Here is a 144,179-nt window from a genome sequence, read left to right as displayed (position 1 = left end):
AAATGGCTCAAAGTTCTATTTTCAGCTTTTCAACAGGTCAGAGGCAGCTAACAGGGCTGTTGGCAGGGAGGCTGGCCTGCTTCCAGCTGAACTGGTTGTACAAACTTCTTCTGCTAAAAGCAGAGACCAAAGGAGCCACCTCTGAGTGAAGCAGCAAGTAGAACGGCCTCTAGGACCATTTTTCTAAATACTGTGTTCTTCTTTTTCCTTTTCATTTTCAACTTGATGTCCATTTGGTGAAAATTTACCTGGTTGGATCATTGAGTCAGAAGTTATTGAGTTTCCATTTGGCCAAAGGCTGTGTATCTATCAGTCATGCAAGAATCCCTTTTAACTCTCAGAAGCCTGCTGCAGTGGTCCCAGGAGCCCTTTTGAGTCTTCTTTCTACATGGTAGGGAAGACAGGAAGATTTATTGGAGCTCCTCTAAGAGTTTCACTCCAGCTGGACTGTCTATTATGTTTGCTTGAGGCCAGATTCTGGTGGTGGTGGTGGTGGTGGTGGTGGTGGTGGGTGTGTGTGTGTGTGTGTGTGTGTGTGTGTGTGTATTCTCTGGGTTATGTGGCATTTATTTTCTCTCCTTCTTACATCCTGGGTCGATTGGCCTTATCCAGGTTAATTGCACATCTTTGCCATTATTCTGGAAATCAGGTCATCCTGGCAGTCAGACAGGCCCACCTTGGTTCTCATTTATCCCATGAAAGTTTTGCTCAGGGGCACAGAGGCAAACATTCAGAGGCATCTTCCTTTGGAGGCTTTCCGGTTATACTTGCTCATAGGAGCAAATTCAGGTTTTTCCTGCCGTCTGAAATAATTGTGCCACTCTCATCTGGAAAAAGCAGACAGTAAAGCAGTGCAACATGCACCCTCTGTGGCTAACAAGAATACCAGGTCACCCTCGTTCCTGGTGGTGGTGGGTGCCTGATGCCACGTCCCATTTGATGTCCCCTACCTAGCACTGAACACAGCCACCAAGCCTCACCAACAAGCTCCCTGCATGGGGTTATTGTCACAGAGTCATGGCCCCCAGGGTGGAGGGTGGGACTAAAGTGTAGGGAGCTGGGATCAGGCCCTGCTGTTGCCTAGTTGCTAAGACAATACCCAGCTCTTGGATTGCAGCTGAAGCAGGTTCTTAGCGCAGGCTCCTCTGGGAGGGATTAAATCTAGTTCGTGTTTCTGAAGCACTTGCATGTGTGAGCCTGGCATTGTAACTTTGACTAATGAGTGTGAAAAGAGAAATCAGAATCCTGCCTGATCTCCCGTGAAGAGCTCTTCAGGGGAAAAAATTACACAAAACCAGTGCTGACTTTATCAGTTACTTAGTCTCACCTGAGCCCCTGGGGCTCGTGTGTTTACAACCAGCTGCATTCATGTCCATCAATTACTTTGGAAGGTGGAGGGCGCCATGAATACTCTAATACTCTCTCCTCCTTCCAGCTCTGGGCACTAATCACTAAGCACTTAGACTTCCCCGCTTGTTTAATCTTCCCTAGCTCTTGGTCTCCAATTTGTGCCGTCTGTTCCTCCCTATTTATTTATGGTATGGTTTGGGGATCAAGATATTACCTAAACTTTGAAAAACTTAAGGGCACCAAAGGAAACAGGTGGAAGGGATGGACTGGGGTTTGGGGTTGGCATATGCACACTGAGGTATATGGAGCGATTGGCCAATGGGGACTTGCCATGTAGCACAGAGAACTCTACCCTGTATTCTATGATAATCTATGTGGGAAAAGAATCTGAGAGAGAATGGATGTGTGGATATGTATGACTGGATCACTGTGTTGTACGGCAGAAATGATCACAGCCTTGTAAATTAACTACACTTCGATAAAACTTAAGAAAAAAGATCTTAGCCACAGAGTCTCAAAAATCATTTGCCCGGAGTTCCTGTCGTGGCGCAGTGGTTGGTGAATCCGACTGGGAACCACGAGGTTGCGGGTGCAGTCCCTGGTCTTGCTCAGTGGGTTAAGGATCCGGTGTTGCCGTGAGCTGTGGTGTAGGTTACAGACGCGGCTCGGATCCCACGTTGCTGTGGCTCTGGCATAGCACGGTGGCTACAGCTCTGATTAGACCTGGGAACCTCCATATGCTGTGGGAGCGGTCCAAGAAATGGCAAAAAAAAGACAACAATCATTTGCCAATGTAACACCCCAAAGTTTACTTCCTGGTTGAATGGGTTAAGTAAGCTCTCATCTCCCTCAATCCTGGGGCACTCACAGCATCACTAGTGTAGGCAACTGAGTGTTTACATGTCCACTTATGTGGGGCAACATGCAGTAAACCACAGCTCCTCTGGTGACTTCTAGCCAGGAAGTGTTTGTGTCTAACCTTTTGGACCTAAGTTCCAGTTTGTAGGGATTCTGGAAATGGGAGAACAAGCTTAATAACAGAGAGCCTAAGGAAGCAACAAGGCAAAGAAATACAGAGGCTAGGACTTCACTAGTCAACTGGCTTGCTGTCTTCAAGGACTCAGTGATGTGTAATAAGAGATGAATATCTTAGATGAAAAGAAAATTAAGGAACTTGAAAAGGTTCAGGGGAAGCTGGGTCAGCCAAGCGACTCATGGGCTAACACAAAAGATGCGCGAGCACCTTCTGGTCAGCCTGAGGCTTAGCAGGAAGTCCCCAGCAGAGATCATAATTCTACAGTCACATAGCCCTACCTTTCCCATTTTGAGTCATAGGCGAACAATTTAAAATTCATCACACTATAATTGAATGTGCAGAGTGATTCCCCACTGATGATAAATTTGGGGTGGGGAGCTGTTGGGATGGAGGCACAGGGTGTGAGCCTCCTGGGAGGAGCTGGGCTATGACACCCACCTGTGTCTGCTTGGGCCATGCTTTCTTCTAGATGGGAAGTATCTCCTCAACACAGGGTCTTTTTTTTTTTTTTTTTAATGATTTTTATTTTTTCCATTATAGCTGGTTGACAGTGTTCTGTCAATTTTCTACAATACAGTAAAGAGACACAGTCACACATACATATACTCATTCTTTTTCTCACATTATCCTTCAGCATCCATCATAAGTGATAAGATATAGTTCCCAGTGCTATACAGCAGGATCTCATTGCTTATCTATTCCAAAGACGATAGTTTGCATCTATTAACCCCAGATTCCCAGTCCATCCCACTCCCTCCCCCTTGGCAACCACAATTCTGTTCTCCAAGTCCATGAGTTTCTTTTCTGTGGAAAGGTTCATCTGTGCTGTATATTAGATCCCAGATATACAACACAGGTCTTAATGGCTTTGCCTATCACCTGGTTAATTTCTCAGGGCCAGGTTTTATCAGTGACATTTTTCCTGAGTCAAAGCTTTTCCTGAGAGAAGTATTCTGTAAGAGGCAGATGGATGATACACAGTTTTCCACCCAAACACTAAATGACATTATAATGCTGAAATAATATCCAGAAAGTTCTCTGCTTCAACATATGAGTCTTTTCTCCCAGGCAGGTTAGAGATATGGGATGACACCTTTCAAATATTCAAATGAAGGGATGGTAGAACAGCTTCTCTAATCCTGTTTTGATGGAAACTACAGGATAGGGAAAAACAAAACCTAAATGAAGTGAAGAAGAGCCATAGGTTATATCTCAATAAAACCAGGGCAAAACATTTACTCTTTATTTTTTTCTTTTTAGGATCACACCCATGGCTTACGGAAGTTTCCAGGCTAGGGGTCCAATTGGAGCTGTATCTGCTGGTTTGCACCACAGCCACAGCAATGCCATATCTGAGCCGAGCCTGCCACCTACACCACAGCTCAATGCGGGATCCTTAACCCACTGATGGAGGCCAGGGATTGAACCTGTGTCATTATGGATACAAGTTGGCTTCATTACTGCTGAGCCACAATGGGAACTCGCAAAACATTTACTCTTAAAATGAGGCCAAATATCTTTAAAAATTACTCTTGGGGAGTTCCGGATGTGGCTCAGTGGTTAATGAATCCAACTAGGAACCATGAGGTTTCGGGTTCGATCCCTGGCCTTGTTCAGTGGGTTAAGGAACTGGCGTTGCCGTGAGCTGTGGTGTAGGTGGCAGATGAGGCTTGGATCCCGAGTTGCTGTGGCTGTGGCGTAGGCCAGCGGCTACAGCTCCGATTAGACTCCTAGCCTGGGAACCTCCATATGCCGCGGGAGCAGCCCAAGAAATGGGCAAAAAAAAAGACAAAAAATTACTCTTGGAATAAATTAATGTTAAAAAAAGAAAAGAAGATTTAAAAAAAGTCAGAGAAGAAATATGGCTCACAGAATAATTATTTCAACCATAATTTTCAGGGTCACATCCACCCTTCGGGAGGAAGCAGAAAAGGCCAAGTGTATACTCCGTTTCTTAGTGAAATCAGTTAAGTTCAGATCAGATCATCTGCCCTGTCGTGCTGAGTCCCAGGACCTAGAGCAACCTAGCTGGCAAATCTGCTTCCAAATGTGTGGAAAATGGCCACAAATCATGATTTAAAGTGAGACTGAGGTTTCTTACAGAATAGCCTTGTTTTGAAAGCCTGTTTGCTGGTGTGCATGGCTGGCTTTTTTACCCTCAAGATGTGCAGTTTAAATTAGTGGGGGAAAAAAGACCCCTACATGCACAAAAAGTAGAACTATGGAGAGAGAAAACTGGTGTTTGCCTTTTATGAGGTTGTTTAGCATCATTTTCTGGCAATTCATTGCTGACACTGGTGATGGCCATCTCTACACGGTGATATCTCTTAACATTATTGAATTCCTTTTCACCACTGTGCCAAAATATTACCATGTCCAATGTGTTAGCTTGAATTGTATAATTTTTGTAGGTCAAATATGGCTGAATGGCAGCAGTTTCATATACTTCAGTCTAATTATGGGCATTTTCCCTTAGAGGAGCTAAGACATGAGTTGGGAGACAGAAGAGTATTTATCAATGGATGCAAAATCATTAAGAACTAGAATTAAGGATTTCCCATTTTGGTTTAGTGGATTAAGAACCCAACTAGTATTCATGAGGAAGTGGGTTCGATCTCTGGCCCCACTCAGTGGGTTAAGGCTACGGTGTTGCTGTGGCTGCAGCTCCGATTCAGCCCCTACCCCGGGGAAATTCCATATGCTGCAGGAAAAAAAAAGAATAAGAAGAACTAGAATTACGTCTTTGTTTTTTATTTTTTGCTTTTTTAGGTCCACACCCACGGCATTTGGAAGTTCCCAGGCTAGGGGTCGAATCGGAGCTACAGCTGCCGGTCTACACCGCAGCCACAGCAACGCTGGATCCCCAACCCACTGATCAAGGACAGGGAGCGAACCCATGTCCTCATAGATACTAGTCAGATTTGTTTCCACTGCTCCACAATGGGAATTCCCTAAGTCTTTATTTTGAAGTCAGTAATGCACGTATTAATAATACCCTGAAGTGTCTCCTGACTTCTTCCATGAAAGTGAATCTTTTCCACAAGGTGAACCATCTGGTTGAATTTATAAGTCGTTGAAATAGACCCAATGATTGTATGCAACTCAGCTTTAGCCCAAAATATTACTATCCACCTTGACCACCCACCTTATTCCCAGGAGCTGACTCTGGAAGTTTTCCAGGAACAAGTCTGCCCACACACAACCAGGATTAACACACAGGTGGATGTTTGGCAGAACGTGGTAAAGGCACACTCCCAAAGAAGAGTTAATGTTTGAGCTGCAGCAGCATCTCTGGCACAAATATGCAGCTTCCCAAAGTGACTGCTCTCTTAGATGTCTAAGCGCTGGTTGTGTCTCTTTTAAAATCAGACACATTACTTTATAGTCACACCTTCTGAGAAAGGCTGAGGATCCCCAGAGTCCAGGAAGAGGCATTTTGCTCTTGCCTGAATTTTACTGTCTCATATCTCAGTGGAGTGGTTGTGACCTGGCAGGTTCTTTTTCAAGTTTGAGAGATCCATCCTTGGAGCATCTATTAGGATTTAAATTTTTTTTTTCAGAGGGAGGAGGGCTTTGCCATTACAATAATCATGATGCTGCCATGTAATTAGTTTTTGTCTTAACTGCTACTGAATTTTTAAAAAAATTATTTGAGGGCCATACCTGCCATATAGAGAAGTTTCCAGGCTAGACGTAATTGGAATTGCAGCTGCTGGCCTACACTACAGCCACAGCAACACCAGAGCTGAGACACATCTGAGACTTACACCGAAGCTCACGGCAACGCCGGATCTTTAACCCACTGAGCGAGGCCAGGAATTGAACCTGCATCCTCATGGATACTAGTTGGGTTCGTTACCACTGAGCCACAATGGGAACTTTTTTTTTCTGACTTGCTGAAACAGATCCAGCTGAACTGTTGGAATCACACAGCATGATAATGGACTGGTATTTTCTCTTCTTGCAAGTGGTTTTTCTATTCTGTAGAGTACAGGACAGTCATGACTTTCCTGACACAGTTAAATGAAAGGTCAAAATTAGTCCAAATTATCCTGAAAGTCAGATGACAAAAGTTTGGATCTCAGTGCTGAACTGACTTTCAGTGTTATCTTAGGCAAGTTAATTAACTTCTAGCAATAGTACTTTCTAGGGAAAAATAAGGGCATTAAGGTAAAAATTCTCCCAATTACTATCAAGCTCTAAATAGAAGTCTGTGTAACACCTTGGATCTTGTTAGGCTATTATTTAAATTATTCCATAATCCAGAGTTCCCGTTGTGGCTCAGTGGAAATGAATCTGACTAGCATCCATGAGGACACAGGTTCGATCCCTGGCCTCGTTCAGTGGGTTAAGGCTTGCCGAGAACTGTGATGTAGGTCGAAGATGTGGCTCGGATCTGGTGTTGCTGTGGCTGTGGTGTAGGCCGGCGGCTACAGCTCTGATTCGACCCTTAGCCTCTGATTCGACCCTCTGGGGAAGCTCCGTATGCCTTGGGTGCAGCCCTAAAAAGACAAAAAAAAAAAATTATTCCATAATCCGTAAGCATCTGCTTTTGTAGAAAGTGAAAGAGAAGACAGCTCAGAAACATGCAGGTTATTAGGAAAATCCAGGTTTTAAATGTTTGTGGTGATTGAGTTATATAGAAAGAATTTAATTTATTAAGACATTTTCATCTTTATAAGAAAATATTTTATAAGAGGGCTCTGGGGATTCTGGAGGTCAGCTCCCAAAACCTTCTCAATTTTTAATACGTTTGGAAGTTGGGATTCATGTACATACAAGTAGTCATATGTGCTGAATAAGTTCATGGTCAACTTGAGGTTCCTTTTTACAGGTGAAGATGGATGAGGTACTCATTTTACTGTCTAGAATAAGAGCTAAGCATTTACGATTTACGATTGTAAATTTTTGTTTCAATACAACTTTTAAAAAAATGAAAAAAATTAAAAAAGAGCTGAGGATTTAGGTAGAAGAATGGCATTTGCAGAATATTTGGCACTAACTTAGATTTAGGGCTGATGTTAATAACTGCACTGTTGCAGTTTGTCATCTTGGATGTGCCCTGGACTGATTCGCTCCAGCATAAAGTATGGGCCTGAGCATCCTTGCTGGTGACATCCTGCCCCCTTGTGGCCAGCTGTGGACTTTGGCCTGTGCTTTGTCCCCTAAGTGTGCCCAGTGGAGAAGCCCTTTGGGTCAGGCATTGCCAGCCTTTGGGATTCCAAGCAAGAGTCTGTGGGTTCTGTTCATTGTTTATAGACTCTTCTATCATTGGATGTTTGTGAGAGAAGTTTAAGTGTTGGAAATGTCTGATCTGATCTTTGTTTCATTCCTAAATAGATTCGTGCTTCAGGTAAACCCTAGACCTGGAGTTTGAGAGGCCAGGTTCTTCTTAGTTCTGCAGATTAAACTGTTCACCTTTGGGAAGACCAACTCACCCCTCTGTCCACAACTAACAGTTGCAATGCTTTGTCAGAATTACCGCACACCACAGCACCTGTCTGTGGTAGGTGCTATTTTCATCCTCATTTTATAGATTTACTGAGGTTTAGAGACATTAAGCAACTTGTCCAAGGTCAATCAGAAAAACCTCAGTAAACGAGTTCCCACTGTGAATCCCTCTGCCTTGTGTCTGTGAAATGAAGTAAAATTACCTGTCGCACACAAAGCAGATGTAGGCTAAGAGGAGGTGATAATGCAAATGAAAGCTTTAAAATTATTTTTTTTCTTTTTATGGCCCCACCCACAGCATATGGAAGTTCCCAGGCCAGGGATTGAATCCAGGCTTCAGCTGCGACCCATGCAATGCCAGCCACACTAGATACTTTAACTCATTGCACTGGAAGAGGGATTGAACCTGCACCTCTGCAGCAACTGGAGCTGCTACAGTTGGCCTCTTAACCCACTGCACCACAGTGGGAACTCCAGCAAATGAAAGTTTCTTTAAATGAGAAAGATCTACCTAGACTTTAGTTGACATTTAAAAAATTATCATTATTACTATTGTTTATGTGTGATATTGAGATTGTTGTTAATGGCAGGCAAAAGTTGTCTATTCCCTCAAGGGAAGAGAAGAGTGACTTCTTGGAGAGAAATATCTAGATTGATTAAAAAGTTATTTGCAGAGTTCCTGTCATGGCTCAGTGGGTTACCAACATGACTAGTATCCATAAGGATGCAGGTTTGATCCCTGGTCTTGCTCTGTGGGTTAAGGATCTGGTGTTGCCATGAGCTTCGCATAGGTTGCAGACGTGGCTTGGATCCCATGTTGCTATGGCTGTGGCGTAGGTCAGCAGCTGCAGCTCTGATTCTACCCTTAGCCTGGGAACTTTCATATGCTGCAGGTGTGGCCCTAAAAAGACAAAAAAAGAAAAGTTATTTGCAGTTGTTATTAATGATCTCTAATCCTCTCATTTTCCTATTTGCTGTTTTCCAGTTTCAAATGAAGTTGATCCTAATTAGAGATTCCATTTGTGGGAAATGAATTTGTTCATAAAATTCAATATATAAATGTAAAGATGGCTTTGGACCACTGGGGGATAATAACTAGACCAGGATGATAAATTTCTGAGATTTTTTGCCTGTAGCTGCCTAGGTGAACTGGACAGTTAATTTAAATAGAGGAGGAGTTCCTGTCGTGGCGCAGTGGTTAACGAATCTGACTAAGAACCATGAGGTTGCGGGTTTGGTCCCTGCCCTTGCTCAGTGGGTTAAGGATCTGGTGTTGCCGTGAGCTGTGGTGTAGTTTGCACACGCGGCTCGGATCCTGCGTTGCTGTGGCTCTGGCGTAGGCCAGTGGCTACAGCTCCGATTGGACCCCTAGCCTGGGAACCTCCATATGCCGCAGGAGTGGCCCAAGAAATAGCAAAAAAATAGATAAATAAATAAATTAATTAATTAAATAGAGGAAAGCAGACCTCCCGCCATCCTTTCTGAGGGACCAAGAAGAACTCATTTTGTGCTCCGTTTCTGTGGGACTTGAGTTTCCTGGAATGAATACACTCATCTCTCTACCAGTTTAAGTGCAGTATTTGCCTCATGAAAACAAATCATGCTCAGAGTAAAAACCACCAAACAAAAAACAACATATCCTTCTATTCTCAAATCCAGTGTTGGGTGATAGGAAAGTGAACCTTAACCAAACCTAGCCATAAAGTATAAAGGGACCTCATTGGATGCGAAACATCTGGTTTAAGTAGTGCATATTCACCACACACTCTCTCACAAATCATTTCTTCTATAGGATAAAGCCAGAAAGAAATGCAGGTTAGACTAGAAGGTCTTTGGAGGGAAGATCCTGCTTGAAATGCTGTAGAATCTATGGAGTAGGCAGGAAGCTCCATCAGTTAGCATCTCTCTGGAAATTTTGAAAATGCATCCCTGTGGTTTTGGGGGTGACTGCCCTGCTGCTTCTGGCAAAAGGATGTTGTGTCAGAAACCATTTTTGTTTCCTTTATGGGATATAAACTGCCGATGTTCACCACTTTATATTCACAGTTGGGACCCCTGACCTGTAGGTTAAGTAAGTACTTACATTTTTGGTCCCTGTGTTTTTCTGGTAATAAGTGCCTTACATAGCTGAATTTTACTCATTATCTACCTGTATTATACGATTCAGAGATAGGGAAAAATCCCTCACTGAGTTCTTTCCTCAATGCAGACACAATTTTAATAGGTTTGAAATAACCTATAAAATTTAAATTAAAATAACTTCAAGAGTGTGTTAAGGAGAAAATGTTATGAAAAGAAAGGTTTGGGTACATGGAAGAGAAGATGTATCTGTCCTGCCCATTTCTCATTGATGATGGTGCTATTGGTGTCAGACAACTTGGATATGGGTTGAGTGTATAAGAATTTGGCCTTTTAAACCACCTTCTGGATTTCCCGTTGTGGCTCAGCTGTTAACCAACCCGACGAGCATCCATGAAGATTTGGGTTCAATCCCTGGCCTTGCTCAGTGACTTAAGGATCCAGTGTTGCTGTGAGCCATGGTGTAGGTCGAAGACATAGCTCAGATCCCGCGTTGCTGTGGCTGTCATGTAGGCCTACAGCTGCGGGTCTGATTGGACCCCTAGCCTGGGAACTTCCATATGCCACGGGTGCGGCCCTAAAAAAAAAAAAAAGCCAAAAAAACCCCCTCCTTCTTCTCCTCTCACCTGCTACCCCTTTCAGTCCTCTCTAGGTAGTGTTGGTGAGGGATGGAAAGAGAGCATTCAATCTGGCATATTATATAAACTGGTTAGGGCAATTTCAAATTATCTACACTTGGATTCCCTGGCCTTTGTGGAAGAACATCATGAAACAATCTTTTCTATTTTTAATCTTTTCAACTATAAGGAGGTTGTCGTGGTTATTATATTACATGATAAATGTTCTTTTTGTGGAGACTCTCGGGATAAATTAATTTGTTCTAAGCATCAGGGACAATTATGTTTCTCCTGAGAAATTGAAAAAACAAATCTTATGACACTGAGATGTGTCCTCAAAGTCTCACTGTCACACTGACCCTTAGAAAGCTTGAAATTAAAATTTCAACATATTCATAGCACATATGTAAGACTTTATGGTATATATTTTTGTGTTAAGTTTACTTCTGGCTTTATCATATGTTTCTATGTCCCCTTCCCCCTATTTACACTAGTAATAGCATTTGGTTTGGCTGGAATGAAAACCCCCAAATACCATGAATTCAATAAGATAGAAGCTATGTTTCTTCTCAGGTAAAATTCTGGGTTGGTAGTCCAAGTTTGGAAGGGCAGCTCCGTGGTCATCAGGCACCCAGACTTTTTCTTCTTCTTTTTTTGGTGAGTCCATTTATTTATTTGTTTGTTTATTTCTTTTTAATGATTTTTATTTTTTCCATTATAGTTGATTTACAGTGTTCTGTCAATTTTCTACTGTACAGCAAAGTGACCCAGTCACACTCACACGTATATATACACTCTTTTTCTCACATTATCCTCCCTCATGCTCCATCACAAGTGACTAGATATAGTTCCCAGTGCTATACAGAAGATCTCATTGCTTATCCATTCCAAATGCAATAGCTTGCATCTATCCAGTCCTCCCCTCCCCCTCGGCAAGGGCACCCAGACTTCTAATGTGTTTATTGCTCTGTGGTCCTCAACACACAGCTTCCAACCCCTGGGTCCAAGATAGCTGCCCTCGCCATCCTGTCTGCAGCCAGTCAGCAGGAGGGGGCACAACCAATCCTGCCTTTTAAGGATACTTTCTAGAAGTTGCATAAACAACCTCCATTTACATCCCATTGGCCAGACCTTAGTCATATGGGTACACCTGGCTATAAGGACAGCTGGGAAATGTGGGTAGCTGTGCATTTTAGCTAAAAATGAGAAATCTTAATAAGGTAGAGGAAGGAGAGATGGGCTGTTAGGAAACAAGTAGAAGGCTGTGCTAATTTAGATAATCGTATGTATCTTTGTGAATGACTTCAAATTCTGTTCATGCTGGGACAGGGTGGTTATAATTAATGAAGGAATAAGCAAGTTTACATTCCTTAGAAGGAGGATGGATCGTGTTCTTGTTTCTGTTTAGTATGAGTCAGAATGCCAGAACCAGTCTTTGATGCCAGAGAGTTCTCCCACAGTTTCTGTAATCCTAATTTGGGATACTCAGATTGCTAAGGATTGGCAAGGGCAGGACTGATGAGCTTGAGCTGTTGTTTTTAATCTCCGAAAGACTAATGAGCAATACATATTCACCTGAGCTGAGGTTTATCTAAGTCTTTGATAATAAGGGGAAATCATTATTATTCAATGTAATTATCTTTCGGTATCTGTGGAGATTGGTTCCAGGACACCAAAGCATACCCAAATCTGCAGAGGCTCAAGTTCCTTGTATAAAGTGTCAGTAGGACTGTTGCCCCTATATCCATGGTTTCTGCATCAATGGATTCAACTGCCTTTGACCAAATTGGTTGAATCTGTGGATGCTGAATCCAAGGATATGGAGGAATGACTGTACATGCAGTTTCTTTGGTAGGCAAATATCTTTCAAAAAGTGTGGCTTGTGGGGAACCATGGTATTGTAAGGACACGCCAAAAAGTATCCAGAGTGGTGAAATATTTTGGTGCCCCTGGCTGGAACTGTTGTTTTGTCATGAGACTTTAAATTTGTATAGCTACACTAGAGCCATATTTTTCAAACTTGTAGGACATTAGGGACATTGTTAAAACTGCTGTTACCTGGACCCCACCCCCAGAGAGTCTGATTTTTTTTAGCTAGGGGACAGCATTTTGACAAATACTGGACTAAAAGATGTTGATTGCCCGAAGTTAAAAATTTATAAATGGAGTTAATTAAACTTTCCTTTGGGGTGTGTTGGGGGAAACAAATATGAGCAAGTCTCTGAAAAACACAGAATTTGCTGTAAATACTTTATTTTCCAGGTTTTAGAAGGGTCCAGCATTTCTCCTGCTCATGACAATTTCTTTTGTGAAGCATGATCTTCAGATCAACTGAGCACAATTGAATTCCAGCCTTAATGTTAATGATTTGATGAGGGCTTTTAGCACTCTCTTGAAGCTCTGGCCACCTGACATCCCAGGCACCAATGGGCATAGAGAAAGCATCCTTAGGTTCTTCCTCACCATAGCAACCAGTACACACTGATCCATGTATGTCAGCTTCCAAGCTGGCGATTCTACAGGGTCAGCTGTGTCATAGCAACAGGAGAAAGCCGTAGTTGACTCTGGCATTTCAAACGCCCTGGAAAAAGGTTTCAATCCCAGGCATGACTTCTTCTCTGTAGTTTCCTGCTGTTTCGACTCTGGGAGTTAGGGGCTTGAGGGCAGCAGGGTGGGAGGGGGGATCTGGGCTGTGAATGATATTGGTGACTGATGTGTGCAAATTCCTGAACCAGCAGGAAATAAAACATGTGAATTTTAGGAGAAGAGAGGGAATCACATTCATAAAAACAGCTTGTGATTTAGACCAGGAAGTGAGTTACAAGTTCTTCACTCAATGTGAAATATCAAGACACAGGAAAATCAATCTTCCTTGCCTTTGAGTGTTTGTGGATGTTGGATTAAAATTAAGATGCTGGGGGGAGGGAGGAGGAAGTGAGATGGGAAGTTTGGGGTTCGTAAATGCAAACTATTACATCTAGAATGGATAAGCAATGGAGTCCTACTGTACAACAGGGAACTATGTCCAATCTTTTGGGGTAGAACATGATGGAAGATAGTATGAGAAAAGGTGTAGGTTGCAGATGCAGCTCTGATCTGGCATTGCTGTGGCTGTGGTGTAGGCCAGCAGCTACAGCTCCAATTTGACCCCTAGCCCAGGAACCTCCATATGCTGTGGGTGTGACAACCCCCCCAAAAAGACCAAAAAAAAAAAAAAATAGCTAATGTCACTTTCTGCATGTAGAGAAGTCTTTGGTTTGGAATGCAATGGAAAGGCCAATTTTTGAAACATCATAATCTGTGAACCAGCATTTCTTTGCGCAAGAGTGAGGCAGGCAGTAATTTCCTTCTCTTCATCATTATTGCTGAAATTTGTTGAATTTTTCTATGGTCCAAACATCCCACATTCATTTAATTCTTACAACTAATTCTCTGGGGTAGATATTATAACTGCCATGTTAGAGAATGTAGGGGAAGGAAAGGATCCTTTTTCTTTGCCCTCTTGGGTTCTGTGGCTGGGGCCCGTGAATTACACAAATAAAAGACAGCTTAACAGGAGAAGAAACTTATCTTGAATAGATATGGGGGCTTCACAAGAAAAAAGTGAAATCCCAAAGAAAGTGTTAGACCTGGGGGCTTATAAACCATTTTAACAAAGAATGATAAATTGTGAAGTAAGTAGACAAGGTGAATTAAACACCTAAAAGACAGATTAACAGGAGAAGAGATTTAATCTTGAATAGATATGTAGGCTTCACAAGAAAAAAGTGAAATCCCAAAGAAAGTGTTAGACCCTGGGGCTTATATACCATTTTAACAAAGGATGATAAATTGTGAAGTAAGTAGACAAAGGAAGGAGGGTGAATTGTGCGAAGTAATTTAGCAATAAATTGTGCTTCCAGGGACAGTCAATTGTGGGCAGGTAAATATATGGGGGAAACTAGTAGAAGAGAAGAATTTTTTAAGATTTATGATACAAACTCAATTGTTTTCTCCATTGATAAGAGTTGTCTCTAGTGATTGAGTTGTCTTCATCTTCCTGGTATAGAAGAGGGAGACACTTTTACACATGGAAATTTATGCCTTGCTTTTAGGCAGAAAGAAGGAGGGCAGAGAGCTAATTGCTTTTAGCTTGAAATAATCTCTTAACCAAAGTGGCATCTTTTAGGGTAGCATACTTCAATCCCCTTCAAAATCAAACAATCCTGACTGGAGATAAATAGATCAATGGAATAGAATAGAAAGTCTGTATACACCCCAATACACAGAACTTTATTAATGATAAAAGTGACATCTTCAGTAAATGGGGAAAATAGAAACTGCCAGTATTCAATAAGTGAAGTTGGAATAACCATTTGGGAAAAAAAAAATGAAGTTAGAGCCATTTACACCATTTACCAGGACAAAATCCAAATGGATCAAAGATTTAAGTATAAAAAGTGAAGCCATAAAAATTTTTATAAGGAAATTACTTTTTGACTTTGAAATGAAGATGGATTTTTTTTATGACACAAAATCTAGAAGCCGTAATTAAAGAGATCAATACATTTAAACTTGGAGAGGAACATTGTATGCATGGCAAAAAAGCACCATCAAAAAGTAAAAATATAGGAAGTTACCCTGTGACACAGTGGGTTAAGGATCTGGTGTTGCTGCAGCTGTGGCGCAGGTCCCAACTGTGTGGCGCGTTCGATCCCTGGCCTAGGATTTTCCACATGCCACAGATGCAGCAAAAAAAAAAAAAAAAAAAAAAAGTAAAAATACAAATGACAATATGGGAGAGATATTTGTAGTTTTTTATCACAGGTGAAGGCTTATGATCCCTAGTAGATAAATAGCATCTACACACATTTGAGGAAGAGACATCTTAACCAAAAGAGAAATTAATAAAGGATAGGAATAAAGTATTTATAGAAAAAGAAATGCAAATTGCTCCTAAACATACAAAAAGAGAGCCTCATTTAAGCAAGGGAAGTATAAATTAAAACAATACTGATATACCATTTTCTTTGCATTTTTCAAAAATCCAAAGTTTAAGAAAGTACTGCACTGTGTTTGGCTGGTAAGACTATTAATCAGTCAAATCTCCATGGAAGGCAATTGGTCAATATTGTTCAAAATTATAAATGTCCATGGCCTAAGTTTCAGCAATTCCATTTCTAGAAATTTCTTCTACAACTTTACTCACATAGGTGTGAGGTGACATAGAGACTATTTACTGCAGCATCTGGGGGTGCAAAATATAGAATATAACAGAAATGGAAAACTACGAAATTATGGTAAATCCACGTGACATGCACACAAGCATGAACCTTTTTTTTTTTTTTGGCCTTTTAAGGCCTCACCTGGGGCATATGGAGATTCCCAGGCTAAGGGTCAAATCAGAGCTGCAGCTGCCAACTTACTCAGGATCCCAGCTGTGTCTGTGACCTGCACCACAGCTCATGGCAATGCTGGATCCATAACCTGCTGAGCAAGGCCAGGGATCAAACATGCGTCCTCATGGATACTAGTCGGGTTCATTAACCACTGAACCACAACAGGAATTTCCAAAAGCATGACATTTTAATGTAGTGATTTAGAAAAAGTCCTAGGTGACAAAGACTGAGTGACAAAATCCTAAGTGACAAACAGCCAGGTACAAGTAGAAGTTTATAATATGCTGCTATTTCTGAACCAGAAATACAGGGAATTGACTTCCTCTCCTTGCAAAGGAGAGACCCTGGCTGCTCTCCTGGGCAACCTGGGGAGATAGAACACAATTCTGGATCCTGCTTCTGCTGGTGAAATTGCTAGCCTGTCTTTAACTGGGTGAACAGACCCAGACCTTCAAGGACCTGTGAGGTGCTCACCTGTTCTCTGCCATCAGCATGCCCAGCATCTAATGATACTGGCAGGAACCATCCTTTTTGATTTTCTGTGGATGAGGACTTCTTTCCTCCTGGACTGGGCCCAAGCAGGATGGGGAAGTAGCTTTCAAACTTATCCTTGTTTTATTCATACCCAATTAATCTGTGTTGGCAGTATAAAAGTGAACAGAGAAATCACTTTCAGTTTCAAGTATGGAACTAGAAAATTCATCTTTAATCAGATGAGGATAACCTGGTGTGTCACTTACCAAGCATTTATACAAGGTGCTATGTCAGTGGTTAGTGTATAAAATATAAAATCCCACACGAGCCCAGGCTTGCTGTCATGTTTCAATTACCTTCTTAGTTGCCAGCAGACGCTAGCAGGCAGACTGGCTTTGTGCTGGAAGTATGCTGGCCATTCAAAGTTTGATCATGTGGCTTTGCCCTGAGGCTCAGCTTCAGCTAGGAAAAATTATGTTGGGAGATAAAATCTCCATGTGTCTCTAGCATTTTTATATGTCTTACAAGGAACTGATCATGAATTTGTGCAAAAACTTGACTGCAAGAATGTGTATTTCAAGAGTTCTTGTTGTGGCACAGCAGAAACGAATCCGACTAGGAAACATGAGGTTTCGGGATTCAATCCCTGGCCTCTCTCAGTGGGTTAAGGATCTGGCATTACTGTGAGCTGTGGTGTAGTTCGCAGATTCGGCTCGGATCCCAAGTTGCTGTGGCTGTGGTGTAGGCTGGCAGCTGTAGCTCTGATTGGACCGCTAGCCTGGGAACCTCCATATGCTGTGAGGGTGGCACTAAAAAGCAAAAAACGAAAAAAAAAAAAAAAAAAAAGAGAAGAAAAGAAAAGAATGTGTATTGCAAATGTGTTGATAATCATGAAAAATGGGAAACATCCATAGTAGCTAACCAAGAGACTGGTTAAATTATGGTACAGTGATTGATAGAGTGGAACGATCAGTAGCCATTTAAAAATGGTGATGTAAGGAGTTCCTACTAAAGTTGGCGGCGTCTTGGGAGCGCTGGGACGCAGGTTTGGTTCCCAGCCAGGCCAGGCACAGTAGGTTAAGGATCTGGCATTGAGAGTTCCTTTCGTGGCTCAACAGAAATGAATCCAACTACTATCCTTGAGGTGCAGGTTCGATCCCTAGCCTTGCTTAGTGGGTTAAGGATCTGGCGTTGCTGTGTGGGTCAAAGACACGGCTCCTCTAGCATCCCATGTTGCTGTGTCTGTGACATAGGCAGGGAGCCGTAGCTCCAATTCGACCCCTACCTAGCCTGGGAGCTTCCATATGCTGCACCTGCAGCCCCAAATAGACAAAAATAAATAAATAAACAGATAAATAAAGGATCTAGCATTGCCGCAGTGCTGGGGATCTGATCCCTGGCCTGGGAACTCCATATACCTCAGGGTGGCCAACAAAGAAACAAACAAAAACGCTTCCTTAAAAATGGTGATGTAGAAGAATATTTAACAACATGTAAAAATGTTCATGATGTATTTAGAGGGGAAAGCTGACCTCAGAATCAATCACAGTAGTGACCTCATTGAAAAAGTTTTATATATGTGTACACATACACTTTGAATGACGATATCTACAGATTATTAGCACTTGATATGTTTTCTGATGAGTTACGGGTAAAGTTTTTTTATTTTCTTCTTAACATTGACTCTTTTTCTACAAAAATACGATTGATTACTTTTGCAATAAAGCATCTTATAAAAGCTGTTATGCGAAGGGGGATAGACAAAAACATCCATGAGCACCTGTCCTATACAGATTCAGCAGGCTAATGTAGGGAGCCACCTCCACAGCTCCAGATCTCTGCCTCCTCCTAAGGGCACCAGCTCTGCCTGGTTGCTAGGGAAACTCTCTGGATCTCTGCCCTGTTGCTCGCTATTGATGTTTGGATAGTGACTGTCCTCTCTGACCAGAGGCACTTGTAAAAACCTATAACCAGAGATCTGGCGTTGCCGTGAGCTGTGGTGTAGGTCACAGACATGGCTCGGATCTGGCATTGCTGTGGCTCTGATATATGCCGGCAGCTACAGCTCCCATTGGACCCCAGCCTGGGAAACTCCATATGCCATGGGTGCGGCCCTAAAAAAAGACAAAAGACAAAAGCAAACAAACAAACAAAAAACAAAAAACAAAAAAAACCCCCTATAACCCGAATAAGATTCTCTCCAAACATATTCTTGGTATAAACAGTAAGAGGAGGAGTTATTTAAGAAATTAGTTTTATCTTCTGGTCATCTAGAAGACCAACCACCTGTAAGTTTTAGATGGAATTTTGATCGAATTCTTTCCGAATACTTCAATAGCTTTTAAGGAAAAAAAAACAAACAAACTTTCTTGAGTGTCAGCTGTAACCCCCTCTGAGCCCTTGGCCCTTGTTTGAGAACTCCGAAGTCTGTTACCTTGGGAACAATACTCAAGTCAGACTGCAACAGGAGGACCGCTCCTGAGTCCCCAGGAACATATTGTTTCCTTCTCTTTGGTTCATTTTGGTTTAAGTAGATGGAAACCCTCACTTTTTGGATAACCTGTTTTCCATGGCCAGACACTGATGAACAGATGTTCAAAGAGGGCAAATAATCCTCAGCCTTTTGAGACGTTTGTCTCAGAAAGTGCACGTTGGATTTTTGATGGGTGAATTCTACCAAGAATTCCAGTCTTTGTTTTGCACAGGTGCTTTTAAGAACTGACCAACCTTTCCCATAAATAGGATTATGTTTATCATGGCTCTTGAGTTACAACATTTTCAGCTGATGGATGCTTCTGTACCTTGCAATCTCCTGGAACCAAAACCTGTTATGGTGGGATCAAAGCTCACCCTGAATATGCCTTGGTCTTTCCTACAATCCTTTCAAACTACGAAGTGTTTTTTACATTGCTTATGTATATTTTTAATCCATGTTCCTGCTCTACAGTTTTATGAGGTCAGATGTTAATGTAACTCTTACTTTTACTGGAGACTTAGAAAAGCCAAGCGATTTTTCTCAGAATGCAGGACAGTGGAAATGCCATTATGTGGTGTGTCGGAACAAGCTAATCAATAGTCTATTCAACAGAGAGTGACCTCGTGGTGCTCTAGCTTCCCTGTTATTCCCCACCAGGGCTCAGTCCTCACTGGTCTTCTAGTTTGTGGCTCAGAACAATCTTGAAAATCGCTGTGAAGAACAACATATAAGTAAAGAGATTCAGCAAGATTATGAGGGAGAGGAAGGGTGACAGGAACAAACCTCCATGTGAGTCAACCATGTCTCTTCACAGTCCAGTTTAGATTTCTGCATCTTAAAATATTCTAAAACTCCTAAAGAATATGTGGCACATAGAAATTTCCCTCAAGAGCAAACATTCTACACAAACTAAAAACAACATACATGTTAATCAAGAGTAGAAGGAATACATTAATTGTGTTATATTCATACAATGGAATAATACTCAGTGATAAAAACAGGATAATTTATTGGATAAAACTTAAATTCAAATGTCAAATGAGAAAAGCATGAACAGAAGAGCATGTGCTGGAGTTCCCCCTGTTGGGCAGTGAGTTAAGAATCCGACTGCAGGAGTTCCCGTCATGGCGCAGTGGTTAACGAATCCGACTAGGAACCATGAGGTTGCGGGTTCGATCCCTGCCCTTGCTCAGTGGGTTAACGATCCGGCGTTGCCGTGAGCTGTGGTGTAGGTTGCAGACGCGGCTCGGATCCTGCGTTGCTGTGCCTCTGGCGTAGGCCAGTGGCTACAGCTCCGATTCGACCCCTAGCCTGGGAACCTCCATATGCCGCGGGAGCGGCCCAAGAAATAGCAACAACAACAACAAAAAGACAAAAAAAAAAAAAAAAAAAAGAAAAAAAAGAAAAAAAAAAAAAGAATCCGACTTCAGTGGCTTGGGTCTCTGGGATCACGGGTTTGATCCCCAGCTTGCTCAGTGGGTTAAAGGATCCAGCGTTGCTGCAGCTGCGACTTGGATTCAGTCCCTGGCCCAGGAACTTCCATACACCACGAGTGAAGCCGTGAAAAAAGAGAACATGTGCCGTATAAATCCATTTATGTTAAGTTCGATCTGAATCATTTATCTGAATTAATCTCTAGGGGAAGGAAATCGGTCAGGCTTGCCTGGGAGTATGGAAGCGTGGGGGTGAGATTGCTTGGGAGGAGGTACTGGGGAGCTTTGAAATGATGGAAATATGCTCCATCTTTTTTAAAAAATTAATTAATTTTTTTTTTGCTTTTCAGGGCCTTCCCCACAGCATATGAAGGTTCCCAGGCTAGGGGTCGATTTGGAACTACAGCTGCTGGCCTACACCACAGCCACAGCCATGCCAGATCTGAGCCGCATCTGCAACTTACACCACAGTTCGCCACACGCCGGATCCTTAACCCACTGAGCGAGGCCAGAGATCGAATCTGTGTCCTCATGGATGCTAGTCAGATTCATTTCCCCTGAGCCACAACAGGAACTCCAAAAGGTGCTCTATCTTGACTGGGATGATAGTCACATGAATATATACATTTGTCAAAACTCATCAAAATATACACTTAAAATCCATTCATTTATTATATATAAATTATATTTCAATGAAGAAAAAGTATATTTTATAGCCTTTCTGTGTGAGGCATTTTCTTAGGTGCCTTATGTACCTTAATTCTCACAAAAACCTGAAGGAAGAGATATATTTATTTGCATTTGGCAGACAGGGAAACTGAGGCACAGAGAGGTTACATAAGCATCTAAGGTAACGGAGCTTGTGTTTGGGGCCAGGATTTGAACACTGACAGTTCAACTTCAGAGATGGACGCTTAGCTACTGAATTATATTTCCTACCTGCCCACAGTGGCAACCAGCTTGTTGTTTCCCATTGCCTAGAAGAGCTTTTCCAAATGCGATAGCAGAACAATTGCTCATATAAGCAGAATGAATCTGATTACTTCAAGTATGCCTATTATATTGGGATTGGGATGCTTTCATGATTCCATTTACTTTAATGATTAAAAAATTTACTGGAGTATAGGTGGCTAAGGATGTTGCATTAGTTTCAGGTGTACAGCAAAGTGAAACAGTTATACATATATCAATTCGTTCTCAGATTCTTTTCGCATATAAGTTATTACAGAATATTGAGTAGATTTTGTTTGTAGCCCTACCACCCTGAACGTGCCTAATCTCATCTAATGATTCCATTTAGCTTCAATGTAGACAATACCACTGAATTGCAGACTAGCCTTGCCTGAATTTCATTTGCTAATCATTGTTCAATACAGTTAATGTTGTAAGGCAAGTAAATCATGTGTGATGTTGCCTAGAAATAGAAGATGAAAGTAATTCTGACATTGGGCTTGAAAGAAGATTCATTCACTCCAGTTTGATAGTTTTAACTTACTGTATTGTTTATTATGTACTGAGAAAAATTAATGATATCTAAGTGTTCACAAGTGGCTGACTATGGGGAATGAGACTGAGATGGGAGGAAGATTTCCAATTTCTCGATTATACATTGGCACATCATTTGCAATTTTTATTATGATTATGTACTTCTGGGTGAGATTTTTTTAAAGTTTTTAATAGTGACCCAATTAACTATTCCTGCTTATGTGAAGGTTAGTCATTTTGTGATATTCATTCATTCATTCATTCATTGAATAAACTTTTAGGGAGTTCCCATTGTGGTGCAGCGTAAACGAATCTGACTCATATCCATAAGGATTCAGGTTCTATCCCTGGACTTGATCAGGCATTGGGGATTGGGGATCTGGCATTGCCATGAGCTGTGGTGTAGCTTGCAGACGTAGCCCGGATCCTGGGTTGCTGTGGCTGAGGCGTAGGCCAGCAGCTGCAGCTCCGATTTGACCCCTAGCCTGGGAACTTCCATATGCAGCAGGTGTGGCCATAAAAAAGCAAAGAAAAGTACTGAATGTCTCCTCCATGCCAGGAGCTAGGTGCTGGAGATATATAGGAATTTGTAGTCTATCTAGTGGTCAGGCAGACATTTGGGCAGTTATGAAGTGAAGTTGATACTCTGTAGTTATAGGAACTTAGATTAGACCAGAGAATATTGCCCCAATTCTCCTTTACCTATAGTAATCTATAGATGTGGTGGCTCTTTACCTGAAGGCGAGGGGGAGTTGAAAGAGACGAGGAATTTCTAAGTGGCCTAGGATTTTACAGTCCTCTTATTTTGAAAATATTATTGGAAGCATGCCCAGTGCAGGGAAGATATGGGGCTGATTCTGCATGTAAGCGTGACTTGTAAGACATGGGTTTGTTCTTAATCTTGGTTTCTCATACTAAAATGTTTGAATGTCAGTTACTAGAGGACCAAATTTCAGGATTGTCATTTGAGTGCTTTTCTCTAATCCATGGCTATAGGCTGTATCCCTTTTTTCATCTTCTGTCTTCCCATTTTGCAAAAGGCATAGTAAGAGGAGTTGGTTTGGCTCAGACCCATTATTTACTTTCTAGAGTCTCTTGAAATAGAAATGCCAAATGGTCTACAGTGCTGTGGCAGGAATTCGACCCCTGGCCTGGGAACTTTCATATGCCACAGGCATGGTGGAAATTAAGAAAGAGAGAGAGGGAGAGAGGAAGAGAGGAAGGAAGGAAGGGAGGAAGGGAGGGAGAAAGCAAGCAAGCAAGCAAGCAAGAAAAGAGTTCCTCTTATGGCACAGCAGAAACGAATCAGACTAGCATCCATGAGAATGTGGGTTCGAACCCTGGCCTCACTCAGTGGGTTGGGGATCAGGTGTTTCCATGCGCTGTGGTGTAGATCGCAGACGCTGCTCAGATCTCGGATCCCGTGTTGCTGTGGCTGTGGTATAGGCCAGCAGCTGTAGCTCCTATTTTGACCCCTGGCCTGGGAACTTCCATATTCCAAGGGTATGGCCCTAGAAAGCCCCCTCCCCCCCTAAAATAAAAGGGAGAAAGAAAGAAGCTCCCTTTTCATCCAGGGGCAGTCACATTGAGTCAGCTCATCTTTAGATACAGAAAAAGAATGGGTCAGTCAGTGTAAACTTTCTTCCTGCTTTAGCTTAAAACAAAGCTGTTTTTTATTAAGTAACAGGTTGTGAAAAGGTAGCTTTTCTCAGGACCTGATGGTTCATTAGCGTCACATGGTGCACCTGACCAGGCATTTCTTCCTTAAGTCCTGTGCTCCTGCCTGTTTAAAATGTGAATTATTGCCTCCCTACCCCTGCTCCACTACACTCAGGGTAGTTTAATCCTTCCTGGCACACTGTGTCCCTCAATAACTTCTTTATAAGCATGCCTGATTCTGGAATTGTTCTGTAATTGGAAGTAAGCCTCAGTGGGCAGGTGCATGTCTTAAGCTCTTCACAGTGGCCTACCAGCCTAATTAAATTGCAGAAACATTAAAGCAATTAGGAGGGAGAATTTGCAAAATGAATGCACATTAGTAAACTGTGTAGTTACGGAAAACTTCTCACTCCGACCCAACTGTGTGGATGTGTTAAGTTTACCAATGGAAAGAAAAATCAAAGAAAAATTTCCATATTCCATGACTCTAATCTATTCTTGGCTGAAACCCCAAGGCTTCTGCAGGGTCAGAGAATTCGTTTACAACCATAGCTTCTGGATTGGAGAGAGAAATGCTATTTCTGCCCCCCACCTCCCCTTCTCCTTTTGAAAACCAATGGTAAGCGATAAGGAGAATAAGAAACAGTAAAGCAAACTTCCATCTTTATTGGAATTAGGCAACATTCATATCTGGACCTATAATACTGTATTTGAAACAAGGCTTTTGGGTTAAAAACTGTGCCAGTATGAACTTAGAGTCAAAGAGATGGCTGGAGGCTTTGAATTTCGTGGGCAGACTAGAGTTCTTGTTGGGGTGAAGGATTTTTCACGGTAGATTTCACAGCCTTGGCTTGAAACAAGGTCAGGGTGCAGAGACTGACAGCAACATGATGCCAGCAATGAGTGAACTCAGGTGACACCTGACCAGACACATAGGAAATACATGGACACTCCATCTTTTGCCATCTTAGATGACTACAGGTTGGTGGATGGGTGGAGGATAAACTGTGAAGAACAAAGAGCCCTCCAACTTCTACATCTCCCAAAGACATCACTGTCCACCAGAAGCCTCCACTGAGTGGTTTCACTGGGAAGAGGGAAACTTCCAGCCAGCCCAGAGCCACTCAAGATGTTCACAGGGGATTGATAAGGTTTCTGGAGGCAGCAAGCCTCAAGTGCTCATCACCTCATTCACCTGATCCCTACCGTTACTATCCTTTCTCATAATATGGCTCAAGGATAATACCTCCTTCCTTCACTTCAAGGATGGACAACATTAAAAAAGAACTCAGCACGCGACGTACGTGAACATGTAGTATTTAAAAGGAAGTTTCAGAGTTCCTGCTGTGGTGCAATGGGATTGGCAGCATCCTGGGAGGATGGTCCGGCACAGTGGGTTAAGGATCTGGTGTTGCTGCAGCTGCAGCTTAGGTCGCAACTGTGGCTTGGATCTGAACCCTGGCCTGGGAACTCCACCTGCCAAGGGGTGGCCAAAAAAGAAAAAAAATAAAATAAAATAAATAAAAGGAAGTATCATACCTACACAAAGAGGTAAATGAATAAAACACATCAGAAAATGTATATGGCAAAACAGATGAAAATTAAGACAACATACTTCTCCAAGAAGCAATCTGGAAACATATATTAATACCGAATATAGACACACACTTCAATTCACCTAGGAAAGCATCCTATGTAATTTCACTGTCTATTATGGTAGTCATGAATATCTAGCATATGGAACTATTTCATATATGGAACTGAGGAACAACAACTTTTATTTAAAAGCTGATACTTGGAGTTACCACCATGGTGCAACGGGATCAGTGGTGTCTGCAGTGGGTTAAGGATCCCTGCATTGCCACAGCTGCAGTGTAGGTAGCAACTGTGGCTCTGATGTGACCTGGCCCAGAAACTCCATATGTCGTGGGGCCGCCAAAAGAGAACAAACAAGCAAACAAACAAAACTAATCCTCTTTTCAGTTACTGAAAAACTTGTAGGTGCTATTTGGAACAACCTGTGTATGTAAATTTACTTTTACATGTAGATGTTATGTTACCTGTAGATGTTATGAAATCTAATTACAGATCAAGTACTGCCAGTGGAAATTTAGTGTCTCAAGATATGCTCTAAGTATAAAATATACACTAGATTTTTAAAGACAATTCAAAAAATGTAAAATCTCTCATTGAAATAATATACTACTAATATAATAATAATACATTGTTTAAGTGAATTTTACCAGTTTCTCTTTACTTTTTCAATAGTGACTAAAAAATGTTAAGTTATATGCAACTTGTGTTATATATTGATGAGATAGCACTGCTATACAAAATAAAAGCACTGATATGTTGACAAGCACATTTCAAAGTAGCAAAAACAAAACCATACAAACCTGAAAACAAAGTAAATGCTTGTCCATAGAGGAATGACTAACACATATACATAATATGTCATGGGCAATTATGAAGACTTTGAAAAGAATAATTATAGTTTTGTCGGTGGACTTGAATATCCACAAAGCATTATTATAGAAAAAAACCAAACCACATAGAAATGTAATTCCAGTATTGTAAAACTACCATTCCAATACTCAATAAATGGATATTTTGTAAAATATGACCAGAACATGAAAAAAGTACAGAAAGCTATGCATCAGGTTATTTAACTTGGGCTTTGTATATGATGGGGCAGGGGAAGAAGGAAGGAAGCAGCAAGAAAATAAAACCTCTAACTCCTTCCCTTCCCCAGAATATATATTATCTCTTTTATGTTAAAATTGTGTGTGAGAGCACACTCCCTCTCTCTATCTGACACACACACACACACACACACACACTAGCAGGAGCTAGAACTATAATGACTTGTAGAAATTTCCAAAGTATATTTCCAAGTGAAAAGAAGTTGGAGGTGATGTAAATAGATTCGTTCTATTTGTGTAGAGACAACAAATCACCCACATTTTTATATGTTTAGAGAAAGGTGCATGTGCTAGTCAATTAACCATAATCTCAGGGTGTGGTACTGGAAAGAGACCTGGGGTGAACAGGGTGGAAAGGAAGGGGTGTGTGTATGTGATATTTCCACTTTTCATTAAAAATGGATATTACTTTTTGAATTTGAAAAGAAAAAAAACAATTAAAAATAGGGCAGTAATTAACTTTCTCATGAAATTAAAAAGAGAGAGACAGAGCTTAAAACATCCAAGGAATAGTAATGGCAACAGACAGAATTTAAAAATTAGTTGGTCACAGAGGCATACTAGAAACAGCAAAGAGATTCTCTTAGAGACCTCAGGAATAAAACAGAGTAGAAAAATGCAAAGAGTTAAAAAGAGAAAAAGGAATGAGAAGAAAAATCATAGCCATAGCAAACAAAGGAAAACCAGCATATGAATAATTGGCATCCCTAACACACAGGGCCATAGGCTTTTATGAAGGCTGACACCAGAACACAGAGAACAGAGGGAAAGGACATATACCTCTTTTTCTAAAATGAAGTCTAAATACTCAAAGTGCACAGTGAGCTCCAAGAAAAATATGATGCAAATGATCAATAATTAGACATGTCCTAGTGTATTGTACTTCAGAGATTGAGTCCTTTGGGCATTCAGGTCCCTACGTCACCACCACCTCCACCACCACCATTGCTACCTCCATACATAGATCAGCTCTTGACACATGGATTTTTTTTTTTTTAATCACTCTTGTTTGTGAACAAAAATGAAAACAAATTACTTAAGGTCTTCCAAAACCTTTTTCACATTTTTTCTTTAGTGTGAACCCCTCTTTTAATCCAGTCATTAGTGTTTGTGTTTTCACATACAGTGTGGGCTTCATGCAATAAAGAGCATTGCTGATAGGCATTTCATTAAAAAGCATCTCAGCATCGTCTCTAAAATTTCCTTCCGAGGCAAAAAACATTTTGGGGACAATAGCTCACTCGGGGATGCCCCAGTGAGTAGCTCTTCACAGTAGGGAAGGGGTCAGGGAGGAGGAAGATGTAGATCTGAACTGCTCACTCCTATGTCTCTTCTTTCCAATGAAAGCTGATTCCATGACAGAAGTATCAATCTATGGAAATAGCTTTTTTTTTTCTTCCCTCTTCCAAGCAGAAAATTTAGCACTGGTACTTAGAGTTCTGTTGGAGAAGTGGCTGAACTCAAAATGCATTAGGGATCCAACTGCAGTTCAGCGTCGACGGAGTCAGCAATTTGCAGCAGTCCTTCAACGAGTACAGGCTATAGTTTCCTGCTGAGATGATCTCACCAGGGCCCTTGGCCACAGTGCTGGTGAAAAGTAGAATAAAACAGTTAGTTAAACCTTGGAAGACAGAAACAATAGATGAGCAGAAGATGAAACATTAGGAATAGCAGAGGGGAGGAAGCTGATTTTCTCCCTCATGTTCCTGTCAGGGTGGGTTAAGGACAGAGGCACCAGAGAAGGGGTTTTGATGCTTAAATCCTGTTTGGCCTGAAGGACACCCCTTATGTCCTCCAGAGTAAACAGATAAAGGAAGAATCAGTCCTTTTAAAATACTTGCACATTAAGAAGGGCAGATGAAAGATTTCCTATTGTGGATCAGTGGGTTACGAACCCTACTAGTATCCATGAGGATGTGGGTTCAATCTCTGGCCGGCAGCTGCAGCTCTGATTCTACCTCTAGCCTGGGAACTTCCACATTCTTCAAATGAAGCCCTAAAAAGACCAAAAATAATAATAATAAAATAAAAATACAATACCTGCTCAATAGACTCTGGCAACAAGATACTACATTGGTTGTGTCTCTAACTAAGCTGGAGTTGAAGGCATTCTCCAAAATGTGATGACAGTTGATGTCTACAGGAGTGTTGATGAGTATGCCTGGAAGTGGAACAGAGGACCGTTTATTTAATTAATGAAGCCAGGGTACTCTCCTTCTAATTTTAGCTTCTCTACCTCACTCTGCACATTTCAATTCACAATATGCTTAATGACAGCTCTGCCTCTTGGCTCTCTGCAGCAACATATGCTATGTATGCAGTTGGAGGCACTATCCCCCGAAAGGATAGACAGGACAGGATGCAGTACCTGCGATGGAGGCTGTCATGAAGCTGGCAATGGTCCCCGCAATCAGAGCTCTCACTGCCACTGAGGAGATGTCACGCTTTCTGGAAGGGGCTATGGATGCTGGGGAACACAGAAGCAAGTACAAGAGATTAATCAACTTATCTGGCACCATCTCCTATGCCCCTGGTGGCACAGACTTAATCACAGAATTTTCCCATTGAACTTCCACTGCCCTCAGAATCCTTCTCCAGGTATTTACTATAAATATAAGGAATTAGCATACCATTAGAACCTCTCTGTCATTTTTGAGCAGAGTATTACCTGTACATTTGAGCAAATTCTTCCTGATGTTAGCTTGGAGCTATGCAGGAAAACTACATTGCAGAGCGGGGATAAAAATGGACCCCAAGGGATTTACTGCTGTTGCAGGCCTCCCCCCCTTTTTTTTCTGACACAAATAATATTACAGGAGTTCCTATTGTGGCACAGTGGAAACGAATCTGAATAGTATCCATGAGGATGCAGGTTCGATAGCTGGCCTTGCTAAATGGGTTGAGTATCCGGCGTTGCCCTGAACTGTGGTGTAGGTTGCAGACAAGGCTTGGGTCTCATGTTGCTGGGCTGTGGCGTAGGCTGGCAGCTGTAACTCCAATTCAACCCCTAGCCTGGGAACTTCCATATGGTGCAGGTGTGGCCCTGAAAAGCAACAACAACAACAACAACAAAACAAAATGAACAAACAAAAAAAATTACAGACTAACATGGAGATCTGAAGCATGTCTATATAATAGCTATTGTTAAGGAATAATCTTTTTACTTACTGAGTCCACCGATCGCTATTCCTAGGGAACCGATATTGGCAAAGCTGCAGAGAGCATAAGTGGCAATGGTCTCAGAACGAATCTGGAAATAAGCATAAACACACAGATGTACACATGATGTGACCCAGCTTAGTTAAGTCTGACATCCTACTATGTTATCAATATTGACAAATCTGCAGTGTATGGTGTCAGACACCTGTTGCTTCCTAGTTTTTTTCCATCTCCCCTTGGATTTGGAGGGAGAGAAAGGGGCTGTGTGGATTCAGAGGCTCTCTATGAAATGATTAGAATTGATGGTATTTGCTCTACAAGTGCTATTTTCTGCACGATGATAATTTCTAATATTCAGAATGACCTGGCCACAAGCTATAAAGTGTCAGGAATAGTACTAGCTGCTGAACATACCAAAATTGATCCCAGAAAATACATTATGTTTATTTGACAAAGGACTTATTCAGAATGTATAAATAACAGTTATAACTCATTAAGAAGACAAGTGTCCAATACAAACTGATAAAGAGATTTCAAAAAAGTCACTCAAATGGCCAAAATAAGCACATAAGAAGATGTTTGACATCATTAGTCAACAGGAAAATGCAAACTAAAACAATGAACTACACAGCCACTAAAATGGCTAAAAAAGATGGATGACATTAAGTGTTGGCAAGGATGTGGAGCAACTGGAACTCTTGTACATTGTTGGTGGCAATGTAAACTGATACAGTCTATTTGCAAAACATAAACATACTTGGAAGTTTCATATTAAATTAACATACATATGACCCAGTGATCCTACTCCTAGGAATGTTCCAGGAGAAATAAAAACATGTCTACAAGAAGACTGTACACGAATGTTTATAGCAGCTTCGTTCATAATAGCCCCAAGCTGGAAACAACTCAAATGTCTTTAATTAGGCAAATGGATAAATAAAGTGTGGCTATCCATGAAATAGCATAATGCTCTAAAACAGAAAAGAAAAACCTAACACATGCAACAACTTGAAACCTAAGTGAGTCCATTTGTATGGACTTCTAGAACAAGCAAAAGTGACCTACAGTGAGGAAAAGAAAGATCACTAGTTTCTTGGAGCTGTGTTGGGGTGGAGATGGGGCATTGTTGACCATAATTGGCCATGAGGGACATTTTCTAGGTGTGATGGAAATGTTTGGTATATTGATTGTGGTCATGGTTACACAGGTGACACATTTATCAAAACTCATACATACACTAAAGATAGACCTTTTTTTGTATGTAAATTATACTTCAGTGAAAACGAATTATCTTAGTAAAAAGGAGGCTCACACTTATCAGATGGGGTCCTTTCAGTTGGCTGTGGTGAGTGCTTACCTTTCCTAAAAAATCAATGATTTGGTTCAAAGAAAAAACCAGGCCAATGCTGCATTCAAAAGTAAGGTTTTTTTTTTTCTTTTTTTTCTTCCACTAACTGGATTTTTAAAAGCTCACATTTAAGACTCAAGTGGTCATGGTAAGTTTTTTGTTGATTATAAGGCTCCTCTTTCATAATTTCTGAGAACTCCTTTGTTGGTGTGCATATAGTGGGCAGGAAATAAAAAATTCAAGGAGAGTTCCCATCGTGGCTCAGTGGTTAACAAGCCTGACTAGTATCCATGAGGATGCAGGTTTGATCCCTGGCCTTGCGCAGTGGGTTGGGGATCCGTCGTTGCAGTGAGCTATGGTGTAGGTCCAGACACGGCTTGGATCCCGTGTTGCTGTGGTTCTGGCATAGGCCAGCATCTACAGCTCTGATTAGACCCCTAGCCTGGGAACATCCATATGCCATGGGTGTGGCCCTAGAAAAGGCAAAAAGACCAAAAAAAAAAAAAAAAAGAAGCCTCGGGAAGGGAGATGGAATGAAGTGCTTGAGATTTCTCTTTTGCCTTTCTGGGCATCTGTGGGAAGGGGGTAAACAGATGTGGCCATGTGGGGTCTTGGATGAGTCCTCTTTGCCTTTTCCCATGAATATGCAAGATTATGGGATGTATAGAGCTTAACTGCAGCAGGAAATTAATAACACATCTTCCAACTGTTCTTGCAAGGGAGAAAAGATGCCACAGGTACAAAGACAGTGATTATAGCACTACTTCTAACAGCCAAAGATTGGTAACAGTGTTCATCAACAAGGGGCTGGTTAAAATAAATCATGATGTGCTCACACTGTGACACAGGCATTGAGGTGGAGAGGCATCCAAGATACATTATCAAGTGTAAAGAACAATGCTGAGAACAGTGAGCTTTATAATATGGAACAGGGAGAGGAGCTGAATAGCAGAGAAATAAGAAAGATGACTTACTTTTCCCTCCACACCTTTTTGTACATTGTGAATTCTGTACTGTGGTATGTTTCATATGTAAACAAACAAACAAACATGCAAAGTATTATATTTACTCTAAGAAAGGGAAAATGATGGAGTGTTCATTCTGAGGATAGGCTGCTGCATATGCATTTAAAAAAATTGAAGTCTAGTTGATTTACAATGTTGTGTTAATTTCTGATGTACAGTGGAGTGATATATTTATTTTTCATATTCTTTCCATTATGGTTTATTACAGAATATTGGCTAGATTTTCCTGTGCTATGTAGTAGGACCTTGTTGTCTATTTTATATATAAAATGGTATGTATATGTTAATTACAAACTCCAAATTTATCCCTCCCCCACCTCCTTTCCCCTTTAGTAATTGCAAGTTTATTTTCTGTGTCTGTAAGTCTGTTTCTGCTTATTAAATAAGTTTATTTGTACCATATTTTAGATTCAACATAGGAGTAATATCATATGGTGTTTGTCTTTCTCTTTCTGACTTACTTCATTTAGTAGGATAATCTCTAGGTCCATCTATGTTGCTGAGAATGGCATTATTTAATTCTTTTTTATGGCTGAATAATATTCCATTGTGTATATACCACATCTTCTTTATCCATTCACCTGCTGATGGACAATTAGGTTGCTTCCATATCTTGGCTAATGTAAACAGTGCTTCTGTGAACATTGGGGTATATGTACTTTTTGCATTATAGTTTTCTCTGGATATATGCCCACGAGTGGGATTGCTGGAGTTCTATACTTAGTTTTCTGAGACACCTCCACACTGTTTTCTACAGTGGTTGTAACACCATCTGAAACATCTGTTATTTGTAGAATTTTGATGATGGCCATTCTGACTGGTGTGAGGTGGTACCTGATTATAGTTTTGGTTTGCATTTCTCTAATAATTAGTGATATTGAGCATCTTTTCATGTGTCTATCAGTCATCTGTTCACACGCATTCTGACCTTTAGATGGAGGTCACCAGTGAGCATAAACACTTGGTTTTTGCCTCAGGGACCCAGATCATATGGTTTCGTTATGGGGTACCTTTTCCAGGAGATGGTAGGACACTCCCACCTCTTGTTGGTTGGTACACTGATAATTGGAGGAATGCATCTCCATTTGGTTGATTGGAAATAAGAAATTGGGAAAAAACCCAAACGTTTTCCTCTTTGTGACTCAACAATACCAGAAGCCTCATACCTCCAAATATCCTCTGTGGGTCTGCCTCTGGTTGGGCTCACTCCCAATCCAAATCAGCTCTACTATTCTTTTCTCTCCCCCTAATAACCTGTTCACAAACCTGCTTAGCACAGCCAGAACTGAAAGCTTGCTTCGCTTATTAAGAAAAGTACTTTCTCTTGGCAACTGGCAGCTGGAGAGGGAAAACATTTTACTTCATTTAGCCTATTCTTTACCTTTGGTGGGGAAGAAAGCTTCTTTGTGGTGGCATTCAAACAATGAGGACATTTGGCCATGTTCCACTACGTGCCAGTTGAAGAGCGAACGTTTGAGAAGCACAAGACCTATGGAGCTATTGTTCATATCAGATGTGTGGGTCAAAATGCCTCTGACCATAAAATACAAATAAGTACTCTCCTGGCATTTTCTGTTATATGTGTAGTATGTGGGAGGACGTTTGCATGTTTGGTGCTTGGGAGGCTGGGAGCGACGGTAGTGGTGATCAGAGTGGGGAGGTGTGTCAGAACCTTGGACAGCAGACTTTTCCTCCCCATTCCTCTTAACGCCAAATTTGTGCCTAAGACATTAATTCCAAATGGATTGTTTCAGTGAGTAATGGCGGTGGTCAGAAATGTTCCCCATGCCCATAAGTTTCTATGTGCAACAATTCTGTTCTTCAGCAAAGTAGAAGTTGGACACTCAGCTGCAAATAAATAATGGCTTCACCTGAGCTCCTTCATCCCATCCAAGGCCAACTAGATAAGAGGATCTCCTTGCAGGCTATGGACCTGAAATCCTGGCATAATTATAGGTGCTTGTGCAAAAGGTCCTGAGCTTTTTCTCTTCTCTCATGCACTGAAAGAGTGGTTATTGTATCTCACAGTTTTTTTTTAGGCTGTGTGGGCATGACGTGGCATTTAGGCAGTTTATCAGAGTTCAAAGAATTCCTTAAATAGGAAGGAAGAGTTCTTTATGATCCTTAGACTATGAGCTCCATGAGGGCAGAGGCCTCATCAATTGTTCAATGCTGTGGCCTCAGTATATAGCACAGTGCTCATGGAGACATTCCATAAATATCTCTTGATTGATTGATTCCAGTTCCAGTTCATATGACTCTGGGTTTGAATTCAGTGCTCAAAAGTAAATGATCTCAGTGGTAAGGATTAGCTATGTTTCTCTCTTTCTACGCACACACACACACAACGATTAGCTCAACATAACTGACAATTACAAAGCACTATTTACATTATGAAGTCCATGAGATCAGGGCTTGGGGGCCTGTTTCCTTCTGCGATGTACCCTAAATGCCTCACATGGTGCCTGACACACAGAGGCACCAGTAGCTATCTGATGAATGTATGTATGTGATGAAGAACCATATTGGAAAAAAAGGTTTTACTCACTGATATATATTGCTGCACACCATCCACAAATTTGGGTCCACCTGCTTGCCTTAAATGGATCAATTCCGAGAGTTTCTGATAAGCCACAAATTCGTTGAAGAATGTCTTATAACCCATGAGTTTGGCAACCATAAAAGTGTCTTGCCAGTCTACTCCCATCATGAAGGAAAAGGGCATGAAGACATAGGAGCATATTATCTACAAAAACCAAAAATGATACTTTATTAGAGCAGTGATTTGCTTCCAGATCTTTGGCTTCACCTCATGACCAAATTGTTCCCACCCATTCTATGTCTCCTTCAGGCACAAAGACATCTGTGCATCCTCTTGCATATTTTTTATTTGTTAGGAGTCAAGGTTGAAATTGGGTCATTTGGGGAGTTCCCTGGTGGTCTAGTGGTTAGGATTAGGTTCAACCCCTGGCTGGGAACTGAGGTCCCATATCAAGTTGCTGCATGCCTTTTCAAAAACAAAAAACAAAAAACAAGAAAAAGAAAAAGAAGAAAGAAAAGACAAAAGGAAATCGGGTCATTTGAACTAACCTGGATTTGGGCAGGCAGGGTCAGGAGAGAACAATTCTATGTTGGGTGAAGGAGGGTGATAGGAGCTAGCAAAAGGGGAAGTTGGGGGTTCATGATAAGTTTGTACATTGTATAAGAGTGTACTTATTGTACAGTGCATTACATAGGCAGTTAGGAAAGGCCGTTCACAAGCCTATTTTATTTTAATTTTTAGGGCTGCACCCGTGGCATATGGAAGTTCCTGGCCTAGGATTTGAACTGGAACTGCATCAGCTGGGCCTATACCATAGCCACAGCAACTCGGGATCCATAACCTGATGAGTGAGGCCAGGGATCGAACCTGCATCCTCATGGATACTAGTCAGGTTCTTAAACTAATGAGCCACAACGGAAATGCCAAGGCTATTTTATTTTTAAACAAAGATTTGCAGAAACAAAAAGGAGAAACACAATAGAATCATACCTCAAAACTCAGCTGTGGGTAGTCAAACATGTTTCCAAACCAGGACAGGGCTGAATTCACAAAAGACAACAGGGCCAGGAAGGCAATCAGATTCACAGCGATATTTGCCACCAGGGAAATGGATGAGGATGCTCCATTAGTTGCAGCTTCGAGGAGATTCCTTGAATCACTTAATCAAAAAATGGCAATTCCAGAATTAGCAAGGGTTTATTGGTGGATGGACGTCAGGGGTAGGAATGGCATAATCAGAGCTCATTTGAATGAAGAGACAAACACTCAGACCCACATCCTGGTGGAAATACTCAACCTGAATTCCATGAAATCATGATGGGATTTACAATTGAGTGTAGGCGATGGGCATATGAGTGCTTAAATATTATACTACTCTTTTCATTTGGGAGCACTTATAATGAATAAACTGGGAAGAGGCAAAGATATTACAGGTTTCGGAGTTCCCGTTGTGGCACAGCAGAGACAATCCAACTAGTATCCATGAGGATTTGGGTTTGATCCCTGGCCTCACTCAGTGGATTAAGGACCCAGCGTTGCCATTAGCTGTGCTGTTAGTCGAAGACATGGCTTGGATCCCACGTGGCTGTGGCTGTGGCCAGCAGCTGCAGCTCCCATTTGACCCCTAGCCTGGGAACCTACATATGCTGCAGGTGTGGCACTAAAAATAGTAAAAAAAATTACAGGTTTTAACAATTATATTTAATTACAAGTATCTTCCAGAGAACATTTATAAAATATTCACAGTATAAGAACTAAAAACTCAAAGAAGGCCTGTATATCCACACCCTCATTTAAGAACTGGAATGTCATTTCACCTTTGAGCACCTCTTCCTTAATCTCTTCTTCTCTCTAATCTCAGAGATACGTGGTCACCTAGGATTTGCTTATGATTCCTTTTCTTTTCAACTTTCTTTATCCCTAAATAATATTGTGTAGGTTTACACATTTGCTATTTTTGCAAGTGAAATCTACATATTACATGTATATCCTTTGGCAACTTGCTTTTTCACTCATAGTTATGACTCTGTAGAAACAAGGGATGAAACTCAGAAACATGTTGGTTGATGAACTCTGTTATTTAATGACGTACTTTTGCACATCCTAAATCCCTTAGTTTTTTCTTACCCTTTTCTCTTTCTTTTGAACAGGGCAAAAAGTAAATGAACCCAAGAGGGGTTAGAAATACCTATTATCACACCTTAAATTCCTTTTTATATAAGAAGCTTCCAGAAATGATGATCTAATGGCTTTCCAGCTGTCTTAAATCATGGCTCAATGAACCCTATGCTATATTTAAAATTAAATAACTGTATACCTGAAACTAATATCATATTGCAAATCAACTATACTTCAATCTAAAAAAATAACTTAATTAAATGAAATATCTATACTGAACAGGCCAGGAAAGGTGCTGATATTCAGGTATTTAGAAAGATTTTCCTCAAGTGTTGAAACAAGATATTTTGGGTGACGTCTAAATAGTCCTAGGAAATTAGATTCACTTTAATTCACTGTGTTCTCTGACTATCGATTTTTTTCTGTAATTTGGATTTGGACTGGAACAACCTCCTCCACCCCCAACCTCCTGCTTGTACAGTCATTAATTAACTAGGTGAACGTGTTCCACTTACCCATTTTCCATTTTCATGGCATTCTTGAGGGTTATTTTAGGTTTTTCTGTCTCAGGCCAAAAAAGTTTAGAAATAGCCAGTGCTGCAGGTGCTGCCATAACTGAAGAAGTTATCAAGTGAGAGGATGAAATCTGTGATTTCAGGAGAAAAAAAGGCCAACTTAGATTTAGCTTTTCTTTGTGCTCAGAATGAATGGCCTTAATGCCTTACAAGGGAGGTGAGGGACCAGCATTGATTCTATGCCAGAAGTCAGTGTTTCTTTGGAGGCTTGGAGGAGCTCAATGAGCCATACCCAGGTATCACCTGGAGGGAAGGGAGGGCATTGTGAGAGGTGACCACATGCTGGGGAGAAGCACAAAACCCAAATCTGAGCATTAGTGGAAGAGAACGAATCTTGTGTTGTAGGAATTTTGAAGGAAGATCACGTCAGTTCCCACTCTGACTAGTTAAGAACCTGACTAGTATCCAAGAGGATGAAGGTTTGATCCCTGACCTTGCTCAGTGGGTTAAGTATCAGGCGTTGTTGTGAGCTGTGGTGTAGGTTGAAGACTTGACTTGGATCCTGCAGTTGCTGTGGCTGTGGCCGGCAGCTGCAGCTCTGATTCCACTCCTAGCCTAGGAACCTCCATATGCCACAGGTGTGGTCCTAAAAGGCAAAAAAAGCTCTCAGGTGGTCCTAATATGTAATAAGATTTGCAAACTATTGCTCTAAGCCAGGGGTAAGAAAACCTTTTGTATAAAGGGCTTGAGAGTAAATATTCTTGGCTTCTTGGGCCACAACTTTTTTTTTTTTTTTTTTTTTTTTTGTCTTTTTGCCTTTTCTTGAGCTGCTCCTGCGGCACATGGAGGTTCCCAGGCTAGGGGTCCAATCGGAGCTGTAGCCACCGGTCTACACCAGAGACACAGCAACGTGGGATCCGAGCCATGTCTGTGACCTACACCACAGCTCATGGCAACGCCGGATCCCCAACCCACTGAGCAAGGGCAGGGATTGAACCCGCAACCTCATGGTTCCTAGTCGGATTGTTAACCACTGCGCCACCACGGGAACTCCAGGGCCACAACTTTTTAACTCTGTTTCATGAAAGCTGCTATATAGAAATGGATAGAAAGGAGTTCCCGTGGTGGTGTAGTGGTTAACAAATCCAACTAGGAACCATGAGGTTGCGGGTTCGATCCCTGGCCTTGCTCAGTGGGTTAAGGATCCGGCATAGGTTGCAGACACGGCTCAGATCCCATGTTGCTGTGGTTCTGGTGAAGGCCGGCGGCTACAGCTCCGATTCGACCCCTAGCCTGGGAACCTCCATATGCCGTGGGAGTGGCCCAAGAAATGGCAAAAAGACAAAAAAAAAAAAAAAAAAAAAAAAAAAAAGAAAGAAATGGATAGAAAAAGCTGGTTTCCAATACAACTTCAGTTACAAAAAAGGGGAGTGATCCCAGATTTGGCCCATAGGCCATAGTTTGCTGACCCCTGGCTTAAATCACCTTTATTAGTGCTGGTAATAGTTACGTTTTTAACATATTTAAAATTTCAGCCAAAGTAACCTCATAATGTAATTTCATTCTGCTGTCATGGGATATAGTTCACATTTAGGTGACAGGGATATGAAAATGAAGAACCAAATCTCCCTGGGGTCACTCCGTTCAAATGCTAAAGGAACTATGGCCAATTATACAGCAGAAAGGACACTTTTTTGGCCTCCTTATCTGGCAGCAATAGTAAAGGAAGGACTAGAAATAACAATAACATAGAAAAAAGAGGTTGCATTTTTCCATAAATTAATCTCAAAACATTCTTACCCCAAAAGAAATGTATGCACCTAAGACGCTTCCGGCAATGGTAGCGAACCCAGTAGTCATGACTGCGTGGAGTTCAGACCTGGTGACATAGGGTAAATATGGTCGGACCAGCAGTGGAGACTCTGTCTGGAATCAAAAAGTGGCCAGATTAAATAGATTAAATGTTCACTTAGGGAATATACTCAAAATTCCATTCTCTACTACAATAGTATTTCTAAAAGTGGAACTCAGAACAGCTTCATGAGAATGACCTGAGAACCTGTTAGATATGCAAAAGCAAAACTATTGAATCAGAAACTGTGGGACTAGGTACAGCAGTGGTGATTTTTTTTTTTTCTTTTTAGGTCTGCACCCATGGCATATGGAAGTTCCCAGGGTAGGGGTTGAATTGCAGCTATAGCTGCTGGCCTACACCACAGCCACAGTGGCATGGGGTCCCAGCCTCATCTATGACCTATACCACAGCTTATAGCAACACCAGATCCTTAACCCACTGAGCAGGACCAGGGATCAAACCCACATTCTCATGGATATTAGTAGGATTAGTTACTGCTGAGCCACAATGAGAACTCCCAGCAGTGGTGTTTTAACACAACTTCTGGGTAGTTCCAATGTGTTCATGTTTGAGAACCTACACCATCGATGTCTGGGTCATTTGGACTCTAGAGCAGTGCACATATAGAGTCATACATAAAATCTGCAAGGCCAATCCACTTAAGGCCCCCAACTAGCCTGGGATTGGACTGTGATGGCATGGAACTCTTTTCTAAGGTTGGAACTCCATTGGCCAAGAAACTCTTCCCTTTGGCCTGGCCTTGGGAAGTGATTCTCTAGCCTTTGGTGACTGCCCATCTTCCAGCTTCATCTCAACAGACCCCAAACCATAGGGGTCTGACGCCATGGGGAAACAGAGATACTAGTATGAAAAAATACCAGCAATAACAAGGACAGGTGCCTATAGGCCCTTTCCTAATTGAGAATCAGACCCTCCCCCCTTCCTCTTGTGTGGAAAAGAATCGATTAGAGTGCAGTTGTAAAGGCTTGAGTCCCATTATGGAGGGCAGGCGGCCTGTAGCATGGGGCTCTCCATAAATAATAGCTGTACTTTTAGCATATTAAGGATCAAATTGAGCACCACAGAAGCATGTGTGCAATTTTACAATTTTCCCCTCATTATTTCTAATTGTTCTATAAGATTGACTGTGTGGCGCGTCAATTTATGGACTAAAGAGAAACTCAGTACATGAGCCCTCTTGCCCTGCAGGTAGGAGTAATCAACTCAAGATGGTGCCCTAATTAGTCCTGAGAGATTTTATGTTGACTATAATTATGATAATTATAGTCAACTCCTAGGGAAAGAAGTGTGGGCCTCATTCTAAAGACTCTTTTCCAGGCTAGAAAGCTGGAAGGTTCAGTGCCTGGAGCAATTGTGAGCCTAAGGATTGGAGCCATGTGTTGTTCTGGATGACTTGATTTTTGCTGCAATTTCCTCGAGCAGCCATGCTAGCGAGGCTTCACACTAGGTTTCTTTGGCGAATGATCCCATTCTGCCTGAAGCTGTGTATCCTGAGCGAGAGGATGATTACCATTTCTTACTTATCCGCCCCTTTAGGAAAGCTGCCGTTTTGAGGGATACCCCTTGGCAACATATTTCCTTGCTTAAATGGACCTCAGGCAAAAGAGCATTTTAATCTGTGTTATGGGTAAGGAAGGTGAAAATGCTTCTGTTTGTTATCATTTTTATACAGGCTCAGCAAAGACTCTGTTGGCCAGTTCAGACATGTTGAAAATGAGCTTAAGTATTAATAGGGCGGCAAGGCTGTTAGTAGACCCTTCTTAGTCGCTTTCATTGCCGCAGCATTAGACTACAGGATGCGAGGCTGCCTGTTACATGTTTGAAACTTCAGGATAAATGGTGAACGGAGTTCCTGTCCTGGCTCAGCAGGCTGAGAATGCAGGTTTGATCCCTGGCCTCACACAGTGGGTTAAGGATCCACTGTTGCTGCAAGCTTCGGCCATGGTTGCAGACATGGCTCAGAGCCGGCGTTGCTCTGGCTGTGGCGTAGGCAGGCAGCTGCAGCTCCAATTTGACCCCTAGCCTCAGAACTTCCATATGCCTCAGGTGCAGCCATAAAAGGAAAAGAAAAAAAAAAAAAAAAAAAAGGGAATGTGAAGCTCTGGAGCAGAATTTCTGGGATTTAATTCCCACTCCATCACCAAACAGCTTATTTGTGTTAAGAGAAATCTGTTTAACCTCCTTGTGCCAGTGTTTCCAAATCTGTAAAATAGAATGGGATACCATTGTTCTAGGAATTAAATAAAATAATTTGTTCCTCTTCAAGATGATGGAAGAGCCAAATGATGAAGTCCATTTGAGTGGATGAGCTGTTGGGCCAGAAACCTCAACAATTCAGTTATTTCAGAAAAGACTTGTTAAGAATCTATACATGAGAAGCCCCAAGCTTTGATAAAATGATTAAATCTTTCTTCCTTTCCATAAACTTTCAAGAACCCAAATTCCACACCAATGCAGAGACTCTTGGAGGGCTCTTTATCCTTCCTTGGAATCTGGACATTGTCAATATTGAGGGTTCTTTATTTTGACACCCTTCCCTCCCTACACTTAAAGAAATAACACCAGAGTTCCCTTGTGGCTCAGCAGGTTGAAGATCTGGCACTGTCACTGCAGTGGCTCTAGTTGCAGCTGTAGTGCAGGTTTGAACTTCTGCATGCCACAGGTGCAACACCCCGCCCCCTGCCCCCAAAAATGGCTCAGCCAAAAAAACAACCCCCCCCCAAAAAAAAAGAGAGAGAGAGAAAGAACACCATTATATTGTTTTATTCCTTTTTCTGGAAAGTGTATTCATTTTTCATTTTAGCAAGTGTTTTGTTTTTTGATATTACAACTTACCTGTCCAATAAATATATTGCCAGAAGCAACTACAGATTCAGTAGGAGATGTTCCCATAGTCACTAGCATTACCCATCCCACCTAAAAGGCAAAAAGGGACAAGGTCAGTGAAGAATTCTTTGTGTACAAAGAACTTCAGAGTAGGGATAAAATCTTAAGACCTTCAACAATGGTACTAAATTTGAGTATACCTTATATAGTCCATAGAGCAGGCCAATCAAATCCTCCTATTTGAGTGGTAAGTCTGAGGCATTGTATATACTTTGAATACTATGTGATGAATGTCTATTGAGATGTCAGTTTCATACAAGTAATGTCTATTGAATGTCTATTGTATGCAAGTAATGTTAGAATAATTGCTAATAGTCATGCAGCCTTCAGTGCATTCCAAGCGCTTTTTTAAGCGCTTGTTCCAAGTAATGCATTTATTCCTCGCAATAACCCTTTGAAGGAGTTCCTATAACTAGGCCCATTTTATAGAAGAGGAAACTGAGACACAGAACAGTTTTGTTGTGTTGTTAAAAATAGCTCAGCCAATAATTAATGGGATGTAGTTGAGGTTTGGCCTTTTCTACTTAACTCTCAAAAGCACATGGTTTACAGTTCCACTTTTATAGTTAGCCATCCAACCAGAGACTGTGGTACCCACCTCAGAACGGGAACTTGCTGTTGTATCCTCTCTCCTTCCTTCCTGCTTTGGTGTCAGCACAGGAATGCTGAATGTTTAGATCAGAAAACTGTGGGCCTTCGTGCTCTTGCTGAAACTTTTACTGCTGCTGCTATTCTGGCTCTCTCTTCCCCTTTCCCTCCATTTAATTTACTTATAGGGTTCAAACGAGGGCTGTGGCTATGTCCAAGCCCTGCAGGCACTTGCTCTTGTGTACCTTCAAACTAGCTTACAAATTTCTGAGTTTTGTGATCTAACATGAGTGTAGGACTAATCGTTGCTGGAGCAGCAAGACTAAGATGAACTTTTCAGATCTATGGGAATTCCCATTGCTGCTCAGTGGGTTATGAACCTGACTGGTAACCATGAGGATGCAGGTTGGAGTCCTGGCCCTGCGCAATGGTTTAAGGATCCAGTGTTGCCATGAGCTGTGATGTAGGCTGGCAGCTGCAGCTCTGATTCAACCCCTAGCCTGTGAACTTCCATATGCCTCAGGTGCAGCCATAAAAAGAAGAGAAAAGAGCTAAAAAAAAATTGTGTGCTTATAAAGTTCCCTTAGGAGAGAAGAGCAACTTCCTCTTCTTGCATTGATTCTCTAGCAACTCCTAGACCAGGAATGTCCACTTTTGTTATTATCTCATGAAGATAAGCTATGACTCTGTGTTAAGGGAGGGGGCAGATAGCTGAGATTAAAGGCCAGTTGGGTCCCTACTGATTCGAGTCAGTTCTTTGGCTATAGGATTAACTGCTAAGGTTTCATGAAGATACCCAGTATGTTGAAAGTCCTATTAGAAGTCCCTGGGATAAAATTCCCTCTGTGGACCCACATAGGATTTTGGGGTTGAATCTAAAAACTTGGAGTGGTGATGGATCTTGGTACAAAGAGAAAGGCACTTTGGAAAAATGTGGATAAAACGCATTTAAGGAGTTCCCATTGTGACTCAGTGGGTTAAGAACCTGACTAGTATCCATGAGGATGCAGGTTCAATCTCTGACCTTGCTTAGTGGGTTAAAGGATCTGCTGTTGCCACAAACTACAGTGTAGGTTGCAGACATGGCTCAGATTCTGTGTTGCTGTGGCTGTGGTGTAGGCTGGCAGCTGCAGCTCCGATTTGACCCCTAGCCTGGGAACTTCCATATGCTGCAGGTGTGCTCCCCCCACCCCCCAAAAAAAGGTATTCAAGATTTTGTTCCTGAAATAGGAGTTCACTGGTAGACTAGGGTTAAGGATTTGGCATTGTCATGGCTGTGGCTCAGGTTTGATTCCCTGGCCTGAGAACTTCCACATGCTGCAGGCGCGGCAAGGAAAAAATAAAAAGACTCTCTCTGAAATAATCAATTCTACCCCTGTCACTCAAGCCCTTCCAGTCCTGGTACCTTTCTAACGACCCACTGCATCAATCCGAGGTAGTACAGCATGGACATCACAGTGCTGAAGAAAACCACGATTGGCAGGACCTGGAGGAGGGCAGGAGGACAAGAGGGATTGTGGGTTGTTAACCTTGGCCCTAGCACTATTAGTAGGTTTCAGATCAGTCTCTCTCTTTCTGTCTCTCCCCCTCCACCCAAAGTGTCATAAAAACACTGGACATTCCTCTTGAACTAAACAACACTTTTACCAGGCAACTTCCCCACCTACAGTCTCTTATTCTAATTTGTTCTGGATAAACTTGAGTATATTTCATAGGAAACAACTTTTTAAAAAAAATCCCGCTATGATAAGTTTTTCTTATTTTAGTTTCTAAGAGAAGGAACGAGGTTTGGGAGAGAATTTGTAATAATTAGATCAAGAAACCGAAGGCCACTGGCAGATATTCTTGTCCTGATGTGAAACAGACATGAGCTTTACTACTTACTAGCAGAGAAACCTCGGTCAAGATTGAGTGTGAGCAACCTCAGATCCTTATTCTGAGGTTGCTACCCAGTAGGTGCTTAAACAGTGCCTCCTATAGAGCAAGTGTTTATACATCTAGCTTTGAGAATAATAGGTATTTTTACTTGTAGATTTTTGAATCACTAGATAAAGATTAAACTTTAGAAACCAGATTACTTCTGTGTTAACAAAGGCTGTCTTTTTCTGGATCCTATTTTCCAGATGAACTTTGGGGTACTTTCAATGCCACTTGTGTACTAGGTACACAGGGAGCAGTTTTTACCTGCGTAGACCACACAGGCCTGTGGTCTGGGTCCTTCCCCATCCCTTCCCATTGTTCCCTGCCCTCTCTGTTCCTAGCTAAATGGCCAGGGACAAGCTGTCACCAGACACAGAATGATGGAGGACAATTTGTGCAGGATCTAATTTAGAAAAGTCTATTAATAATATATATTAAAAGACTTTTTTATGCCATTATTCAGAGCCAGCTCACTTATGGGCTTTTATTGGCTTTAATGGGCAGGCATAGCCTTGCTGAAAGCTTCTGGGAGCTAAAGGAGCTCATCTTGACAATGTTCCCATGGGAGATCTGCTTTGTGCAGAAAGAATGGAGGCCACTGACTTGTGGGAAGGAGGGGGATACTGGAGCAGGGGCGGCGGGGGGGGGGGGTGTCTGATGACACTGGTGCAGTCTGGGCAGCAAGTTCCTCCTTCTTTGTGATTCTAATTTTTCCAATTCTGGGTTCAGTTCCTTTAGGAGCATATTCCTATCTCAGTTTGTAAACACTTGATCTTTCAGAGATGGCTTAGTTGTGTCAGCACCAAAGTTAAATCAGCAGTTTTTTTTTTTTTTTTTAAAAAAAAGCTTCAGTGTGGCAGTTGGCCTAACTGGTGCTGAGATAATTGGGAGGTAAATTTGGAGTTCCTGAGTGAGAAAACAGCTGACAAGTGAAAGAACAATAATGCATCACAAAAAAGAAATCAGAAGAAAAAGCCAAAAGCAATTTTCTAAATCATTGACAAGTTGTTGTAGGGACTTCCAGAGGAAGGTGAACTTCCTGGGGCTTCGGGAGGCCTGGAGCAGATGAATTAGGCCTGGGCATGTGGCCAAGTTGCCAAGTGGCCTTTCCCCTGTAAAATAACATCCCTCCTTTGGTTGGGAGAAGGCCCGGCCTGCAAGCCTGCCTAGATGAAGGCTGGGCGGAAGGAAGGAGGGCAAAGGTTTAGCAGAGGATGGCTCTAGAAGAACAGAGCTTGATGTGGGTGACCAGCTGTCCCGGTTTGCCTGGGATCACAGAGTTTCCTGAGTGCAGAGCTTCCATGAGCCTGGACTGGCAAGATGTTTGTGGTCATATGTCTATTCATTGCCAGGTACCTACTGTTCTTTTCCCTGAAATCTCAAATACTGTTACCCTATGTGATCTTTCCTAAGTCTCTCAGCAAATGCTACAAGACCTCCAAAAGTAAAGGCAATCCTTGGTTTACTGTACTTTGCTTTATTGTGCTTTTTGGATGCTGTGTTTTTTTCTTTTTCTTTTCTTTTTTTTTTTTTTTTACAAATTAAAGGATTGTGGCAGCCCTTCATTGAGCAACCCTATCGGCACCATTTTTTCCAACAGCATGTGTTTACTTTGTGTCTCTCGGTCACATTTTGGTAATTCTCACAATATTTCAAAACTTTTTCATTATTATTATATTTGCAATGGGGATCAGTGATTTTTGATATTACTATTCTAATTGTTTTGACTTTGTTTTTAGCAATAAAGTTTTTTGTAACTTAAGGAATGTACTTTTTTAGACATAGTGCTATTGCACACTTAACAGACTAGAGCAGAGTGTAAATCTAACTTTTATAAGTGCTTTTTAAAAAATGTCTGTGACTTGCTTAATTATGATATTCACTTTATTGTGGTCGTCTGGAACCAAACCTGTAATATCTCTAAGTGCCTGTGCTTCAATATGTCTTACTTCTTCTAGATGTTTCCCTGTGTTAGGATAAGAAGATAAATTATTTTCAGTCCATTGACTTTGGATAAATTGTAAAGGGGGAGAGAGAGTGATGGGCTATGTCGCTAGAACATGCCTGGCAGGCATATGCCTGGTTTCTGGTCAATTAGGTTCTATCTGAACATCTTCAAAGACAGAGAAGTTACTGAAAAGGAAGTGCCTACATAGGAAAAAAAGGACTTGGCTTTACCTTAAATGCAAAAAAATGGTCTGTATATTTCTCGCCGAAGACAAACAAAGCGCCAGCGTCGGTGTACTCCAAGAACGTCTGAGTGAAAGAAAGGAAAAGAGCAGACAGAACATTACAAACATGAAAGCGGTGGTTGTCATCCACAGGAGCTCCCAGGCTCTGCAGAGGGTGGGCATCCAGCAAACTTGTGGGAAGGATTTAGAGAGTTAATTCTCTCACCTTCCCCCCTCCAGTGGATGGCATGCAAGTGTATTTTACAACTGTAACTGCATACAGATTTCCTGGCATTTTTGCTATCCAATCTGACCCTAGGGTGCTAAGAAATAAGCTGCCTGTGGTAATTTGCTCCAGAAGCTGTAGACAGTTCATGGTGGCATCGGTTACTACTGGATGCAAATACGCCTGTTTCTCTGTTTGGGGATGATCTTAGAGGAGTGACATCCCTGGGGCAGGATGAAGGGGTCAAATGGACTAGAGGAGTGATGTAGAGGATGGTAGGGGTAAGGGACCACTAGAATATTAATAAACAAGGCAGATTAACATCTTCTACAGAAACAAAATTATTTGTCTAACTCGTGCTATGGGATTACATTTTTGGTCAACAAAAGCACTTCATATCTATTCCTGACATGTCTTGAGGCTTATATTCAAATGTCAAAAAAAAAAAAAAAAAAAAAAGACCCAAGGTACTATAAGAACAAGGTATTTTTTTTTTCTTTCGTCTTTTGTCTTTTTGGGGCTGCACCTGCAGCATATGGAGGTTCCCAGGCAAGGGATCTAATTGGAGCTGTTGCTGCCAGCTACGCCAGAGCCACAGCAATGCCAGATCCGAGCCGCGTCTGCGACCTACACCACAGCTCACGGCAATGCCAGATCCTTATGCTTTTGAACCAAACTTACCTGAACTTGTTTGCCCAACCAATCAAAAGCTATAAATCCAGGTTTAGTCCTTAGTATCAAAAGTCCAAGAAGAAACTGTAACCCAATTCCCCAAAAGACGGGTCTCCAGGAAACCTGTATAGAAAGATGAAGAGATATATCCATTAGAAAACAAGTGCTGAACTTACCGTCAATGCCCAGAGGATCACTATTTCCTTGGAAGGTTTTCAAATGTGGCCCGTGATCCACCTTCTTTCAGAGGCCAAAATAGTTGTGAGCAGAGAATCCCTGTTCTCTATAGAATCGTCTCTAAGATCTCAGGCTTGTATCCTGTCTTCTGAAACCTGAGTTTTAAGTATCCAGTCCCGGGAGCCTATGTAACCATTTTGTCAGGATAAAACCACTTAGACACAAAGAGGAGTCTTAGAAGGGCTATTAAAAGAGGAAGGATCTGGCCTTTTCAGTCATGCTGTAAATATTATTTACATATAATGATTTCCCTGACTAGAAAATAGATAGGCCGAATAGGACTTCTCTGTGTGCCCAAGGTTTGTTGATCTGACAACGTGTAAGAGAATTAAGTGAAACCCCACTCTGCTGAGGGGGCTCTCATTTCTCTGTAAAAGGAACTGATGAACTCTAATGCAGACCCAGAGAGGCCGGCAGTAATGGATGATCAAAGGCTCTCATTTTTGGTGCCAAGATGAGTGGTTTGCAAAGAATCATGAGATTGGAGGCACGGAGAACAGTGGAGTTGTTCACCAGAATGGGGCAAAGAATTTGCATCATAGTAGGTAGTTTGGGTCTTTGATTAATGCTCTTTCTTGGGTCAGCCTTCCAGCCAGTAAAGTCTTCCAGAGTTCGCCTTTATGAGTCACCTGTGAAAGCTTCACCAGCTCAGAATTCTTGCTCACTGAATGGGTCACAGGCTGACAGAACAGAGATGAGAACTGAATTCAATGTGAACAAAACTGCTTAAGGGTAATTTTTTTTAGGGGGGGGGTGTAAAATAACCTCAATGGCCAATAGAAAATTGATAAACTGCAGAATCCAATGGTAGAATATTAAATTCTATACTGGTCTGGGGAAATCTGGATCCAAATGGATGAGTTTTCTTTGTATGTGTGTTTGGTGGAGGAAGGTGGGGTACTTAAGTAGAAATTGGACTTGACAGGAGAGAACATCTCACTGGTTGAGCAACTGGAAAATTACTGAGGATGAAAACTGAGAGCATAACAGTACGATTAATGTCCAGGAAGAATGGCACCTGAGCCACTTAAAATATCATAGCAAGGTAAGAAAAATATTACATAACAGTTTGATTCTCTCAGACACCTTATTTTGAGCAATTTACACATGAAGGGAAAAAAATGAAAGAGGTTCAATCTCATACTTACTTTGGTTGGGTGCTTGGAAAACAGAAATGTCAGGCTGATGTACATTATGAGTCCACCGAAGGACACGAGCTGCTGTTGGCCCAGTTTGGCGGTGTCGAAGATCAGCCACAAAATAACTCCCAGGATCAGGGAGCCCCAAGTCACCCTAAGAGAACCAGAAAGGAGGCTTTGACATCATTTGTTATGCTAACTTGAAAACCTTCATCAGGCTTCAACTAACCAAAAACAAACAAACAAAAACATTGAGTAACATACCCTGGCACCAGGAAATTATGCTTTGAGAAATTGCAACAGACTCTCTCTGGTTGTTGCTATAAAGTCAAAGTCAAAACAGTGAAGCAAGGTGTCCCCTCACTCCACATCTCTTGGACCCTTTGCAGGTTCAAGGATGTGTAAAGGGGTCAGGGGGGAGAAAGGATGCTTGGAGAGGAAGTCTGGGGATTGCTTGGCAGGAGCTGCTGGGAGTCTTCTCCTCAGTTTTGGGAGATGGAAGAAGCATCACCTTCTTCCCTTCAATGAAGAACCTCTGTGTTGGGGAACCTCACCCAAGCCTCAGGGAGCTAAGTCAGACTGGGTTCTGACTCCCTGGGGAACCTAGTGGGTTTGACAGGGCTGACTCATTAGATGGCAGAGCCAGAAAGGATGCTCTGCTGGGATTGCACAACCCTGGTTTATTAGGCTGAGAATGTGTGCACTTTCCTAGTAGACCCTCTGTGGGCCATGCTGGGGAGAATGGGTCCTGGGCCTCTGTGGGGCCACCTGGAAAGGGGATGTTCCACAGAGAGTGACTGAAAGAAAAGCCCTGAGTTGTCACCTGTAGGACACGGGGTCCTTTAAGAGGGAACTGGCTCGGCTAATTCACAGACCCTGCCTCCCAGGGAGGCCAGCTTCGTGCCCAAAGCAGAAAGCAACCTCTCCTAGTCAGAACCATCCCAACTTTTGGACAACATTTTATATTTCGTGGCACTTGAAATTAAGGCAGTTTGTAGGGACAATTGAGCACATCTTGAATGAGTCACTGCTTTATGTGACTCATTGATGTCCTGCTTCTAAAATGAAAGCCTTTTTAAACAGATTATTCCCTAGGTTGTTTCTAGCTTCCCATAAATGAGGAAGCAATTTCAGAACACATTTTTGGAACAGTGTTGGAAAAGACTAACATCCCTCTCAACCGCAGTAGGAGGACCAACTACATTTACCACTTCAGCCAGAACCAGTGGCTGTCCAGAAGCTTTCTGCCAGGAGACAGGAACTTATCGATCTGCGACTCATATTTGGCCATGAAGCGATCCCAGACCACAAAGAAGATGACGACCACTGTGATCACGAAAAGAGGAAGGGCTCTGTGGAAGTTCAGCACGCAGGCTGCAATCACCAGGGCCAGGTACCCTGTTCAGAAGCAAATGCAGGCAGTGAAAATCACCAAATCAACTGGAAACCAGCCTTCAGCACACATCTGACTCAGCCAAGGGCAGCCTCAATCAGAAAACCATTGAACGCAGGGGTACTCTTGATATAGCTATTGGTGCCTCTGATTACAAGGACTATAATTGGGGTTTAAAAATTTTTTTTTTTTAAACAGTCCTACCAAGGATGCTAAGAGGACAGGGTGCTAGATCTTTTTTCTTTTTTTGGTTCTCTGTATTATTCACTTTAATAATTATGTGAAGCATTCTCAGGGTAGTGGGAAAAAAAACACCAAAAATTATGTTTTAAACATTCAATTTACAAAGCCATTTGCTGGCATTCCCACTGTGGCGCAATGGGATTGGCCGGCGACCTGGGAGCACTGGGACATAGGTTTGATCCCTGCCAAGCACAGTGGGTTAAGGATCCGGCATTGCTGCAGCTGCAGCATAGTGGCAACTGTGGCTCGGATCTGATCCCTGGCCTGGGAACTCCATATGCCTTGGGGTGGCCCAAAACAAAAAAGGAAAGCCATCGCTATACCCAGAAGAGACAGGATTGATGGACAGGACATAGGAAATTACTCTTTCATAAATGAATCTTGAAAGATTAGACTTCCAATGAGCAAACCACCTTTTCTGCTGATTGCTGACGGGACCTGGCAAGTTTGTTTTGCCATAACTGTGAGAGCTGAGGGATTTGTTAAGTAGTCATTGAGCTTGTCAATCAAAATCTAATCCAAATGAATGCAGGTCTTTTTTCTTAGAGAACCTTCTGAATTCTTGGGTCTTGTTGCTTGATCGCTGGACCTCTTGCTGAGTACTACTTTTTCTGATATTCAGACTCAGCAGGTGAACTTTTATCAGAGAAAGGTCAGGCACTAAAACAACCACTGGCAAAAAGACACCTCGTCTCCTGGTTTGCAGCTCAGGTTTGGCCTAAGCTTGAGTGGGAAAATCCCTGAGTGCCACCACAATCTAGTGCCACAGAATCTCTAAAGGAAAGGGGTGGGGAGGTGACCCAGGCGATGGCTTTGGAAGAGGAGATTCTAGGATAAGAACAACAAGGTTTTCCACCAAGGGTCAGCGGACATGGCTTTGTCTGCAAGTTAAATTTGGCCTACGCCTTGTTTTTGTAGGTAGCAAGTGCAGCTGTATTTGTGTATTTGTATTTGTATTCTATAAATAAAGTCACATGGGCACACAGTCACGCCATCTGCTCACTTTGTACTACAGGGGCGTAGCCGCATGGTTTTAAGTATGGTCTGCAAGATATTCTCTGGGTCAGTGCAGGGGAAGCTTACAACCCTGCTGCTCCCTCTTCTGACTTTGTGAGCACCCAAAAACCACTGACCCCCGGCAGGCAGCCGTCTTAGATTAATGTCTGTGGACTGGGGCGGGAAGGTTCCCATTGTATAGACAGGAGTGTTCTTTGAAATGGGCCCCTGAACCTTTTCCTTTGGAGGGAGTCAAAACAGAACACCTGCTCATCTGTAGAGATAGGTGGTCCTGCTTTTAGGCAAGAGGAGGGGGCCATGTGACCCAAGGCTTCTCCTCAGGTTGTGTCCATACCAAGAATCCATATCACCTAACCTTCAATTAGGTTTCTGCCTTGCGGTTATCACCATGTTTTCCAGTTACCTGAATTTGCATTAGTCACCCTCAAGTTCATACCACAATAACAAAGACCGTGAGAGCAGGTGAGCTAAAAATCAGCTGCTGGCTGCATACACAGGACAGGGAAACTATCTACATGGGCATCCCAAGCTGAGACCCACCACCCAGGGGCTTTCTGAGTCAATTCTCTCCTCTCTGGATGATTCGGTGAAGTCCAGGGAAACAGGGAGATGTATTTGTCTTCTACAGAAAGCTAATAGTTGAGGGGTCTAGGAAAAGAGACATCCCCTTTTGTTATTTACCTGCTAGTAAAATGCCCCTGAGGATATACTGAAGGGTTGTTTTGTGTTCCCTGTAAAAATCATAAACTGTGCCGCACTTGTTTTCCAGGCACCTGCAACAACGCAAAAACAAGAAGGCAGGCAAAAGTAAGCACCACATAACGTGAATAACCTGGCATGCTTAAACTCGATAAGGCTTTGCAAATCAAGGAAACATACAAATGCATGAAATATGAGTCCTACAAAATAGGAATAAGAAACTCTTTTCATTTTAGGTGAAAGTCAGCCATGCTGTGCTTGGATCACCCTTTGCTGAATGGCTGTGCCAAGTCCCGAGGAATTTCAGAGATGCAGGAAATGTGCTCCTGGAAATAAAGCAGGGGACAGGGATAACTAACCAAAAGCTGAGTATGAGTCACTGGATGAGAGTGTTTGTCACTAGGCAAAGAGGGCTTCCTCTTTTTTTTTTTTTTTTTTTTTTTTTTGCTTGCTTTTTAGGGCTGCACCTACAGCATATGGAAGTTTCCAGGCTAGGGGCCCAATCAGAGCTGCAGCTGCCGGCCTATACCACAGTCAAAGCAAGGTGGAATCTGAGCTGTGTCTTCAACTGACACCACCGCTCTTGGCACCGTTGGATCCTTTAATCCACAGAGCAAGGCCAGGGATCGAACCTGCATCCTCCTGGATACTAGTTAGGTTTGTAACCCACTGAGCCACAATTGGAACTCCTTCCATTGACTTTTAAGCACTCTCCAGAGTGGAAGCTCTCTTAAAAATATTAACTTTTTATTTTTTTATTTTTTGTCTTTTTAGGATTGTGTCTGTGCCATATGAAAGTTCCCAGGCTATGGGTCGAATCAGAGCCATAGCCTCTGGCCTATGCTATAGCCACAGCAATGCCAGATCCAAGCCGCGTCTGCGACCTACACCACAGCTCACGGCAACGCCAGATCCTTAACCCACCGAGTGAGGCCGGGGATCGAACCCACATCCTCATGGATATTAGTGGCGTTCTTCACCTGTTGAGCCATAAATGGGAACTCCAAGGTGTCGACTTTTTAAAAAAATAAAAATTCAGTGAACTTCATCCCTTCTGGTTCCCAAAGTTTGAGCAGACAGGCGACCCTCTGTCCTCAGTCACCCTCCTCTTTAGCAGGAGGCTGACAGACTTCATGGGGTGCTTGAAATGTAAAGTTGGATTTCAGGGATTTTGAGGGCCATTCACCAATAGGTTGTAACATAGCTTCCTCAGGAGGTTCTGGAGTTGTGGGTGTCTTTGTTTCTGCCCAGAGCTTTGTTACAGGGCAGCGTGTGGTGTTCAAGGAACATATGCATCTGATCTCTTCTGAGAAAGGATGGTTGGTGTCCACTAGTGAGGGAGGCGGGAAAGCCCACAGGGCCAAACCCATGACTGTTTTTACTTTGGGAACTTCCGGTCCCTTCCATGCTTGCTCTGAAACCTGGTTCCTGGCATGTGCCTCTGTCCTCCATGTGCCTCCTTTGGGAGAGGGGGAGGCCTCTCCTCTTTCCTATGTGAGGCCCCTGGAAGGTATTAACTTGTACATTTAATCACTACCACTTCCAGCCCGCTGGACAGGATTTCTAAAACAACCACTTCTTCCAAATAGAAGATTCCCTATCTCCAGGATCTCAAAAGACTCAGTCTGCAGCTGGGCCTCCCTCCTTTTGGTGGAGACCCCCAGTTCCCTCCCCTCCAGCAGTCATGTTCAAGCACCCAAGTCTCAGCCCCCTTCAAGTTTCAGGGCACAGCTCAAGCCCTTTGCATTTACAGAGCCTTCTTGGAGTTTCTATTGCGGCTCAGTGGGTTAAGAACCCGAGTAGGAACCATGAGGTCTTGGGTTTGATCCCTGGCCTCACTCAGTGGGTTAAGAATTGGGCGTTGCCGTGAGCTGTGGTGTAGGTTGCAGAGGTGACACAGATCCCAAGTTGCTGTGGCCATGGTGTAGGCTGGCAGCTCCAACTCCGATTTGACCCCTGGGAAGCTCCAAATGCCACGGGCACAGCCCTAAAAAGATGGAAAACAAAGGAAAAGGACATCTCAGAATGTATCATACGTAGTGATGACAGGCATTATTTCATGAAATTTTTGTGTGTGTGAACATGTGTCATGAGAATTAGAAATACTGTTCTGGCACATATTGAGGGAATATAAGGATGGTAAAGACAATTTTTCCTGGTCTAATTTAGGAAAGGCTGCTGACCGATATCTTCGGTCATGGAAAGAATGTTATAAAGCACGAGTGTTGGAGGGCCACATTTAATAGAGCACATATGTCTACTTTAGGTTGCATTTATCAGATTTTTTTTGTCTTCTTTTTTTGTGTGTGTGTTTTCTAGGGCTGCTCCCATGGCATATGGAGGTTCCCAGGCAATGGGTCTAATCGGAGCTGTAGCCACCGGCCTACGCCACAGCCACAGCAACTTGGGATCCGAGCCATGTCTGCGACCTACACCACAGCTCATGACAATGCCAGATCCTTAACCCATTGAGCAAGGCCAGGGATCGAACCCACAACCTCATGGTTCCTAGTCGGATTCATTAACCACTGCGCCACAATGGGAACTCCCGCATTTATCAGATTTTTTAAAGTATTTATTTATTTATTTATTTATTTTTGTCTTAGGGCCACACCTGCTGCATATGGAGGTTCCCAGGCTAGAGGGTGAAACCGAGCTGTAGCCGCTGACCTACACCACGGCCACAGCAACGTGGGATCCAAGCCTACACCACGGCTCACGGCCACACCAGAGCCTAAGGGAGGCCAGGGGTTGAACCTGCGTCTTCATGGACTCTAGTCAGATTCATTTCTTCTGAACCAAGATGGGAATTCCTATCAGAATTTTTTTTTTGGTCTTTTTGCTATTTCTTTGGGCCGCTCCCACGGCATATGGAGGTTCCCAGGCTAGGGGTCGAATAGGAGCTGTAGCCACTGGCCTACGCCAGAGCCACAGCAACGCGGGACCCGAGCCACGTCTGCGACCAACACCACAGCTCACGGCAATGCCGGATCCTTAACCCACTGAGCAAGGGCAGGGACCGAATCTGCAACCTCATGGTTCCTAGTTGGATTCGTTAACCACTGCGCCACGACGGGAACTCCCCATCAGAATTTTTAATTTTAGGGACTGTGTATAGACTATTAGAGCAATCTGATGCTGCCCGAAAGGAAGAAGGTAGAAATAGAAGCTTTGGCCATTTGGTTATCTAGGCTCGACAACTCTCAATCTCCTGGTGGTTGTTTTCCATCTCATTAATGCTGATGAAACCTGAAGAAACCTCTCAGCAGCAAGAGAATCTCTCAGCTGCCCCCACCTCCATCAGAGATTCATAAAGTGAAATGAAGGATGAGACTAAGTTACAGTTTCCTGGTGATAAATATTCTTTATATATATGTGATAAGAGCTTTCAATCCTAATTCTCCTGAGCTTTTTTTTTGGCTGCACCTGAGGCATATGGAAGTTCCCAGGCCAGGGATCAAATCTGAGCCTCAGTTGAGACCACATGCCACAGCGGTGGCAATGCCAGATCCTTAATGCACTGTCCTGGGCTGGGGATTGAACCCACTCTTCAGCAGCAACTCCGAGCCACTGCAGACAATGCTGGATCCTCACCCACTGCACCAGAGTGAGAACTCCCAGAGTTGTCTTTTTATGATACATAAAAACAGGTGTTCCTGTCGTGGTTCAGTGGTTAATGAACTTGCCTAGTATCCATGAGGACTTGGGTTTGATCCCTGGCCTTGCTCAGTGGGTTAAGGATCCAGTATTGCCATGAGCTGTGGTGTAGGTCACAGACACAGCTCCGATTCAACCCCTAGCCTGGGAACCTCCATATGCCACAAGTGTGGCCCTAAAAAAAAAAGACAAAAAAAAAAAATCCCAAACACACAAAACAAAAAACGAAGTCCCTCAGAGACTTGGGAATTTAAATCAAATTTAAATAGGAATTGAGAAAATTTACAAAACTTTAGTATTATGGTAGAGTAACAAATGATCTTGAACTAGGAATCAGAAGCTGAAATTTCAATTAGCTTTTTCCCACTCTAGCTTGACTAACCTTGGGTAAATCACTTTTCTGAGCTTCATTTTTCTGATCCCCCAAATAATAATTTGTCTCTTCTGCTAATGGGTGATAAGGACTTGAATATTTTCATGATAAAACAAGGCAAGAGAAAATTTGTTGGGATTTAAAGTGATTTGGGCTTTGAGGAATCAATTGCTTATTGATTGAACATGGAGAAGATGAACTACTTCTGTTTGGATTGCAATTAGGCAGCAATTTTTACCTTTAATTAGAAGATTATCCTAGATATTGTGTTCCCAGGACATCAGCAGTTTGAATTTACCACGTTGAGGAGTTCCCCTTGTGGCTCAGTGTTAAGGACCCTGACTAGTATCCGTGACGAAGTGGGTTCTATCCCTGGCCTCGCTCAGTGGGTTAGGGTCCCACATTGCCAGGAGCTGTGGTGTAGTTTGCAGACTTGGCTCAGATCCCTTGTTGCTGTGGCTGTGGTGTAGGCTGGTAGCTATAGCTCCCACTGGACCCCTAGCCTGGGAACATCCATATGCCATGGGTGCAGCTCTAAAAGAAAGAAAGGAAGAAAGAAAGAAAGAAAGAAAGTAAGAAAAAAGAAAGAAAGAGAAAGAAAGAAAGAAAGAGAAAGAAAGGAAGAAAGAAAGAAAGAAATCACACATAGATTATTCTAGAGCTCCATTATGTTTTCTGAAAATGGTGTTGGGTGCATAGTGGGGAGCAGGGATTGGTAGTGACTATCTCTGATAAACCACAATTAATGTTAAAAATTAGATGAGAACAAAACAAAGCAGCAAAACCACTTTGTTTTGGATGTAGGTATGGTCATTTCTCTAGTTGAAACCTGTACCCTTTTTGATGTGTCTCTTGATCTTCCTCCTCTTCCTCCTTCCTTGGAGAATCCTCCTCAATGGTGACTTGCTCTTCATCCTGGAAATCAAACATTGCAACAGAAGTGGAATAATGAGAATCCTGAGTACAATGGCCTCTGATCTCTTTGGCTCAGAATTTTGGCCAAAAAGGGTCCTTTTCAGCTCTTCTGTGAGATGATAGCTCCAATTACCCACTGCACAGACATTTTTGCCTTGTCACAAAAATTCAGGCTCATGCATTTCTCCCTTTCCTTCAAAAGGAGCCATTGGTATTTTCTCCATTTCTTCAGGGAACTGGCTAATATCTTTTTGTCCCTGTCTCTACTGTAATCATTCAACTCCTGCTCTGTTTTCAGACAAGAGCTAAATGAAGTTAATACCAGGGACTGTATAAATCTCCCTTTATATTCCGCCAGCTCCAGCTCCCAAATGACTGAGACCGAGGCTGGTTTTATTGCCCAAGCAGCCCAAGGCTTGATCTGCAGATATGAAGAGTGCTCAACCTCTTCAAGAGCTGTTAAATTACCCTTGGGAACTAGGGTTCTCCTATCAGTTGATTTAAAGGGAAATGTTTCCCTTAGCTTGTTAAGCCCTTACTCTAATTAACTGAGCAAAGTGTATACCTGGGCTATCTTTCATGGACGATCTTTCCAGGTTCTGTCTGAGCTCTTACATATCTATGACTCCTCCTCCTATTCTTGTGATGGTGGAGCGATTTTTTACCTCCCACCACTCTGCAATAATGTCTCAAACAGGTCCAGCGACTGTAAGCAAAGCAAGGGAAGGGAGGGAGGAAGTAGGCAGGTGTGGCGTAGTTTGGAACATACTCTAAGACGTGGAATGGCAAATGTCAGCTTTAGTTTTTTCATCTGATCCCAGGAGGCCTTTGATTCTTTTTATTTTTTTTAATTAAAATTTTTTTAATTTATAAATTATAGTTGATTTAAAATTTTCTCTTGATGTCTGCTGTATGTGTGTATGTATTTATATATATACACACACACATACACATTCTCTTTCTCATATTATCTTCCATCATGTTCTATCACAAGTGATTGGATGTAGTTCCCTGTGCTATACAGCAGGACCTCATTGCTTCTCTTTACTTTAGTAAGAAAGTATAGAAATAAGTGATTAGCATGTCTCTGAGCTGAAAGGATCCTCAAAGATCATCTTTAGATGCCAGAATCCCTTTATACTACTGACTGAGGCTGCCTTCCTCATTTTCTAAGCTGGTTCTCAGGTACTTGGAAGATGAGGGGGATGGTTGTAATAGAAACCAGCTGAATTCAAGCTGCAGCTCTAAGGTCAGGGGTAGAAAGAAGCATTACTGATTTTTTCCCATCTAATACCTAGCTTGGCCAATAGTCACAGTTTGGTAAATTAAAAAAATTTTGTTGGGAGTTCCCATGGTGGCTCAGTGGAAACGAACTCAGCTAGTATTCATGAGGACATGGGTTCGATCCCTGGTTAATGATCCAGCGTTGCCGTGAGCTGCGGTGCAGGTCATAGACGTGGCTCAGATCCTGTGTTTCTGTGGCCTTGGTGTAGACCAGCAGCTGAAGCTCTGATTGGACCCCCAGCCTGGGAACTTCCATATGCTGCAGGTGCAGCCCTAAAAAGCCCCCCCCCCAAAAAAAAGCTTTAAAAAATTTTTAGAGTATAGTTGATTTACAATGCTGTGTTAGTCCCAGGTGTACAGAAAAGTGATTCAGTTACACACATACATATATCCATTCTTTTTCAGATTATTTTCCCTTATAGGTTATTACAGAAATTGAGTAGAGTTCCCAGTCTGTATAGCCGGTCCTTGTTGATTATCTATTTTTATATATAGTAGTATGTATATATTAATCTCAAACTCCTAATTTATCCCCCCCCCCAGCTTGGCCAATAGTCAAAGTTTGGTAAATTTTTATTTTAAATGATCATAATCATTATTTCCTTAGAGTGAAATTGTTCCAAGTTACCTACCATATGGAATGTCTAGCCTTACTATTGTTCTCTTTTCTATTTTTTTCCAACCCTTTCTCATCTTTGAAACAAAACAACAACAAAACCTTCCTGACCCCACAGCCATGGGACCCCAGCCTCGCTCCTTCCCCTCATGGCCAAACCACTTGAAAGAGTCGCCCTTGCTTTTACTGACACTCCCTCATGTCCTGCTCACTTCTCAACTTGCCATGACCAGATTTCTACCGAGATGGCTTCTGCCAAGGTCATCTAAGGACCTTTGTTGCCAAGTTCAGAACTTACTCCTCAGTCTTCATACTTCTGTTTACAATAGTACCTAATTTTTTTTGTTTTTAGCTTTTTTTTTTTCCTTTGGTGAAACTCTTTTTTAAAAAAGACTTTTTAGAGCAGTTTTAGGCTCACAGCCAAATTGAGGAGAAGGAACAAGGTTTGCCATACATGTTTGCCCCCCACCCACAAACACCACTGTTCCCATGACTGACTTCTCCACCCAGAGTGGTACCTTGGTCCATAGTTTACATGAGGGCTCACTCTTGGTGTTCTACATTCCATGGGTTTGGACAAATGTTTGATAACATGTATCAACCATCAAGGTATCATACAGGGTATTTTCACTGCCCTAAATATCCTCTGTGCCCATTCATCCCTTCCTTCTCCTAGGTATCCTGTGACCTTTTTACTGTCTCCACAGTGTGCCTTTTCCAGAATGTCATATAGTCAGAACTATACAGTATGTAGCCGTCTCAGGCTGCTTCTGTTACCTAGTAATCCACATGTAATTCTCCGCTCTGTCTTTTCACATCTTGATAACTCATTTGCTTTTAGCGCTGAATGATATTCCATTGTCTGGATGGACCACAGATCATTTATCTATTTACCTACTGAAGGACATCTTGGTTGCTACTAGGTTTTGCCAATGATCAATAAAGAGACTATAAACACCCATGTGCAGGTTTTTGTGTGAACAGAAGTATTATTTTCTCTTTTTTGTTGAAGAATACTTAGTGATATGAACACCTGACAATGTATTAAGTGAAATAGATGATGACCAAATATTATGACCTCAATATGGGTGACACAGGCAGGCAGACGTGTATGTATTTGTATGAAAACAAACTATTGCAATATGATAGACACTGACTTTTTTTTTTCTGGAATTGCAGGTCATTTTTTTGTCTTCCAAATTTCGCTGCAATAGTATTTCAATTTTTCTCCTTCAAATAAATTATTCTTTTATCATGAGCAACCCCCCCCCCATATGGCAACCAAAATTACTTTCTAAAGGATGAAATATATGGGTAATTTTCTTACTTTTTTTAGCAAATTAAAGAAGGCTTTCCTCAAATGAGATTCTTTTTTTTTTTTTTTTTTTTTTTTTTGTCTTTTTGCTTTTTCTTGAGCTGCTCCCATGGCATATGGAGGTTCCCAGGCTAGGGGTGGAATCGGAGCTGTAGCCACTGGCCTACACCAGAGCCACAGCAACGCGGTCTGTGTAAGGTTGCAGCTCAGGCAACGCCGGACCCTTAACCCACTGAGCGAGGACAGGGACCGAACCCTCAACCTCATGGTTCCTAGTCGGATTCGTTAACCACTGTGCCATGATGGGAACTCCGAGATTCTTTTTTAGCAAATTAGAGAAGACTTTCTTCAAATGAGATTCTTACATTTGTAACTTATATAATATTGTACATCAACTATACTTCAATTAAAAAAAATTTTTTTTGGCTGTGCCTGCAGCCTGTGGAAGTTCCCAGGCCAGGGATTGAACCCGTGCCACTGCAGCGACCTGCACTGCTGCAGTGACGATGCCAAATCCATAACCTGCCATGCCACAAGGGAACTCCTAAAAAAAATAAGTTTCTTAAAAAAATCTATACTCAATGAAAATATCCTTTAAAAGTGAACACCTCATAAAGATATTTTCAGGGAAAAAACAACAACAAAAAAATGAGATCCTATGCAGAATTCAATAGATAAAAAAAAATAAGAGGTGGCATTGTCACAGAGCACTTCAATTTGCTGTATACACTCCTAGGTGTCCCTGAGAAACCTTAGGGTGTGAAGGACACAGTTTTAGAACCTTCTCTTGTCTCATTTATTTTCAAATTGAGGTGTTTTGATTGAAGCCTTGGGATGGAGTTTGGAATCTTTAATAGTGAAGTGCCAGAACAAGCCTAGGTACTCTCACCATCAGAGAAGTCTGAGGACAGGTATATAAATGCAGCATCTTTGGGCATGTGTGTTTTCTTCTTGGCTCTGCCACACATACTCTATTTACCATTTAACTCATTCCTCTGAGTGCCAGCTGAGCACTGAGCTTTCTGTCCCTATAGCTGTTGCACAGCAGTTACCATGGTGATAGATTCACTCACTGCTTTCTAGCCATACCTGTTTTCCATTTTCATCCTCTCTGTTTTGTACAACTCTGCTCCTTAATGAGTTGTCGTTTCCTGATGTGTTCTGGCTTTCAACGCAGATTTCGTCATTCTAAGAAAAAGCACAGATTGCAAAAAAATAAAAATTCAGAGCCAAAAAACCCCAAATATTCTTTCAATGAATGATACATAGAAGATTTTGAGGGCTGGGATGGCAAAGATGAGTCAGCTGATTAAAGAAAGAACCAGTGAATCTTGGCACATGAAGAAACCTATATATTTTTTAAAATGTGACCATCGACTATAGAGGCAACATAAGGAAAAAGAAATGTAAATCCTTGTGTCTCGATCTAGAAATGTAAATCCTTTTCTTCCCCTAATATGTTCTTACATTATGTATAGTTGCTCATGCCAAAAGTGTATTTTAGTTTAAAAATTTGGATCACTTATATTTCACTTATATTTTTTTCCTAAAGAGATGAATACCTTTAAGTATGAGACTAACAAATGCCTAAGTGTTTTGTATTTTTTCATTTCTTTGATTAAGCATGTTCAGTTTCTGTGCTTCTGATCTTTCTTTCGTCCGGAACTGTCTATAAATCCCTTCTACACCACTCTTCCTACATAATAAAGTGAGTCTCTCGGCCTCCAAGGGTCAATTACATGCTCCTTGGCATGGTTCAGGGCTGCAGGATCCTGCTTATTTATCTCACTCTACTCCCCTCGTAGTCATGATGAATGAATACCCAGCTAAAGAGAACGACATGCCCTTCTCCAAGCCCAGGCCAAGTTCTCCTGCCCTGGGCTTGCCGTAGTCTCTCTACTGTCCTGTAAACCTGTAAAAGTTGAGCACTTTCTTATATGACAAGATTTATACATAGGAATTCCCGCTGTGGTGAGACAGGATCGGTGGTGTCTCTGGAGTGCTGGGATGCAGGTTCGATCCACCCTGGGCACAATGAGTTAAGGATCAGGTGCTGCTGCAGCTTCGGTGTAGGTCACAACTGTGGCTCAGATCTGACCCCTGGCCTTGGAACCCCATATGCCACTGGGAGGCCAAGAAAAGAGAAAGAGAAAAAAAAAAAGATTTATACATAAATCATGCTTCAATCAGGACCATGATGACCTGAAAAATGCATGTGTTGTATTGAAGGTCACTATTTATATTTGAAACCTGGATGATTTTTGTGCGTGTGTGTTGTTATGGTAGAAAAGATGTGTGTGGTCCAAGTTGAGAAAGGCAGACTGTTGCCTGGTCTAGGCCTTGTAACGTCCTAATAAGCAGAGCTTAGATGAGAGTGCAGGTTTTCAATCTCCTTTGCATCATATCACACCGACCTCCATATTATAAAACCAAACATAGCGAACCAGAGGCTAGATAATTTTATTTTTAAATGTTGGATTTATGAAATGTTGACATGTGTTTTGTTTGGTTTGAAGCAGCCATTGGTAGTAATGATTATAGGAAAAAAAAATTCCTTTTGTGAGACCAATTTTACTTTTACTTTTTTGATTTTTAACAAACTGAGTGGAGTTTGCTCTTGGAGGGGGTGTTCTGACCCCCTAGCTGTTTTTTCCAAGTGTGACAAACACCTGGTTCATTTTTCCTCTCCCTTATTTGGGTGGGTCCAATCTTTCTCCCATCTCATCCCAACTTGCCTTTTTATCTGGCCTTTCATTCCAATAGATAGATAGTGTCAGGTGGGTGCCTGTATCTTTTCAGGAAATGTTCTCTCCTAGCCTTATTGGTTATGACCTTGTCTTTGAAAAGGAACAAGTACATGACTTTGATTTTATCGTTAGATCTCTGTCTAGCGTCATGGATCTAGAGGAAAAAAAATGCAATACCAACTGTATTCCATGTTCCGTTTATTGAAACACAGGGTTATATAGATGTGAATAATGTCTAACTTCCAGCACACACTTGATTCATGCTTAAGAGTCTTGTGGCCAAGCTGCTTTTCTGTTTACAAGTATTGATACTTTACTTTAGCCTGGTTCCTCGCACATAAGAGACACTAACGATTATTAGTTGGATTAGTGAACCAGGGGATTTTAATATTGCACTAGATAGTATAGCAACGTGGCTGCTCTGGATACTTGGTATCGAAATATAGCGGTGTGTGAGGGTCAATATATAGAGTATGAAAGATGATTAAATGTTGCTAATTGAAAGTTGGCTAACAGGTACTTAGGGACTCATTTTTCTATTCCTGCTTTCATGCATGCAGAAAATGTCCTTCATAAAAGATTAAAAATAAAACCCAGCAAAAGTTGGAGGAAAAACCGGTCACAGGTACCTGAAGAGGCTTGATCCCTCGGGTCCCTAATTACATGTGTGACACTGGGCAGGTTACATCTTCCTACTCTTCCATCCACCCATCTAGACATCGCAGTTTTGGCTTGGTGTTCTTATGGTCCCTTCTAGAATCCTGACATTTTCTGCTTCCAAGAGCTTCAGCCTCTTGCTGCTGGTTATTCCTGCCACCTGGCGGCAGAATGGGAGACTTCCTCATGGGCAGGGTTGAGCCTGCCTTTTTCAAGTTAATGAAAGAGGAAGGGGTGGGGGTAAGGGGGTGAGGGTTGGCATGGGGGTAAACTGGACATAAATGGTGACAAGACCACCTCTGGGAATGTATTATTCAACATGTAATGGGACTGTTTTACCCCCACTAGAGTACACACCTTGGCTTTTTTTTTAAGCATTTTCAGGAAGAACAGTATCTCCTGGTTGACAATTTTCATCAGAAACAATGGGGGTGTTTGTGGGTGTTTATTGGCGCCTGAAAACATGACCCCTAAAACACCTGTTTCTCTGCTTCTTTTCAAATTGGAGTCATGGGGCTATAATAGGTGGCCCATAATTACTTCCTAGCCCTTTGTTTATTTCCATCTGGTTAGCAATTCGGATTAATAGATACCTTAGAAAACCGGACTCCTACATCCACGACTGTATTCTGAGTGCACACCTGTCCACTGAATGGGTAACAATGCTGTGGGTGCCGTGTGTGTGTGTGTGTGTGTGTGTGTGTGTAATTCTCAGCAATTTACATCACACCACTTTTAATTTCTCTACTTAGCGTTAGTGGCTGGATGTACTAAGGAGATGATCTTGGATCAAGCCCCCTCTGAAGGGCAGGGTCCTTGAGCCAGTAAGTGCCTGGGGTTGTTTTTGTTTGTTTGTTTTGTTTTGTTTTGTTTTGTTGCTTTGTAGGATTGCACCTGTGGCCTATGGAAGTTCCCAGACTAGGGGTTGAATTGGAGCTTCAGCTTTAGGCTTACCTCACAGCCACAGCCACAGTGGATCTGAGCTGTGTCTGTGACCTTCATCACAGCTTACAGCAACGCTGGCTCCTTAACCCACTGCGAGGGGCCAGGGATCGAACCTGTGTCCTTCGTAGATACTAGTCAGGTTCATAACCTGCTGAGCCATGATGCTAACTCCAGCTTGTGGCCACTTTTAAACTGTGTAGAGTTCTGGTGGTCATTTCTTATGCCAGCAGAGTGGCCTTCCCCCTATAGGCTGGTTATAAGTCAACTCTGCCCTTTAAATAACAGGAGTGGGCAATTCTGCATTTGTGAGCAGGTCATTGTCTCCATGATGGGTTTGACATTCTTTCTTCCACCTGTGCCTACTCCACTCACTTGGTCTCCATCTCTCCCTCCCACTATGGCCCTGATTGCACAGTGTTGTCCCCATCTCTCGGATGAAGTGTCTCTGCTACAGACTCAGCATCACTGTGACGGGGGCCTTTCTTTCTACCTTCCTTATAGAAACTGTTCTGGCCATATGTGCTCTAGCTGAGGGACTGGCTTTGCTGAGGAGGTGCGGCAGGAGTTTTAAGACCTGGGGCAAGCACAGAAACCTTTTCCCAAGGAGACTTGATCCTAACCTTTAGTAGGACATAGATTATAAATGTTTATGTAAGATGGGAATTTCCCAGAAGGCAAAGTGATAGCGACAAGAACCTGGAGGAATAGCTATGAAGTTCTTTAATTGGTTCTGGGGCTTGACATTACATGGCCAAGTTCTAGGCAGTGTAATGGGTGGAGGGCTCTATATCGCCAGAACAGATTTCCATGGGTGATCAAAGTTGTTTATTTTCTTTGTATGCAGATATGTACCTATTAATCTATCTCCACATCTCTGTACACCTTTAGTGCACACTTCCTGGAAGTGTCATCCCTGCCATGCAGCCAAGGCTGCAGGTGCAGAAAAATTTTCTCAACCATACATGCTGGTTGTGTTTCCTTACCAACCCCTGAGAACTGAAGGATGCTTGCCTGATTTCTCTCTGTTTGTTTCAAAGGTAACTGGTGTTAAAAAAAAAAAAGTCCTTGGTATTTGGCTGAGATGCTTTGCAGAGAGAGAAATATGCTTTGAGAAATATAGTGATCCATCACCCAGACCTGGCTCTAACTTGACCCTGGGAAGGTGCCTGTGCAAAGGAAACCTGGAGGTATCCAAGAGTTACCTTGGCTTCATTATCATGCTAAGATCTCTGCCCCTAAGGGGGGAATTGTACTCTGCTGGGTACAATTAGTGCCCTGTGCAAAGGAGTGTGGAAGAGTCTGTGTGGCCCGCTGCCCTTGGAAATCTCCACCCTTTACCTAGAGCCTGATGACCTGTCTGCCTCCTGGACTTTGAAATTCCCTTACTCCTCCTCTCCCTTCTGGGAAAAGATGCCTTTAGAGCAAGAGTCCACCCCCACTTCTCCATTCTTTGACCACTGAATAAAAGCCTGTCTTGCTTGCACCAAACTCAGTTTCATTACTTGCAGCATGAACCTGAGTGGGAAAGAACTCCCTGACCCAGCTGGGGGGCTTTGGTTCAGCTAAGGGGGCGGCGGTGGTGGTCCTTGAGTCTAACACAGTAACAAGCGATCAGTGTGGTGCATTCTGAGGAAGAGGGTGGCTTAAACATTACCATGGATGCCAAAATCCCAGTGCCTGCCACAAAAGTGGGAAGTGATGTCATTTGGACTCGGGACTGTTAAATCTGTATTTTACCCACTGGACTTTAAGCTGAGAAGCTGGATACTATGTCCTCTGTTCTCTGTGGAATACCATGAGCCCAGCACAGTGCTCAATGACTATTTTTTTTTTTGGTCTTTTTACCTTTTCTAGGTCCGCTCCCACGGCTTATGGAGGTTCCCAGGCTAGGGGTCTAATCAGAGCTATAGCCGCCGGCCTACACCAGAGCCACAGCAACTCGGGATCCAAGCCTCATCTGCGACCTACACCGCAGCTCACGGCAACACCGGATCCTTAACCCGCTGAGCAAGGCTAGGGATCGAACCCGCAACCTCATGGTTCCTAGTTGGATTCGTTAACCACTGAGCCATGACAGGAACTCCGCTCAATGATTATTTTTGAATGAATGAGAAAGGGACTGTCAAACATATAATATCAGATTAAACAGTGTCTCTACAAATGGTGCAGGACTAGTAAGGGAATGTTTTCTCTACTTCTTTAAGAAGTTACCTTATGTTCTAATATTCTGAGCCTTAAGTGTCTAAGTGAAGGTATTAGTAATAAATACGTCACTAGATGAGAGCAACTGCCTCAAATAGTAACTTAAATGTATAAAATTCAATACAACTAGATCATAGGCAATGACTCAAATGTAAATCTTAGGTGACTGCTTCTTGGACTATTGATAAATTGTCTATATGAATTGATGCTGCATTATGATAAAACTCTTGGGTTCCATGGTCATACCGGGGTTCAAATCCAGCCTTAATTTCTTGAGTCCTCATACCATGGGGCTCTTTACCTACCTAGTGGGCTCTGTGACCAGTCTGGTGCCACACATAATAAGCACTCATTGACTTTTATGTTAATTTTACAATTTAATTTGCTACTTGCTTGCTCGTTCTGGGCATGTATTTTGTCCTCTTGATGAAATTTAGCTTGTAAAAGTCAGCATCTGTTTTTGAATCTAATCTCTTCAAATTGTGATCATTCCTCCCTCTTCTTTTTATTTCTTACTCTTTTTTACTTAAAAAAACTACAAATTTCAGGGTTTTTTTTTTTTGTCATCTTAGGACCACACCTGCAGTACATGGAAGTTCCCAGGCTAGGGGTCAAATCAGAGCTGCAGCTGCCGGCCTACACCACAGCCAAGCAACACAGGATCCAAGCCACATCTTCGACCTACATCATAGCTCATGGAAATGCTGGATCCTTAACCCACTGAGCGAGGCCAGGGATTGAACCCAAGTCCTTATGGACACTAGTTGGGTTTGTTACTGCTTAGCAGGACTGGAAATCCTACAAATATCAAATATTTTAAGGCCATTTCTCTAATGTCTGCCTCCAAATTGTATGTCTTCCAGAAGCCTCTGTTTGTTACCTATTGCTTCTGACCTTCTTGGCTCATGTAACTTCTGGCTCTGTCTCAAGTCTTGGGTTTCCATAATCCTAATGTGAGGTAATGGGCACTGGCTAGACTGCTCCCTCTGTGAGATGTTCCTGTTTTTCCTGCCAGACTGTGTGTGTTTACAAACTGGGTGAGGAGCAGCAGGACTGTGGGAGGGAGCCACCTGACCAGCCTGGGGCTCATTGTCACACTGCCCTGTCACCTCTGAATGCTCCGAAGGGAGCCTTGAGTTGGGCGCAAGGAGTCAGGGCCACAGAACCCTGATAACACTCCCCCCTCCTGACCTTTGTGAGCCAGAGCCAAAGGGCACCTCTAAGTAGAAGGGGATAAGGAAAAGTGGAAAGAGGCAGAGTTCTGTACCTGAAGGAAAACAATTAGAAGGTTTCTATTCATCAGATTAAAAAAAAAATACAGGAGTTCCCATGGTGGCTCTGCGGAAATGAACCTGACTAGTATCCATGAGGATGTGGGTTCAATCCCTGGCCCTGCTCAGTGGGTTAAAGATCTTGAGTTGCCATGAGCGGTGGTGTAGGTCGCAGACATGGCTCGGATCTGGCGTTGCTGTGGCTGTGGTGTAGGCTGGCAGCTGCAGCTCTGATTTGACCCCTAGCCTGGGAACTTCCATATGCTGATGTGGCCCTAAAAAGATTAAAAAAAAAAAAAAAAGAATTTAAACATGCAAGTACTCTTGGAATATGGCTTCCGTGAGCTTTCTTAAAGAAACTCCTCAAAGAAGAGTAAGTGAAACAAACGATAAATGGAGAAATTTTGGCAAAACAAGTACAGTAGGTTTTGATTTTTTTCCCCTTGACTGCAGCATGCATGTGGGATGCAGCAGCATCAATGTGGGATCTCAGTTCCCAGACCAGAGATTGAACCTGGGCCACAGAGGTAAAAGCTGAGTCCTAACCACAGACCACCAGGAAACTCTCTGAATCTTTTTAATGAATCAAAATCTAAAACACCACCAGGGATTAAGATTCCAGAACAAATGGTAAGCATTAAAGCCCCTGAAAATGTAGAAAAGATTATCAGGGCCCCACTTGAGGGAGAAGGAAACAAAAAAGTAGATGATAGTATAAGTAGGCCAACTTTCTCAACTTTTAATTTCTGGGACCCAGGAGAGATTATAAGTAGCAGTGTTTAAACTAGAAAAGTAAACACTAGAAGATAATATGTTCAGCTAAAATATCAAGTGATGGAAGAGAAGGAAAGAAAATTAAAGGAAGATAGAAAATATAATAATTTTGTGGAATTCCCTGGTGGCTCAGTGGGTTAAGGATCTGGCCTTGTCACTGCAGTGGCTTGGGTCACTGTGGTGCAGGTTTGATCCCTGGCCAGGGAACTTAAGCATGCCTTTGGGGCTGCAAAAAAACAAAACAAAACAAAACAAAACAAAAACAAAAAAAACCCAAAACTAATTCTGTGATAACTCACAATCTTAAGCTGGTTATAAAAGGATTCACGAAAACAAACAAAAAAACCCACATCTTTAGAAAACAAACAAACAAACAAACAAACATCAACCAAATCAATGAAAAGATTTAAGGACAAAAAAAAAATCACATCAACTATGATGAGAGGAACTAAGAGCAAGCAAGTTGATTTGGTTGAGTCAGATGGAACAACAGAACACAACTGTGGACTGACAGTGACTCAGGCAAAGCAGGCAGTGGTCACCATCTTAATCGAGGCTGACAGAGGACAGAAAACTCAATTACCTTGTCCAAACAGAAGCCAGTCATCAGGGTACAATCTCATAGCCTTTGAAGCACGGCTATCTATGTACCAGTAGCATGGATTATCAAAGAAAACAGAGAGAAATATCTGGAGACACATTTAGAAAGACATGAGAAAACTCTTTCAGTCTACGACAAATCAAGTGGGCAAAAGTAAGGACAAAGGAAAACTAAAATAATAATGAATAATAGGAATCTAATTAACATCTACTGAACTCTGAACTCTATAACCCAAATAGAAGGTGCATTGTGGCCAAGACTGCTAGTCATTCTTCATGTCATTTCCCCATTTCTTTTAGAATTAGAACTCTGAGAAGAAACTTGTGGTTGTCAAGGGGAAGGCAGGAGGGTGTGGGAGGAACTGGGAGTTTGGGGTTAGTAGATGCAAACTGTTACATTTAGAATGGCTAAACAATGAGGTCCTACTGTATAGCACAGGGAACTAGAGCCAGTCTTTTGGGATAGACCCTGATGGAAGATGATGTAAGAAAAAGAATGTATATATATATATATATATATATGTATGGCTGGGTCACTTTGCTGTACAGCAGAAATTGGCACAACATTGTAAATCAACTGTATTTTAATAAAAAAAGGAAATAGAGCTTTGAATTTTAGTAGGGCCTAATATTTTCCATAAAAAGGCATATTTCATAACTTCCCAGTGGTAATGATGACATTTTGTCACTGCAATTGAAGCTACGTGCAACTTCTAAAGTAGGACAGTTAGTGAAACTGATTGACCCCTTTCAGAATGTTTTAAAATACATAAAATTAAATATGTAGGATTAGAAGGAAACCAATGATATTGAAATCCAGTTATTAAAATATTAAAATGAATTCGTGATAGAATAATGTATGTGCATGTTTACTAACACATTAAAAACATGAAAAAAAAACCCTTAACAAGATCCAGTGGCAAGTTCCGATAACCACCTTAATTTCAATGCCATGGATGTAAGTTATGCAAAACATGTGAATTCTTTTTTTCTATTTGTATTTATGCACTCCATGTGATGAGAGTCCTTTTGCATCTTTCACATACATTTCAAACCTGGAGTTGGACCTCCTCTTGGTCTGTGGAGTGGTAAACACCCCTTTCCCCTCAGGCTGGTGGGGAAGCTTTCCCTGGCTATTTCTCATCGGATGTATCTCTTAGTTATGAAGCCGCTCTAAATGGATGCATCTGGGAGAATATGCCACCCCCTTTTTTCTCTTATTTGTATTTGAAGGTCCTGGTTTTACTTCTGGTTCTGTTTGTATTATCATCTGGTAAATCTGCTAGTGGGAAACAATCAAATTATGCCCAGGAGTAAAGGACTTAACATCTGGTGCAAATCGATTCTTGAAATAAAGAGAAAATGAGCGATAGTTGAGCATCCTGCTTAATTGTCTGAGGCTGATGTTATATGACTTTTTTTTTTAATAAGGCATTGTTTTTTCCACCAGAATTCTTCAGAGTCCTGGGTTATATTTAGAGGATGAAATGCAGATAAGCTTCCAAAGTAATTCTGGTGTCAGACCAGCCAAGCTCAGGCAGGCAGGAAAGTAGTTACCGCATGTAATGTCCACTTGGTGGTGCCACTTCACTAATTCTGCAAGATGGAGGTGCTGTGAAGGCCAAAATTACGGCCTCACTTCTATTTTATTTTATTTTTAATTTGTTTTTTATTTTTATTTTTTGCTTTTTAGGGCTGCACCTGTGGCATATGGAAGTTCCCAGGCTAGGGGTCAAATCAGAGTTACAGTGCTGGTTGGGGCCCACTTCTGACTCTGACAGTCTGGAAGTAGGCACTTGGTTAAAAGCATTAAAATGCTAAACCATGACCTCATTTTTTTATATATTCTGAATGTTTACTTCATGTATTTTCTGAGGTGGTTATATCCAGTAATAAATTCAATCTTTGTCAAAAGCATTCTGAAATCACTGGCCAAATTTAGGACAAACTGAGTACCAAAAAGTAAATAGACATCATTAGTGTCTGCAACTATGTCAAAAAATGAGATGAAATGATGGATAGATAGAAGGCAGCCTTGCTGAAGAAATATGTAATAAGGTATACTAAAATGGAAATTGTAGCCTGTAGGTGATGTGTTCACCATGAAATTCTTTCAACTTTTCTCTACATTTGAAAAATTTTCTATTAAAGTGTTAGGAGAAACAAATAATGTTGGTAATTGATTATAAAATATTGAGTAAAATAGAATGTTAGTCTACACTGATACTCAAAAAAAAAAAAAAGATGAAAAGAAGGGAAATTTATTCTTTTCAGAAGAAGGTGGGCTAAGGAATATTGAAGAAATGAAAGTCATCATTTTGTAATTTAATCCTAAGAGCAATGATATGACAACATCTAGACTTCTTACTCTGGGCACAGTGCTCTGTGCCTCCTCACACCCTACTTTACTCCACCTCTTTTCCCCTTGATTTTCTTTCTTTTTTTTGTTTTTGGGGTTTTTAGGGCTGCACCAGCAGCTTATGGAAGTTCCCAGGCTAGGGGTCGAATCAGAGCTGTAACCCCTGGCCTACACCACAGCAATGCTAGATCAGAGCCATGCCTGTGACCTACACCACAGCTCACGGCAATGCTGGATCCTTAACCCACTGAGCGAGGCCAGGGATGGAACCCAAAACCTCATGGATCCTAGTCGGGTTTGTTATCCATGAAGGGAACTCACCTCTTGATTTTCTAATATTTGCATCTTTATCAATTTTTTATTGCATGAAGCCCGGAGCTCATGGGTAAGCATCATCTCTTCTCCCATTAAAAACCAATTTCTGGAGTCCCTGCTGTGGCACAGTGGGTTAAGAATCTGACTGCAGCGGCTCCAATCACTGCAGAGGCCAGGGTTTGGTCCCTGGTCCGGTGCAGTGGGTTAAAGGATCTATTGCTGCAGCTGTGCATAGGTCACAGCTGTGGCTCAGATTCAGTCCCTGGCCTGGGATGTTCCATATGCCATGGGTGCAGCCATAAAAACAAACAAACAAAACCAAACAAAAAAGCCAACACATTTCCTATCTGCACTTACTGGTTGCGATGGTGACAGTCTGAATGTTTGCATCCTCCCCACCCCCGATCCATTATGTTGAAATTCTAACCCTCCAATGATGATGGCATTAGGAAAGTGGGGCCTTTGAGAGAATGGGAATGAGTTCCTTTATGAAAGCAAGCCCACAGAGGTGCCTAGCCACTTCCCACATGAGGGGACAGTGATGCCAAGGTGCTGGCTATAAACCAGGAAGACGCCCACACTAGAACACTGACCATGCAGCCACCTTGATCTTAGACTTCCAGCCTCCAGAACTATGAGAAATCTATTTCTGCTGCTTCTAAGCCATGGAGTCTGTGGTATTTTGTTATAGTCGCCTGATTGCACTGGTTCCATTTTTGTCTCATGGTCACTCTTCAACCTATACCAGTATGGCTTTCATTCTTATTGTGTTACAGAAATCACCTCTGCTAAAATCAGCCATGGCTTTCATTTCCCTAAGTCCAGTTTTCATCATACACAGTGGACCGCTTCCTCCTTAAAATATTCTTTTTTTTTTTTTTGTGCTTTTTTGGGGCTCCACTCACAGCATATGGTGGTCCCTAGGCTAGGGGTCAAATTGGAGCTACAGTGCTGACATACACAACAGCCACAGCAACTTGGGATCTGAGTCGTGTCGGAGACCCACACCATAGGTCACAGCAATGCCAGATCCTTAACCCACTGAGCGAGGCCAAGGATCGAACCTGCATCCTCATGAATACTAGTTGGGTTCTTAACTGCTGAGCCAATGGGAACTCCCCTCCTTAAAATATTCTTGTCTCTGATTTCTGTGATCACATTTTGCTAGTTTTCTCCCACCATTGGGACTACTCCCTTTCCTATACCATCTCAACCTTTTCACTCAACCCTTAATATTACGTACAGTTTTTTCTTTTTTCTTTTTTTGGTTCCATCCCAGGCATTCTCAGTCATTTCTTTAACAAATATTTTTCTTGCACCTACCATGCAGTAGACACTGTACTGGTTACTAGGCATTGCATATATGGTCCTTGTTCTCGGGGAAGTTAGAGAACAAGGACCATAAATCATAAATTATTTAATTGATTATTTAATTATAGCCGATCTAAGGACTATTAAAAAGTTTAAGGTACTGCTTCTACAGGTGAACTGGAATGAACTTGGCTGTGTCTGAAATTACACAGATGTAACCCATTTAGTCATAGAGGAATCAGAAATGCTCTTACAAGCAAAACACCTTCCTACCCTTGAGGAAAAAAATTACTAAACAAGGATAAAATCCCTTTGAGTTTGTCAGTTGAAACTAAGATTCTTTTCCTCTCATTTTCTTCTCTTATTTGTTTTTAGGCAAATCTCTAGTATGTCTGAAGGGATCAAAATTCAGATGGCAAGGTGATTATAGATTGTGTTTTTGCTTTTAAAAATGCTTTCATCTTGGACCACAGAGCTGGTGGTGGGAAGTCTTTTTCTTGCAGGACTCCTGATTTTTTAAAGATCAGGAAACTTACTCTGTCTAATATTTAATACATACAAAAGCTATAAAGAGCATAATAACACTTGTCTGTGAAGCAATTTTGTCAGATAAGTCACTAAATGACTTATTTCTGATCTTTACATTTATTTCTTAATTTTATATCTAAAACTAAGAATTGAAAACAATGGCTTCAGCTCTTTATTATAAAGTCCACCTTTGAAACTAAATATAGAACTACCATATGATCCAGCAATCCCACTCCTGGGCAAATATTCAGACAAAAAACTTTCATTCAAAAAGATACATGCACCCCTATGTTCATAGCAGCACTATTCACATATGGAAACAACCTAAATGTCCATTGACAAATGAATGGATGAATGGAATACTACTCAGCCATAAGAAAGAACAAAATAATGTCATTTGCAGCAACATGGATGGAACTTGATATTCTCATACTAAGTGAAGTAAGTCAGAAAGAGAAAGACAAATACCACTTATAGGTAGAATCTAAAATATGGCAAAAATGAACCTATCTATAAAACAGAAACAGACTCATAGACATGGAGAGCAACCTCGTGGCTGCCAAGTGGGAGGGGGAGGGAGAGGGGTGGACTGGGAGTTTGGGGTTGGTTGATGCAAACTATTACATTTAGAATGATAAACAATGAGGTCCTGCTGTATAGCACAGGGAACTATGTCCAGTCTCTTGGGATAGAACATGATGAAAGATAATATGAGAAAAAGAAAGCATATATATATATATGCATAAAACTGGGTCACTTTGCGGTATAGCAGAAATTGATAGAACATGGAGTTCCCATCGTGGCACAGTGGAAACGAATCTGACTAGAAACTATGAGGTTATGGGTTCAATCCCTGGCCTTGCTCAAGTCTACTTTTTTTTTTTTTTTGGTCTTTGTTGTTGTTGTTGTTGTTTCTTGGGCCGCTCCCGCGGCATATGGAGGTTCCCAGGCTAGGGGTTGAATCGGAGCTGTAGCCACCGGCCTACACCACAGCTCACGGCAACGCTGGATTGTTAACCCACTGAGCAAGGGCAGGGACCGAACCCGCAACCTCATGGTTCCTAGTCGGATTCGTTAACCACTGCGCCACGACAGGAACTCCTCAAGTCTACTTTCTTTTGTTGGTGGTGGTGGTGTTTTTTGTTTTTGGTTTTGTCTTTTTAGGGTCACGCCCACAGCATGTAGAAGTTCCCAGGCTAGGAGTCAAATCAGAGCTGTAGCCACTGGCCTACACCAGAGCCACAGCAACGCTGGATCCGAGCCGCGTCTGTGACCTACACGGCTGCTCACAGCAATGCCGGATCCTTAACCCACTGATCGAGCTGGGGATTGAACCCGAGTCCTCATGGATCCTAGTCCGGTTTGTTACCGCTGATCCATGAGGGAACTCCTTCAAGTCTACTTTTGGACCCTGCTTTAGCCACTCTCCAGCTGTGTTTATGTAAAGGTGTATCTTATGCCAAAGCCTGGAAAATCACCTGCAGGATAAACCCTGGTCAGTTGTGCCTACCTGGTTCTTGTGCTATTACCCAGAGTTATGAGTTAACTTCTTTAAGTATTAGCCTTCCTCTTTTTTTTTTTTTTCCTCCTGCTGCTGCAGCATGTGAAAATTCCCAGGCTGGGGATGGAAACTGCACTGCAGCAGTGACAATGATGGATTCATAACTACTAGCCTTACTTTTAATTGGATTATTTTATACCCATTGATATTATATCATTATGTCATAGACATTTGAATTTGCTCACATTTGGAAAAAAATTTGCTTTTGGGTGATTTCTAAAATCACCTTGGCTGTCAAGCACGTCTTCCCAGAGATTGCTAATTAAATCAAAGTAAATGAATGAGAAACACATTGAATATATTTATCATGCATAAAAATTTCAAAGAAATTCATTTGACTAAAGAGGACATGGATCGGAGTTCCCCAGAGGCCTGGTGGTTAAAGGATCTGTCATTGTCACTTCTCTGGCTCAGGTTTGATCCCTGGTCTGGGAACTTCCACATACCGAATGTGGCCACTAAATAAATAAATAACCTTATAATGTGCTTTGAAGAGATACAGGTGTTGAGAGCTGAGCTCTCCAATGTGCTGGGGACCCCAGGGATGTGAGGTTTTACATTTGGCTGATGTGGTAACAACTCAGAGCTGCATGTTGGCATCTCTCACAGTTTTTCCCATCAGCAGATCCCAGTAGTTGCTACAAGAGCCAAACTTCACACCTGGAGTTCAAAACTTGGTTTGGTCTGCCCCGAAATAAATGCCCACCTCAGTGGTTTAAATAATAGCTGCTGAACTTGAGCATTTGCTAGGTACAGTGCTTTACATTAATCTCCCAAAAGTCTTACCATCGATGCAGGTTATTAGAACCCATTTTTAGAGGTGGAAATCGGTATAGAAGTTAGGTAACTTGCCTAAATGATGGGCCTGGCAGTCTGGCTCTGAAGCCTCAACTCGCTTTATCCAAAGAATCTGTATTTTGCCCTCCTCATAGTGATTTAGTATGTAGCTTTCAGCCTCAGCCTCTGTGTCCTGCGTCACCTGACCTTCCTGCATCCACCATCAACAGTCTGGCTTTTTTCAGGAGTTCGCCCCTCTCCTCTCTCTGCCACTTCCTCCTTAACCAAAGGCCCCTTGCCATCTCCAGCCAAGGTCAAGGCCACATACACTATGGTCAGTGCTTGAAGCATGGCAGACTTGGAGCCTTCTCCCTCCTGTGCATTCTAAATTCTTCCTTCTCTACTCCTTTCTTCCCTCTTCTCTGACCTACGGACCTCATGCTCTACAGGGGAAAGGGGAAGTGGCCCTATGGGTCAACAGAAAAACTAACCTTTGTTGGCTTCCTAGAAATGTCTTTTGTTGACTTTGTGCCCCTCCTTGCTGGATACAGTATACCCTGAAACTACACCTTTGCTTCCTACCTGGGTCAAGCCTTCAGTTCAGCAATTATTTTGTTTCAAGCCTACCTGACTGCACAAGTCAGATCAGTGCTGTTTAACCAGCTTCCTCCTTATAAATGTTCCTGGACCAATGGACTTGGGTAGATGAGAAACTCAGAATGCAGTAACTAGAACTAGAAAAATAAAAATTCTTTTTATTTTTTTCTTTTCTTTTCTTTTAGGGCTGCACCTGCAGCACATGGTGGTTCCCAAGCTAGGAGTCCAATCGGAGCTGCAGCTTCTGGCCTACACCACAGCCACAGCAACGCAGAATCTGAGCTGTGTCTGTGACCTACACCACAGCTTACGGCAATGCTGGATCCTTAACCCACTGAGCAAGGCAGGGATTGAACCTGCTTCCTCATGGACACTAGATTGGGTTCTTAACCCGCTGAGCCACAATGAGAGCTCCAGGAATTCAGTTGTAAACCTAAACTTATCATTGGGTTTAGATTCTTGGGACCAGGATTTTGAAATTAGCAAAGAGCCACGAGACAATTAAGAAGTGGCCTGTCTTCCTGTATGTCTCTCTTTACCACAGGCCGCATCTCCCTGCCCTGCCTCTCATACCCTCCTGTTCCAGGCCTTGACCTCTCCTTGTGCATAATGTAATATGGGAAAAATCATTCTTGACAGGGCATTCCCTTCGTGGCTCAGCAGTTAATGAACCTGACTAGGACCCATGAGGACGACGGTTCAATCCCTGGCCTCACTCAGTGGGTCAAGGATCCGGCATTGTCGTGAGCTGTGGTGTAGGTTGCAGACATGGCTTGGATCTGGCATTGCTGTGACTGTGGAGGGCGTAGGCCAGCGGCTGTAGCTCTGATTCTACCCCTAGCCTGGGAACTTCCATATGCCTGAAGTTGCAGCCCAAAAAAAAGGCAAAAAAAAAAAAATTATATATATATATACATATATATATATATATATATAGTTCTTGACAGGGTGGCTTGGGGAATTATATCCATTGAATATTTTCCTTCCACTCAGTCCAGAGTAGGGCCTCAGTGGATATTTGTAGGATGAATGAGTGAAGGAATGAAAGCCCACAAGTGCTCATTTGAAACATTTAGGAAAGATTCTCCAACTCCCAATCTGATGTAAGGAGGTGAGATCGCCTCCTCATATCATGAGTAACACTTTTTACAAACTCTGTTGTGCTCGTTTGCATTGTTACCTAATGTTAACCTCACAAAAGCTCTCGGTTTCCAGCTCCTCACATAATGTCTGGCACAAGGACAACACAATTGTTCTTGAATCAATAACTGTCATGCTTTATGTTGAAAGAGTTTTGGCTCTTGGAAGGAAAGAAACAAAGGCTTGAATTTATAAAACCAGGAAATTGGAAGGAACACTGAGCAGTCTTCAGGTACATTTCCTGAATTAACAGTTCCTGGTAATCATCTACTTTGTCCCTGAACACCTAGAGTTTCCTTAACCATGTGACTCCCAGGATTTTCATAGGAAGCCTCTGTTTTTCTTTACTTCCAGAGGATATAAGACATTTGTTATCATCTCTTTCTTTCCCTCTCTTTCTTCTTTCTTTCCTTCCTTCCCCCTCCCTTCCTCCCTTCTTTCCTTCCTTCCTTCCTTCCTCTCTCCCTCTCTCTCTCTTTACCAGAACAACCAGCCGTGCCAAGACTAGGCCAACCACCTGAGTCTGTGTGTGGAGTGGAATTAGACGCCTCCAGCCCCAATCCTGGCTTTGAGTGAAAATCGTGCTGTACTCTATCTGCAATCTAAAGACAGAACTCTAAATTTCCGTGGCATGGTAGAGACTTGGGATTCATGCTCCCACGTCTATTCTATATGAAATTCCAAATTTTCCCACTTTTGGTTTTTTTTTCAACTGGACAAACAACAGTTCAGCTCACATCCTGGCCCTAGCTTCTCATTAATATCAATATTGTCAGGATGAGGCGTTCCTGTTGTGGTGCAGTGGAAATGAATCTAACTAGTATCCATGAGGATTCGGGTTTGATCCCTGGCCCCACTCAGTGGATTAAGGATCCTGCAATGACGTGAGCTGTGGTGTAGGTCACAGGTGTGGCATGGATCTGGCGTTGCTGTGGTGTAGGTCACAGATGTGGCTATGGTGTAGGCTTGGCAGCTATAACTTCGATTCAACCCCTAGCCTTGGAATTTCCATATGCCTAGGGTACAGCCCTAAAAAGAAAAAAAAAAAAAATAGTGACAGGATGAGATGGGTCAGAGGACACCACTACCTTCATTTTAAATTATGGGATTACGGAATGGAAGTTTTATAATCATCAGTGAGAGAGAGAGCGAGTGGGAAGAGAGCGCCTAGTAACCAGTCTTGTATCTGTCTTAACTGAGGTAAGGACATTTTTCTGAAAACCTCTGCAGTCCACTCTCTGGAGGCTGGGGACGTGCTTGCAGGTCATATTGCTTTGTGAACCACTTGAAACCGGTGTTTCTGTTCCTGTGATCAGGGGCTTTCAGTCATTACTGACAGGACATCTGCCTGACAGTTAGGACTAGAGATGGATAACATACCAGGTTTTACTCCATGCCATCAATATGTAAAGGAAGCCTCTTAGGAGTTCCCGTCATGGCTCAGTGGTTAACGAATCCGACTAGGAACCATGAGGTTGCGGGTTCGATTCCTGGCCTTGCCAGGTGGGTTAAGGATATGGCGTGGACATGAGCTGTGGTATAGGTCACAGACGTGGCTCGGATCCTGAGTTGCTGTGGCTCTGGCGTAGGCTGATGGCTACAGCTCTGATTAGACCCCTAGCCTGGGAACCTCCATATGCCGCGGGAAGCTGCCCTAGAAAAGGCAAAAAGACAAAAAGAAAAAGGAAGCCTCTTAGAATCAGAAGGGATATCCATGGTGGGAAAATAATAGCATTTAATCTTTCTCTTCTCTTTTCCTTTTCCTGTAACCATGAGATGCCTAAATTCTTCCCACAGTTTTGGTAAAAGGCAGCAGTGAGGCCTATCAGCCTCAGAACCTTAGCCTTAGTCCTTGCTCTGCTCACAACTGATCTTCCAAAGCATTCCTCCCAAAGGTACTTTCACTCTCCTGAAACCAGAGATGTGGCCAGTATCATTCATTAATTGTATATACACTCCCTTTTTACATGTCTGACTTCGCTATTTGAATCTAAGGTTGTTGGTAACTTTAGAAGGAATGGTAGAGTAAGTAAGGACCCACCCCCCCCGACTTCCTCATCTTTATAAAAGCAGCAAGAACACTGGCAAATATTTGTCAAACTGACTTCTTCTGAACTCTGGAAATTAACCACAGGCTTACAACAACCCAGAGCACATTTTTTTTTTTTCCAAGTAAAATGACTGAATCTCAGATCTGTAGGCTCTGTGGTGTCTGATTTCTGTTGTCCTATTCCATTCTCCCCAGACTCTTGATAGCCTCGAAAAACAACTCTGCAATCATAGAGCATCCTGAGGAAGAGGCAGAATGAGGCTGTCACTCTCCCAAAGTCCAATTCCAAGATAACTGCCTTTATTTGACCTTCTCGCAGTCTAACTGCCATTATTTGACCTGTCTCGCAGTTCCTGAGAAAATCCCATTCACAAGGCTTGACTTTATTTAATCTGAGTCAGAGTTCACCCAGTACTATTTCCCTGGAGGCAATTGTTTAACAGAGGCAGCTGCCTGAGGTGGTGATAACAGTTGGAGAAAGCAAGATAAACAAAAATTGAAAGGAAAAGAACATTTAGAGGAATTTAAAGGAAAAACTGGGGAGTGAGATAGCTTTAAGGGGCTCTGAAAAGCCTTGACATTCCTGGGAAATTAGAAGCTCAGGTACATGCCCAGCACTGTGTTCAAGCTTAAGAAAAGACTTGAAAAAAACCAAAGCTGCCATCTCTGGCTGATGTCGAAACCCTGCAGGAGCCAGGAAGTAAAAGTAAACATAGAATTGTAGAGGAGCTGCCTGAGCACCTCCCCGCGGGCACACAGAGAGCCCTCAGCAAAGGCTGAGAGATGTACTGGTTCCAGGCTCTTGGAAATTTATGTTAAATCCTTAACTAATGGTTACACTAACTGAGCAGAGACTTTAGTGGCTGCAGGTGGCAATAAGCACAGACTACCTAGAATTTGTACAGTTAATTCACTAAACAAACAAATAGTAACAACAAGAATCATAAGAGCAACAAATAGCAACAGCAATAAGCCTTGGGGAAAGAGGGAGGTATCTGTTTTCCACAACTGTCACATAATTTTATTTTTTATTAGAGTTGATTTACAATGTTGTGTTAATTTCAGGAGGATGGCAAAGTAATTCAGTTATGTATAATATATGTCTATCTATATAGTTATATGTATATAATATTTTTTTTCACACTCTTTCCCTGTATAGGTTATTACAAAATATTGTGTATAGTTCCCTGTACTGTATAGTAAGTCCTTGTTGTTTTTTTTCTATTTTGTATATAGTATAGTGTGTACCTGTTAATCCCAAACTCCTAATTCATCCCCTCCCCCCCCATGTTTCCCCTTTGGTAACCACAAGTTTGTTTTCAAAAATCTGTGAGTCTGTTTCTGATTTGTAAATAAGCTCATTTGTATCATTTTAAAATTAGATTCCACATGTAAGTAATATGATATGATATTTGTCTTCTTCTATATGACTTACTTCAGTTAGTATAATCTTTGGGTCCATCTATATTGTGGCAAATGGCATTATTTCATTCTCTTTTATGGCTGAGTAATATTCCATGATATATATATATTACCACATCTTCTCATCCACTCCTCTATAGATGGACATTTAGGTTGCTTCCATGTCTTGGCTATTGTAAATAGTGCTGCAGTGAACATTGGGGTGCATGTATCTTTTTGAATTATGATTTTCTCTGGATAGATGCCCAGGAGTGGGATCACTGGGTCATATGTATAGTAGCTCTATTTTCAGTGTTTTAAAGAAATTCTATACTGAACTTTTTTTTTTTTTTTTTTTTTTTTTTTTTTTTGCCTTTTGTCTTTTTAGGGCTGCACCCGCAGCATATGGAAGTTCCCAGGCTAGGGATCCAATCAGAGCTACAGCTGCTGGCCTATGCCAGAGCCATAGTAATGCCAGATCCGAGCTGTGACTGCGACCCACACCATAGCTCATGGCAACACCAGACCCTTAACCCACTGAGCGAGGCCAGGGATTGAACCCGCAACCTTATGGTTCCTAGTCAGATTCGTTTCCACTGCGCCATGATGGAAACTCTGAACTTTTTTTTTTTAAATGGCCCCACCAGGGGCATATGGAAGTTCAGGGAGCAGGGATGGGACCCATGCCACAGCAGTGGCCCAAGCTGCTATGGTGACAACCCCAATCCTTAACCTGCTGTGCCACAGTGGGAACTCCCTGAACTGACTATTTTAAATATGTTCAAAAAGTAAAGGAAATCATGCACAACTGTGTGAGGAGCTGGGAACTGCAGCCAAGACAATGTGAGGGAATTGTGTAATGTTGATGGAGAATACTTTGATACTGTGTAATGAGATCTTGCTGCATAGCACTAGGAACTATATCTTGCAATGGACATGATGGAGGATAATGTGAGAAAAAGAATGTGTATATATATGTGTGTATGACTGGGTCACTTTGCTGTACATTAGAAAATTGACAGAACATTGTAAATGAACTACAATGGAAAAAATAAAAATCTTTTTTTGCCATTTCTTGGGCCGCTCCCGAGGCATATGGAGGTCCCCAGGCTAGGGGTCCAATCAGAGCTGTAGCCACCGGCCTACGCCAGAGCCACAGCAACTCGGGATCTGAGCCGCATCTACGACTCACACCATAGCTCACGGCAACGCCGGACCCCCAACCCACTGAGCAAGGCCAGGGATCGAACCGCAACCTCATGGTTCCTAGTCAGATTCGTTAACCACTGTGCCATGATGGGAACCCTGAAAAAATAAAAATCATTTAAAAAAAAAGAAATTGGATGAACTCCAGTTATATGCAATACCACGGCTGAATCTTAGAATTGTAAAGCCGGGCAAAAGAAGCCAGATACAAAAGGATTCATCTTAACCTAATTTCATATAAACTTTTAAAATAAGCAAATAATTTTTCTTGAAATTTTCTATTGACATAAAGTTCAGAAACACAAAGGGAGTTCCTGTTGTGGCTCACAGTAACAATGAGGAGTATCCATGAGGATGCAGGTTTGATCCCTGGCTTTGCTCAGTGGGTTAAGGATCTAGCATTGCCATGAGCTGTGGTGTAGGCTGCAGATGCAAGTCAGATCCCGCATTGCTGTGGCTGTGGTGTAGGCTGGCAGCTGCAGCTCCGATTCGACCCGTAGCCTGCGAAACTCCATATGCAGCTGGTGCAGCCCTAAAAACAAAAAAAACAGATCAAACCCCCCAAAACAGCCCCCCCCCAATCCAGACAAGAGGAGTGCTAGGGGATTCATAATCAGAAGTTAAGGTAAAAAGCAAAGCGGGGAAGTAATTACCATAAATTTGGGACCCTCGTTAGCTGTGGGGGAGGAAGGTGGTTGTGACAGAATGGGCGGGGTGGAGGTGTCCAAGCTGAGGGATGGCAATGTCTTACTTCTTGATCTGGGTAGTCCTTTATAAGACATGGTCTATTGATTTGCACGTGTTTTTCTGCATGTTCTATTTCACGGTTATAAGAAAAACCCTGCCAAAACCCTGATCTTGCCTCTCCTGAACCTGAACCTGTCTCTCTTCCCCCATCTCCTTTTTGCCAGAAGAATGTACTTTCTGCCCTCATTTTCACCAGTCCCTGCATTCCTACTCATAACACAAACTCTCCCCTGGCCCCCTCCCCACCAGTAACCTCCTAGTTAGCAAATCAAATGAACTTGTCCTCTCTGATCCATGGAGGAGTCTTTGCAGTTGACCTTGTGGCTCTCTTTTCCCTCCTGGCTTCTGTCCTCTCTCTCCCTGTGGCCTTCTCTGCTGCATCCTCGGATGTTGCTAACTTTCCTGCTTTTTAAACATTTTCCCTCCTGGTCTCATTCACGCCCTTGCCCACCTCTGTGCTAGCAGCCCCCAAATATATATGATGCCCCCTCCCAGGCTCCACTGCAAGTGTTGCCCAAAGCTTCCCGCTCCATCTCCATCTTTCTCTGGATGTTTGGAATCATCTTAATTTCAACCAACAAGCCTCAAAATGAAGTCCTTCTCTTCCTTGCTCCCACCCAATTCCTGCATTTCCCATTTCCGTAAAGGGAATTCCGAGGTGACATCTTGAGCTAGAAATGTGGACTTGTCACTCTCTTTAACCTGCCCTGGCGCCAAGAATGACTCTCATTATGCTCACACTGTGCTAGTCACTTGCTGTGGCCTGAATGTTTGTGTTCCCCCCAAATTCCTGTGTTGAAAATCTAATGCCCAGGGTGGTGCATTAGGATGTGGGACCTTGGGAAGGTGATCAGGTCACGAGGGCAGAGCCTTTGTGAATGGGATTAGGTAGTGTCCTTAAAAAAGACCCTGGAGAGGTCCCTTGCACTTTCTGCCATGTGAAGAAAGGGGCCTTGCCAGGCACTGAATCTGCTGATCTTGAACCTCCCAGCCTCTAGAACTGTGAGAAATAGACCTCTCCCTCCCTTCCTTCCTTCCTTCCTTCCTTTCTTCCTTCCTTCCATATCTGTTTAAAAGCCACCCAGTCCGAGATATTTTGTCACAGCCATGGAAACAAACTAAGACAGCATTTTTAATTTTTTTCCTTTTTACAGCCACACCGGTGACATATGGAAGTTCTCAGGCTAGGAGTTGATTCAGAGCTGCAGCTGCCGGCATGCCACAGCCACATCAATGCAGGATCCAAGCCACATCTGTGACCTAAGCCGCAGCTTTACTGGAACGCTGGTTCATTAACCCACTGAGCCAGCATCCTCATAGACACTGTGCAGGGTTATTGTCTTCTTGTCTTTATTTTTAGGGCTGCACCCGAGGCATATGGGAGTTCCCAGGCTAGGAGTCCAATCAGAGCTACAGCTGCCGGCCTACGCCAGAGCCACAGCAAATCGGGATCCCAGGCGCATCTGTGACCTACACCACAGCTCATGGCAAGGCCAGATCCTTAACCCACTGAGCGAGGCCAGGAATTGAACCTGAGTCCTCATGGATGCTAATCGGGTTCATTAACCTCTGAACCATGACTACCACCTCTATTCTTTCGAATCCAAAAAGTCTCCCTGCTCTATGCTTTTTTCCTCACTTGTGATGGGGATCAAGTTATTCCCTCTCGAATATGCCACTTTGGCGTAAGAATTATTTTGAACTGAAGGCAAATGAGAAAAAACAGATGCAGAAAGGGCTCTCTGTTCTTCCTTGATCTGCTTAAAAACAAGGCACAACTTTGCCTTGTGGGATGTTCCCCCTCTCCCTTAACAGAAAGACAACAGCTCTTATCACTAGAGGCAGAGATGGCAAGGAGCTATTTAATCAAACCCGGTCTTTAGTAGTTACCTCCACATAGTTCCCAGTGATTTTCCCACAGTTTATTGGCCCTCAAAGCCCACACCCTCTTTCTTTTGTCTGATCACTTTTCTACAATTTATCGCCCTTTTCAAAATGGCATATGGGCCTCTGAGTCTTACTGCTTCCTTGGCATTTTCACTTCTTTTCTCTGAAGGCTTCTTCTCTGTGAGTTTTATGTGTACATGAAATTTAAAATGTTAACAAAGTGTCTATGCCTTTGCTCCTATTGATCTGACACTCGTCATCTTCATTCATAGACCTCAGGAGCTGCATCTCAGAGGGTAGAAGGAAAGATTTTTCCTCTCCTGTCCTTATAACCTGTGGGATGAGCATGATGGTGATGAATGCACAGACGACTAAAGGGAGGATCAGGGAAGTTACAATAAAACTTGTGGGTGGAAGACTCCGGACTTGCCTCAAAGCTCTTTCACCTTCCCTGTTCCTCTCTCTGCTAGTGCCTAAATGTTTGTTTTGCCTGTTTATTGATGCCAAAGCCCAAAGAAGGGCTGACACCTGCACACGTGGGCTTCCCAAAGTCAAGTGTTCAGCTCAGGAAAGGAAGCATACCCGGGAATAGCCCTGAAAAATCTCCATCCCAGACCTAGTCAGAGAGCCTGGTGTTTTCCAGTGACAAGGCTCCTGGAGTGGCACCTAGCCCTGAGCCAAGCAATATTAAGCACTCAGTGAGTTTTGGTTAATGACATGAGATGGGTTTGCATAACCTGGCTATGTGGGGCAGGTACCCGGGCTACCATTGACGGGAGCTCTGGGACCTGGTTGAAGAGAAAGGGGCCCTGACGTGCTGACTACACCCAGGATTCAGATTCTCGCCCATTCTTCCCTTCCCACCAGTTCTTTGGGAAAATGGCTGTAGGTAAATATTATATATCTGCCGTGTGAGCCCGAAACAAAAGCAGGAGAGGACAGTCTAGTTTTCAAGTGACAGCAAGTCAAGGATCAAAACAGCTTCAGTTAAAAGAAACTTTTCAGGTTTGTCAACACAAGAACCCAAGGAGGAAAAATAATAGGCTTAAAGAGTGCCATTAAAAATCTCATTGCCTTCCAATAACCCCACTGCTCTAGTTAAGAAACTTGCCAGAAATTCAAGGAAAGAGCATAACTTCCCTTTCCTTGGTCTTAAACATAAAAATCAAAACACCTGCTCACCTGAAAGCCAGGGTTTCGGCAGCCCTCGTCTCTGAGGGCCACCATCCTCTGCAGCTCCACCGAGTTTTTGCTGCTCATGGAATTGGCTGGGCTCCGAATTCTTTTCAGACGTCTGGGCCGGAGGTCCCCTGTACCTGTGAGAAAAAACACAGCCTCTGCTGAGGTCAGAATGCCACCTGCTGTTGTAGGAAGCTGGGCACTGTTTCAGTTAGGAAACTTCAATCCAAACCTCCTGGTTGGGGTGGGGCAGGAGTGGCGGGGGTAAGAGGGGGGTGGGGGGAGTGGACACATCCGAGTCAGGTCCACCAACCTCATTAATCCTTCTCATATCCCCAGTCCTGCCTGCCCATTTGCACTCCCAGAAAAGGACTCTTGTGCCGCTTAGGATAGAAAAAGGCATTTTCTCTGTAGTCTTGGGTGGGGCTGCAGGGAACACGGCTACACATGACCATAATTCTGTGCTAAGTCCGTGCTCGGGAGATTATTATATATGGTGGTCTTGATTTATCTTTGGGACAATGGGAAACCACGGTGACCAGTAACATGAACAATGTTAGTTAGCAGATTAACAAGAGTTTACGGTTTGCTCAGGGCCATTTGGCTAATACAGAAACAGTGAGAAGTCAAATTCAGGTCTGGTGAATTCTAAAGCCTTTTTATCACACCCCTATCTGTGGACAGGGTTGCTTTTAAAAATCCAGCTCTTAAACGTGCAAAGATTTGGCAGATAAATGGAAAGTGACCAACTGAATCAAAAGATTCTTTGCTTTATGAAATTATTAGCTGTAGGATTTTTTTCAGAATAAAAATTTGGGGAGTTGAGTAGTGGCTCAGCAGAAACGAATCTGACTAGCATCCATGAGGATGAGGGTTTGATCCCTGGCCTTGCTCAGTGGGTTAAGGATCCGGTGTTGCTGTGAGCTGTGGTGTAGGTCGCAGATGTGGGCTGGGATCCTGTGTTGCTGTGACTGTGGTATAGGCTGGCAGCTCTAGCTCTGATTCCACCCCTAGCCTGGGAACCTCCATATGCCATAGGTGTGCCCCTAAAAAGACAAAAAAAAAAAAAACAAAAAAAACAAAAAATTGAAATAAAAATTATTAGCTGTAGGATTTTTTTCAAAATAAAAATTTTTGGACACACCCCAGAGTTCCCTGGTGCCTGGCTGTTCAGGACTTGACATTGTCCAGATTGGGTCACGGCTGTGGTGTGGGTTCAATTTTGCATGCTGAGGTGTGGCCAAAAAAAAAAAGATGCAACCAATCTGCCCATCTCATTCTCCAACTAGGAAACTGAGACCAATTAGAGCAAATGGCACATGAGACTGTGATGCAAAAAGGCATAAAAAGATAATTATTTCCAGAGAAGCTTTAACTTAAAATGCTATCTATCTGAAACCTATGGCTAAGAGCTTTTAGAATTAATGAAACTTCCCACTTTCTTAGCAGCACAAGAATTAACTTGATTCATGGGTTTATCACTTAACATGATGGTGCTTTGGTAGAAGCTATGGCTCATTTTGTCCCATTTGCAAATAGAAATTGTGATCAGAAAATGAGGTGAAAGACCCTTTCACCTTTGCATGACTGCATTTTAAATCATTCCCCATGGAGTTCCCGTCGTGGCGCAGTGGTTAACGAATCCGACTAGGAACCATGAGGTTGCGGGTTCGGTCCCTGCCCTTGCTCAGTGGGTTAACGATCCGGCGTTGCCGTGAGCTGTGGTGTAGGTTGCAGACGCGGCTCGGATCCTGCGTTGCTGTGGCTCTGGCGTAGGCCGGTGGCTACAGCTCCGATTCAACCCCTGGCCTGGGAACCTCCATATGCCGCGGGGAGCGGCCCAAGAAATAGCAACAACAACAACAACAACAAAAAGACAAAAGACAAAAAATAAATAAATAAATAAATAAATAAATCATTCCCCAGTCACTGAGAATGATTGTTTGTAAGCAAGAGCTTGTGCCAAGGCCTGAGAAAGTGTCTCTTAACTTCTCTGAGTCTGAGCTATTTTCACTGCAGGGTCTCTCCAACTCAGTTTTAAACTTTGAAACCATCGTGTACCAATCACATCACTAGACTTTTTAATCTATTCCATCCGCTAAGAGGTGGCTTTTAGGCTCAAAACCCATGTCTGTATAAGTACAAACTCATTAAAGAAAAAACAAAAAGAAACTTCCTGACCCCCTTCAAATTTATTAAAAATATGAGAGCAAAAAAATTATAAATACTTGGGGAGTTCCTCGATAAATACATGGTTAAGACTTGTTACTTTCACTGTTACATCCTAGGTTTAGACCCTGGCCTGGGAACTGTGATCCCACATCAAGCTGCTACACGCTGCAGCCAAAAAAAAAAAAAAAAAAAATTATAAACACATGCCGGTAGATCTTGCCTTATGCATGTCATTCTGTAGTAAGGTCACTCTTTTCCTTTTAGTGACAGTTTCTAAAAGAGTGAAATGGCAAAAAGACAAAAAAATAAAAAAAATAAAAAAAAAAAATAAAAGAGTGAAATGGATCTTAAAAAATTGTCCAGGAGTTCCCTTGTGGCTCAGCAAGTTAAGGGTCTGGCATTGTCAGTGCAGCAGCTTGGGTCGCTGCTGTAGCTCGGGTCTGAACCCTGGTAACTTCCACTTGCCATAGGTGTGGCAAAAAAAAATTGTCCAAAAATTGTCCTGTGTTGAGAACGACATATGTTACAGCATGGTTTTTATCTGCTCCCTGCTACCCTTCCTGGAAGGATATTTAATGTACCTCAGATTAACATTTGTAGTTTAATAAACCAGAAATGTAATCCTGGGAGGGCTGCAAAGCTTAACCTAATTAACCAACTTGGAATTATTCATATCATCCAAGAGAGAAAAAAAGCAATAATGTGTATTTGAAATAGACAATACTTTGGGGTGCTTTTCTGACAAAATCACCTTTGCAGTTAGATTTTGCTTTTCTTTATTTCTTTTTTTTTTTTTTGGTCTTTTTAGGGCTACCCCTTTGGCACATGGAAGTTCCCAGGCTACGGATTGAATAGCAGCTACAGCTGCCAGTCTACACCACAGCCACAGCCACACCAGATCCGAGCTGCCTCTGTGACCTACATCACAGCTCAGGGCAATGCCAGATCCTTAACCCACTGAGCGAGGCCAGGATTTCAACCTGCGTCCTCATGGATGCTAGTCAGATTCGTTTTCCCTGAGCCACAACTGGAACTCCTGGCAGAATCTGATGAAGGACATTTACGTAGCCTTTCAGTGTCTCCCCCACAAATTACGTACCAATCAAAGAAAAAGAGTAACAGAAACTTTATAATGGGGAAACTTGGACAATACCATCTTACCCAAACTGTCACCAAGAATGGAGAAAAGTGACACTGCCTCCTAATATGATGTGCTGAGCAGGACACAGCATCACTTCTGTGGTATTCTTGCCCCAAATCTATAACCTGACTCTAATCAGAAAGACATTAGCCCGATTGAAGGGATCTTTTTTTTTTTTTTTTTTTCCTTTTCTCTCTCTCTTTTTTTTTTTTTCCTTTATTGGCTTCCCTGAAGCTTATGGAGTTCCCAGGCCAGGGATCAGATCCAAACCACAGTTGCGACCTATGCCACCACTGCAGCAGCATCAGATTCTTCATCCCACCGTGCCAAGGTGGGGATTGAACATGCGTCCTGGCACTGCAGAGACAGTGCTGATCTCACAGTGGGAACTCCGGATCTTTTACAAAATAACTGGCTTGTACTCTTCAAAATTGTTATGATCATAAAAGACAAAGGAGGCAGAGAGACCATTCCAGATTATAGAATGCCAAAGATACTTGACAGATAAATGCAACACATCATCCTGGAGTGAGTCCTTGACCAAAGGAAAGGTTTGTTATAAAGGAAAAAGTAGGGACAATTGACCAAATTAGAATTTTGGTCATAGTAATGTATCAGTCTTAATTTTCTTCATCTTGGAGTTCCCTAGTGGCCTAGTGGTTAAGAATTCAGTGTTGTCACTGCTGTGGTGCAGGTTTGATCCCTGGCCTGGGAACTTCGCCTGCTGTGGGCATGGCCCCCAATTGTTTTTTTTAAATTTCCTCATCTTGATAATTATACTGTGATTATGTAAGGGAATGTCCTCATTAAATACGACATTGGAGTATATAAGGATAAAGGAGTATGAAGTCTGTAATTTTTCCCAAGTGATTCAGAAACAAAGCAACACATAAATGCATATGAATATGGAGAGAGAATAAGTAAAACAAATGAGGTATTATGTTAATGGTGCATCTGATTAAGTGATGGGAGGTTTTGTTATTCTTGAAATTTTCTAGAAGTTTGAAATATCAAAATAAAAAATACAAAAAGATGTTTTGTGAATTATTCATACATGCAGATTATAAATTTAACTTTGGTGTCAGTTATGTATGTGGTCAGGGAAATTTTTAATTTATTTATACATATATTTCCCTTTTACTTTTCATTTTTTACTTTATAGTGCAACAACAATAAGATACTGCTTTTCTTTACATCCGTATGGATTTTAAGAAATTACCTTTTCTCCTGGAGAAATAATCTATAGACAGAAAACACAGTATCAAATTATGAAATCTGCAAACCTCAGAAGTCAATAGCATTGAAGACTACTCCAGGAGCAGGGAAGAAAACAAGTGTCACAGAGATGAGACAGGCACATGTAAGGATAGCAAGCTGGGAAAATGCCTGTTTTCAATGCCACAGACCCAGAATGCACAGTAAGTATCCTTTTCCTCCTGACACCCACTGCTATCACTTCTAAGAGGTGATTTCTGGTTTTAAATCTGAAGAACCTTTCCAATGACACAAAAGTCACTTTGAGGAGACACACAACAAGAAAGCTTCAAGAATGATAAGAACTTGCCAAAGGCCAAAGACCAAGAAAGAACCCACAGTGAAAAGCCAACTCACAAGAGCAGATATCTTGCTGCTTCAACCAGCCTCCTTCATTGGACCCAAGAGGGAGTCTCAACAGCATTTGAGGGAGGGTTCAAATCAGTGTGGATATTACGTCCTTACAAACCCTGAGGGTTACTTTCCTGACCAGATGATGACAGCTTATGCTCTGAAGTGTCACAGACACAGAGATTTCCAAAGATAAATAAGGTGGAGACCGTGCTTTTCCCCAAATGAATTAGCTTCATAGCTGCCTTTTCTCCTGTTCTAACAAACTACTCACCCCTCTCCCCACACACTCTGTCCCTCCAGGTATTTATTGCCTTATGCTTGAAACACAAAGGCGAACTCTGAGGATCAAGGACTGGGCAGCCTGAGGGCAGGAGGTCTGGAGGCACAGGAGCCACACCTGATATGCTCTCTGCCTGTTAGGGACCTGAGAACCTCTCCCTGAGGTCAGTGAGGTTCTTTTGCAAGCCTGGTGACCACTCACTATCACACTGAGGCAGCGTGACGGCCTGAGGTCTTCCAGCGTTGCACAGGTACGAAATGTCCGTGCACTTAAAAAACAAAACCAGGAGTTCCCGTCGTGGCTCAGTGGTAAGGAACATATCTAGTATCCATGAAGGCATGGGTTCAATCCCTGGCCCTGCCCAGTGGTTTAAGGGTCTGGAGTTGCTGTGAGCTGTGTTTCTTTGCTAATCACAAAGGAACCTATCAGTGCTGAGGTCTTGGTCCTCCTGAAGTTGCAGACGTGGCTCACATCTGGCATTGCTATGGCTGTGGTGTAGGCCAGCAGGTGCAGTTCCAATTCAACCCCTAGCCTGGGAACTTCATATGCCACAGGGGCGGTCCTATAAAGACAAAACAAACAAACAAACACATCTTCTTAATCCATTCATCTGTCAGTGGACATTTAGGTTGTTGTGGTTTTGTCTTAAAACCATCATAGCTGTATATGTCTGTGTATAATCTACCCTCTGCCTGTCCTCACCGCAGTCCTGCCCCATGGGATTCTAGACTTCCAGAAGTCTGAGAACCCATGAGGGTGTCAGCACCCACATCCAGCCTCTCCCCTTGTTAACCCAGCTGCAGGACCTGTCACGCTCAAGGGCTCTGACCCTCAGCTTCCTCACCATGAGCCTGGAAGAGAGGTGGGCAGGGTGGCAAGGACCTCAAATGTGTGCCACTGGGGAAGAAAGATTATACAAAATGGTATTAAGGTGCCATTCAGCGTGACTATGCTAGAACCTAGGACACACTGCACATAAGATAAAATGTGACATTTCCCTTCCTCAGTGGACAGGACCCTGGCCTTATTTTTCTCGCATCTTCCAAAATAAAACCAAGGGCTGGGGTTCCTGTGTGGCTCAGCCAATTAAGAGCCCAACTAGTATCCATGAGGATGCGGGTTTGATCCCTGGCCTCGTTAAGGATCCGGTGTTGCCGTGAGCTGTGGTATAGGTCACAGGTGCAGCCCGGATCCCAAGTTGCTGTGGCTGTGGTGTAGGCCAGCAGCTACAGCTCCAATTTGACCCCTAGCCTGGGAACTTCCAAATGCCGCAGGTGTGGCCCTAAAAAGAAAAAAAAAAATAAATAAATAAAGGCTGCCCCGATTCTACTCCTTCCAGGATTTAGCGCACAAATATTTGTCCACTAAATCCTTTAAATTTTTTTATGACCCTAATTCTTATTCTGGAATAAAAATTCCATAGCACTGTCACCTAATAAAACAGGACAGTGTACTTACTGACTGCACTGACTGCCTACCTCCCTGTTGGATCAGAAGCACTGGGAAGTCAGGGACCTTTGTTTTGTACACAGATGTATCTGCAGCACCTACGACAGTGCCAGACACATAGTAAATGTTTGACCAATATTGGTTTCATTGGTCAAAATCCCTTACAAAGTCATCAACTTGGATATCGACTGTTGTTGTAAAATGTGGGGCCCAGGTCCTGTAAGATGACTCTCTGCCCTTGTCTCCATCCCATACGGTTTTGAGTCAAGGAAAAGTCAAAGCTGAGCAAGAGCTTTGTAAGTACGCACAGTTTGTGTCAACTCTATGTCGCCGGTTGGGTTTTCCCCCTAACTCTCCCTGGGCTTCGTCGTCACAGGAAATGAGTAGGAATTCAGATTTCCAGCCCTGCCTCTCTTTGTTCCCTTTAAATGAGGCGAGGCAGCTGATCCCAAAGGAACCTATCAGCGCAGAGGTCTTGGTTCTCCAGAGTTGGGGGGCGGGGGAGGGATCAGAGAGTGGAGACTTAGCCCAACCTTGGCAGATGGCACAGATAGGGCAGGGGGTAAAGCCTTGTTACCCCCAGTGAACCGCGATGGAGCACAGGCCTGTAAAAAAATCCCGAACCTCAGAAGGTAAACACTGCCCTGGGTCTCAAAGCTAGAAGCCTCTGGAGGAGGACAAGCCAATCCAGGCTGTTTGCCTTGAAGACTTACGTTTTTTCCTACTGTTCCCTTTCTGCTTTTGGCATCTCCAACTCCCAAACAAATATTGACTGAGAGCCTGTCATGTACCAGGCAGTATTTTAGACACTTAGGAGTTGTTGGTGAAGGATCTACATCTGGTCTCTTTTTTTAAGGGCCACGCCCAAAGCAGGCATGTGGAAATTCTTAGCCTAGGGGTCAAATCAGAACTCATATGCCAGCCTACGCCACAGCCATAGCAATGCCAGATCTGAGCCCCATCCTTGACCAATTAAGCAATGCCAGATCCTTAGCCCACCGAGCGAGGCCAGGGATCGAACGGGCATCCTCATGGATAATAGTCTGGTTCCTAACCCGCTGAGCCATGACACGAACCCCAGAGATCCAGATCTTGATCTACAGGACTTGAAATGTAAGAGGAATTGAAGACCACACCAAGAATTTTGACTTTAGCTCTTGCCTTGGGGACAGAGACGGGAGGCCAGCTCTTTAAACTTCTGTAAAGGCACCCTCTGCTTCTCCCCTGTCTCACCTGAATGTTCTACACACAATCCAGCCTGAACATCAAAACCTGTTCTCCAGCTAGAGCCTTCTCTGTTCTTGTGCCCTGTGTAGGCTTCATCTCGATCCCTGGTTCAAGGCTGGTAATTCAAGCATAGTAAACAAGAGCAGGATTTTTTGGTGAGGTTTTGCAGCCTAGAAATCCTTCAACAGGTAGCAATCAGGTGATAATAGAGGGGACTGGTTTATCTGAAAGTGACTATGGCATCACTACAGATCAGATGGGAAGCCTAGGAATTAAATTTGTGACAATGTTTACCTCTTTAGAGCAAGGGAGGGAAGCCTGGGCCAGTGGCCAATGGGGTCCTTGACGACAGAGTTGTTTATCTGTATCCACTATTTGGATTCTTTAACAAAGAAATGTTGCAAAGCAAATTAGATGGAAAGTTGGTTATCGGTTCTGGCTGGTGGGAACATGGTTGTTGACAAGTGTATTCCTGTGCTCTCTGTGTGGTGAACATAGAGGTTATAACTAGGTGGTGGTGGTTAAGAACAGATTACTTGGGCTCCTTTCCAGCTCTGTTTAGCAGGGTGATCCTGGGCAACGATTCAGCCAGCCTCTTTTTATTCATGTTACAAAGATTGAGTGAGTTGATAGGGAAAGCATTTAGACTCGTGGTTGGCACAGAGTAAGAACTACTGAAGCATTGGCTGTTACTGTTCTTATAACTAAGAATACAGTTATAAATAATCGTGAATGAGTCAACAAAGATGCACAGGACTTTCTAACCACATAGAAAACTTGCAATCTTGAACCAAGAAGTTCTGTTTAGGCCCCAAGATATACTTTGGAAAGCCCCAAAACCTGGATGCCCAGGGCATTTGCTTCATTCCACTCAGTAACATCCAGAAAAAAAAGGGGGGGGGTTCTTCCTTGTGGTTCCAAGAAGAATTAGTAACATATAGACAGAAAGCATTCATTCCCAGAAGCAAGACACAAGGCTGTTTTTACACCCTTCTGTGCAATAAGGCTTTTTCTTTTTTAAAAAAAAATAATTTCCTTGCCACTCTTTTCATCCATTTTCCAGTTATAACTTCCATGTGTAGTGAGTGGCTTAGCCTCATTGCAGATGTAGGTTTTTTTTTTTAGTGCAGTGGCTGCAGCACATGGAAGTTCCCAGGCTAGGGGCTGAATTGGAGCTGTAGCTGCTACAGTCTTACACCACAGTCATAGCACCCCAGCTCTGAGCCCCATCTATGACCTACACTGCAGCTCATGGCAACACCAGATCTTTAACCCACTGAGCAGGGCCAGGGATCGAACCCTCATCCTCAGGGATACTGGTTGGGTTCTTAATCCACTGAGCCACAATGGGAACTCCTCATGTGGATTATTTAAACACGTGTGCATTTTTAAAGCTGAGCAATAGTTTATTTTTTTCTCCTTTAGTTTATAAACAACACACATTTCTACTATCTTTGCAGAGAGGAAATTATATCTTATTTGTACAATGCCTCTAAGTGAAATGACTTTTCCCAACAAGTTTATTAATGTCTGATTTTGCATGTAAAATAGAAAAATAACTCAAATGTTAGTCTTTCAAGGAAAAGATTTCTGAACCCACTTATGGCTGTTAGCATAACCGATGCCATCTTGAGTTGTCCTTCTGCTAACTCTACCAAGGACTGGACTGTGTGGTGGTAAATCACCTCTGTCATCAAGGGCTTTGTGGAAAATAGATATTGTTTACTAATCATCAGGGCCAGGTGGCCTCTATGCTCTCTTGGTCCCCAAATAATGATGAGACCTTTGATGAACTATTCCCTGGCACCCACAAGGCTAGTTACCCATTCAGTCATCTTCACTCAGGAAGCACAACCTGTCCCCAAGGATGTACCCCTGTACCTGAGGTTAACCATCAAGTTGTCTCAATAGCCCTTGGGGTACAGAGGGCATCTGTGAATGCTTCTGGGTCATGTCCACCCAATCCCATCCCAGGAGTAAATTATCCTGTAATGAGCTGATTCATTGATTATATGGAGCTGCCAACCTCATTTTTTTGGCCTCAAGAAATCTTCCCAGGGAGTTCCTGTCATGGCTCAGCCTGTTAAGAACCTGACTAGTTTCCATGAGGACACAGGTTCGATCCCTGGCCTTGCTCGGTGGGTTAAGAATCTGGCGTTGCTGTGACTGTGGTGTAGGTCACAGATGTGGCTTGGCTCTAGCACTGCTGTGGCTGTGGCTGGCAGCTGCAGCTCCGATTCAACCCCTAGCCTGGGACCTTCCAAATGCCTCAGGTTTAGCCCTGAAAAGCAAAAAAAAAAAAAAAAAAAAAAAAAAAAAAATTGGAGAGCAATTTTTGTTCCCTCCATCATCCACCAATCCACACAGGCCAAGTCATATTTCTCTTTGTAACTCACGTCCCTCTGTACCTTCTTTTTTTTTTTTTCTCCACTCACAGCCCTCTCAGATTGCCTCACTTTTTGTTTTCAAAGTATTCTATTCTTAAACCTGACTTTCATTTCTCAGGAGACTTGAACTGTCTAAATAAATATTGGTTATTAGTTATTTGTCCCTGGGAGAAGCATTTCAGGTGTGCAGAGCATCCAGTGCCAATCTGTGATTGGCAGATCTGATCAGACCCTTGAAGAGAGAAGGGGCTACACTCACTAAATCCACTTCCTCTGCAGGGTGCTTCTCTTGTGCCTGATCACCCTACTGGACCCATACCCATTGAAGTCACCGGTAACTCCCTGTTGCCAATCCATAAACCGTGGGCAGTCCTTATTCTGATGCTGAATCTTGGCCCTCCTTGGTGGCAATTACCCAGCCCTTCTGTTGCCCTTTCCTGGTGTTTCTCTTTCTTCGGCCACTCCCTCCTAGTTGCCTTTGTCACTCTCCTTCCTCCACCCCCTCATGGGGTGTTAGTGTCCCTAGGCTTTCCTCCTACTCTTCCACGGGTGTGTGACTTAACAGTTTCTCAAGTAAGGTCTATGAGTGGAGTCTTCTGAAACCATCCCAATGTTCTGCTCACATGTTGTGATATCACTATTTATAATTAGTTAAACACATGTGGTCTCCCTTCTCCTTTCCTGGTCCAGAGTTCCAGAAACCCTTGTAAATTCCGAAGCACTAAGAGCATCTTTTGTTCTATTGAGGCATCTCTGAGTGCGCTCCTGGATGGAGGCTGGTCACCAGAAAGACCAAGCCATGGAGAGTCTTGGAGATTTCAGCCCCATCTCTCCTGTGCTCATTGAGTTAATGACTGAGCATATGTACATGAGAAAGCCTCCATAAAAATGTGAATAGCGTGGAGTTTAGAGAGCTTCCTCGTTGATGAATATGTGAAGATGTGGGGAATGGTTGGCCCAGGGAGGGCTCTGTGCCCCTTTCCACAACCTTGCCCTCCATATCTCTTCCCCATGGATGTTCATTGATATCCTTTATCATCCTTTCATAATTAACTGGTAAGCATAAGTAAACTTTTCCTGAGTTCTGTGAGATGTTTTCACAAATGAATCAAACCTGATGAAAGTGCCGTGGATACTTCTGCTGGTCAGAAGCACGGGAGGCACCCTCAACTTGCGATTGGCATCTGAAATGGGAGGGGGAGGTCTTGTGGGACTGAACCCTTAACCTGTGGGATTTGATTCTGTTTCCAGGCAGATAGTGTCAGAATTGAGTTAAATTGTGGGACACACAGCTGGCGTCAGACATCTACTGTCAGAAGAGTTATAAGTGTGATGCTAGTGTGAGAATAAAGGGGAAATAGGAGAATTTTTCTTTTTTTTTTTTTTGGTCTTTTTGCCATTTCTTGGGCCACACCCACGGCATATGGAGGTTCCCAGGCTAGGGGTAGAATTGGAGCTGTAGCCGCCGGCCTACGCCAGAGCCACAGCAACAGGGGATTCGAGCTGCATCTGTGACCTACACCACAGCTCACAGCAACGCCGGATCCTTAACCCACTGAGCAAGGCCAGGGATCGAACCCACAACCTCATGGTTCCTAGTCGGATTCGTTAACTTCTGAGCCACAACAGGAACTCCAGGAGAATTTTTCTTATGCAGCTGTCCACATGTGCTTTTCTGAAGAAAGCGTCTTAAGCTTTCCTCAATTATTCTTACAGATCCATGACCCCATAAGAAGCAGTGGAGACAGGGTAGCAAGAAAGGAGGAAAGGATGTAAATGAAATCCAAGTTTGCAGAAGACAAACGCTCCACACCCATATTTGGAAACATCTAGACCTGGCTAATCACAGGCACTTCCAACTCAGTGTGACCCAAACTGACACCCCCCCGCCCCCCGCAACAGGTTCCTATTCCTGGTTTCTTTCTTCTGTAGGTAGTGTTGCCATTCATCTTGCTTCCCAAGTCAGAACCTTGGGGGAGAGTTTAGGTTGCTAATTTATTCTCACATCTTAACACTCAAGACTAATCACCTTCAGTACCTGCCCAGTTCAGACACTCACCTCCTCTCACCTAAACCATAGCCATACTTTTCTTGTCAACGTCTTGCCTCTAGTTCTTATTCTAGTTTCTCTTCATGAGACTGCCCAAGAGTATTTCACACATGGGTGTTTTATCATGTTACTCCCCTGATCAATAGTCTTTAGTGGCTCCCCATGGCTCACAGAACAGACCACCAGCCAGGGAAGCTAAAGTCTTGGTCCTTGCCCACCAGATGCCATTATCTTTTATCCCCCTAACAATGTGATGAGCAGTGCTGAACTCCTGGGCCATGCTAAAGATCCCTTGAAATCATGCTAACCTTTCCCACAGTGATTTGCATGTGCAGTTTCTCTGTGTGGAACAGCATCCCTGCACTCTCACCTCCCTCTGTATTGCCCTCTTGCAATCCACCAGGCAAAGCTCACCCCACCCTTCAAGGGCCGCCTCCTTTATGATGCCTTCCTGATTTCCCAGGTGACATAGACCAGGCTCCTGGGATCCACCTGCCTCCCAGGTACACCTCCCTAGGTACACATCTCCAAATTTCACACCCCTCTTATACTGCAGTTTCATTTTATACAGCATTGAGGTTCTGCATCCTTAAATGATATGCACAAGGCAGCATAGTTGCTCTTTGTATAGAGAACCAAAGCAGGAAAAGGAACAAAAGAAAGTTTAGATGCAGAGATTTGGTCAATAAAATCATTCTAAACTAAAAGGGAGTGAAGAGGCAATGTGGAGAATTTTAAAACACATGCAGAGTTCACTCCATCTAATTTCATTTATACCATTTATTCCTCTATTACACATTGAGATATATTTGTGGCTGCGAGAAATAAACAAGATAGCAAAGTGGTATTGTTTCTAGAGCTAAGTGCACTTTATAGTGATTATCTACTTTCCTTATTTCCTTTGCTGGTCTCTGAATTCCTTGGACACAAAGGCTGTGTCTTTTCAGATGTTTCTGCTCAGAGCCTAGCAGAAGGCAGAGAACTCTGTCAGTGGGAAGTGGAACTGCCTCTGCTACTAAGAATGTAATGAATTTTTTGGATGAAATGCACAAAATGATGAACCAGAAAGAAGACATTTTCTAAGAATTCTTACAGAGATCATTCATCATGCCTTTGAGTAAGCTGGGTGCCTGCCAGGTGCTAGACACAACTGAGTGAACCAGTTAGGGGCTTGAGGTGAGCCAGGCCCCCAGGGCCTTTGGAGCTATAGGCGTGGCCCAGAGTGGGCCTGTCCCACTGGGCGTGGTCTGCTGTGGCTGGGAGGGTGGGACCTGGGTGTTACTTTAGAACTAGGTTCAGGAGAGACAGGCAGCTTCCTGTTTTGAGGACGTAAGGGGAACACCTGCTGCAGAAAACAGGCCTCAGCCCCCACCCCTGTGCCACCCGGGCCCCTCAGCGTATGTCTCCAGTGGCCTGGAGGCAATAAATGGTACTTGTTTCTGTGCTGAAAATCTGGAACACATCATGGATAAGTATTCAGATCCGACCACTCTACTAAAATGCCTCCTGGCCAAATCCAGCGTTCTTCCTTGTGCCTCATTCTCCTTAATTTCTCTGGCCCCTGGCTCTGCTAAAGGGGCTTCTCTTTCCTTGACCCTCTCTCAGCCTGATTCTCTGCATTCCAAGTGCTCCTGTCCCCCTCCCACCCCTGGGGGGGAGGCGGCTGCTTTTCTAGATGTCAGATTTTTCTCTAGATTCTGGGCCCCACCACCACCTTTGAGATACTTTCCAAATCAGTATCTCTAGCCCTGTCCTCTCATCCTAGCCCTGTTCTTATCTCCAGCCGCTACCTTCTTGTTCCAAGATTCCTCCCCTGTTACAAAGCATGATGGACCACATGTCCTTTAAAACTTCTTCCAGCTTTAGGCATTCCTGTTGTGGTGCAGCAGAAACTAATCTGACTAGTATCCATGAGGATTCGAATTCGATCCCTGGCCTTTCTCCGTGGGTCTGTGATCTGGCGTTGCCGTGAGCCGTGGTTGAAGTGGCTGTGGTGCAGGCCTGCAGCTACAGCTCTGATTCGACCTCTAGCTTGGGAACTTCCATGTGCTGAGGGTGCAGCCCTAAAAGCAATAAATAAATAAATAGATAAATAAAACTTTTTACAGCTCTAGACTTTGGTTTGGGCCAGCCAGCCAGAACGGATAACCATTTAAAAACACGCATTTCATGTGGGCCAGCATTCCACTTGTAAGAATCTATCTTACAGAAATACACAGGTCCTCAGGAACACATGGTCCCAAGTAGTCATTGAAATAAAAGAAAAACATTAGAACAGCTTATAGGAGAAATGGTGAATTATGGTACATTCATACCATGAGACAATAAGTAGCAGAATAAGGCATATCTGTAAGAAGAGATAATAAAGGCATTCTGCAGAGATGAGGTCCTGCTGTATAGTATAGGGAACCCTACCCAGATTCTTGGGATAGACCATGATGGAATATTAAATAAGAAAAAGAATGTAGGTATATACATATATGTTTATGACTGGGTTGCTTTGCTGTACTGCAGAAATTGGCACAACATTGTGCCAATCAACTAGACTTTAATAAAAAATGTGTTAAAAGGAGGGATTATGCAGAGTATGTAAAGGAAAAAAAGTGAGTTGCAGAACAATATTTGTACTATTATCCAATTTGTGGGTGTGTTTGGGAGGAAGCATGTATATGACTATAAATCAAGGTTTAAACCATGGTACCCCAATTAAGATGTCTTGGGGACTAAGTGGAGAGCTGCGGCATGTCTTAGAGCCTAGGAATAAATGGTAAGACCTCATTTTAAAGTATTAAATTACAAAAAATGTAAAGGCTAATCTCATGTTAAATCTGTTTGGGGTGGAAGAGATAAAATTCCTGGATCTGGAAGAAATCTAGAACCTGCAAGGTCTTTGAGGTTAGAGGGGCAGAAAACAAAGCAAGATCCTGGGGGTGTCGCTTTAAGGCATCTGCATTCTAGTCTAAGGGCTGTGGAAACCACAGGGAGGTTTTCAGTAAAGAAGAAGCCATGGGTAGTGGCAGTTTGGAGAAAGGCATGGGTAGTGGCAAAGGTATAGAGGCTTAAAGATGACTTGGCTGCCATGTACTGAGACAGACACTCTTAGAAGTTAGCAGTTTCAGGGGGAATGGGCTGAGCAGGAGAGTCTTGGAAACATTTGAGATTTTCAAGGGGCTTCCAAGCATGGATGGGAGGAGTGGAGAAAGAACTTTGAATGCGTTCAGGTCGTGGCCCTGGGGATAGAGATGTGAGTTGACAACATATAGACATGGAGAGTGAACAGGACGCAAGTGGGCCAAGGTTCATCCCAAGCGCTCTCACATTTCATGATGAGGATCAAATGGATGACGCATTTAAAACCCCCCAACACAATGCCTGGAGGAGAGGAGGCACTCAGTAAACGTCAGTCTCCTTCCCTTCAAGAAACACTTGTTAAATGAGCCAGTAGTCAGTAGTGAATCCCAAATAAATCTGACCTTTAAGGTTAAACCTGCCAAAAGGGTCACAGGGCTAATTCAGAAGACTGGCCATTGCACACTTGCTCAGTTACCCAAACAAAGACATTTCAAGAAAGGAAATACTGTTCTCTGTACCTACCAGAAACCTGTAGATGGTCTCCTGCCTCTTCCCAGGTGTGTTGACCGAGGCTTAGATGCCCGCTCCACTCCCCAGCTCACCTCGAGAATGCTGTAGGAGTTCTACTGGCTGGGCGTGGATAAACTCATTTTAAAGGATCTGTTTCCATCCTTCACTTTGCCCCACCCTGATCTGTCCCACCCTGGGTCCTAGGGTAAACTTCAAAAGGATAGACAATTGGAACCTTCTAAATGTTCAGCTCTGGAAAACAAAACAAAACAAACACCAACAACCAACAAATTAATCCCTGGTAACTATTAAGGGAAATTTTGGAAGTCAGAGTTGAAGACAGAAATTAAGGACCGAACTTCATTTAAATCAAGTGCCACTAACTTTTTATGCCATGGACCCCTTTGACAGTCTGGTCAAACCTCTAGACCTCCCTTCTCAGAAACATGTTTTTATTTTTTTTTTTAATTTTTATTTTTGCTTTTTAGGGCTGCACCTGCAGCATGTGGAAGTTCCCAGGCTAGGGGTCAAATCAGAGCTACAGCTGCCATCCTGCGCCACAGCCACAGCAATGCCAGATCCAAGCCGCCTGTGTGACCTGCACCACAGCTCACGGCAATGCTGGATCCTTAACCCACTGAAAGAGGCCAGGGATTGAACCTGCATCCTCATGGATCCTAGTCAGGTTTGTTAACCACTGGGCCATGAAGGGAACTCCCAGAAAGACATTTTTAAATGCATAAAATAAAATACATAAGATTACAAAGGAATCTTTAAATATTAATGATTAATATTAATGAATATTAATTAAAATATTAAAATATAAAATCGTTAAAATTGTTTTAAATGTTGCAATGGGGTATATAATATACTTAAAATTAAAATATTAAAATATAATTAAAATATAATTGTTTTAAACATTGTTATAGGGTAATATAGTATGCTCCTGTTTTAATATATTGAGTAACAGGTCTAGTGAGTAAATCTGTTAAATTAACAATCTGAGGAATTCCCATTGTGACTCAGTGGGTTAAGAAACTCACTAGTGTCCATGAGGATGTGGGTTTAATCCCTGGCCTCACTCAGTGGGTCAAGGATCTTGTGTTGCCTAAAGCTGCAGTATAGGTCATAGATGTGGCTTGGATCCCAAGTTGCTGTTATGGCTGTGGCAGTGGCTGGCAGCTGCAGCTCCAATTCGACGCCTAGCCCAGAAGCTTCCATATGCTGCAGGTGCAGCCTTAAAAAGGAAAAAAAAAAAAAATTAATGACTTGAGAGCTGAGAAATTAACAACCATAATTTTAAAGTAGTAAAAAAGGAATTGATATCTTTAGATATCTGAAACAATTGTAACAGGAAAATGTTTATGATTTCTATTGGTGACAAAGCCACAGGTTCTGTGGCACTATTGTACTTAGACCCCTTTATTCATGAATGAAATATTAAATTTCAAGTAGAGGATTTCTCTGGTGGCTGAGTGGTTTAAGGATTCAGCATTGTCACTGCTCTTTCTCAGGTCACTGCCGTGGTATGGGTTCTATCCCTGGTCCAGGAACTTCTGCATGCCACAGGTCCAGCCAAAAAGATAAAATAAATTTTCAATTAGAGATTGGTGAAAAATAGGTTATTTTCCCTCATCCAATTTCAGGGATCCTCTGAGTGGTATTTAAAGTCACAGAACTCAATGAAATCAACTAGTATATAGACAAAGAAGAAAAACCTGTTCCTAGGACAGATATCTGAGATATTTTGACATTAGGAGGCCAAGCAAAGGAGGAGGCGCTGGAAAGAGACTGAGAAGGTGCAGGCAGTGAGGTAGGAGTGGAGAAAGAAAGGTCAGGAAGCCGAGAGAAGGGAGTTCCCGTCGTGGCTTAAAGGAAATGAACCTGACTAGTATCCATGAGGATGTGGGTTTGACCTCTGGCCTTGCTCAGTGGGTTAAGAATCTGGCGTTGCTGTGAGCTCTGGTGTAGGTCACAGACGCGGCTTGGACCCCGCATTGTGTGTGTAGGCCGGCAGCTGTAGCTCCAATTCTACCCCTAGCCTGGGAACTTCCTAATGTTGTGAGTGCGGCCCTAAAAAGCAAAAAAAAAAGAAAAGAAACCAAGAGAAGAAAAAGCCTTTGGGGGAGTGCATTGTTTATCATTGCTCCAAGGATTTGCTATATATAGCATTTTGATTCCTCTCTCCTGGACCCTTCCCACTGTTCACTGGTTCATTCATTCATTCTTCTTTCTTTCAACTCCAACAAGGTTTCCTAAGGTGTAAGGTTTCCTAAGGCTGGGAATGCAGAAGTAATGACCACTTACTCTAGGACAGGTAACTTCTTATTCACAAATTTAATTCTCCCAACTCTTTTATTATTACTCTCACTCAGTGGATGAAATCAGGGCAGGAGCAGTTAAATAACTTCTCTGAAGGAAGAGATGGAGCCTGAATTTGGACCTGTCTGCTGAACTCTAGATCTTTTTTTTTTTTTAAGCTCTGAAAGAAGAGTTCCCCCTTGTGGCCCTGCAAGATAAGAACCTGACATCATATCCATGAGGACTCAGGTTTGATCCTTGGCCTCACTCAGTGGATTAAGCTATGAGCTGTGGTGTAGGTTGCAGACGTGGCTTGGATCTGGCGTTGCTGTGGCTGTGGGATTGGCCAGCAGCTACAACTCTGATTCGACCCCTAGCCTGGGAACTTCCATAGGCTGCAGGTGCAGCCCTAAAAAAGGGGGGAAAAGAAAGATCTGAAAGATTGTTTATAATTCCCTTTAAATTCTTTTCTCCTACAGCTTTACTGAGATATTCTTGACTTCTAAGGTTTACATGATGATTTGATATATGTATATATTGTGAAATGATTACAATGATAATGAGTATTATCTCACAAAGTTTAGATTTTGTGTGCATGTGTGATAAGAACATTTAAGATATAATCTCAGCCACTTTGAAGTATACAGTCCTGTGTTATTAACTATGGTCACCGTGCTGTACCTTAAATCCCCAGAACTTATTCATTGTATATCTGAAAGTTAGTATCCTTTGACCAACATCTCTCATTTCCCCTACCACCCAACCCTAGTAACCATCAAATCTACTTTCTTTCTTTCTTTTTCTTTTTTTTGTCTTTTTGCCTTTTCTAGGGCTGCTTCCCGCAGCATATGGAGATTCCCAGGCTAGGGGTCTAATCGGAGCTGTAGCTGCCAGCCTACACCAGAGCCACAGCAATGCGGGATCTGAGCCCCGAGCTGCGTCTGCAACCTACGCCACAGCTCACAGCAATGCCGGACCCTTAACCCACTGAGCAAGACCAGGGATCGAACCCGCAATCTTATGGTTCCTAGTTGGATTCGTTAACCACTGCGCCACGACGGGAACTCCAATTCCACTTTGTTTCTGTGAGTTCAATGTTTTTAGATCTGACATATAAGTGATATCAGTGTTTCTTTGTCTTGCTTATTTCACTCAGTATAATATCATTAAGTTTCATCTGTGTTGTCACCAAGGGGCAGGGTTTCCTTCCTTTTTTATGGCTGAATGATATTCCATTGTTCCGTATACACCATGTTTTCATTCATCCTTCTGTTGCTGGGCACTTAGGTTATTTCCATGTCTTGACTATTACGAATAATGCTGAAATTAACATGGGTATGCAGATATCTCTTCAAGATTCTGGTTTCACTTACTATGGATATATACCCAGAATTGGGTTTACTGAATTGTGCGACAGTTCTATTTTTTTGAGGAACCTCCATCCTATTTTCTGTAATGACTCTACCAATTTACATTCCTACCAACAGTGTACAAGGGTTCCCTTTTCTCTGCATCCTGCCCCAAACTTGTTATCTAATATCTCTTTTCTTTTTTTTTGACGGGAGCGGGGTGGGGGGATGCCTATGACTTGTGGAAGTTCCCTGGCCATGGATTGAACCCAGCCACAGCAATGACCCATGCTGGTGCAGTGGTACCACCAGATCCTTAACCCACTATACCGCAAGGGAACTCCTCTGTTGTCTTTTTGGTAATAGTCATCCTAAGAGGTATGAGGTGATATCTCATTGTGGCTTTGATTTGCATTTCCCTGATGATTAGTGATGTTGAGCATCCTTTCTTGTCACTTGTTGGCCATTTTTAAGTCTTCCTTGGAAAAAAGTCAATGCAAGTCCTTTCTTTTTTTTCTTTTTTTTAGCTATTTAATAGTATGAATTCTTATAAATTTTGGGTATTAACTCCTTATCAAATATATGGTCTGCAGATATTTTCTCCCATTCTATAGGTTGCCTTTTCATTTTGTTGATGGTTTCTTTTGCTGGGCAGAAGCTTTTTCATTTGATGTATTCCCATGTTTACTTTTGTTTGTGTTGCTTGTGCTTTTGATGTCATATCCAAAAAATCATTGCCATTGTTAATGTCAGGGAGCTTTCCTCCTACAGTTTTTTCTAGCAGTTTTATGGTTTCCGACCTTATATTATGTCTTTAAGACATTTTGAGTTAATTTTTGTAGTTGGTATACTGTAGTGATCCAATTGCATTCTTCTGCATGTGACTATCCAGTTTTCTTGATATCATTCATGAAAGAGACTATCCTTTCCCCATTCAGTATTCTTGGCTCCCTTATGAATGTATATGTGAGAATTTATTTCTGCTGAGCCCAAGGTCTTAAGCACTTAACTGTAAACACAACAGAGGCCCTATTGTCTTGTGGCTTGTGTTATGTGGTTTGTTTGTATATCCATGAATCCCTTAATACCTTAGTTCTCTCTCTCTCTTTTTTTTTTTTTTTTTTAATCTTTTGTCTTTTTAGAGGTTCCCAGGCTAGGGGTATAATCGGAGCTGTTGCTGCTGGCCTACGCCACAGCCACAGCAACAGCAACATTAGATCTGAGCCGTGTCTGTGACCTACACCACAGCTCACGGCAACGCCAGATCCTTAACCCACTGAGCGCGGCCAGGGATCGAACCCGCAACCTCATGGCTCCTAGTCGGATTTGTTTCCACTGCACCATGATGGGAACGCCACATTAGTTCTTTAAAAAATAAAAAATGAAGGAGTGCCTGTCGTGGTTCAGTGGAAATGAATTTGACTAGTATCCATGAGAATGCAGGTTCAATCCCTGGCCTTGCTCAGTGGGTTAAGGATCTGGTGTTGCCATGAGCTGTGGTGTAGGTCACAGGCGAGGCTTGGATCTGGCATTGCTGTGGCTATAGTGTGTGCTGGCCGCTACAGCTCTGATTTGATCTCTAGCCTGGGAAACTTCATATGCCGCGGTGTGGCCTTAAAATGCAAAAACAAAAACAACCCCCCCCCCCAAATCTCAAATTCTCCCTGACTCAACACCTCCCCATTTCTCTATTTCAATGCTGTTTCCCTGCTCCTTTTGTAGCTTAACATCTCCCAAAAAACTCTCTGTTGTCACTCTGTCTCCTCTGTCTCCCCTCATCCTGTGCCAAACACATTCTGATGCCTCCACTTCTCTCAGAAATGCCTATGACCTTCATGTTATCAAGTCCGATGGCTACTTCCTTGTATCTCTTCTCTATCTCCCATCCTCCATTCCCCATCGTGAAGTGCCTCTGGCTTCTATGACTCATCCTCCTGGGTTCCCTCCTCCCTTACTATCCTTTCTCAGTCACCTATGCTGTATGTGAGTAATGATTCTCAAACTTTGGGCTTCCTTAGAATTGTGTGTTTTGTGAAGACGGAAAAAAAGATGTCTGGGCCCCCTCCCCAGACATTCTGCATCAGAATGGGTGGTCAGAGTATCTACGTCTCACTGTATTTTAAGCAAATGGCACAAGTGATTGGCCCAGATCAAAAACCATCGAGGATTTTAAAAATTACTTTATGAGGAATTTCTACTCTTGCTCAGAGTGTTAAGGATCTGACACTGTCTCTGTGAGGATTGCATGTTTGATCCCTGGCCTGGCTCAGTGGGTTAAGGATCTGGCATTGCCGAATTTTGCAGCTTAGGTCACAGATGCAGCACAGATGTGGTTCAGATCCGATGTTGCTGTGGCTGTGGCATAGGCCTCAGCTGCGGCTCTGATTCAACCCCTAGCCCAGGAACTTCCGTAAGCTGTGGGTGCAGCTATAAAAAGAAAAAAATACTTTTTTCATAGTTTAATTATAATGAAATCGACACAATATTCTTTTCATATTTTCTATGTTACCATAATCGTATTTCTAAAATGTCGTAACTGGGGTGTTCCTGTTGCGGATTGGTGGCTTATGGACTAGTATCCACGAGGATGTGGGTTCAATCCCTGGCCTTTCTCAATGGGTTAAGGATCTGGTGTTGCCGTGAACTGTGGTGTAGGTTGAAGATGTGGCTCAGATCCTGCATTGCTGTGGCTGTGGTGTAGGCTGGCAGCTGCAGCTCTGATTCAACCCCTAGCCTGGGAACTTCCATATGAAGAGTGGCCGTAAAGAGCGGAAAAAAAAGGAAAGAAAATGTCATCATTGGGTGTTATGATAATCTCATTTTAGATTTCTGTGATTTCAGTTGAATTATCAAGGATGCAGGAGAGCACACACTGCAAAAAACCGATCATAAAAATAAATGCTCTTGTTCCATTCTAGTCCTGAAAATAGAAGCAGCAGCAATATCAGATCTGGGGTCAGAAGACCCAGTTCAAGTCCATTTTACAGATGTGATTTCCCAGCTCTGGACATGTCATTTAACCTTTTTCGGGCCTCAATTTTGTCTCATCCACATTATGAGGATTGTCGTAATCCCTGTCTAGACATGATTCATTGTTCTGTTGGCCTGCTTCCCTCTCTGCCTTAGAAACATTTGTTGTTTCAAAGTTCCAGGACAACTGCTGGAAAGGTACCCATTCATCACTTTCTATCTCTGAAAGAGTCAGCATCTTTATCTAAGACACTGTTTTGATATCTATGTTTGTCTGGCATAATTATTTGATACTCTGAAAGATTATCGTGATAAAAGATGAGAGACTAGATCATGTTGTATTGCTCTGGGGCACAGACTTTTTGCAAGACTCATACAACAAGATTTAAGTTCATTTCTAAGTAAAAGAAAGGTCTGATAGCTCTCAAAAAAGTCTATGTTCATCTCCTTTTTTGTTCTATTTTTCTTTGTGTAGAAACAATCTTTGCAGGATCCTGATTATGGTGTGGGGAGTGACTGGATGGAAACAAATGCAAAAATAGTAAGCCCCCTTCTAAAAGCAGGGGAAGGAGTTCCCGCTCTGACTCAAAGGGATTGGCAGTGTCTTTGCAGTGCCAGGAAACACGTTTGATCTCTTGCCTGGCATAATGGGTTAAAGGATCCAGTGTTGCTGCAGCTGTGGCATAGGTCGCAACTGTGGCTTGGATCTGATGCTTGACCTGGGAACTCCATGCGCCACAGGGAGGCCAAAAAAGAAAAATAAATAATAAACAAATAAATAAATAAAAGCAGGGAAGAAAACTGCCCTAAACAGATTTGATTGGAGGTTTTGTTTTGTTTTGTTTTTTCCTCCTTTCCTCTCAATCTGTAAAATGAACAGTCCTTAGCGAGCTGCCGTAAACACAGTTCATACAATGTATTTTGGAGTCTTGATAAAGCCCCAGCTCTCTCCTTTTAGGTGATCTGCCCACTACCTTCCATGAAGGGTGAGCTCAAGGCAGGGATGATAATGATCTAGAGCTGTGCTGTCCAGTGTGGTACCCTTTGGTCACATGTGCCTATTTAGATTTAAACTTAATTGAATTGAGGAGTTCCCATTGTGGCTCAGTGGATAACAAACCAGACTAGTATCCGTGAGGATGCGGGTTCGACCCCTGGCCTCGCTCAGTGGGTTAAGGATCCAGTGTTGCCATGGGGTGTGGTGTGGGTTGCAGACTCGGCTTGGATATGGCATTGCTGTGGCTGTGGCATGGGCCAGTGGCTACAGCACTGATTTGACCCCTAGCCTGGGAACCTCCATATGCTGCAGGTGTGGCCCTAAAAAGAGAAAATAAACTTAATTGAAGTGAAATAAAATTTAAAACTCAGTTTCTCAGCATATTAACCACATTTTAAGGGTCAATAGGGCACAGGTGGCTAGTGGGTACTGTGTGGGAAACGCTTGCAGTCCAGCATCAAAAGATTACTGCTAAGGAGTTCCCTGGTGGCTCAGTGGTTTAAGGATCCTACATTGTCACTGCTGTGGCTTGGCTCACTTTGATGACATGGCCAGAAATTAAAAAAAAGAGAGAGATTGCTACTAATTACAAACATATCCAGTTAATCAACGAACATATCAAGTTATGTTGATATGTTTGGGAAGATGCAAGAAACTGGGGTCATTTGAAATTTTTCCTTAGATATGCATCGTAACTACTTACGTAAAGTTTTTTGTTTGTTTTCCCCCCACACTCCCCAATCCTGAATTTTCCTCAGGGCGCTTTGTCCTGGGCAACTGCTGTTGGCTTGAACCTTTAGAAATCCTACCTTCATCCTGCTTTGTCCTCTCTGGTCCTACTACCTTTGCAGATGGAAGTCAGAAAGCAGTGCACACCCAGGGTTCCCACTGTGGTGCAACAGCATTGGTAGTATCTTGGGAGCACTGGGACACAGGTTCAATCCCGACCTGGTATAGTGGGTTAATGATCTGGTGTTGCTGCAGCTGCTTGGAGCTCTGTAGGCCGTAGGGTGGCCAAAAGTGGAAAAAAGAAAAAGAAAGCAGTGCACATCCTTCAGGTGCCTCTTGGAACTCCCCTAACCGGCCTCCGTACTGTTCCCCAATTGTAGCCTTTACCTGAATTCTAAGTCTCCAATTTTGTGAAACCTGTGTGTTCTCAAAGGCCTAAGATGTGATGAAGGGTCCCTTCCTCAGATTCCCATAGTTCTGGGAAATAAGAACTAGTCACATCCAGAGTGCTCACAATGCCACCAGGCACTTACTTAGAGATGGGGTTTTTTTTTTGTTTGTTTGTTTTTTTTTTTTTCGTTTTTGTCTTTTTAGGGCCACACTCGTGGCATATGGAGGTTCCCAGGCTAGGGGTTGAATCAGGGCTGTAGCCGCTGGCCTGTGCCACAGCCACAGCAATAGCAATGCGGTATCTGAGCTGGGTCTGCGACCTACACCACAGCTCACGGCAACACCAGATCCTTAATCCACTGAGCAAGGCCACTGATTGAACCCGCATCCTCATGGATACTAGTCGGGTTAGTTAACCCCTGAGCCATGACTGGAACGCCAGTGTGGGTTTTATTGTTTTTCTGATGAGAAAGGAGAGACCCAGGAAGACTGAGTCACACATTCAAGTGGGTATAGAAAGACTTCAGCCAAGTTCCTCACCTCTGCAGGGATTGTTCTGATCGGGTTATGACTTGTACTATTGCTGTTTGTTTAGCCCCAGGGCCTATAATCTCCTTCAGGAATAGGACCAAGTCAAGTTTTGTCTTTATGTTCTAATTCCTGGCACCTCCCCTCTGACACAGCAGGGGCTCGCTTTCTGGGTGGTGGAGTCAGCGGTGCTCAGCATGTCTAATTTTAGCACTTAGAATTCTCCAGGTTATTAACATCCTTCCACAGAGAAGAACATTTTAAAGTAAAAAAAAAAAATTTGTTACATTTTTTTCTTTTTGGCCACCCTGAGGCATATGGCATTCCTGGGCCAGGGATCAGGTCCAAGCCTTAGCTGTGACCTAAGCTGCAGCTGCAGCAATGCTGGATCCTTAACCCACTGTGTCGGGCCAGGGATCGAACCCGTGCCCCAGCGCTCCCAAGACACTGCAGATTTGGTTGCACCACAGTAGAAAAATGCCGAGAAGGATGTTTTAATACAAACTGTGAGAGAAGAGAACTGAAAGCAAAATTTGCCAAGAAAAATCTGAAAAATTCTTTCAGATTGGCTCTGAGGCTGGGGAAGTTGTTCCCATGGGGGAAGAGCTTCTGGAAGGGGGTCTGCTGTTATTTTATTTAATTAGTTTATTATTTGTTTATCTATTCATTGGCCATGCCCACAGCATGGGGAAGTTCCCTGGCCAGAGATCAAACCTGAGCCACCGCAGCCACCCAAGCTGCAGCAGTGATAATGACAGATCCTGAACCCATGCACCACAAGAGAGCTCCCTGATCAGGGTCCTCTTACATCCAGTTCAAAGCCAAGTTCTTTTCTGGGTGAAGTCCTGTTCTCAGGGGGTTGAGATCAAAATCCCCACTGATGGTTGAAAATGTTGCTCCTGCTGGCAAAGCACAGGACATTGGCTGCCTGAGGAGGCTGTGCTTTGTTAATCCGGTGTCAGGCTGTGCTTGGGGAGGGGGAGATTGCTTCCTCTTCTGGCTTCTGGTTGTTTTGTGGCCAGACTCATAAAACTGTTAGACTGACAAGAGGAGAACAAATGTCATTCATTTGTGTGGAGGTCTCCAGGGAGTGGGATCTAAGAAATGGCCAAAGCAGGCAGCCTTTACACCTATTTATTTATTTATTTATTTTCTTTAAAATTTATTTATTTTTTTGTCTTTTTAGGGCCCCTCCAATCATGTGACCCCTGGGGACAAGGCACTGGGCTTTTGTTTTCTTTCTTTTTTGCTTTTTAGGGCCACACCCACACCATGTGGAGATTCCCGGCTAGGGGTCGAATCTGAGCTACAGCTGCCGGCCTACACCACAGCAATGTGGGATCCGAGCTACATCTGCTACCTACACCATAGCTCATGGCAACATCAGATCCTTAACCCACTGAGTGAGTCCAGGACTCGAACCCGCAACCTCATGGTTACTGGTTGGATTAATTTCTGCTGCACAACAACGGGAACTCCGTCTCTCTCTCTTTTTTTTTTTTTCCAGGGTTGCACCTGAGGCATATGGAAGTTTCTAGGCTAGGGTCAAATCAGAGCTGTAGCTGTCAGCCTACATCACAGCCATAGCAACGCAGGAGCCAAGCCTCGTCTGGGACCCACACCACAGCTCATGGCAATGCTGGATCCCTAACCTACTGAGCGAGGCCAAGGATCAAACACTTGTCCTCATGGATATTAGTCAGGTTCTTAAACTTCTGAGCCACAACGGGAACTCCTTCACTGACACTTCTTAGATAAAGAAACAGTAAATTTGTGAGGAATTGACAGGACAAAGAAACTTCATCTTTAGGAGCTTCATTAGTGAAGAATCTAGACAGTTTGGGCTTGAGATAGTAAATTAAAGAAGGAATGAGGTCTGTTTATACAGACTCCCTGTCTGAATTCCCTACATCTGTGATAAGGGATCCTCTTTCTCCAGGGACAGGGAGGGCATGCTTCATATGGAAATGTATTTCCTGCTCTGGGGGTAAGGGGTGGGGAGAAAGAACGGTCAGTGTCCCTCTTGCATCCCCCATTTAATTAAATTTAATTCAAAATAACCAATATGCCATTGAGGCATATTTCAGGGTGGCCTGCCCTGGCCCCAGTACTGTGCTGGGCATTCTTTTTTTCCTTTTTTCTTTTTAGGGCTGAACCAGTGGCATATGGAGGTTCCCGGTCTAGGGGTCGAATTAGAGCTGCAGCTGCTGGCCTATGCCACAGCCACAGCACAGCAATGCCAGATCTGAGCCACATCTCCCAGCTTGAAGCAATGCTGGATCCTTAACCACTGAGTGAGGCCAGGGATCGAACCCATATCCTCATGGATTCTGGTCGGGTGCTTAACTGCTGAGCCACAATGGGAACTCTAAGCATTTTTCTAACCTGGAAGGGCTTCTGATCTTCAAGGACTAGACCTGGAAAAGGCTGGGGCATCTCTAGGTGGCCTTTGCATTTACACTACAAACCCTTCTGACTGGTTGTCTTAGCAAAGCCATTCAGGAGCTCATGAAGAATAAAGCGAGCAGGTTTTCTTTGCTTCCTATTCCAAAGCTACAGGTTGCCTTTGATCACAGATGAGAAAGAATGGATTCCTCAGAACTGGATACAAACAAGTTTATTATACAAAAGAAATGGAATATCAAATCAGTGGGGAAAATATGGCTTATTTAGTGTAGAGTGCTGGAAAAACACGCGACTTTCTAGGAAGGTGACCTTGCCCAGAACAATCCACTCTGCTTTTAGGCTTCCTTCACCTTCTGCCTCTAAAAGTCTTTCACTTTGTAAGCTTTTGAAGACTCTTTCTGTCTGCTAGATGAGATGCTGCCTGATTCATAAACTACTGAGTAAAGCCAACAAGACCTTGAAAATTTACTCTTAAAAATGTATTTTTTTAAACAATCATCTTCTTCATCAACTCAGATGTCCATTATCTTCTGTTGATGGACATTTGAGTTGTTAGTTTATATCATAAACAATGCTGCTAGGAACATTCTTGGAAATGTTTTGGTGCACGAATGTAAGGATACTTAGGGTGGGGTTACCAGCGTGGCTCAGAAGTAATGAACCCAGCTAGTATCCATGAGGACTGCAGGTTCGATTCCTGGCCTCGCTCAGTGGATTAAGGGTCTGGCGTTGCCGTGAACTATGGTATAGGTGGCAGACATGGCTGAGATCCCGAGTTGCTTTGGTTGTGGCATAGGTTGGCAGTTGCAGCTCTGATTCAACCCCTGGCCTGGGAACTTCCATATGCTGTGGGTGCGGCCCTTAAAGAAAAAAAAAGAATAGGGTATAGATATTTAGGCAAGAGATTGATGTGTGTTCACTTTGTCAAGATAGTGCATCTTTTCTATGCTTTTTGGCAATTCTGAAAAGTGCCTGTTCATGCCTCCTGCCCTTTTTACTGTTGGGTTGTTAATCATTTTATTAATTAGTAGGAATTCTATAGTTAGGTGTAGCAAGCTGACCCAAATCCTATTACACCTTTGGAATATTTTGGCATTGTAAGGATGTTAACTATTTAAAAAAATAAAAGCAGCTTACTAGTGGTCTTAAATATTGGTGTCCTTGAGAACTGGGGGAGGAACAAGTTTTCCTCAACCCTCTTTGGTTCCCTGGATGGGTCTGAAAATTAAACCGATAGAGATAGATTAACAAGAGAAAAGCATACATGTTTTATTGAATTTTTACACATTCATAAAAAAACGAAGACCTCAAGAAGTGACCAGAGCAGGAAGCTGTATGCCTTTTAGACAAAGAAACAGTACATTTGTGAAGAATTGAGAAGACAGAAGGGTTTGGGCCAGGGAGTTGTGTAGGTAGGGCTAGTTAGTCCTTCTCTCACTTAACTAGGTAAATCAAGGTTAGTTTAACAAGGTTTGTTTGCAGATTCCCCTGGTTGGTCTCTGGGTTGATAAATGTCTGTCTCCAATCAAAGGAGAATTTCTTTCCTGCCTTCAGGCACAGCAGGGGAAGCCTTTTGCATTTACTGCTTCTTAATTGCTTTCAGCTCAAAATAATTTTCATGTCAAAGAGGCATATTTTAGGGTAACATATTCTGGTTTCCTTTAGAATCATCTGGGAAGTTAGGAAGGCGTATTTCCAGACACCAACTCCAGAGAGTCCAATCTGTTAGATATGAGATGGGAGACAGCAATGTGCTTTTTTTTTTTTTGCTTTTTAGGGCCAAACCTGCACCATATGGAAGTTCCCCAGGCTAGGGGTTGAATTGGAGCTGCAGCTGCTGGCCTACAACACAGCCACAGCAATGCCAGATCCTTAACCCATGAATCAGGGACAGTGATGGAACCCACGTCCTCATGGATACTAATTGGGTTCATTTCCACTGAGACACAATGGGAATTCTTTTTTTTTTTTTTTTTTTTTGGTCATGCCCACACACACAGAAATTCCCGGGCCAGGGATCAAACCCGCACCACATCCTTTAACCCTGAGGCCACTAGGAATGCCACAGTGTGCCTTTTAACAGCTCATCAACTTGAGTATGATGATGCCTGGAGAAGTATTGCCTCAGAGGTGTATAGGGGAGAATTGGGGAGGTAAACCTGGGCAGGAGTGGAGGAGAGAGGAAGGGAGTGAATTCAGAGAAATTATGCTGTAAAAAGAGAGCAGTTTGAGGAGCTGAGGTTAGAGGGCATCTCTTTCCAGCCCAATCCCGAGGACAGTTGAATGTTGAATGTGAGCAGGTCTTGATTAAAAGTATGAGAAGGAGAATATGTAAATTAATGCCAAGAGGAATCATTTGGAAGTGACAATGAATTAAAAGTTGGCTCAATAAGAAGTAAAACCTCAGCTGAGTAGTACGCATTCATTCATTGTACAAATACTTGTTGAATATTTGCCATGTGTCACGTACTGAGTAAGATGTTGGGCATGCAAAGATAAATATGAAAATAGTTCCAATGCTGAAGAGGAATGGAAAAGGCTGATACACAGATGTAGGCAATAAAGTACATGGTATGCTAGAACAATGGTTAAAGGTGCTATAAAAGTAATAGTTGTTGGGTGGGATCATCAGAGATATTTCTTTCTTTTTTTGGGGGGGGTCTTTTTGCCTTTTCTAGGGCCTCTCCCACGGCATATGGAGGTTCCCAGACTAGGGGTCCAATCGGAGCTGTAGCTGCCAGCCTATGCCACAGCCACAGCAACTCGGGATCTGAGCCGCATCTGTGACCTACACCACAGCTCACGGCAACGCCGGATCCTTAACCCACTCAGCGAGGCCAGGGACTGAACCCGCAACGTCATGGTTCTTAGTCAGATTCGTAAACCACTGCACCACGACGGGAACTCCCGAGATATTTCTATACATACCTCCTCCACCCCACATAGTTTTATTTTATTCATGTAATAATCTTTTCTTTGTTCATACCTCTTATAGGCTAGGTTTAAGTTATAAGACAGGCAGTTCCTGGTCTTGGAGAGGCAACATTTTAATAGAATGAGATAGACAATGCCATGATCAACCCATAACTGAATAAGAAAAATAGCAGGTGGTGATCATGCTGAATATATTTTTTTTTTCTTTTTAGGGCTGCGCCCTCAGTATATGAGAGTTCCCATGCTAGGGGTTGAATTGGAGCTGCAGCTGCCGGCCTATGCCACCGCCACAGCAACACCAGATCTGAGCCACATCTGTGACCTACACCACAGCTCACAGCAACTCCAGATCCTTAACCCACTCAGCGAGGCCAGGAATCAAACCCAAGTCCTCATGGATGCTAGTTGGGTTCATTACTGCTGAGCCACAATGGGAACTCCTGCATATAAATTTAAATTAGGAAAGGAAGGCTTCTCTGAGTCGGAGTCATTATAGCTCAGATGGGAATGAAATCTTCAGGCAAAGATTGAGGGTGTGGGGCGGGCAGGTGGGGAAAGGAATGAGATGGATGGGGTAGGCAGGGCAGGGAGAGCATTTTATTTTAGTTATTTATTTAAAATTTTTTTTTCTTTTTTGGCCACCCTGCAGCATATGGAGTTCCTGGGCCGGGGATCAGAACCAAACCACAGTCTCAACTTAAGCTGCGGCTGCAGCAACGCCAGATCCTTAACCCACTGGGCGAAGCTGGGATGGAACCCTGTGTCCCAGCGCTCACCAGACACCTCCAATCCCAATGTGTCACAGTGGGAGCTCCTTGGAAAGCATTTTTTTTTTGGTCTTTTTATGGCTGCACCCATGGCATATGTTAGTTCCCAAGCTAGGGGTCCAGTCAGAGCTGTAGCCACCGGCCTACACCACAGTGGGATCCAGGCTGCATTTGTGATCTACACCACAGCTCATGGCAATGCCGGATCCTTAACCCACTGAGCAAGGCCAGAGGTTGAATCCACGTTCCTCACAGTTACTAGTCGGGTTTCATTAACCACTGAGCCATGACGGGACACGGTTCGGGGAGAGAAATGATGAAGTGGGATGGGACATCAACCAGATCCTCAAGCCAGGGTAAAGAATTTTATTTTATTCAATGTGATTGGAACTACCAGAGAGTTTTGAAGTGGGGAGTGGAAGAGATTTGATTAACATCCATGGCTGCTTTATACAGAGTGGATTGGGGTTGGAAGAAGGAAAACCATTACAGCCTCTTGCAGCAAGTTCACGACTGGGGACTGAGCAGTGTAGAAGGCAGTAGGAACAGCAGAGGTTCAGAGCCTAGAGGATCAGGTTACTCTGTGGTGGAACAGATAAGACCTGCTGTTGCAGGCTGTGAAGACCTGCTGTGGGCTGTGAAGGGAAGATAAAAGTCCCTCACTATCTCAGCTCTTCTCTCTCAGATAGGGTCCTTCCCTGGGGCCTCGAGCCTGCCCCTCCTCCTCCCTCCATGCATATCCACATTGCTGACTCACGGATTTTTTAAAATCCATGAATCAGTGATATTTCTAAATAAAGCTAATCACATCACTCCCCTCCTTAAAATTCTTGGGCGAGTCCCATTTGCCCTTAGACCAAAGCCCAAACTCCTTAGGGAGGGGGGAGGAATTACAGGTGAAGTTTTTTTCCCCCTCGAATCCTCATTGCATCTTTCCTACAATTCCATGAGGAAGTGAATATCTCCTCCGTTTTATGGGTAGTATGCTAAAGCCGGCAGGGGGAAAAAGTGCTGAGATTACAGGGTCACAGAGCCATTAAATGGCAGGTGTTGGTGCACAAGAAGCCAGTGGTTTCCAAACCTGCTGTAACAGGGGCCCTCGCTGGAGGGGTGGGGGAACCCCCTGGGCAACAATTTCTGGATATCCTGGGGAGGAGATGACTTATTTAATTAAATTAATTAATTAATTAATTAATTTTTTTGGTCTTTTTGTCTTTTCTTGAGCCACTCCCGTGGCATATGGAGGTTCCCAGGCTAGGGGTCGAATCGGAGCTGTAGCCACCGGCCTACACCACAGCCACAGCTACTTGGGCTCCGAGCCGCATCTGTGACCTACACCACAGCTCATGGCAACGCTGGATCCTTAACCCACTGAGCAAGGCCAGGGATCGAACCCGCAACCTCATGGTTCCTAGTCGGATTCATTAACCACTGCACCACAATGGGAACTCTGGAGATGACTTTTTTAAAAAAAATAGACTTTATTTTTTTATAGCTTACTTCTTAGCAAAATTGAGTGGGAAGTACAGAGATGTTCCACATATCACCATCCTCTACACATGCGTAGCTCCCCCATCATCAACATCCCCCAGAAGGGGGGTGCATTTATTGCAAGTGGCAAACCCACACTGACACAGCATTACCCAGCGTCCGTAGTTGACATTAGAGTTCATTCATGGTGATGTGCATTCTTTGGTCTTGGACAAAAGTATATACAAAAGTATATTGACATGTAGCCACCACTGTAATAGCATACAGAATAGTTTCACTGCCCTAAAAATCCTCTGTGGGAGTTCCTGCTGTGGCTCAGCAGGTTAAGAATCTGACTAGTATCCATGAAGATGCAAGTTCAATCCCTGGCCTCACTCAGTGGGTTAAGGATCTAGCGTTGCCATGAGCTGTAGTGTAGGCCACAGTCACGGCTTGGATCCCACGTTGCTGTGGCGTAGGGCAGCAGCTGCAGTTCTGATTTGACCCCTAGCCCGGGAACTTCCATATGCCACAGGTGCAGCCCTAAAACAACAACAACGACAACAAGAAGTCTTCTGTGTTCTGCTTATTCTTTCCTTCCTCCCTACTCGCCCTTGGCAACCACTGATCTTTTCCTCTCTCCATAGTTTTGCCTTTTTTAGCGTTCATATGATTGGATTCATAAAATGTGTAGCCTTTTCACTGGCGTCTTTCACTTAGTAATATGCATTTAAAGTTCCTTCATGTCTTTTCATGGCTTGATAGTTCATTTATTTTTAGTGTGGAATAATATTCCATTGTCTAAATGTACTAAAGTTTATTCATTCACCTACTGAAGTATGTCTTGGCTGCATCCAAGTTGTGACAATTAAGAATAAAGCTGCTCTAGAAGTTCCTGTTGTGGTGCAGTGGTTAACGAATCCGACTAGGAACCATGAGGTTGCGGGTTCGATCCCTGCCTTGCTCAGTGGGTTAACGATCCGGCGTTGCCGTGAGCTGTGGTGTAGGTCGCAGACGCGGCTTGGATCCCGCGTTGCTGTGGCTCTGGCGTAGGCCGGTGGCTACAGCTCCGATTCAACCCCTAGCCTGGGAACCTCCATGTGCCGCGGGAGCGGCCCAAAAAATAGCAACAACAAAAGACAAAAAAAGACAAAAAAAAAAAAAAAAAAAAAAAAAAAAGAATAAAGCTGCTCTAGAAGTTCCTGTTGCGGCGCAGTGGAAACAAACCTGACTAGGAACCATGAGGTTGCAGGTTTGATCCCTGGCCTCGCTCAGTGGGTTAAGGATCTGGTATTGCCATGAGCTGTGGTGTAGGTCACAGATACCGCTCAGCTCTGGCATTGCTGTGGCATAGGCCGCAGCTGCAGCTCTGATTGGACCCCTAGCCTGGGAACCTCCATATGCTGTGGGTGAGGCCCTAAAAGAAAAAAAAAAAAGAATAAAGCTGCTCTAAACATTGATGTGCACCACCTGCCCCCCCACCCCCAAAACAAACAAACAAAAAAACACAAATGCAGTTCCCTGGTGGCTCAGAGGATTAAGGGCCCGGTATTGTCAATGCTCTGGCTCTGGTTTCGGCTGTGGTGTGGGTTTCATCCCTGGCCTGTGAACTTCCATGTGCTGCAAGCCCAGTGCACCCCCCCAAATCTATGTGCAGGTTTTTATTTTTTATTAATTTTTTGGCCGTACCTGTGGCATGTGGAAGTTCCTGGGCCAGGGATCGAACCCCAGCCTGCAGTGATGATGCTGGATTGTTTAACTGCGAGGCCACTAGGGAGCTCCCATGTGCAGGTTTTTGTATCCACGTAAGTTTGTAACCCCATTGAGTACATATCAAGGAGCATGATTACTTTATCACATGGTAAGAATATGTCTAGTTTTGTAAGAAATTGCCAAAGTGGCTGTACCATTTGGCATTTCCTCTTGCTCCACATCTTGACCAATATTTGATGTTTTCAATGGTCTGGAGTTTTTACCATTTTAATAGGTATCTAGTGGAATCTGGTTGTTTTAATATGCCTTTTTCTGAGGACCTGTTTTATGGACTATCATTTTATTTGCTTACTTGCTGCCTATAGATCCTCTTTGGTGAGGTGTCTGTTAAGGTCTTTGGCCCATTTTTAAAATCAGTTATTTGTTTTCTTATTGTTGAGTTTTGAGTTCTTTGACTATCTTAGATAATAGTCCTTTATCATATGTGTCGTTTGCAAATATTGTCTCCCAGTCTGTGGCTTATCTTTTCGCTCTCTTGACAGTCTGTCACAGTGCAGGAAAACTTAATTTTAATGAAATCCAGCTTATCAATTCTTTCTTTCATGGATCATGCCTTTGGGGCTGCAGCTAAAAAGTCATTGCCAAACCAGGGTCATCTAGATTTTCTCCTACGTTATCTTGCAGGAGTTTTATAGTGTTGGCGTTTCACACTGAGGTCTGTGAGTGATTTTGAGTTAATTTTTGTGAAGAACATAAGCTCTGTGTCTGGATGCCTTCTTTTGTCTGTGGATATCCAGCTGTTCAAGCATCATATGCAAGGTACAGTGCTTGTTATTTGGACCACAGTCAGGCACATCTGTGAGAAAAAGATCAGCTGCCTCATTTCTGTAGAGGTTTCTTAAAGGAGCGTGTGGTCTTAAGCAGGCTGTGTGTCTGCTCAAGCAGCTTCCAGCTCTCTGGAAGGGTGGTAAAAAAAAAAAAAATACAATAGCACATCAGGAGAGCTCTTTACCCTGGGAGGAAGCCCAAGGGGGCTTGGAGTCATGGAAATGTTCTGTCCCTTGATCTGGGTGATGGTGACATGTAAAAATTTGTGTACTATATGGATGTTATGTCTTGGTTGTAAAAATAATACAGGGGGCAGTGCAGTGCACAGGTTAAGAGATGGGGCCCTGGGCTTGTGTTATTCTGTGTCTGAATTCCCAACTATGTGACTGAGATCACTTTGCTGTCTCCAGATCTCCGTTTTCTCATGTGTAAAATGTGTATAAAAGCTTCCACCCTTATGGGTATATGTAAAGTTTAGCAAATCTTAAGATTAAGAATTCAATAACGTTTTTTGTGTGTGTCTTTTTTTTTTTTTGTCTTTTCAGGGCCACACCTGTGGCATATGGAGGTTCCCAGGCTACCGGTTGAATCGGAGCTGTAGCCACTGGCCTACACCACAGCGACAGCAACACGGATCTGAGCCGCATCTGTGACCTCACCACAGTCCAAAGCAACGCCGGATCCTTAACCCATTGCATGAGGCCAGGGATCAAACCTGTGTCCTAATGGATGATAGTCGGATTTGTTAACCGCTGAGCTACAACGGGAACTCCAAGAATTCAATATTTTTAAAGGAATTAATTCTTCTTTACCTAAATTATCACTAAGACAGGATAAGGGAAATACATTAAAAAAAATAAATTTCAAAAAAAAAAAAAGGAGTTCCTGTGGAGTTCCTGTTGTGGTGCTGAGGAAACGAATCCGATTGGGAACCATGAGGTTGCGGGTTCAATCCCTGGCCTTGCTCAGTGGGTTAAGGATCCGACATTGCTGTGAACTGTGGTGTAGGTGACAGATGCGGCTCGGATCCTGCGTTGCTGTGGCTGTGGCCTAGGCCAGCAGCTACTGCTCCGATTGGACCCCTAGCCTGGGAACCTCCATATGCCATGGGTACGGCCCTAAAAAGACAAATTTTTTTTTTTTTTTTTGTCTTTTTACCTTTTTTAGGGCTGCACCTGTGGCATATGGAGGTTTTCAGGCTAGGGGTCTAATTGGAGTTATAGCTGCTGGCCTACTCCAGAGCCACAGCAACTCGGGATCTGAGCCGGGTCTATGACCTACACCACAGCTCAGGCAACGCCGGATCCTTAACCCACTGAGCAAGGCCAGGGATCGAACCCGCAAACTCATGGTTCCTAGTCGGATTCGTTAACCACTGTGCCACTACGGGAACTCCAAAAAATTTTTTTTTAGTGTCAGGTGCATAGCAAAGTGAATCATATATACATATATACATTCTTTTTTAGGTTCTTTCTCCATATAGCTTATCACAGAGTATTGAATAGATTACCCTCTGCTATACAGTAGGTCCTTGTTGCCTATAGATTTTGTATGTAGTAGTGTGTTTATGCCAATCCCAACCTCCCAGTTTGTAAGGGGAGGAAAATATTTTATTAGGGACATTTCCATTAGATACCATCAAAGATGTTTTTATTAGTGAAAAAGAGGTACAATTCTTCCTATCCTAAGTCCATAAGAATCTCTCAGTTTATATTCCTGGAGCTCTGTCCCAGCCACTCTAGAGACGGGGACAGTCTCAAGTGCAGCTCTTATCATGTGATCTCTGGGGACGAGGCACTGGTCTTCCTTTTCTTTTATTTTTTTCTTTTTTTTTTAGGGCCACATCCTTGGCATATGGAGGTTCCCAGGCTAAGGGTCAAATTGGAGCTACAGCTGCTGGCCTACGCCACAGCCACAGCTACGCTAGATCCGAGCTGTGTCTGCAACCTATACCACAGCTCATGGAAACGCCGGATCCTTAACCCATTGATCGAGGCCAGAGATGGAACCTGCATCCTCATGGATGCAGGGTTTGTTAACCGCTGAGCCACAATGGGAACTCCTGGACTTACTTTTAGTTCAATTTTCCTTTTCTGTAAGATAAAGACATGCTCTCTGCAGCTGCTGTTGACAGATGAATGGTTCAAAATGAAAAAAAGGAAAGCATGATTCAAAATTGTGGTACCAGGACTGTTATCCGAGGTGGAAGGAGGGAATGAAAGAATCCTGAGAGTGGCAGGTGGGCAGGGGACAATTGTCAAATCGTCCTGGGAATTGGTGGAGTTGTACCACACAGAGGGACACTGAAATCTCTTCTTTTTTCTAATTACAGGAGGTTCTCTCTGTCTGGACTCAACAAGCGTATCTGAAGGTAAGACTATTTCCCATACTCTTGCTGTCAAATCTTTTCCTCTTGAAGGATTTCCTGATAGGTTTAAGTGTGTCACTGAAGCAATGAGTGATATCTGAGAGCAAACCGTGTCTTCTCTTGTTGCTTGGTGTGGGGCGTCAAGGGACTGTGTTCCCTGGACATTGGTCAAAAAGAGTCCAGGAAAGCGTTTTAGATCCCATTGTGATGCTGCTAAGGTCCCAAGATACAGCAGGGTGGGAGTGGAAAAAAGGCAATCAGCCTAAAAGAATGCTGGATGTTAAGCATCCTTAGGTGTATATGTGGTTCTGGTTTCTCCAAAGTCAGAAAGAATAAGTGCAATGGAATGAGAATCAGTTAATCATAGTTTAAATTTGCTTCAGTTGACAAGGATCCAAATCCCCCAGCAGCTGCTAAGTCTTTATCAGAATAAAGTTGGCCCAGGTGAAAAGTTCTACTGCGGTTGTAGGTCTGTGACTTCATCAAATCCACAAAGTGTTTTTAGTTTTCAGGTTTAAGTGTGAAAAACAGCTTCGTCAGACCTTACTTTAGGAAAAAGGCCATTGGAACATAGGTTTAGGGCAGGAGTTAGTTTGATGGGGATTTCAAGCAGCCAATAAGACCACAAATCACACATTCTCAGAGTTGGCAGGAAATCACGGTCATGACCAGAATACCATGCAATGCAGGTAGTTTCTTTACACCCATGTCCTTGGATCTCAATGCCAAGGGCAATGAGGTCATCCATGGGAATCGTGCTTGAAGAGAAACCAGACTTCTCAACCTCAGCACTGGGGACTTTGCGGCTGGTGATTCCGTGATGTGGGGGCTGTCCTGTGCCGCCTAGGATGTTGGCAGCAGCCCTGGCCTCTGTCCACCAGATGCTGGGAGCACCCCTGCCCCACCCTGTGACAATCAGAAGTGTCTTCAGACATCACCAAATGTCTCAGAGGCAAAATCGACTTGGCTCAGAAGCACTGCAGTGAACAAAGCTTCAACATGCAATAGTGTCTTAGGTTTTTTTTTTTGTTTGTTTTTGTTTTTTTTTTTAAATTTTGCTTTTTGGGAAGACTGTTTTAGCTGGAGCATCTTAGAGAGTCTGGGGTAAGAGAAGGAGAAAAAAGTTGCCGTTAAGTCAGGCCGGGCTGGCGCATTGCTGTTCTGGATTGGTCCTGGGAGATCATTGGTTAAACCTTCACTTTACAAGTGAGGAAACCAAGGATATGTCACTTTTTCAGGGGGTGGGGGCATGCCTGGGGCATGTGGAAGTTCCCAGCCCAGGGATCAAACCTGCGCCACAGCAGTGACCACACCGAATCCTTAATCGGTTGCTAGGCCACCAGGGAACTCCCGAAGATACATCACTTTGCAAGGAGGCAGACCATTTGTGAAGGCCGTGATTGTGACGTGTAAAACCCTGGAGAACTCCCTTGGAACTTTTGTTTTTTCCCTCTTTCACAATTAAATCCACTTGAAGAGTTAAAGAGGAAATTCTGTTAGAATTATTTCTTTTTTCCTGCCCTGGGGCATATGGAGTTCCCAGGCCAGGGATCAGATCCAAACCACAGTTGTGACTTATGCTGCAGCTGCGGCAACATCAGACCCTTAACTCACTGCGCTTGGGATCGAACCTGTGTTCCAGCGCTCCAGAAATGCCACCTATCCAGTGTGCCACAGAAGGAACTCTTAGAATGAACCTTTTAAGGACACTTTTATTTTCCCTCTTACTGTCTTGGCAATGATGCCCACAGCTCTGAAAAGCTTAAGGAAAGTAGTGTTTCTTGCATGACCTTCTGTGTGATTATAATGGGAAATGTGTTCTGTTCAACTCAATATGATATTCAGTCATTACTGAGGACTATGAATATGCCCAGCAGGGAGCTAAGTGATTTAAACTTAACATATCATTTAAGCATTGCAGCAACCCAACGGGATAGATACTCTTATAAACTCCATTTTAAAGATAAGGACATTGGGAGTTCCCATTGTGGCTCAATGGTTAATGAACCTGACTAGGATCCATGAGGATGAGGGTTTGATCCCTGGCCTCACTCAGTGGGTTAAGGATCCTACATTGCTGAGAGCTGTGGTGTAGGTCACAGATGCCCTCAGATCTGGTGTTGCTGTGGCCGTGGTGTAGGGCGGCAGCTGTAGCTCCTATTTGACCCTTAGCCTGGGAACTTCCATATGCTGCAGGTGTGGCCCTAAAGCTAAAGACATTGAGGCTTGGAGAGGTTGATCTGTCAATGGCCAAGCCTTATAAATGATGGGCCTGGGGTACAAATTCAGAAGGCAGGCTCCAGAATCCACTCTTTTAACCACTAATCTCAGTGGCCTATCAGGGGAGGAGGAATATTCTTATAAGTAAAACTGGCTACCTGCCAGCAGAAAGTTAGAATGGAATTTCAGGGCTTTCCTATTGGGTTTAAGGCCTATTTATATATATTTGGGGGAGCTCCCCAAACTCAGCTCTGGTAATCTATGCTATAGGAGCTAAAGACAGAAATATAGTTGATTTGCATTACTCAGATTCTGTATTTGCGAATCCACCTACTTGCTAAAATTTGCTTGTTAACCCCAAATCAATACTCTTGGAGCTTTTGTGATCCATATGTGGACGTGTGCGGATTGGAGAAAAATTTTGATTGCACCTTCCCAGCTAAGGTCGACAAATGACATGTCTTGTTTCAGCTCTCATACCGCTGAGCAAGCATTCTTTCCCAATCTTTTTAGTGCCACATTTTTTGCATTTTTATGCAAAAGTGCATTTTTTTTTTATTTTTGTTGGTGATTTGCTATTTAAGGTAGCCCTCAAGCATAGTGCTAAAATGTTGTCTAGTGTTCCCCAGGGCAAAGAAGGCTGTGATGTGCCTTATAGAGAAAAGATGTGTGTTAGATAAGCTGCCTTCATGCACGAGTTATGGTGCTCTTGGCCAGATACACATATAAGACAAAGTTGTGTATTGATTGGTTGATGAAAATGTGACCAGAGTTTCTCAGGAACTGAACCACGTGTTTCCCCGAGGAACAGTGGTTTGGTTTTCCAGGCAAATGTATAGAATATAACTATCACGCATAACAAGAATTGATTGTATTGAGCCTTAGGCTGAAAAATATACATTTTCAGTGGCTGCAGGTGGAGGCTTACACAGTGTGCTGCACCCTTTGGGAAAATGTGCTGACAAATCTGGTGCATCTTTGTGCATATAATCAATATGCAGGAATGACTTGACTGTCACACTGGATGGCTTAGCTAATGTTCCTTTCTGAAGGTTTCATCCCGTTCCGTCATGAAGGTTGTTATTTCTTTGACCCCAGAGAGTAGTTGTGAATTTTCCTCCTATATTTTCTTTTCGTCATAGAAATTTTCCACTGGCTATAGGAAATCCAGTTTCAATTCCCACTTTGTGCTGGAAATGCATGTTGATTATTACTGTTGGGCTTAGTAGATGCTCAAGAAAATGCCCTGTATTCAACTGATCTGATTCAGATTGAATCATGTGGCACAGATGGACGGCAAAAGCACTTGGAAGATGCCTGTCTGTGAAGGACTAAAAGAGTAATAAGAAAACCAAACAGGCTTGTTAATTGTGTTTTATCTCATGTTCGATGGCATTATCGTACATACATAACATTCTCTTATTTTTTATGTTTAAACATTTTATTATAGTTGATTTACAATGGTGTGTTAGTTTCTGCTGTTCAGCAAAGTGATTTAGTGATACATATCTAAAGTTATACATATATATTCTTTTTTCCATATTTTCCAATATGGTTTATCACAGGATAGTGAATATAATTTCCTGTGCTATACTGTAGGTCTTAGCTTTTCCATCCTATGTGTAATAGTATTTATCTGCTAATCCCAAACTTCTAATCCTTCTCTTGGCAACCACAAGCCTTCTCCCTATGTCTGTGAGTCTGTTTCTGCTCAACAGATATATTCATTTGTGTCATATTTTAGATTCCACATGTAAGTGGTATCATATGATACTTGTCTTTCTCTTTCTGATTTACTTCACTTAGTATGATATTCTCTAGTTGTGTCCATGTTGTTGAAAATGGCATTTTTTAAACTCTTTTTATTCTTTTTTTTTTTTTTTATGGCCACCCCTGTGGCATATGGAAGTTCCTAGGCTAGGGTCTAATTGTAGCTGCAACTGCCAGCCTACAACACAGCTCATGGCAATGCCAGATCCCTAACCCACTGAGCAGGGACAGGGATCAAACCTACATCCCCACTGACACCAGTTGGGTTTGTTACCACTGAGCCAGAATCGGAACTCCCTTATTCTTTTTTTAATGGCTTAGTATTCCATTGCATATATACACCACATCATCTCTCTCCATTCATCTGTTTATGGACATTTAGTTTGTTCCCATGTCTTGGCTATCGTGAATAGTGCTGCTATGAACATAGAGGTGCATGTACCTTGAATTATAGTTTTGTCTGGATATATGCCCAGGAGTGGAATTCATAGCATTCTTTTACAACTTAATCCAATTGTGAATATCTCCAAAAGAGATTCTGTCAGTTTCTTTGGCCACTCATACCAGGATGGTAAAAATCCTGCCCATTAGAGGGTCTTCTTTGGGTCTTTCCAGCCTGAATTTCTCACCTGCATCTGAGCTCTAGGGCAGTTGAGGCCTGTTCTGTCTGGCTCACTGCCTGGGCTGGTGCTCAGGGCTGTTCAGGACCAGGGAGGGTTCTTGGAGTTCCTGCATTTAGCAGCAGGCATGGGGTGGAATCAGCCCAGATTTCTGGTAAATGCTAAGAGGAAGGTCAGTGCTGAGTGCTTGGGAACAGGGCCCCTTAGGACAGGGAACAGAGAGGGCAAAGCTGGTGAGCTGGTAGGCCTGGGGTTAAAGACAAGGTACGGACCCCTAACTAAGCATTCATCTGAATCTGCAGAAGCCCAGGAGGCCTTTTCACCTGAAAACAATGAGAAGATTGGACTGGGGGTTTCTAAAACTTATTCTACTGGGGCGGTTTGGGTTGATTTGTGTGGGCAGGAATGGCTGCTTGGCTCATCTGTTATCTCTGGTTTCTCCTGCTGTATTTGTGCGAGATGAGAGCTTGTTAAGTGCAAGCGAAAGGGACTGGGCGTGAAAGAGGGCAGGTGGAAAGATCAAGGCACAGTCGGGGACTGTCAGCCACGCACCAGTATATACAGCAGTGAAGAGCGCTCGCGCTGCTCCAGACACCAGAATAATCTGCGTGTGTGCTTAGAGCGCCCCCTGCCGGCTACGCAAGAAATGCTCAGTTAAATAATGTCTGGAGTCAATGGTGGGGAGATTGATGTTCCATCGAAGAGCCTTTGGACGTTATCAGTTTTGTGCCAAGAGAATGCATTTCTATTAATAATAGAAGAAATAGTTTGTAAGGGAAGGGAAGGGCTGTGTGCGCCCACCTGCTCCTTCATGCCTTTTGTGTCTCACTCTGGTAGAGGTGGTATTGGGGAAGCCGGCGGCAGCCTGTGATGACCCAGTGCTGCCAGGTGGTGGCACTGTTTCACTTTGATCAGCCCCAGGTAACCCGTCCCTTTTAGGAACTCCTCACTGCGCACTGGCGGCCCGGAGGGTGGGGGTGGGGTGCGCTCCCTCTAGGTTCAATTTATGGGCCTCAAGTGAGGATGCTAAATAAGATCCTGAGTGGAAAATAATGGCTGTAACAGATATCCTCTGGCTCCTCCCTGTCTTCTTTTCTATTAGAACGTCTCCTGGCTGAGAGCCTCTTAGCGCACGCAGGGGGTGTATTGCACCGAAGCATAGCTGGGCTGATTTGGGCAGAATGGGCTGTAAGGTGGAGAGGCAAGGAGCGAGGCTGTGTCAATCAGGCAAGGTGCCTGGGGACAGAGTGAGCCCCCCCCAGAACTCATGTACGGATTTGGTTTTAATGGAGAGCTTGTTTTCTTCCATTTACCAGCTGGAGCCCCCAGGGTCTTTCTTTCTGAAGGGTTGGGGGCCAGGCAAGGTTTTTTTTTTTTTGGCCGTGGAGGGTGGAGATGGGGGGGAGTTGCTGCTTGCATACTAGACTCGCAGAGGGCGGAGCTGTGAAAAGCGAGCCGGGAAGCTGCAGCGATGAGAACCTTATGCAGTTCCAGAACCCTCCTAGGCCAAGTTACCTTTGGCGCATTCTTGAGGCTCCAGAGGTCCTCAGTTCATTGCATCACTATGGAAGTGAATTCAGTGCCCAGATGCCGGGGCCCTGCATTGCTTAGTCCGTTCTGGGGTGAATTGATAAGAAGCTGGTTTTTCCCTCCAGCTTTATGGAGCTATAATTGGCAAGAAATACTGTGTAAGTTTAAGGTGTACCCCTGATGATTTGATGTATAGATATATTGTGAAATGATTAGTGCAATGTTTTGTTAACATACAGCCCTCCCATAGTTATATATATATTTTTTTCTTTTTAAGGCTTCACCTGCGGCACATGGAGGTTCTCTGGCTAGGGGTTCAATCTGAGCTGTAGCTGCTGACCTACACCACAGCCACAGCAACATCAGATTTGAGCGGCATCTGCGACCTACACCACAGCTCATGGCAACACTGGATCCTTAACCCACTGGGCGAGGCCAGGGATCAAACCTGCATCCTCATGGAAGCTAGTTAGATTTGTTTCCCCTGAGCCACAATGGGAACTCCAATTTTTTTCTTTTTTATGGAGAGAACTTTTAAGGTCTAGTTTCTTACTTTCAAACATATAATACAATATTTTTAACTATACTGACCATGCTGTATATTACATCCCTGGAACTTACATTCATTTTATAACTGGGAGTTTTTGCACCTTGACCCAACATCTCCCTGTTTCTCCCATTGCCAGTGCCCTGGCAACTATCAGTATATCCTCTGCTCCTGTGAGTTTGACTCTATTTTTATTTTATTTTGGCCACACCCACAGCCAAAAATTTCTGGCCAGGGACTGAACTCCTGCCACAACAGTGACCCAAGCCACAGCAGTGACAATGCTGGATCCTTAACCTGCTGAGTCACAGAAGATCTCTGGATTTGACCTTTTAGATTCCACATACAGTATATGTCTTTCTCTGTCTCACTTATTTCATTTAGCATAAGATTTATATCACATTTTCTTTATCCATTCAGCTGTCAGTGGATACAGGTTGTTTCTATGTCTTGGCTATTGCAGATACTGCTGCAATGAACTTGAGAGTGCAGGGATATCTTCAAAATAATGATATCCTTTCCTTTGGGCAGGTACCCAGGAGTGGAATTGCTGGATTTTGGTAGTAAAAACTGGCTCTTGAATTAGGTGTAGAGAGGACAGGTGGAAAGGTGGAAAAAAATGGAACAATCACCAATTTAGTTTGCTTCTTAAGACAGTTTAAATTCTTGCTCCCCTTTAAAGAAGTGGAAACTGGAAAACATGACCAATACACAGAAGTGAAGTTTCGGCAAGGAGGACCATGTGGATCCAATCAGCAGATCTATCCTCAAAGAAAAACCTTGGTCAACACCGAGGTTGGGGAATGAAAGATCATTCATATGTATTAAGTCGAAGTTGAATATTCAAGGTATGTTATGTATCACCTTTTATGATTTCCTGCTTTAACTTTTTTTTTTTTCAATTAACCACCCAGGTACGAGTGGGTTCTATATTAATAATAAACACTTATCTCAGAAGATGTATATGGGGGAGAAGTGAGAGCATATAAATCTTCTGATCTTGTGCCTGGCACACAGCAGGTGCTCAATAAATACGATCCACATTCTCCTTGCTTTCCTTCCGGTGATAAGGAACCACAGCTTCCCAAGACAGTAAATTCCCTTTCCAGTTTTAGATTGTGAGAAACTCTTCTAAATCTTTGAAATTTCTATCTATTAGCCCTTGTTTTGTCTGTTGCATGTACACAGAACTGAAGCTGGTTCTGCTAGTATTGGAAGACACAGTCTCATCCTGCCAGGAGCCATTCTTCTCTGCAACCAACTCTTGTTCTCTCTCTCTTTTTTTTTTTTTTTTTTTTTTTTTTTCTGTCTTTTTAGGGCCTGACCCATGGCATATGGAAGTTCCCGGGCTAGGGATCAAATCAGAGCTGCTACTGCCGTCTATGCCACAGCTCACAGCAACTCACAGCAACGCCCGATCCTTAACCCACTGAGCCAGGCTAGGGATTGAACCCTCATCCTCATGAATACTAGTTGAGTTCATTTCCGCTGACCCACAAGGAACTCCCCTTGTTCCTGTTTTTTAACTGTCTTCAGATGATACATTTTCATGATTCCTCCGTTATTATTTTGTGCATTCCTCTCTGGGCCCACTCTCCCTGACCCCCATAACACCGTGATGGATGTGACATTCTATCCCTGACACCATGGAACTGCTCCACTTTGCCATTATTCTGGACACTCCCTTCCAAGGAGGCCATCTGTCACTGCATGGGTGTTGTGACAGTGTCAAATGTTGCTAATATTGGCCTTGCTGCTCAAATCCTTTCCTTAGAGACTTCTTTGAAGCCAGGCTGTCCCTGTTCTGAAATTGCACGTTTGACTTTCAGCCTGTGTTGGAAATTCATATGCATTACATTTCATCCTGTTGGTTTCAGCCCAGTTTTGTAGCTTGAATCCTTTTTAATGCAAGTCATTCAGCATATTAATGGTTTTTCCCAGCTTAATGCTGTCATTTAATTTGATAAATGGGCCTTCTAGGTCTTTTGGGTAAATATAACAGACAGTAAAGGGATGGGGACACAGTTTTGTGACGCAAGAGGTCCTACCCTTCCCTCCCATTCATTTTAACATCCAATTCAACAAATATTTGTTAATTCGGACATGTCAGGTATTGTTCTAAATGCTGGGGATATAGCAGCGGACAAAATGGAGAAAAAGTCTATCTTTATGAAGCTTTCATTTTAGTGGATATCATTTTGACTAAGTCCTGTCGTATATATATATATATATATATATATATATATATATATATATATACATACATACACACACACACCTTTGTCCTTATTTAATTTAGTTCACATTTATTGATATTAATAATTTTTTGAGTACTTATCATGTGATGAGCACAGTTTCTGGTTATCATGCATTTATTACAAAAAGGTGGGAGCTGATGCAGAACACAAAAGCCCAAGTGTCCACCCACTAGATTGGCAAAAAGGTCATCATCACACTCTTGGTATTCCTTCTCCTTTCTAAATCATCCATGAACTTCTTGAAACTTCTGCAGTCTGAGAAGAAATTACTCCAAACTTCCATTTTCAAGTGTGAGGGGGGGAAACGTTAGTGTCGGCCAGATCTCTGTAGTCGCTGTTTCTTGACACTTGGGGGCGCTGCTGAACACAGATTGTCCCCATTCATTTCACTTTATGGCCCCTGCCCCATCAGCGCAGGTTGGTGCCCTTCACAGGAAGAGGGTTTTCCATTCATGCAGACTTGTGGCCTGAGGCATTTCCGCACTGTGGAGAAGTCTAGCTGGGGGTAGGACGCAAGGATAGAAAGTCTAAGTTGGTGTGGCTGTGGAACTTGCAAGTTTGGGTACCAGAGAGGAGGAAGCTGAAGAGAAATAGCCTCAGAAGTCTGTTTAGGGACTTCGTCAAGTTCTTTGCCAAATCTTTAACTGCATATGCATTGAATGAGACTCTGCAAAGTCAACTGAGAATAGCTTCTACAGTGGCTTGGGTTGCTGCTATGGCACGGGTTTGATCCCTGGTCCAGGAACTTAAAAAAAAAGTTGCACAGGAGTTCCCGTCGTGGCTCAGTGGTTAACGAATCCGACTAGGAACCATGAGGTTGCAGGTTCGATCCCTGGACTTGCTCAGTGGGTTAAAGGTCCGGCATTGCTGTGAGCTGTGGCGTAGGTTGCAGACGTGGCTCAGGGCTCGGATCCCGCGTTGCTGTGGCTCTGGTGTAGGCCGGCGGCTACGGGCTCCGATTCAACCCCTAGCCTGGGAATCCCCATATGCCGCAGGAGCAGCCCTAGGAAAGGCAAAAAGACAAAAAAAAAAAAAAAAAAAAAAGTTGCACATGTTAGTGAGGTGGTGATGTTCAGATCCAGCCAAAGTGGAGCTGGGCACTTACTAGAGACCCAAGAAAGGTTCATCTCAGGAGGAAGGACTGTGTCCTAGGAATAAGGGGCATGCCATAGAGTTGGGAGAACAGATGAAAGAGACCTGCCTTAACAAGGCTAAAACCCAAGACTCAGCTGGATTAAGATGACCTGTTAGGATTTAACTTCTTGTCAGAACAAAATGTCATACTTCTTAGAGGATTACGACAAAATTCAGGTCTCTGCAGTAAAATGCACTCAAAATGTTCAGCACACAAGAGAAGATGTCTAGACAGGCAAACAATAAAGCTCACTATGTAGACCTTCCTTATGCTTTGAAACCTCAAACATTTCCCCTCCCTGTGGCTTTTCTCCCTTTGGGAATGTTTTAGTTTGATTTAAATGATTAATGGCCCATGGAATGAATGTCTGAGCTTTAGCAATGGGATTGGATTCTTTCTTTTTTTCTTTCTTTTAAAAAATTGAGGTATAATTGATATATAGCATTATATTAATTTCAGGTATACAACATAATGATTCTGTATTTGTGTATATTGTGAAATGATCACCACAATAAATCTAGTTAACATCTGTCATCTTACATAGTCATGGATTTTTTTTTTTTCTTGTGGTGATAACTTTTAAGACCTACCCTCTTAGCAACTTTCAAACATGCAGTACAGGAGTTCCCATTGTGGCTCAGTGGGTTAAGCATCCGACTAGTATCCATGAGGATGCAGGTTTGATCCCTGGCTTCGCTCAGTGGGTTAAAGGATCTGGCATTGCTGCAAGCTGCAGTGTAGGTTGCAGATGTGTCTGGGATCTGGTGTTGCTGTGGCTGTGGTGTAGGCCAACAGCTGCAACTTTGATTCGACCCCTAGCCTGGGAACATCCACATGCCTCGGCTCAACCCTAAAAAGACCAAAAAAAAAAAAAAAGCAATACAATATTATTAACTATAGTCACCATTCTGTACATTACATCCCAGGATTTATTTATTTTATAACTGGAAGCTTGTACCTTTTGATTCTCTGCACCCATTTCTCTCATCCCTGGGATCGTTTTTCTGATTTAGAATCACAAGTTGTTTGTTTTTGAATGCTCTTAATGTCTTGGTTGATTTGTGGAGGAATTGTCCTGCCCACTTGTGGAGAAATGCACCTTTATAGATAGGCTGTCCTCCCTAACTGCATCTTGGCATTTTTGTGGTTCAGTTGAAGGATGACATTTTGAAACATGTCTGATTTTCTTCTCTTCTTTAAAAGAGATTCCCTTGGAGTTCCTGTCGTGGCTCAGGGGGTTAAGACCCTGACTAGTATCCATGAGGATACAGGTTTGATCCCTGGCCTCCCTCAGTGGGTTAAGGATCTGATGTTGTTGCTGTTCGAAGTGTAGGTCGAAGATGCTGCCCAGATCTGGTGTTGCTGTGGCTGTGGTAGGCTGGTGGCTGTGGCTCCAACTGGACCTAGCCTCCAACTTCCATATGCTACGAGTACAGTCATGAAAAAGAAAAAAGAAGAAAGAAAAAGGGAGTTCCCATTGTGGCTCAGCAGTAACAAACCAGACTAGTATCCATGAGGATGTGGGTTGGATCCCTGGCCTCAGTCAGTGGGTGAAGGATCTGGTGTTGCCATGAACTGTGGTGTAGGTCACAGAATTGGCTCAGATCCTGCGTTGCAGTGGCTATGGTGTAGGCCGGCAGCTGTGGCTCCTATTTGACCCCTAGCCTGGGAGCTTTCACATGCCACAGGGGCAGCCCTAAAAAGCAAAAAAAGAAAAGAAAAAAAAGATTGTCTTGTGGTCTGTTTTTATTTTCCCCCCAATAGGGGGACTTTGGGGGGATTGGGATGGGGTGGTGGAGGCAACACAAAGCAAATAATTTTATATATTTGGGAAAATATCCTATATTTCATTGAGCATCTGGATGACTGACAGTAAGATAAGGAGGAACTGTAAAATTTGAGAAAAAGTTGTAAAATCTCCAAAAGAAATATCTTCTAGCTTTTTGATTCATGGTGAGAATTTATAAGCACTTTTCTTAGACAACTTCAACCTGTGTTACATGCCCAACTAATTCAGTTTTTACTTACAAAAACTGATTTTAAAACTCTCTGATTAGTTCCTCCCCCCACCTTTTGGGACCAACCCATGGCGTATGGAAGTTCCCAGGCCAGGGGTCGAATTGGAGCTACAGCTGCTGGCCTACGCCACAGCCACAGCAACTCCAGATCCGAGCTGTGTCTGCAACCTACACCACAGCTCATGGCAATGCCAGATCCTTAACCCACTGAATGAGGCTAGGGATCGAACCCGCATCCTCACGGATACTAGTAGTGTTCATTAACCGCTTGCTAAGCCACGAAAGGAACTCCCAGAAAACTTTCTGATTGTGTAAGAAACCTCACGACGTATAAAGAAAAAACTTTTGCTGTTTCTGTATTTAGATATATTTAGTTGACCAGTTAGCCCTTGTAGTAAAAATGATCCTTGATGTAGATTTTTTTCTTTCCCTAAGAAAGTAAAGTAGCTTTCTAATCAGAAAAGAAGCAGAAGGTTTCTGCCGGAGACCTTTTTATTCTCCCAACAGGGGAGATTTACTGTTCTTGGAATAAGCACATTTATTCAATGAGGGAATAAAATCAACACCATTAATTATTTTAAGACAGAAAACATCTTGAATCATGAAATCTGTAATTCATAGGTCTTAATCTTTCTCCTTGTTTCTAAGGCTGAAAGCTCATCCTGCAGAATTATGCCTCTGTGCCCTTGGAATGCTCTGCAATTAATTAATAATTGATGCTGGGTGATGTGATATGCAGAACGGGGACAAGTGTTCATCTCGCACAGAGATTGCTCGTTGGCTTAAATCGTCAGGGAGGTTTTTTCTGGTGGAAAAGCTCTGTGGAGAGGGTGGCCTGGCGGCTGAAGGGCGAAGCTTAAAGTGATGGACACGTGTTGGTGGCTTCTTTCTTCTCTCAGCTGTCGGTTTGACAAGGTCTCTCTCACAAGTGGATCCGATGGTATTTCACAGACTCTTGACCATCTTTCTTTGGATTGTGTGGGTTCTGAAACATCTTATCTTAATTTAATTTAATTCAATTTTTCAGGGCCACAAGTGTGGCATATGAAAGTTCCCGGGCCAGGGATTGAATTGGAGCTGTAGCTGCCCGCCTACACCAGAGCCACAGCAATGCCAGATCCTCCAGATCCTTAACCACTAAGCAAGGCCAGGTTTCAAACCTACATCCTCATGGATATCAGTTGGTTTCTTAACCCGCTAAGCCACAAAGGGAATTCTGATTCTGAAACATTTTATAAGTTGAATCTTTTAGAAAATGCCTTTATTTGAGCATTTGGAAATCAGCCTGCTGTTGAGAAAGATTCTTCAACACATGAGCAGGACTGATTAGTTTTTCTTTTGATTTCTTGAGCCCTTTCCTTTTTAGTTTCAATAAATGAGGAATTTTTTAATGAGTTATGTGATATTTGCTGACGGTTGGGATTTTGACAAATGCTAAGTAGAAAAAAATTTTTTTTTTTTTTGTCTTTTTGCTATTTCTTGGGCCGCTCCCGCGGCATATGGAGGTTCCCAGGCTAGGGGTCCAATCGGAGCTGTAACCACCAGCCTACACCAGAGCCACAGCAATGTGGGATCTGAGCCGCATCTGCAACCTACACCACAGCTCACAGCAACGCCGGATCATTAACCCATTAAGCAAGGGCAGGACCGAACCCACAACCTCATGGTTCCTAGTCGGATTCGTTAACCACTGCGCCACGACGGGAACTCTGAAAAAAATTTTTTTTCTCTTCTCCTGCCTTCCCCTACCCAACTTCTTATTCTTTGGACGATTTTCTCAAATCATTTGCCAAAACCAGTGACATAACTGCCTTCTTCAGACGGACACCTGACAAACTGGCCCAGATTTCCACAGCTGACAGCCAGCCTGGTGTTAAATCTTGAAACCAAGCAGGACCCTGATTTCAAGACAAATCCTTTCTGTCTACCATTTCTTGTCTGTAGGAAATTGGTTCCTTTGGAACCTTCCCTGAGTTCCAAAAGGCAGATTCAAACAGTTGCTAATCAGGGAAGCAGGAAAGTACAGAAGCAAAGGAGAGGCAGTCGAGATGGATAAGCAAGGAGGTCCTAGTGTACAGCACAGGGAACTATATCTAATCTCTTGGGACAGAACACGATGGAAGACAATATAAGAAAAAGAATGTATGCATATGTATGACTTGGTTACTTTGCTGTACAGCAGAAATTGATACAACACTGTCAATCAACTATACTTTAAGAATAATAATAAAAAAGAAGCAATAGTACAGTCATGGCACAAGGTGTTGCTGTGGCTGTGGTGTACTTGGGCCGGCCGCTGCAGCTGGCCTGGGGACTCCTGGCCTGGGGACTTCCACATGCCACAGGTGCGCCTGTGGAAAGAAAAAAAAAAGGTTAGGAATCTTTTTTTTTTTTTTTTTTCTTTTTAAATTTAATTTAAAATTTTAGGGCCCCACCTATGGCGTATGGAAGTTCCCAGGCTAGGGGTCGAAATGGAGCTACAGCTGCCAGCCTACTCCACAGCCACAGCAACACAGGATCCTTAAGCCACTGAGCAAGGCCGGGGATCAAACCCGGGTCCTCATGGATACTAGTCTGATTCATTTCTGCTGCGCCACAATGGGAAATCCCTGCTTTTTTATTTTTCAAAATCATTTTTATTATTTTTTTAATTTTAATTTTTTTGACTAGGTAGAAGTTCTCAGGCCAGGGTTTGAACCCTCACCACAGCAGCAAGTCCTGGAGCCGATGCAGTGACAACACTGGATCCTTAACCTGCTGCACCATAAAAGAACTCCCATTTTGGTTTTTTAAATTCCAGTTTTCAATTTAGGATGGACCAGTTGACTCCCTACAGGGACCCATGAGGAAACATACATTCTTCTACTTCTCCAGCTCCTCTGAGTTCTCATTACTCATTTATAATTGTCAGGGCTGATAATTTACATCCCAATCTATCACGATAATTATCTTGGTTCTTGGTCTTAGAGATTTAAATAGATGGGCTAATGCTTACCACTAATTTCTTTTTAAAGCAAGCTTTCTCCATTTGTGTCCTTTTCTTTTTTAAAACTTCAATTCTTCTCTCATTCTGTTGTATGTATTTCCTACTAACATTTTCAAGAAGAACTTAGAGTTGCTGCAGCAACTTGGGATCCCAGCCGCGTCTGTGACCTACACCACAGGTCATGGCACAGCCAGATCCTTAACCCACTGAGCAAAGCCAGGGATCGAATCTGCATCCTCGTGGATACTAGTCAGATCAGTAATCCACTGAGCCACGATGAGATCTCCGAGAACTGTATTTTATTCATGGACTTTCTGAGGACTTGAGCCTCAGGGCAGCCTCTCAGAGGGCTTTGAGGGACTGCTCTGAATTGGTAAGGGTTAGGATATATTGGAGTTTTTGCAACAAAAACCAGGTAGTTGGAATATCAAATGATTACTGTTAATTAAAGATAACCAGACATCTCAAGTTAATGAACTTAGTGCCATGGGAAGTTGCAAGAGTCTGGGCTCATTGAAATCCTCGCTTTCATAAGCACTCAGCTCTCAGGGCCAGTATCCTGTTCTTTCCCATCCTGCATCTCTTTGGTGGTGGCTGCAGTGACTGATGGCTTGGTGGCAGGCAGCCTGTTGGTTTCCATCCTGAGTTCCCTCAGGGCTCACCATCTGAGTGGCTGAGGGCTTGATGGCTTTGTTTACTGGTATGGCAGGTGACATTCTTTGTCCACAGGAGTGTGGCTGGGGCTGTGGAGTGATGTTCTGCTGGGGTTCTGAATTCTTTCTTGGAGCCCTTGGCTCATCCTCCGCCAGGATCTACTCTGCCTAGGCCTGTTCTGCTCCCGAGGAACATGAAACCCCAGGCTTTAGAGATCTTCCAGTTTAACCCTGGTGGGTTTCTTGCCAATTCTGAGAGCCTGGCCTCTTTGTACTGACAGATAAATGCTTCTCCTCCTGAGGATTTCCTCCCTGCCCATTCCCAGGCTGCCTGTACATCTACCCCACAGGCTTCCCTCCACATTAGTGGATATAAATTTACATTTGAGAACTTCATCTACTCGTCTTCATCCCTTAGGATTGTTTCTAAGAGTTGGAGATTAACTTAGGAGCCTATAATAGTTTTTTGGTGTGTGTACTATAAACAACTGCCCCATCTCAGTGCCTTACAACAAATATTTATTTTCATGCTCAGGAGTCTGCAAGTAAGCTCTGGTTTGTCTGGTCTAGGATGGATTTGGCTGCACTTGGCTGGACTCCAGGCTTCCTGTCTGCTGCAGGGATGTTCCATATCTTCACTTTGGGGACCAAGAGGAAGGGAGCTCCTACCCAGTGGGATCGTAGCCTAAAAAACTAAGTTGAGTCACGCAAGCACTTTTAAGGCCTCTGTTGCATCATGACTAACATACCCTGTGGCCGAATTTACTCCAGTGGGCAGCCACATGGAGAAGAATGGAAAAGTCTTAAATGGGAAGATGTATCTTTTCCAAGCTACCCCAGAGACTCCCTAAATCTTTTTTTTCTTTTCTTTTGCTTTTTAGTGCCACATCTGTGGTGTATGTAAGTTCCCAGGCTAGGGGTCGAATTGGAGCTGTCAATTTCCACATGCCCTGAGTGCGGCCAAAAAAAAAGATGTTATTTTATTTTATGTGCATTTTTTTTTTCCCCAGGGCCACATCTGTGGCATATGGTAGTTTCCAGGCTAGGGGTCAAATCAGAGCAGAGCTGTAGCTGCCAACCTATACCACAGCTCACAGAGACACTTAACCCACTGGGTTAGGCCAGGGATCAAACCTGTGTCCTCATGGATACTCATCATGTTCTTTACCACTGAGCCACGATGGGAACTCCTAGAAGGTGTTTTAGAGGGAACAGTGTGAGTTAACAGCAGGATAGTGAGAAGAAGCATGAATACCGGGTTATTTGACCAGCTCAGGGTTATAAGATGTGAGAGTCATTTCCTTCCTTTGCACTCCCACTGTCATTTAAAAATTTATTACTTTCCCATTTTTTTAATGCATGAAACCAAATGTTGCCAAGTCTCTTTGTCTTTAATATTCAAGCACAAACCTCCAAGTACAGTTTCCAAGATTGACATATCCTGGAGGAAAAAGGGCTCCCTTTGTCTCGCTGACCTCCAGTGTTGACCCAGTCCTTTTCTTTTTTGTCCCCAGGCACTCTATAGAGGACTGTTTGTGTTGTAGACTTCTACAGAAGGCTTAAGAAACATAGCTGGGGAATACAGCTCAGTCTACGAGCCCAGAACAAGCCTGTTCTTTTTCCAGGGGCTGCAGCCTGTTGCCATGTTGGTGGGGGTCATTCTCCCGTCTCTGTCACTTTTTTCCATAATTTTTTTTCCCTTAGTTCCAAGCATCCCCTACATTTCCTTTGGAACTTCCAGGGGAAACCACCCAAATTCCAACTAATTTATTAGGCAGCCCCTTTCCATTTTCCTAGTTGAAATTGTTTCCACCTGGGGGTTTCTGTAGGCTTATCTTCCTTCATGAAGCAAAAATGTCACCCACCTCCTCTTAGCTCTGACCTTGCCAGGCCTCGCCGTCAGATAGAAGCCCCCTGAGGTTGAGGATCTTGACTCATTCATGTTTATATAAGAAAGTATAATGTTTCGCTTATAGTAATTATTCAAATAAATCATTTTACATGCATTGTCCAAAGCCCAGGGCTTTGCAAACCTGAGATTGTGTTGATCCCTGCATGGTGGTTTCTTCAGCCTCATGCAAAACAGTTTGATTCTTCAGCTGTTTCTAATTGAGATTCTCCCAGTTGGTGACGAATGAGGAGGGTAAGCGTAGCATGAGACCTACGACCCAGTGCTCTGCAGGACAGCGTCTGTTAAGAGTCCTCAGCTTCTTCTTCCTGTAGTGTCCTCAGCAGTTGCGGGATGCGGGGTGAGTCTCCCCTCCCCACCCATCAGGGGTGGCATCAGCACTGGGCAGGAAACCCCACTTGTCCAGGCCCACGGAGGTCAGTGACCTCAAGTGGGATGGTATTTGAATTCTGGCTGCTTGTGAGACTGCGGGAAACGGGCAATTGGTAAGTGGTGTGGTTGGTCCTTTTCTCTGGGGACTGAAAGTTTACAGGACCTTCACCTCTGCCCCATTTCTCTGTGATATTTTCTTCTCACCAAGGACCTGAAGAACTTAAAATTCCTACATCATTCTTGATCACTGGCACCGGGATTCAATTTGGCCAGTTCCACAAAGCATCCTTTTGTTGACTGGGGTTGGCCACGGCCTCTTCCCATGAAGGACACTAGTAACAGTTTCTGGTGTAAGTCCTGGAAATTGACATGGTGGTAGCTGGAGTGGTCTCATTTAGTATCCCCCCCCCTCCATTTTCACAGCAGTCTTTATTTTATTTTATTCTTTTTTTTTTTTTTGTACAGCAAAGTGATTCAGTTATGTAGCCAGAAGGTTTTTCTCTATGCCTATGAGTCAGTTTCTGTCCTGTGAACTTGTTCATTTGTATCATTTTTTTAGATTCCGTACATAACCGATATCATATATTTGTCTTTCTCTGTTGGACTTACTTCATGTGATAATCTTTATATCCATTCATGTTGCTGCAAATGGTGTTGTTTCATTCTTTTTCTGTGGCTGAGTATATATGTATTCCTTGGTATATATGTACCACATCTTTATTCCTCTGTTGATAGACATTTAGGTTGCTTCCATGTCTTGGCTATTGTAAACAGTGGTGCAATGAACATTGGGTTGTATGTATCTTTTCAAATTACGGTTTTCTCAGGACATACGCCCAGGAGTAGGATTTCAGGATCATACAGTAGCTCTATATTTAGTTTTTTAAGGAAACTCTGCACTGTTCTTCACAGTGGCTATTCATTATAGTACTTCTTGTTGGTGAGTTTTCAAATCATTAACCACCCATCCAAATGACGTAGTACTAATGATTTTTTGCAAATATTCTTCTGTTGGAAATTAGCTATATTTTATGTTGTCCTTTCTCTTCCAATTATCAGCCTTAAGAATTTTGAAATTCTTTTAAAAAAAGACTTTCTGGGAGTTCCCTTTGTGGCTCAACAGTTAATGAATGTGATTAGGATCCATGAGGATGCAGGTTTGATCTCTGGCCTTGCTCAGTGGGTTAAGGATCTGGTGTTACCGTGAGCTGTGGTGTAGGTTGAAGACAGGGCTCGGATCCTGCATTGCTATGGCTGTGGTGTAGGCTGACAGCTACAGCTCCAATTCAACCCCTAGCCTGGGAACTTCCACATGCCACGGGTGTGGCCCTAAAAAAGAAAAGAAAAGAAAAGAAAAAAGCCAAAGAAGACTTTCTTAGAAATAAAAAAATAACTGTTTGATAAATGCTTGAATCTCAAGCAGTATGAGTATTAGTTCCTTTCTTCCCTACAAGATATATGTTGACATCTGAATAGAGCTTTATTTATTTTTATCTTTTGTTTTGCTTTTTAGGGCCACACATCCAGCATATGTAAGTTCCCAGAACTAGTGGTCAAATCAGAGCTGCAGTTGCTGCAGATGCCGGCCTACGGCACAGACACAGCAACACAGGAGCTGAGCCGCCTCTGTGACCTATACTGCAGTTTGCAGCAACCCTGGATCCCTGACCCACTGAGTGAGGTCAGCGATCGAGCCCACATCCTCATAGATACTAGTCACCCCACTAAGCCACAATGGAAACTCTGAGATTTCACTTCTAAGATGAGTGACTTTGTGAGTGTTTTGTTTTGAAATAATTAGCAGTAGTCGGAGTAGAGAGGGTGGGAAGGTGTGTGTGCATTAGTCAAGGCTTTCCAGCGAAAGAGAACCTCTTCTCTGTCTCTGTTTCTTTCTCCTTCTCAAATTTATTTTAAAGAATTGGCTCACTCAATTGTGGGGTGGGGGCTGGTAAGTTTGAAATCTGAAGTCTGCAGCCTGGAAAAGCAGAAGCTGGTGGTATTTTTTTCTCTGGGAAATCTTGTTTTTCACTCTTAAGCCCTTTAACTGATTGGATGAAGCCCACCCATATTTTTTGGGTGATTTTTTTCTTTTTACAGCTGCACCTGTGGCATATGGAAGTTCCCAGGCTAGGGGTCAAATCAGATCTGCAGCTGCCTGCCTACACCACAGCCACAGCTACAGCAACA

The 144,179-nt window shown here is 43.0% G+C and overlaps 1 protein-coding gene across 3 annotated transcripts; it reads right to left on the bottom strand.

Moving 5' to 3' along the window:
• On the bottom strand, positions 25,673 to 93,379 carry SLC28A3 (solute carrier family 28 member 3). Of its 3 annotated transcripts, none has more exons than XM_021064009.1 (19): positions 93,287 to 93,379; positions 86,332 to 86,465; positions 61,164 to 61,262; positions 56,780 to 56,859; positions 51,897 to 51,988; positions 49,771 to 49,960; positions 48,572 to 48,716; positions 47,196 to 47,309; positions 46,296 to 46,373; positions 43,603 to 43,683; positions 41,559 to 41,639; positions 38,648 to 38,773; positions 36,848 to 36,978; positions 35,205 to 35,373; positions 34,221 to 34,418; positions 29,309 to 29,390; positions 28,509 to 28,607; positions 28,181 to 28,301; positions 25,673 to 27,727 (listed from the first exon to the last, which is right to left on the bottom strand). In XM_021064009.1, exons 2-19 carry the CDS (start codon positions 86,407 to 86,409, stop codon positions 27,601 to 27,603), a joined length of 2,091 nt encoding a protein of 696 aa, XP_020919668.1. In that variant the 5' UTR covers positions 86,410 to 86,465; positions 93,287 to 93,379; the 3' UTR covers positions 25,673 to 27,600.

Source organism: Sus scrofa, chromosome 10 (genome assembly GCF_000003025.6).
Source record: "Sus scrofa isolate TJ Tabasco breed Duroc chromosome 10, Sscrofa11.1, whole genome shotgun sequence".
In the NCBI taxonomy this organism is placed as follows: Eukaryota; Metazoa; Chordata; class Mammalia; order Artiodactyla; family Suidae; genus Sus; species Sus scrofa.
The sequence above is the reverse complement of the archived record's forward strand: the minus strand, read 5'-3'. Positions and strand labels throughout refer to the sequence as shown.

Bases quoted from the DNA above. Each gene is read 5' to 3' on its own strand.
- SLC28A3 (XM_021064009.1), bottom strand. From the start codon at position 86,409: ATGAGCAGCAAAAACTCGGTGGAGCTGCAGAGGATGGTGGCCCTCAGA. The intron at 38,774-41,558 runs GTAAGTTGTAAT...TTTTGATTCCAG, and splicing joins GCAATATATTTATTGGACAG to ACAGAGTCTCCACTGCTGGT. The intron at 28,608-29,308 runs GTAAGTAAAAAG...TGTGTTCCCCAG, and splicing joins AATAGCGATCGGTGGACTCA to CATCCATAGCCCCTTCCAGA.